The following is a 130,586-nucleotide window of genomic DNA, read 5'->3' on the forward strand; positions in this document are numbered from 1 at the left end:
CCCATGCCCAATTAGTCATAGGAGTTGCCTTTTTGTTGATAGCCAACATCCCATGATGTCATTCGAAATTAGTAGGCCATCGTGTGCAGGTACATTTTTAAACACCGGAAAATGTTTGATCATAACGTTAGCCACAATTGGCCTTGCTCAAAAGACATCACGGAATATTTACCGTCCACCGTGAATATTTTACGGTTAGTACACCCGCAGTAATTACCAGGGCGGACACCGGGTGCAAACCGCGAACCTCTGCTTCAAAAGGTGAACGCACGCCGGATGGGCCATGTTACCGCTCGCAAAGTGATGTCGGGCGAGATGAGAGTTGAGTGTGCTTGAGTCCATGGGCGATTCTGAGGCATGTGAAGGCATCAGTTAATTTTGTACAGCGGTCGAGTAAACAAAATGTTTGTGTAGTGACAATTTAACCGAGTTACGCCGTGTGAATTTGGAATCTTCACGGTCGATGCACAACAATTAACACTACTATGTACGGTGCGAAAGAAGTTCAACAGTGTAAACATACATAATCCGCATGACTGCGTGGTCGTGTCGCTGTTAATCATTTACAACAATGATAATACTGCACTGTACACAGAATCATAATAAACGATAATTGAATACACGATTACAATTTACAAGCCCGACGCCTGCATCACCACTGCGTGTCCGCTGTGACACGTGGATGACACGTGGATGAAACATGCACATTGACAAGGAAAAGCGTGGAAAGCATTTCAATAAACATGAAACGTTGGTCCAACGATTCTGAGTACGTCCGAACACTGCGCGTTTGCCGGCATGGAAGGTGCACGCTTGGCATTACGCTGAGAGACGGGAAGTGGAACACGTGGATCAGATAAGATATGCCAGTTGCGGATATTGATAATAATACTGGTAGGAACCTCCTGGTTACACCAGCCCACAGGGGATTATTGTGTCCGTCCGTCGTGCAGGGAGGGGTTGGGTGGGGAGGGGCTGGGTGGGGTGGGGAGGGGCTGGGTGGGGTGGGGAGGGGCTGGGTGGGGTGGGGTGGGGAAGGAGGGGCCGGGTGGGGGTGGGGAGGGGCCGGGTGGGGAGGGGCCGGGTGGGGGGTGGGGGGGCTGGGTGGGGAGGGGCCGGGTGGGGAGGGGTTGGGTGGGGAGGGGCTGGGTGGGGAGGGGCTGGGTGGGGAGGGGCTGGGTGGGGTGGGGAGGGAGGGGCCGGGTGGGGAGGGGCCGGGTGGGGGGTGGGGAGGGGCTGGGTGGGGAGGGCTGGGTGGGGAGGGCCGGGTGGGGGGGGGGGGGGGCTGGGTGGGGAGGGGCTGGTCACCCGTGGTGCCCTTATAAAACTCAACGTTTAACCTACTCACGCCGGCTTGTGCCCGCCCTCACACTCGGGCATATTTGCGGAATACACCACGCCGCCGTTGACCCTGCAGGCCATTGACCGAGCAACCCAACGTTCCTACCAGCTCCCTCCGCAGGAATGTGTTTAAGAACCGTGAGTTTAGGCTGGATATTGTCAAAGGCTATTGCGAGCTCCCTCCGATTAGCACGGTTGGCTACGTACGGCGCGAAACAAGTTTAACATGCGTCGCCAGCATTGGCCACTAGTAACATCCATTATTGTGCTGTACTTGTGCTCCAGTGTCTATATAACAACATCTTACAATGCCAAACGAATTTTGTTCAGAGCTAGCTTGGCCCTGATCTCTGAGAGAATTAGACTGCTCCGCACTGAACTGGATCATGTAGACAAGACACTCGAGAAATCACACTTAACATTGACAGAAAAAATTGTATACATCTGATTGGGAACATGTAGATAACATGACCGCTTCATCAGCCGATACAATTTCAGCTAAATGTAAAGATAATCTGATTTCCAAGTTCAACCTCCTTTCCAAGTAGAAACCAGATCCACACATTAAAAAGTTAGATGTTGACAAGGTTGTTATTAATCTGAGTAACAGCCCAATTTCCGATGGTCTAAAGTCGGTTTTGGCTAAAGCATTGAACTTCGCAGTCACCTTCAAACACATACCAGTGGATGATATTATTGCCAGGTCGATGTAGCTCTTCAGGGTTTCGGACACATCGCTGCATACGTGACAAGATATGATAATCGCTGCAAACCCTCAAAAGCGCTAAGATACCAGTCAGCAAACATCAGTAAGGATGAGCGCTTTCAGTTATCTCAATTAAAAAGAGGGAAGATATCGTCATCCTCTCAGCCGACAAGGGCAATGCCACGGTCATCATGGATAAAAAGTATACAATAACAACATTCAGGACCTACTTAATGATGGTGGCTACACAAATTAAGATCGATCCAACCAACTGCCTCGTTACAAAAACGAACAGTATCATCACTAATTCAGCTTCATTGATTGAACAGACCAAACGGGTTTCCTTAAAACCTTCTGCTGCTCGACCACCCAGACTATATGGCTTACCAAAAATCCATAAAGAAGGTACACCCCATTGGCTCACCTCGCAGCCATTCTCTGGTAAGACCACCTCTTCTGTTCTTAACTCAGCTCACCTGGTATCGTCAATTAAAGACATCTCACTGTCCCCAGGTGATTTTCTCGTTAGTTTCGATGTATGGTGTGAATTGGTGTGAATTGGTCTGTAATAAGGTAGGGAGGGCACTGATCTGGCATTCACAGTTATGGTGGTGGTGATGGTGGTGATGATGATGGTGGTGATGATGACAGTGGTGATGATGATGATGATGGTGGTGGTGATGGTGGTCCATTACCTGCCAACCCATACGGTTTACCCCGTATTCTTGTACAGGGAAATGTAGTTTCAGGTCCACATGGCGTACAGCCGTTTGGGGTGACCAATCAGTCTGAATTGGTCTGTAATAGGGTAGGCACTGATAAAGGCTTGACAGGTATGTATAGTAGTGTATAGTGTAGTGTATAGTGTAGTGTATAGGATGAACGTTGATATGTATGAGTACGGGGTGACCAATAAGGTCTGACTTGGTCTGTAATAAAGTAGGAATTATACTTCTAGATTTGAAGCTTTCGTGACTGCAAGGATTCATATTCTTAGGTTTTTTCGGTAAAGTCACGTGGGTAAAAAATTTACATTAAAATGAATAAAAGTAAATAAAACGTCGTGACTTTTATTTTATTTTAATTAAACTTTTATTAATTTTAATTAAAATTTTTTACGTGACTTTACCGAAAAAACCTAAGAATAGGAATAATACTCTTCGTTCTTTTCGGTAAAGTCACGTAGGTGAAAACAATAAAATTAAAATAAAACAACTAAATTAAATCACGACGTTTCGGAAGCAACACAAGCATCCGTCCTCAGGTGTGACTGCTCCAGCAAAATTACTGGAGCGTACATTAACACCTGATGACGGATGCTTGTGTTGTTTCCGAAACGTCCAACCCAGCTTAAATATACGCTCCAAGCTTGGTGGTGTTTCATTCTTCACCTGAGGACGGCTGCTTGCGTTGTGGCCGAAACGTCGTGAGAATTATTTTATTGGTTTCTTTTTATTATTTTATTATTTCCCTTCTACGTGCCTTTACCGAAAAAAACAACGAGTATGGATCTTAGCAGTCACGAAAACTTAAACTCTAGAAGGTAGGAATTGATAACGGGTTGACGGGTATGGGCAGATGCACCAGCTGTGCCTCCATGGCCATACATCCCCACATTCACCAACCAGCAATGAATAGGGTGAAGAAGTCATGTCAAATTAATTTCCACGGCAGGCGTAGCGTGGGGAGATGGCCATTCATCCAGCAGTGGAAGTCGGACACGTGGCCTCAGCACTGTGTAGCAGAGGTCGCAAACGGGTTTTGATTCCGTACCCGGCCGCACCAGGGTCGCAAATGGGTACCCGTACCCTACCCATACCCGTACCCTACCCGAAATGAGTGACAAACGCTGACTCACCAGTGACTCACGGCCTACCCGTACCCGTACCCGGCCGCACCAGGGTCGCAAACGACCGGGTATCGGGTACCCGGTTGCGACCTCGGCTGTGTCAGCACCGATGCAAGTGTGCCATCCTGTCCGCCAGGCGGTGCTCGAGTCACGGCTGTCTGCATCACCCAAGGCGTGTTTGGGGCCGTCCATAAATGACGTCACGCGATTTTTGACGATTTTGAACACCCCCCCCCCTCGTCACACGGCGTCACAAAAAGTCAGAGCCCCCCCGCTTCAAATATGACGTCACAAAGCTCTGCCCCCCCCCCCCCCCCAAAAATAAAACATGCTTCAAATCGCTTTAAACTATTGTCATTGTAGTGCGTATTTAATGCGGCGCTGCACTCTGATGTTGTAGGAGAAAACATTTATTAAAAAGTCTATTAATGAAGTAGAACGTGTTTGTCTATGTTTATTTAAAGTTGCGCATTTTGATGTGACGTCACATTTCTCACCCCCCCCCCCCCCTCGTCACACATCGTCACGAATGTCTGACCCCCCCCCCCAGGTGCGTGACGTCATTTATGGACGGCCCATTACAGTCGAAGCGACTCACATCACATCTCTCCCACGTGTTGGTGTGCACTGTATCCATACACAACGGAGGGGGGTGGAGGGGCGGGTGGAGGGGAGGGGCGGGTGGAGGGTGGGGGGCGGGTGGGGGGGCGGGTGGTGGGTGGAGGGGCGGGTGGTGGGTGGAGGGGCGGGGCGGGCGGGAAAAGTGGGCGTGGCGGACGGGGGAAGTGGGCGGGGCTGGAAAGTGGGCGGGGCGGGGGAAGTGGGCGTGTCTGGTGACGTCATCACCAAAGCACGTGTGCAGCCCCGGGGCGGCACCACAACTCAGGCGCTGGGGACTCAGGGAAGGTCCCGTTACTCCTGAGCAGGACTCGACGGGACTCCTGGCGGAGGGGGGGTCCTCACTCGTCGTCTCCTGGAACCAGAGACGGGACCAAGGGGGGCCATGGCGGAGGAGGAAAGCGCAACCTCAGGTGAGGGCTCGTGGTGAGAGGGTGGGTGAGGAGCTGTGTGGTGAGTGTGTGTGGTGAGGGTGGGTGAGGGGGGTGAGTGTGTGTGGTGAGGATGGGTGAGGAGCTCTGTGGTGAGGGCTCGTGGTGAGAATGGGTGAGGGGCTCTGTGGTGAGTGTGTGTGGTGAGGGTGGGTGAGGGGCTGTGTGGTGAGTGTGTGTGGTGAGGATGGGTGAGGAGCTCTGTGGTGAGTGTGTGTGGTGAGGATGGGTGAGGAGCTGTGCGGTGAGTGTGTGTGGTGAGGGTGGGTGAGGAGCTCTGTGGTGAGTGTGTGTGGTGAGGATGGGTGAGGAGCTCTGTGGTGAGTGCGTGTGGTGAGGATGGGTGAGGAGCTGTGTGGTGAGTGTGTGTGGTGAGGGTGGGTGAGGAGCTCTGTGGTGAGTGTGTGTGGTGAGGATGGGTGAGTAGCTCTGTGGTGAGTGTGTGTGTGGTGAAAATGGGTGAGGAGCTGTGCGGTGAGTGTGTGTGGTGAGGGTGGGTGAGGAGCTGTGTGGTGAGTGTGTGTGGTGAGGATGAGTGAGGGGCTCCGTGGTGAGTGTGTGTGATGAGGGTGGGTGAGGAGCTCTATGGTGAGTGTGTGTGGTGAGGGTGGGTGAGGAGCTCTGTGGTGAGTGTGTGTGGTGAGGGTGGGTGAGGAGCTCTGTGGTGAGTGTGTGTGGTGAGGATGGGTGAGGAGATCTGTGGTGAGTGTGTGTGGTGAGGATGGGTGAGGAGGGTGAGTGTGTGTGGTGAGGATGGGGGAGGAGCTCTGTGGTGAGTGTGTGTGGTGAGGGTGGGTGAGGAGCTGTGTGGTGAGTGTGTGTGGTGAGGATGGGTGAGGAGCTCTGTGGTGAGTGTGTGTGGTGAGGATGGGTGAGGATCTCTGTGGTGAGTGTGTGTGGTTGAGGGTGGGTGAGGAGGGTGAGTGTGTGTGGTGAGGATGGGGGAGGAGCTCTGTGGTGAGTGTGTGTGGTGAGGGTGGGTGAGGAGCTGTGTGGTGAGTGTGTGTGGTGAGGATGGGTGAGGAGCTCTATGGTGAGTGTGTGTGGTGAGGATGGGTGAGGAGCTCTATGGTGAGTGTGTGTGGAGAGGATGGGTGAGGAGCTCTGTGGTGAGTGTGTGTGGTGAGGGTGGGTGAGGAGCTCTGTGGTGAGTGTGTGTGGTGAGGATGGGTGAGGAGCTCTGTGGTGAGTGTGTGTGGTGAGGATGGGTGAGGGGCTCTGTGGTGAGTGTGTGTGGTGAGGGTGGGTGAGGATCTCTGTGGTGAGTGTGTGTGGTGAGGGTGGGTGAGGAGCTCTGTGGTGAGTGTGTGTGGTGAGGATGGGTGAGGGGCTCTGTGGTGAGTGTGTGTGGTGAGGGTGGGTGAGGATCTCTGTGGTGAGTGTGTGTGGTGAGGGTGGGTGAGGAGTTTCTATGGTGAGTGTGTGTGGTGAGGATGGGTGAGGAGCTGTGTGGTGAGTGTGTGTGGTGAGGATGGGTGAGGAGCTGTGTGGTGAGTATGTGTGGTGAGGATGGGTGAGGAGCTCTGTGGTGAGTGTGTGTGGTGAGGACGGGTGAGGGGCTCTGTGGTGAGTGTGTGTGGTGAGGATGGGTGAGGAGGGTGAGTGTGTGTGGTGAGGATGGGGGAGGAGCTCTGTGGTGAGTGTGTGTGGTGAGGATGGGTGAGGAGGGTGAGTGTGTGTGGTGAGGATGGGTGAGGGGCTCTGTGGTGAGTGTGTGTGGTGAGGATGGGTGAGGAGGGTGAGTGTGTGTGGTGAGGGTGGGTGAGGGGCTCTGTGGTGAGTGTGTGTGGTGAGGGTGGGTGAGGAGCTGTGTGGTGAGTGTGTGTGGTGAGGATGGGTGGGGAGCTCTTTGGTGAGTGTGTGTGGTGAGGGTGGGTGAGGAGCTGTGTGGTGAGTGTGTGTGGTGAGGGTGGGTGAGGATCTCTGTGGTGAGTGTGTGTGGTGAGGATGGGTGAGGAGCTCTGTGGTGAGTGTGTGTGGTGAGGGTGGGTGAGGATCTCTGTGGTGAGTGTGTGTGGTGAGGGTGGGTGAGGATCTCTGTGGTGAGTGTGTGTGGTGAGGATGGGTGAGGAGCTCTGTGGTGAGTGTGTGTGGTGAGGATGGGTGAGGAGCTGTGTGGTGAGTGTGTGTGGTGAGGATGGGTGAGGAGCTCTGTGGTGAGTGTGTGTGGTGAGGATGGGTGAGGAGCTCTGTGGTGAGTGTGTGTGGTGAGGATGGGTGAGGAGCTCTGTGGTGAGTGTGTGTGGTGAGGATGGGTGAGGAGCTGTGTGGTGAGTGTGTGTGGTGAGGGTGGGTGATGAGCTCTGTGGTGAGTGTGTGTGGTGAGGATGGGTGAGGAGCTGTGTGGTGAGTGTGTGTGGTGAGGGTGGGTGATGAGCTCTGTGGTGAGTGTGTGTGGTGAGGGTGGGTGAGGAGCTGTGTGGTGAGTGTGTGTGGTGAGGGTGGGTGAGGAGCTCTGTGGTGAGTGTGTGTGGTGAGGGTGGGTGATGAGCTCTGTGGTGAGTGTGTGTGGTGAGGATGGGTGAGGAGCTCTGTGGTGAGTGTGTGTGGTGAGGGTGGGTGAGGGGCTCTGTGGTGAGTGTGTGTGGTGAGGGTGGGTGAGGAGATCTGTGGTGAGTGTGTGTGGTGAGGATGGGTGAGGAGATCTGTGGTGAGTGTGTGTGGTGAGGATGGGTGAGGAGATCTGTGGTGAGTGTGTGTGGTGAGGTGGGTGAGCAGCTCTGTGGTGAGTGTGTGTGGTCAGGATGGGTGAGGAGCTCTGTGGTGAGTGTGTGTATTGAGGGTGGGTGATGAGCTCTTGTGGTGAGTGTGTGTGGTGAGGATGGGTGAGTAGCTCCGTGGTGAGTGGGTGTGGTGAGGATGGGTGAGGAGCTGTGCGGTGAGTGTGTGTGGTGAGGATGGGTGAGGAGCTGTGCGGTGAGTGTGTGGTGAGGATGGGTGAGGGGCTGTGTGGTGAGTGTGTGTGGTGAGGATGGGTGAGGAGCTGTGTGGTGAGTGTGTGGTGAGGATGGGTGAGGGGCTCCGTGGTGAGTGTGTGTGGTGAGGATGCGTGAGCAGCTCTGTGGTGAGTGTGTGTGGTGAGGGTGGGTGAGGATCTCTGTGGTGAGTGTGTGTGGTGAGGGTGGGTGAGGATCTCTATGGTGAGTGTGTGTGGTGAGGATGGGTGAGGAGCTCTGTGGTGAGTGTGTGTGGTGAGGATGGGTGAGGAGCTCTGTGGTGAGTGTGTGTGGTGAGGGTGGGTGAGCAGCTCTGTGGTGAGTGTGTGTGGTGAGAGTGGGTGAGGATCTCTGTGGTGAGTGTGTGTGGTGAGGATGGGTGAGCAGCTCTGTGGTGAGTGTGTGTGGTGAGGGTGGGTGAGCAGCTCTGTGGTGAGTGTGTGTGGTGAGGTGGGTGAGGATCTCTGTGGTGAGTGTGTGTGGTGAGGATGGGTGAGGAGCTGTGGTGAGTGTGTGTGGTGAGGGTGGGTGAGGGGCTCTGTGGGAGTGTGTGTGGTGAGGGTGGGTGAGGAGCTATGTGGTGAGTGTGTGTGGTGAGGGTGGGTGAGGAGCTCTGTGTGAGTGTGTGTGGTGAGGGTGGGTGAGGAGCTCTGTGGTGAGTGTGTGTGGTGAGGATGGGTGAGGAGCTGTGGTGAGTGTGTGTGGTGAGGATGGGTGAGGAGCTGTGTGGTGAGTGTGTGTGGTGAGGACGGGTGAGGAGCTCTGTGGTGAGTGTGTGTGGTGAGGGTGGGTGAGGAGTTCTATGGTGAGTGTGTGTGGTGAGGGTGAGTGAGGGGCTCCGTGGTGAGTGTGTGTGGTGAGGGTGGGTGAGGAGCTCTGTGGTGAGTGTGTGTGGTGAGGATGGGTGAGGAGCTCTGTGGTGAGTGTGTGTGGTGAGGGTGGGTGAGGAGCTCTGTGGTGAGTGTGTGTGGTGAGGACGGGTGAGGAGCTCTGTGGTGAGTGTGTGTGGTGAGGGTGGGTGAGGAGTTCTATGGTGAGTGTGTGTGGTGAGGGTGGGTGAGGAGCTCTGTGGTGAGTGTGTGTGGTGAGGGTGGGTGAGGAGCTCTGTGGTGAGTGTGTGTGGTGAGGGTGGGGTGAGGAGTTCTATGGTGAGTGTGTGTGGTGAGGGTGGGTGAGGAGCTCTGTGGTGAGTGTGTGTGGTGAGGGTGGGTGAGGAGCTCTGTGGTGAGTGTGTGTGGTGAGGATGGGTGAGGGGCTGTGTGGTGAGTGTGTGTGGTGAGGGTGGGTGAGGAGCTTTGTGGTGAGTGTGTGTGGTGAGGGTGGGTGAGGAGCTCTGTGGTGAGTGTGTGTGGTGAGGGTGGGTGAGGAGCTGTGTGGTGAGTGTGTGTGGTGAGGGTGGGTGAGGAGCTCTGTGGTGAGTTTGTGTGGTGAGGGTGGGTGAGGAGCTGTGTGGTGAGTGTGTGTGGTGAGGATGGGTGAGGGGCTGTGTGGTGAGTGTGTGTGGTGAGGATGGGTGAGGAGCTGTGTGGTGAGTGTGTGTTGGTGAGGGTGGGTGAGGAGCTGTGTGGTGAGTGTGTGTGGTGAGGGTGGGTGAGGGGCTCTGTGGTGAGTGTGTGTGGTGAGGGTGGGTGAGGAGCTCTGTGGTGAGTTTGTGTGGTGAGGGTGGGTGAGGAGCTGTGTGGTGAGTGTGTGTGGTGAGGATGGGTGAGGGGCTGTGTGGTGAGTGTGTGGTGAGGATGGGTGAGGAGCTGTGTGGTGAGTGTGTGTGGTGAGGGTGGGTGAGGAGCTCTGTGGTGAGTGTGTGTGGTGAGGGTGGGTGAGGAGCTCTGTGGTGAGTTTGTGTGGTGAGGGTGGGTGAGGAGCTGTGTGGTGAGTGTGTGTGGTGAGGATGGGTGAGGGGCTGTGTGGTGAGTGTGTGTGGTGAGGATGGGTGAGGAGCTCTGTGGTGAGTGTGTGTGGTGAGGGTGGGTGAGGAGCTGTGTGGTGAGTGTGTGTGGTGAGGATGGGTGAGGATCTCTGTGGTGAGTGTGTGTGGTGAGGATGGGTGAGGAGCTCTGTGGTGAGTGTGTGTGGTGAGGATGGGTGAGGATCTCTGTGGTGAGTGTGTGTGGTGAGGATGGGTGAGGATCTCTGTGGTGAGTGTGTGTGTGAGGATGGGTGAGGAGCTCTGTGGTGAGTGTGTGTGGTGAGGATGGGTCAGGAGCTCTGTGGTGAGTGTGTGTGGTGAGGATGGGTGAGGAGCTGTGTGGTGAGTGTGTGTGGTGAGGATGGGTGAGGAGCTCTGTGGTGAGTGTGTGTGGTGAGGATGGGTGAGGAGCTCTGTGGTGAGTGTGTGTGGTGAGGGTGGGTGAGGAGCTGTGTTGTGAGTGTGTGTGGTGAGGGTGGGTGAGGAGCTCTGTGGTGAGTGTGTGTGGTGAGGATGGGTGAGGATCTCTGTGGTGAGTGTGTGTGGTGAGGATGGTTGAGGAGCTCTGTGTGGAGTGTGTGTGGTGAGGGTGAGTGAGGGGCTCTATGGTGAGTGTGTGTGGTGAGGATGGGTGAGGAGCTCTGTGGTGAGTGTGTGTGGTGAGGATGGGTGAGGAGCTCTGTGGTGAGTGTGTGTGGTGAGGATGGGTGAGGGGCTCCGTGGTGAGTGTGTGTGGTGAGGATGGGTGAGGAGCTCTGTGGTGAGTGTGTGTGGTGAGGATGGGTGAGTAGCATCATGGTGAGTGTGTGTGGTGAGGATGGGTGAGGAGCTCTGTGGTGAGTGTGTGTGGTGAGGATGGGTGAGTAGCATCATGGTGAGTGTGTGTGGTGAGGATGGGTGAGCTGGTGAAGGGATGTGAAAAGAGCTTCATAGTTTATCGGATTCTGCCAGTATAAATAAATTTTCAGAAAAAATATTCTGATTCTGAACTGGTTGGGGTGTTTTTGTGGTGAGGCATTTTGACTCTGGTGAGCTGGTGAGAGGTGGTGAATGCTGTGTCAGTGTAGGGCTATGGGTGCTGGCACTCTGAGCTGTAGGTCTGGGTTCGATCCCTGCACCAGATGGCTCGTAGCAGGGGCCGCCCCGGTAAACTTGCGACGTCAGGCTACGTCGAAAGTTTACTCCTGTGACCGGTATCCCTCAATTTACAAAAGGGTTGCCATATTTTAATAAACACACATAAAAACAAAATTTTTGTAAATCGGAACGGCTTTTCCCTTGAACGTAATACTACAAATGAGAGATGTGTTTCGCACAGTCTTTTCAGCTCCTAACCTCAAAATATAATACGTTTATATCACTTTTCACAATACACGTACAAAATAATAATGATCATAATACAGAACGTAAATATTAAAACGATTGGCTAATGATGCACTTGAAACAACAATAATTAACTCCCATGTGCGAGGGGGAAACACTCGATTCCACACAGACAGAGTTCACATTTTTGCTGTACCGCCTAACGAGCCCAGAGACGTCCCCGAGAAGGGAGTTTCACTAACTTTGTGCGGTGATCCACTAACTCTCGCCTCCATAGTGCTGGATTACGGGCATGCATAGCCACCACCGCCTTGCTAAATCTGGATGAGGGCCTTCCTATGCTTCTAAATTTGAAGCTTTCGTGACTGCAATGATTCATATTTATAGGTTTTTTCGGTAAAGTCACGTAGGTAAAAACATTAAAAAGTAAAATAAAATAAAATCACGAATTTCGGAGGCAACACAAGCTTCCGTCTTCAGGTGGTACCGTCACAGCCACGACAGCTGTATCAAGTAAATGAGAGATTGCAGAAGCTACCACTCCGTTTATATAATGGTTGGAGAAGGTGGTGGGGCAAGGGCCGCATACTTTTGATTAATATCGTGGCTGTGACGGTACCTTCCTATGCTGTCACCATCATCATCAGGAGCAGCCCACTGGGCGAGGAGTCAGGATGACCGTCATCTTAATCATCATCAGCCACGATTGATTCACTACCGGATGAAAGCCTCCGACGTACCACTGATGGCTTATTTTTTGTTTGACTTTCCAAGCAATGCACCGCGATGCAAGTTTGTTGTTCATGAGAGCGCGTGGTCTGATCTGGAGAGCGGGCGAACACCGTTTCACGGAGAGAAAATAACAGCTCGGTTAGCACCGCCTCACTGCCACCTGCGAGCTGTAGACAATAAGTGAGTCGAAGACTGGTGAAAGAACAATTGGGAGAACACAAACATCACCTAAACACATTCCTGCGGAGGGAGCTGGTAGGAACGTTGGGTTGCTCGGTCAATGGCCAGGGTCAACGGCGGCGTGGTGTATTCCGCAAATATGGCCGTGCTGTGAGGGCGGGCACAAGGGCACCACGGGGTGACCAGCCCCTCCCCACACAGCCCCACTCCTCCCACCCGCACCCAGCCCCACCCACCCTCCCCACCCTCCCAACCCCGCCCCTCCCCACCCTCCCCACCAAGCCCCTCCCCACCATCCCCTCTCCACCCAGCCCCAACCCTCCCATTTTTGGATCCACGACGGACGGACGGACACAATAATCCCCTGTGGGCTGGTGTAACCAGGAGGTTTCTACCAGTACTTGCCTCACCTGCCTCTACTGGACATCTGTGAAAAAGACCTTCTTACCTCGTCGGATTCCTCCAGTCTAAAATATTTTGATTAATCCCGAATAAGCTGCTCATTGTCGATCTCACAACCACCACCGACCAGCCATTTGGAAGCTCTCACTGCCACTCTCCCCGCAAGCAATCGACTACCTTACATCCTAGCCGAACTGGCCATAGCTGGTGCAACCACCTTTCCACAAATGGAAAATAAAATAATTCCCCAAATGCAAATGTGGCGCACCTCAACAAAGAGTGGAACACATTGTGGGTGTATGGGTCTCTGTGTAACCCTGTGGGTCTCTGTTTAAATCTATGGGTCTGCGTGAGGCTGTGTGTTTCGGTGAACTGACGGGTCTGTGTAGGTCTATGGATCTCTGTGTGATTTTGTGGGCCTCAGTGTGAGCCGATGCGTCTGTGAATCTTTGGGTCTCTGTGTGAATCAATGGGTTTCTGTGTGAGTCTATGGGTCTCTGTGGGGTCTGTGGGCTTCAGTGTGACCCTATGCGTCTGTGAATCTTTGGGTCTCTGTGTGAATCAATGGGTTTCTGTGTGAGTCTATGGGTCTCTGTGGGGTCTGTGGGCTTCAGTGTGACTCTATGCGTCTGTGAATCTTTGGGTCTCTGTGTGAATCAATGGGTTTCTGTGTGAGTCTATGGGTCTCTGTGGGGTCTGTGGGCTTCAGTGTGAGCCTATGTGTCTGTGAATCTTTGGGTCTCCAGGATAAATCTGTGGGTCTCCTGTGTGAGCCTATGCGTGTGAACTCCCAGGATATGAGTAATTCACGCTCGCTGTCCTCTGACTTTACCGAAAGAACCACGAAGATGAATCCCTGCAGTCACGAAAGCTTTAAATCGATATATGGATAAAAAATGTAAACATCAGTTTACAGTGGCTACTCAATTAATATCCATGCGAAGAAAGAAGAAGATCGAGTGAAAACTATAGAGTGCAGGACGGTGCGTGTTTGCACAAGGCGAAAAGAGAGAGCGGGGATTGCATGCCATTCATCGACCACCTATGAACACAGCTGCGGTGTTGGTCCAATGGCAGTTGCATTGCATTGAGTACGGTTCAGTGTGGTACAGGCCTTGATTGCTGGGGCAGAGTGGAATCCTAGCTGTCTCTGTCTGTTTCCCCGACGATTCCGTTCCTCACCATTGGAACCTCATTTGCCAGTAAAAAATATGATAATTGTTTTTTTACCCTTCTATCTGGCAACAAAACTGACACCTTTTTACAAGGAGTCATGTTTGCATAGACCACAATACCTGCAGCCATAATGCAAACAAAAAACATAACTCTGATAATGTATGCATTGTCCTTGAAGTTGATTGGTCCACACCCGAGACAGCTTTCCTTAGAGCCTAGTCTCACATGGTGTTGGACCAGATGACGCCAAAAGGCGCACAACTCAAAGACAATGCACCATCAGAGTATGAGAGCTCGGGGTAAGCATTTACACCATTGGAACCTCATTTGCCAGTAAAAAATATGATAATTGTTTTTTTACCCCTCTATCTGGCAACAAAACTGACACCTTTTTACAAGGAGTCATGTTTGCATAGACCACAATACCTGCAGCCATAATGCAAACAAAAAACATAACTCTGATAATATATTCACTGTCCTTGAAGTTGATTGGTCCACACCCGAGACAGCTTTCCTTAGAGCCTAGTCTCACATGGGTTGGACCAGATGACGCCAAAAGGCGCACAACTCAAAGACAATGCACCATCAGAGTATGAGAGCTCGGGGTAAGCATTTACACCATTGGAACCTCATTTGCCAGTAAAACATATGATAATTGTTTTTTTCCCTTCTCTCTGGCAACAAAACTGACACCTTTTTACAAGGAGTCATGTTTGCATAGACCACAATACCTGCAGCGATAATGCAAACAAAAAACATAACTCTGATAATGTACGCACTGTCCTTGATTCCGTTCCTCCTTGCTTCTGGCCCACTTATACCGGAACCGACTGCCCCGACACGTCAAACAATCAGCCTCACTTTTCGATGTAAAGCTTTCGTGACTGCAGGGATTCATCTTCTTGGTTCTTTCGGTAAAGTCACGTAGAATGGAAATAATAAAATAGACTCGACAGACCTGCTCTCCACCTGAGGACGGCTGCTTGCGTTGTGGCCGAAACGTTGTGAGAATGTCTCAACAACTGTTAACAGGATCAACAACTTGTCTCAACAACAACTCTAACAAAACATCATCTTTTTGGTTCTTTCGGTAAAGTCACGTAGAATGGAAATAATAAAATTTAAAAAAATAAAACATAATAAAATAATTCTCACGACGTTTCGGCCACAACGCAAGCAGCCGTCCTCAGGTGGAAAGCAGGTCTGTCGAGAAGACAGAGTCTGAATGACACACCCCAGGCTTGGAGTGACTATTTAAGCTGGGATGGAGGGGGGAAGGGCGCCTTGACAAAATAATTTGCATATCAAGAGGAATTTAACATATTTATGGTACTACGTTGTGAGAATTATTTTATTATGTTTTATTTTTATTATTTTATTATTTCCATTCTACGTGACTTTACCGAAAGAACCAAGAAGATGAATCAGCCTCACTGTCTTATTTTTTGTTCTTCTCGACAAACTCACCTTCACTCGCTTACCCAAACTTTCCTTCCCTCTTCTTCCCCATCATGAATACCATCCCTCTTCCCAACCTCCCTACCAATTCATCGCACTCACTCATCATCATTAAACGACCCATTGTCACTCTCATCATTGTTTATTTCACGCACTATTCTGCTGTACAAATACCAATTTTCTTGTTCAGCGCCTTGCTCAAGGCGCCATATAAATTGAAATACGATAAGACGTGGGAAGGAGTCGAGCGAGTGGAGGAGGGGAGAGGTAGGCAGGGATGGATCTGTGAAGTATGCCAAAGACAATGGAGGGATCTGAAGACTGGGAAAATGTGGTGTCACTTGAGGGTGCGATTGAGGGGCCTGGTGGCGTTGTTCTCGATCAGAGGATGCCACAGGACCCCAAGCAACCAGTTCCGTGAATATTTACCCAGAAAGGCCTCGCTTGGTCTCAGGATTCTTTTGTCAGGAGGGTGCTGCTGCATTTGGACGTTTGATCGATTTCATTTGTAATCTTTTGGCTTTTTTGTCGGAGGAAACCTGAGAGCCCGGAGGAAATCCAGCACCGCCGCGCTGAATGCGAGTGAGCGGCACTCGGCACTGCTATCTCCTGGCCACACCTCGCGGCCCCACACCTACAACACCCGGCAAGCCGTGGTGGTCATCCATCTAAGTGCTAACCAGACGCAAACCTGCTTATCTTGGAATATTTGAAGAAAACGGATTCATCTTCTTGGTTCTTTCGGTAAAGTCACGTAGGATGGAAATAATAAAATAATAAAAATAAAACATAATAAAATAATTCTCACGACGTTTCGGCCACAATGCAAGCAGCCGTCCTCAGGTGACGAACAGGTCTGTCGAGAAGACAGAGGACGGCTGCTTGCGTTGTGGCCGAAACGTCGTGAGAATTATTTTATTATGTTTTATTTTTATTATTTTATTATTTCCATCCTACGTGACTTTACTGAAAGAACCAAGAAGATGAATCCCTGCAGTCACGAAAGCTTTACATCGAAAATGGATGTATTTACAGTAACGTGGTTGTCGGCTTTAGACTGCCTCGGCCGAACTCAAAATGCATAATGCAGCACGGTTTGTGTTTTATATACAATCTAGACTGGACCGCATTGCAGAATGCTCTACAGAGGGCTATCGGTCATCGGCAGGAACACAGGAAAAGGGGTTGACCCTGGTTTCAAGAATTGATGGCACGGCAGGCTGTGGGGAAGATAGTTTCAGATTATGGGGGGGGGGGGGCAGCAGAGGAGAATGAGTGACCTCTCGTCGAGCCATTGTTGACCTGAGGCCTTCCATAGAAAGCTTTTGGTTGTTGCAGCGGCGGTTCAGACGGCAGCCCTCGAAGGCGCGGAAATCTCGAGTGCAGCTGACAGGAGGCGTCGACACCGCGCAGGAAGTGGTTGCCACAGCACCCTTGAGGGAAGTGGCACACGCCCAGGAGGCCACCCTCTCAGCCTGCCCGCCGACGAACCCGGCAGTACCGACGTTCATGCAGTTCCAGCGATGCGTGGCGGTGGCGGTGGTGGTTTCCCCGCTCTGCTCGGCCCATGGTTGGGACTGGCTGGAGTGTCCCGGCCGGCACGGAGAAGGTGGAGGCGGCTGCACAGCGCTATCTGTGAGATGCAGTCGCAGCTGAGTTTGTGGAATCGAAACTGATGTGGTGGTGGTGGGGCAAACAGCCTCCTCATCGCCACGTCTCACTTCCTCCACCACCACGGCGGCGGCACAGCGAGACACACGGCATGGGGAACCGCGGCGAGAAACGGGGACAGCGAGAGGTGCAGAGGGACACAGCGAGACACAGCAAGGAGCTGCGATGCAGAAAAACACAGCCAGACGTGTGGACATGGCAAGACCCGGGGGACAAATGAAGACACAGCGAGACACAGTGACGTGGAGAGACATGGGGATATTGAGAGAGAAGGGGATACGGTGATACACATGGACACGGTGACACACGGCCACACTGTGAGTCATGGGGACACACTTCCCCCATGAGACAGACATGAGTCACCCACCGTTTGAGAAAGTCATTGTCGTCACGTGCCTCTGATGCTGCAAAGTGGCCTGCGAAGCATCCAAAAAATGTACCCGTAAAAACAAAGTTTTTCATCTATAAATCCTTTATATGCGTGGCATCGGTTTTATCTTATTATTCATTTCAATTTTTCTTGAGTAAAAGTTTCATTTTTATCACATTGGTATTTTTAATTAAATATGAAAAAAAAAATTTCCTAAGAAGTGGAAAATTTTGGAATTTTTTTTTCACGAAAATAAATTGTCACGCACAACGAGTCTGTGTGCAAAATGTCAGCTCGATTGGATCACGGGAAGTGGGTTAAAAAACGACCGAAAGATTTGCACGGTCGTAAGCGCGCAAGCAAGCAAGCAAGTGAACTTAATATAAAGGATTTAAATATACGAGGTTACAGCTTGTGGCTCCGCATTTCATTTTGCTGACGTGCAAAACGACAATGAGAAGTGACGGCGACAGAATGAGGACTTGTGATGAACGTGCTGGCAGTGGAAATGCCACGTTTTCCTGCACTCTTGCTCACTCGGTTTTGTGCCATCGGGGACTTGTAATCACCGACGTTGGAGCTGCTGAAACCAGCAAGCGGCGATGCGTGCAACTGTGGCGGCGGCCGTAGCGGAGATGTGGGATCTGATTTACGTTCCCAGGGCGATGAGCTGATTCGGATCCACTGCCCGTGACCGCATTACTCAAATGAGGACCGCAGCCCTGAGCCCTGCGGCAACTGGAGCAGCAACAGGAGCAACAACAGGAGCAAGAGCAGCCCCCACCCTGTAGCAGCAAAAGCATTAGTAGCAGCAGTAGTGACACAAGCAGCAGCAGCAGGAGTAAAAGCAATAGCAGGAGTAACAGCAGAATTAACAGCAACACGAGGAGGAACAGCAGCAGCAGCAGCCGGAGTAAGCACAGCAGAAGCAGGAACTCAATGCCCATCAGAGACATGGTGTCATGGCGACGAATTTGTCTTGAAAGGTCTCAGTGGGAGATTTCAAAATGTCAAGTTAGAGCAGGACTTCTCAAAACGCCATTCGTCACGATCCACCATTTCCGCATTTATCTGTCTGCTCCGTTCCATTACAAATTGAGTCGTTGCACTTTTTTCACACACCGGTTAACAGAGGTCGCAAACGGGTTTTGATTCCTTACCCGTACCCGTACCCGGCCGCACCAGGGTCGCAAACGGGTACCCGTGCCCGGCCGGGTACGGGTAGCCGGGTATCGGGTAGGGTACGGGTATCGGGTACCCGGTTGTGACCTCTGCCGGATAATGAGTAAACGCGTGCTGCGGCACGGGGCCAGGCGTTAGTGGTGGGCGACGAGGGCGGAAAGCCGCGAGGGGTACCGAAAATGAGTTAGGAGAACTCAAAAAATAGATTTCACTAAATGAGTGATGAAGTATTTTTGTTATTTATTTAAACTATTTGAACTAAACAATGTTTTTGTTTATTTTACCAGGTAAGGCCTACTGAGCTACATAGTTCTTAAAAAAAAATGTTTGGAGTTGTTGATGATTCTAGATTTGAAGCTTTCGTGACTGCAAGGATTCATACTCTTAGGTTTTTTCTTTGTTGATGATGTTTTGTTAGAGTTATTGTTGAGACAAGTTGTTGATCCTGTGGACAGTTGTTGAGACATATTAGCCAACCGTGCTAATCGGAGGTGCAAGGGAAGGACAACAAACAAAACACAAACACCAGTTCTAAAGAAATGAGTTTTCAATCCAGATGATGTAAAAGTGCAAGGCTCCAGTGGCTTCCTAATATCGGAAGGAAGAGCGTTCCAGACGGCCGCAGAAGCGCATCTGAATGCGCGCGATGCAGTAACCGTCTTTGTTTGATGATTAGCCAAAAGCTGCTGCTGCTGCTGCTGCTGGGAGAATCACCGGAGTTGGCGTGGTGGTTTACGCTCCCTAACCAGATCAGCAAAGTATCGTGGTTCATTTGCGGCAAGCACTTTGTGTGTGATGAGTGTAAACCTTAATTTGTTGACGCTGTTGGCAGTTGCCGAGACAAACTGTTGACGTTGTTGTTGCTGCTGTGCGTGTTGCCGTGGACAGGCAGCTGGCGAAGCCTACTGCGCCGTCACGGGGCCCCGCGTTTCCACACGACCGTGCGCCTCGACACCAAGGGATCGGCGGCCGAGCGACTCCTGGTGAGGGCCGGGGGCAGTGCCATGGAGTCGAGGCATCGCAGTCGTCAAAGCTCCGGCCATTGGAGCCCCGATCAGACTGTGACGCACCGGGGTGGCCGTGTTCTAGCAACCGTTACCGAGCGGCAATGGTTGTCAGCCCCATTTTTTTTCTCTCGTAGAAAAAAAATTATTTGGACAAAATGTGGGCAAATCTGGTGGGCAACTGGGATGGCGAATTCCAATCGGATCGCAGGCAGGGGTCATGTGACTGCCCTCGAGGTTATGTGGTCTGTAGACCAAACGTGGGTCACGAAGCGCACCCTTCATCAAACTGTTTTGATTGGCTAAGCCGCAACTCCGAGTCGCCCTGCGGCCATTGCTGCACCGAGTTGCCGTGGTTACTCTTGAGTCAATTTTAGAATCAGAGTTTTTATTGAGACTGCAGGAGGAATCTGATGGGCCATGAAGCTCTTTTTCACAGATGTCCAGTACGGACATGGGGTCAGCAATTGGTGTCGATTGTCTTGAAACAGGTCCAAAACATCGAGCGTTCACTGCACCACAAAAGTTGTACAAGATAGAGTGTGTAACACATTTCTTCAAACTCTTTGGGTCTTTCGGTAAAGTCTCGTAGATAGAAAAACAAGTTAGCAAGGTTATTACGAGAGCTTGGGAACAAGAGAGACGCGGATTGGAGAGGGAATTCCAAAGTGGAGCAGTGCGAGGGAGGAAGCAGAACAAGAAGTGAGGTGACCTGCAGTTTGGTGAGCGGGTGGCTGAGTGAGTGAGTGAATGGGTGAGTGAGTGAATGAGTGAGTGAGTCATTAGGCGAGTGGGTGGATGAGTTCCTCAGTGAGTGAATACGTGAGTGGCTGAGTGCGTTCTTGCAACCTGCAGTGTTAGCGGTGCGGATGGAGACAAACCAGTAGACCGAGTCCTCAACATGGGTGGGGAAATCAATGAGTGAAGTTTGTGAGAACAGTGACCGTGGTGTTAGCTATAGAAGAGCGATTAGGAGGCGACTGATCGCTGGCAAGCGAGCCACTGCAGTGATTTGATGAGTCCTGGATCATAGACCATATAACGGCCTATAGGGGATCAATGGTGATCGTAGCATGCGTACATGGTATCTGTTGCTGTGGGCCTGGTTAAAGGCTGTTAGGATAATGGTTGCTGTGAGCCTGGTTAAAGGCTGTAAGGATAAGGGTAGCTGTGGGCCTGGTTAAAGGCTGTAAGGATAAGGGTTGCTGTGGGCCTGGTTAAAGGCTGTAAGGATAAGGGTTGCTGTGGGCCTGGTTAAAGGCTGTAAGGATAAGGGTAGCTGTGGGCCTGGTTAAAGGCTGTAAGGATAAGGGTTGCTGTGAGCCTGGTTAAAGGCTGTAAGGATAAGGGTTGCTGTGGGCCTGGTTAAAGGCTGTAAGGATAATGGTTGCTGTGAGCCTGGTTAAAGGCTGTAAGGATAAGGGTTGCTGTGAGCCTGGTTACAGGCTATAAGGATAATGGTTGCTGTTGGCCTGGTTACAGGCTATAAGGATAATGGTTGCTGTGAGCCTGGTTAAAGGCTGTAAGGATAAGGGTTGCTGTGGGCCTGGTTAAAGGCTGTAAGGATAAGGGTTGCTGTGGGCCTGGTTAAAGGCTGTAAGGATAATGGTTGCTGTGAGCCTGGTTAAAGGCTGTAAGGATAAGGGTTGCTGTGAGCCTGGTTACAGGCTATAAGGATAATGGTTGCTGTTGGCCTGGTTACAGGCTATAAGGATAATGGTTGCTGTGAGCCTGGTTAAAGGCTGTAAGGATAAGGGTAGCTGTGGGCCTGGTTAAAGGCTGTAAGGATAAGGGTTGCTGTGGGCCTGGTTGAAGGCTGTAAGGATAAGGGTTGCTGTGAGCCTGGTTAAAGGCTGTAAGGATAAGGTTTGCTGTGGGCCTGGTTAAAGGCTGTAAGGATAAGGGTTGCTGCGTTGCGTGAAACGGTGGCTGTTATTTACGGGATTCACGCCACAAATCACCTGACCACACAGGGTGGAGTGTGGGTGCTCACGGCTAGAGACGGAGGGGGAGGCTAAGGGAGATGAGAGATATCGAGAGGGATTAAAAGTCATAGGCAGACGAAATAGAATCGGAATCTTAATTTAGACTGGAAGAATCCGATGAACTGTAAAGCTCTTTTTCACAAATATCCAGTAGTTCAAGTTCAAGTTGATTTATTAGGTATAGCCCTGTGAGCCATTCGGCTCTTGAATCGGGTGCAACCGCAACAAACAAACAAAAAACATGAACAAGAAAACTTCTTAAAGTGACTATATGACTAAGTGGGGGCGGGTCAGAAAGTTACAGCAACAAAAAATACAACAACACAATAGGAGTGAAAAGAAAGGTCAGCAATTCACACATTTTTATTTTATTTGACCAGGTTAAGCTCGCTGAGCTATTAGCTTATTATTCAGAAGCGACCTGGCCACAGAGGATAGCCCAACGAAGTGGCTTATCATGTGGAAATGTGTCACAGCCAAACAATCTAAATAGTCTAAACGCGTGTTTCGAAATGTGGAGGACAAAACCGGAGGGCCCGGAGAAGAAATAAATACGTGATCACAGGGAGCGAGACATCAGAATCTGAATATTCATTTAGGCTGGAAGAATCCGATGAACTGTAAAGCTTTTAAATTTCGATTTAAAGCTTTCGTGACTGCAGGGATTAATCTTCTTGGTTCTTTCGGTAAAGTCACGTAGAAGGGAAGTAATAAAATAATAAAAAGAAAAATTGTATTTTATTATGTTTTATTTTTGTTATTTTATTATTTCCCTTCTGCGTGACTTTACTGAAAGAACCAAGAAGAACTGTAAAGCTCTTTATCAGCGATATCCAGTCGGGGCAGGTCAGAAAGTTACAACAAACCAAGCGAAAACAATTGCGTGAGTGGAAAGCAAAGGAAAGCCAAGCTAGTCACTCAATAAAATTAAACAAAGTTCGCAAGTACAAATTGCGTAAGTACATCAATTCCTCCAGATTTCTCAAAACCAAATTGCAATCTTGGGGCAAGGCAGCAAAGCGAAAACAAAAACAGACCCAGACCACAACAAGACAGCACACAGTCCGTCAGCAACGTTGCACACCTAGCATGTCACGAGCGTTACCACTGCGGTGCCGCACGTTTGATGCGGGAGGAACCTACGAGCTCGGCTCTGCGGAGCCGTTCGTGGTGGTGGGGGGGTAGATGGCGTGGCTGGGCGGATGTGTGCCGGCATGCGGTGGGGGGGGGAAGCTGTGGTGAGCCCAGGGGCCAGCGCCACACTGCCAGGTGTAGGCCACGATTACCCCCCCCTCACCTCCCCTCACCCGTACCCGCAGCCTCTTCGCACGACGCCACCACCGCACCGCCACCTGAAACACCGGCGCTGCCAAATACGGCTCCTCCAGGCACCCCCCTGCGTTTGGTCACGTGAATGTGGTGTCGCCGCAGGTGCTGACGGCGTGGAGGGGCTTCCTGCTGTCGACTCGCACCCCGAACAAGGTACCACCGCTGCCTTGGCCGCCTCTGCCTCTGCCGCGTGCCCCCCTTCGTCGAACGGCAAAGCGTTGACGTTGTCGTCGTCGGCCGTCCGTCGTCGAAGTGCGCTTCGCATCGGTCGCACGTCGGCGATGATCGCTCGGTTTTGTCCGAATGTCGAGCGAAAACGTTGTGGCGTTGCCTCCGTTGGTTGGGGCGGTCTGAGGCCGCCGGCAACGTTTTTGGGCATGTAACCGTGATGCAAATCAACGACTCCCGATTCCTACGACCCCGTCCCCTCGTCCCTCCCTCCCCCGCACCACCGCCACTCCAGCGATTTGATAAACGTCACAATTTTGAATTGCGATTGGATTTCGGAATCACTTTTTGTTAATTGGTTTTCTACCCTTCTATCTGGCAACAAAACTGACACCTTTTTTACAAGGAGTCATGTTTGCATAGACCACAATACCTGCAGTCATAATGCAAACAAAAAACATAACTCTGATAATGTATGCACTGTCCTTGAAGTTGATTGGTCCACACCCGAGACAGCATTATGACTGCATCAGCCAATATTTTGGTCTATGCAAACATGACTCCTTGTAAAAAGGTGTCAGTTTTGTTGCCATATAGAAGGGTAAAAAAACAATTATCATATTTTTACTGGCAAATGAGGTTCCAATGGTGTCACTTTTTGTTGTTTATCATCGCGGCGAATTGTAGCACTTCAGAGTGGATGCCGAGGTGACGTGAACCGTTGACCCCAACGAGCGCCATTCGGTGCGTGTATGGTTAGCTCACGGTTATCTTTCGACGTGCATCGATGATTCACATCCGTCGTTCCACTCCGAGCGATTGTTTTGACGTTCACTTGGGATGCAGTTATTCACCTCCCTTCCCCTCCAACCGCCAGCGATTCAGTGCGTGTGAAAATCGATTCGAGAGTCACATTCTTTTTCTTGGTTCTTTCGATAAAGTCACGTAGAAGGGAAATAATAAAATAATAAAAATAAAACATTATTAAATAATTCTCACGACGTTTCGGCCACCAACGCAAGCAGCCGTTCTCAGGTGAAGAACAGGTCTGTCGGAAAGACAGCGGAATATGCAAATTACTTTGTCAAGGCGCCCCTTCCACCCTCCAACCCAGCTTAAATATGCGCTGCCAAGCCTGGTGGTGCCCATTCAGACGCTGTCTTTCCGACAGACCTGTTCTTCACCTGAGGACGGCTGCTTGCGTTGTGGCCGAAACGTCGTGAGAATTGTATTTTATTATGTTTTATTTTTATTATTTTATTATTTCCCTTCTACGTGACTTTACCGAAAGAACCAAGAAGATGAATCCCTGCAGTCACGAAAGCTTTAAATCGAAAAGTCACATTCTCGTTGCCTTTTGTTTTCACCGTCTCGTTTGTTCGGCCCGTTGGCGTCATCACGATCGCTCATTTACCCAGGGAAGCCTCGCCGAGTCTCATGACTCCTTTTCAAGAGGGTCCTGCCAATTAATTTTTTTTTGCAGTGGGGGATTTGGGGGGGGTGGGCGATGTTACTGCTGTGTGTATAATCCAAATCTCGCTTCTCTTATTTCTTATAATGTCCCATTTCGGCCCCTGCATTCACAATCTCTGTTGTCCATCACTACGCCCCCCCCCCTCCCTGTGCTCAGCCACGTTTCCACTTCACTAAAACATTTTTCATTCGTCCCATTAGACTCATCTTTTTTCAAAAGCGTATCCCTCCACTATCTTAAATTTGGAGCTTTCGTGACTGCAGGAATTACTCTTTGGTTCTTTCGGTAAAGTCACGTATAAGGATAAAATAATAAATCGTCGTATGCTATTATTTAATTTATTATTTTATCCTTATACGTGACTTTACCGAAAGAACCAAAGAGTAATCCCTCTACTACTTTCTGTCCTCGCCCTTAAAACCTTGACCATCCCTCCCCCTCTCCCTTCCAAACCTCGCCCCTCCTTTTCCCTGTCATCACCCTTCCTTGCCATCCCTTCCCTTCCCCAACACTCAAATCCCATCGCTTTACCCCATCAGCCAATACTAATGCACCATTTCTAATTCTTGTGAAGCGCTTTGACAGGAGCGCTATATACAATACTAGAAAAGACAAGATAATCCCCGACGAAATTTCTTTCAAATCTGGCAAACGTGGACCGCGACGCCGGCACACGATGGCTCGCTCTTGCGAATGACGTCACGGGATCTTTGAAGTCCACTGTGAGTGAAGCGGACGGCGCGTAGTGTCGATGACGGTTAACACCGCACCACCGCATGAATGGCCCGGGGCAGCCGCTGGATTCAAACCGTTAACTTCTGCATAAAGTAGCGAATCCACTGCCGCTGGGCCAGCGACAGAGGTCGCAACTGGGTACCCGATACCCGTACCCTACCCGATACCCGGCTACCCGTTTGCAATCCTGGTGCGGCCGGGTACGGGTACGGGTAGGCCGTGAGTCACTGGTGAGTAACCGTTTGTCACTCATTTCGGGTAGGGTACGGGTAGGGTACGGGTAGGGAACGGGTACCTGTACCCGGCCGGGTACGGGTACGGGTACCCATTTGCGACCCTGGTGCGGCCGGGTACGGGTACGGATAAGGAATCAAAACCCGTTTGCGACCTTTGGCCAGCGATAAAAGTAACATTTGCATATCATCATCATCAGCAGCCATGATCCATCCCCTGTTGGATGAAGGCCTCCTCAAGCCGCCCCCATCTCTCACGATCCTTAAGTGCAACGGTCCGCTCAGCACCTCCACACGAGCTGGTCTCGTCACTCCATCTCCCCAGTCGATGTCCTCTCGGATGAGTTCCATTACCTAGCTGCCACTCCGTTTGTATTCTTCTCGGCCATCGCGCATCATCTCTGACGTATCCTGCCCAAGCCCCGCTCACTTTTCTAAACAATTTAGATGTCTTTGGTTCTTTCGGTAAAGCCACGTAGGTATTCCCTGTCATTAATTTATTTTGTTTTATACCTACGTGACTTTACCGAAAGAACCAAAGAGTATGGATCCCTGCAGTCACGAAAACTTCAAATCTAGATTGAATTTAGATGTCATTGCCTTTTATAGTTATCTAATGCTTGTGTTCCTCGTTCTGTGTCCCGTCACGCTGGTGAGATGTACACTCCCTCGCCTGGCATGCAGGAGACCGCGGGTTCAATCCCGACCCTGACGATGCCTGCTGTTGTATATTTGGAATTTGCGTCTTTCTCTCCCCGTGATCGCGTGGATTTCTGCGGGTCCTCCGGTTTTCCCCTCCACATTTCGAATCAATGTGCGCTTAGAGTATTTGGCTGCTGTACATTTCCCACATGGTAAGCCACTTCCTCGAGCTCTCATTCGTGACAGCCAGCTTGCTTCTGAACAAGAGTTCCACATAGCTCAGTGAGCCTTACCTGGTAAAACAAAAACGCACAGTACTGTAATTCGTTTCATTCTATTGGACGAACGGACGCATCGTCCGTCTGGTGACAAATATTTGGCCACAGCGATGGCCGCCCGGACGGAACCGCCTCTCCGCCGAGGGAGGCCGCTGTCTCGTATGTCCGTGACGCCGGTTCCTCGCGCTCCTTTTCAGGTGGAGTCCACGTTCCACTTTTTGGAGATCCAGGCAGCCACACTCAAGGGCAACAAGGTGAGAGAGGCAGCTCCTGGGGCTGGGCAGCATAAGACGGTAGGGGGGATGGGGGGGGCGGCAGTGAAAATATTATTTGGGAGGGATAAAATATATTTTTCAAATCATTTATGTTGTTTCAAAGTTGCCACTAGCAGAGCGCGTGGCACGCTCATGCATGCCCGGCAGAGGTCGCAACCGGGTACCCGATACCCGTACCCTACCCGATACTTGGCTACCCGTACCCGCCCGGGTACGGGTACGGGTACCCTTTTGCGACCCTGGTGCGGCCGGGTACGGGTACGGGTTGGCCGTGAGTCACTGGTGAGTAACCGTTTGTCACTCATTTCGGGTAGGGTACGGGTACGGGTAGGGAACAGGTACCCGTACCCGGTGGTAGTTTTATAACAAAACTGCTGTCGTGAACTCCTAATCGGTGTGGTTTTGTCTGTGTCGTGTTATTTGGCGTTGTTACATGGATGCTGTTGTTATTGAGTTGCGGCATTGTTGCTTACGTTGTTTTTGATGTTGCGGTTGTTGTCGTTGTGTCTTCTTTTGTTGATGTTCTTGATGTCATCGTTTATGTTGGTTATGTTATTGTTTATATTTCATGTCATTGTTTATGTTGACGATGATGTTACTGGTCATTTCGTTGAGTTGTTGATGATGTTATTGTTGATCATGTTGTTGAGCAGTTGTTGTTGTTGTTGTTGAGCAGTTGCTGCTAGAGACGGAGCGGGTTGGCGTCACCATGGCGATGAGCTCTGCGGAGGAGGCCGACGTCGTTCTGATGCACATCATGGTCGCCGCACAGGCCGCAGTGCCTGGGGTCAGCCCTCCGTGAGTCAGCAACAACCACAACAAACACAACCACAACACACACAACCACAATGCACACAACACAACCACAACAAACACAACACAACCACAACAAACACAACGACAGCATGGTGGCCGTGGTGCCCGGGGTCAGTCCTCCGTGAGTCCACAACAACCTCAGCCAACACAACAACCACAACAAACACAACCACAACACACACAAACACAATGCACACAAACACAAAAACCACGCAACCACAACGCAGAGCCACAACAGACACAACCACAACACAAACACAACAGCCACAACACAACCACAACACACACAACCACAACCACAACGCACACAAACACAACCACAACAAACGCCACGACCACATTGCAGCAGTGACCCCCGCTGCCGTTGTTGTTTACAATTTGATTCTTCCGCTTGTTTACCGAGGAGAGCCTTGCCGAGTCTCAAGACTCGTTTTTTCAAGAGGGTCCTGCCAGGTCTTCGCAGTAGCGTTGCGATGCTGCTCACCGCGATCCCAATTGAGTAACATTTCAGGAATTTGGGGCAATGCCAGTTACATTGCTCGTTTTTTTCTTTATTTTAGCTAAGCGAGGAAACCCCTGTAGAACAGGGGTAGAGGAGACACACTCCACACACTCACGCTTACTCACAAAGATAGAGATCCACCCTATAGCCTTGACAGACTGTTGGGGCAAGTGCTGTTAGCGAGTAGCACCTATGAAGGCCGGCACGGCACACGAGGAGGTGGGTGGCCACCACCACACCCGGCCGCCTTTGCCTCGCTCGTCGCGGTGTTTTAGCAAACTGCATCAGGTACTAATTTGAGGCTGAGTCGACCTTGGTGAGGCCCAGGACCCATTCATATCATCATCACTGGTCTTGGCCGTGAGCAGGAATCGAACTCGGGTGAACCGGGTTCGTAGCGCAGTGCGCTAACCGCTACGCTACCGCTTCCCACGGGGTCGTTAAAATCTCGCCACCGTGCGGGAAAACATACGAAGACGGAACAGAGTGAGAACATACAAACGCCGATAGGCACGTGAATCGAGAGTCGAACCCAGGAACCCTTTCGTCCCATGAAGGCGCGAGGGTTACCACTGCGCCGCCAATGCCCTTGCCTTGCGAGCCTCTAGGCTGACACCGGGGTCGCAAGAGCACATGGCGCGATTGACCTATGACCCCTTTCCCACTCGCATGGCAGACAAACGCGGCCTCTGTGGCGGCACGCGTGTAGACGGGACGGTGCGCGAAAGCCACCTCGATTCTCAAGCCCGCTGACAGCACTTGCCCCAACAGTCTGTTAAGGCTATGGGGCGGGGTCTTTGTCTTTGTGCGTGTGTGCGTTCGCCAGTTTCTTGAAGAGGCTGACTCTGGACATGCACGAGCGGGCGAACTCCTTGCAGACAGCCTGGGCCCGGCAGAGCATTGTGGATATGGGGCCTTGTGGTGCGTGCGCTCCGCAACCGCGCTTCACACGGTCCGCCGCGGGGTGGGGGTTCAGAGGGCGGTCTTGGTGCCGACAGCTGTCGTGGCCCCGGTTGGGGCTTCGAGGGTGCCGTACGGCAGCTGTTGCCGGTTGACCGCCGTCAGCCGGCTGTCTGTGTGTGTGTGACGTCTACGCGCGGTGACGTCCGGGTGTGGTGCTGTGTGTGTGACGTTTGTGTTTTGTGCTACATGTGTGTGTGACGTCTGTGTGTTGTGCCGCGTGTGTGTGTGTGTGCGACGTTTGTGTGTGGTGCCCCATGTGTGTGTGATGTCTGTGCGTTGTGCTGCGTGTGTGCGTGTGACATCTGTGTGTGGTGCCCCATGCGTGTGTGTGTGATGTCTCTGCATTGTGCTGCGTATGTGTGTGTGTGTGCGACGTCTGTATGTGCGATGTCTGTGTGTGGTGCCCCATGTGTGCGTGTGTGATGTCTGTGCGTTGTGCTGCGTGTGTGTGTGTGACATCTGTGTGTGATGCCCCATTGTGTGTGTGTGATGTCTGTGCGTTGTGCTGCGTGTATGTGTGTGTGATGTTTGTGCGTTGTGCTGCGTGTGTGATGTTTGTGCGTTGTGCTGCGTGTGTGTGTGATGTTTGTGCGTTGTGCTGCGTGTGTGTGTGATGTTTGTGCATTGTGCTGCGTGTGTGTGTGTGTGTGATGTTTGTGCGTTGTGCTGCGTGTGTGTGTGTGTGTGATGTCTGTGCGTTGTGCTGCGTGTGTGTGTGTGTGTGATGTTTGTGCATTGTGCTGCGTGTGTGTGTGTGTGTGATGTCTGTGCGTCGTGCTGCGTGTGTGCGTGTGTGTGATGTTTGTGCGTTGTGCTGCGTGTGTGTGTGTGATGTTTGTGCGTTGTGCTGCGTGTGTGTGTGTGATGTTTGTGCGTTGTGCTGCGTGTGTGTGTGTGTGTGTGATGTTTGTGCGTTGTGCTGCGTGTGTGTGTGTGTGATGTTGTGCGTTGTGCTGCGTGTGTGTGTGCGTGTGTGCGTGTGTGTGTGCGTGTGTGTGTGCGTGTGTGTGTGTGCGTGTTGTTTGTGCGTTGTGCTGCGTGTGTGTGTGCGTGTGTGTGTGATGTTTGTGCGTTGTGCTGCGTGTGGGTGTGTGTGATGTTTGTGCGTTGTGCTGCGTGTGTGTGTGCGTGATGTCTGTGCGTTGTGCTGCGTGTGTGTGTGTGTGATGTTTGTGCTGCGTGTGTGTGTGTGTGATGTTTGTGCTGCGTGTGTGTGTGTGTGATGTTTGTGCTGTGTGTGTGTGTGTGCGACGTCTGCGCGAGTAGGAGGATTCTCACAGACGTATGCTTGCGTCTGCGATCAGCTGGGCCTGCCCTGCCGGGAAGAGGTGCAGTGGGTGAGCTACCTCACTCACTTCACTGCGCCATCATCATCGTCATCATAATCATTGTATATAACACGACATATATACATTGCATTCTATTGTTCATATTTTTTGGGACTTTTTTTGGCCCTCAATTTTATCCAGATTGTGCTAGGAATGTGTCATCTGGTGAGATGAAGAATCCATTTGTAACTCACAGTGCTATGCGAAATCCTTACAGGGCAGCCTTCACAAGTGGATATCACCACAGACTCACTTCTGAGATCGCTTCAAGAGACCTTAAATGAATGCAATGGCTGCTGCAGTGTGTAAACATTAGTGGGGAGAAGACAAAGGCGGCCATGCATGGTGTTGGCGTGCGGTGCACGCAAACAGCACTGGGCACAACAGCCTGTTAAAAGCTTCACGGGGAAATGTGCATGTGTGTGTGTGTGTGCGTGTGTGTGTGCGTGCGTGTGTGTGTGTGTGCGTGTGTGTGTGTTAGGTGCTCGCTAACAGCACTTGCCCCTACAGTCTGTTCAGGCTATACGGGGGATCTTTGTCTTTGTGTGTGTGTGTGCGTGTGTGTGCGTGCGTGCGTGTGTGCATGCGTGTGTGTGCATGTGTGTGTGTGTGCGTGTGTGTGTGTGTGTCTGCAGGACGTGGACACCATCTACCTGTCCCACGACTCACGCGAGCTCAGCCTCAATGACTTCAGCCACCTGGACGGCAGGTGCACCTCAACTGCACGCGCAGACACGCACAGACACGCACAGACACGCACAGACACGCTCAGACACGCGCAGACACGCGCAGACACGCGCAGACACGCACAGACATGCGCAGACACGCTCAAACACACTTTCACTTGCACATGCGCAGCCCGCGTGAGTGATGAGAGAGTGCCGCCTAACCACGGCGCTCAGTGGAGTGCGCAGACGGCTGCCCCGACCTGACGCGTCGCTCGTGTGTGCGTGTGTGCGTGCGTGTGTGCGTGCGTGTGCGTGTGTGCGTGTGTGTGTGCGTGCGTGCATGTGCGTGTGTGTGCGTGTATGCGTGCGTGTACGTGTGTGCGTGCGTGTTGCTTGCTTGTATGTGTGCGTGTATGCGTGCGTGTATGTGTGCGTGTGTGCGTGTGTACGTGCGTGTATGCGTGCGTGTATGCGTGCGTGTGTACGTGTGTGTGTGTGTGCGTGTATGCGTGTGTGCGTGTGTACGTGCGTGTATGTGTGTGTGCGTGTGCGTGTGTGCGTGCGTGTGTGCGTGCGTGTATGCGTGCGTGTGTGCGTGTATACGTGCGTGTATGCGTGTGAGTGTATGCGTGCGTGCGTGTGTACGTGCGTGTATGTGTGCGTGCGCGTGCACCCAGGGACCTGGTCCCCATCGTTGCGACGCTCGAGTTCAGCTCCTGGTTCACCAAGCTGCACTGCAAGGACGTCCGGCTGGTGCGTGACGATTTGGGCTGAAACGCGCGACGGGTTTGTTCGCCGCGCTCTCGACTCGGAGAGTCGTGGTCACGATTCGAGAAGCTGTCCTCCCAGCGCGCCTCGAATTCACCGGCACGTTATCAGCCTGCTGCCGGGCGAAGGCGTCTCGGTGCCATGTCGGTTTATGTGCATTGTGCGACCATACTTCACCACGCTGGTCAAATGTGGGGTCGGTGTAGAGAAGGCCCAGAGGCCCGGTTCAGATGTCACCACTCGCCAGTGATGTTAGCCGTGGCGGGGAATGAAACTTGGATTGCCGGGTTCATTTCGCAATGCGCTAACCACTGCACCACTGCTCCTTTCGACACTTCACGCCAGAGGTCGCAACTGGGTACCCGATACCCGGCTACCCGTACCCGGCCGGGTACGGGTACGGGTACCCGTTTGCGACCCTGGTGCGGCCGGGTACGGGTACGGGTAGGCCGTGAGTCACTGGTGAGTAACTGTGTGTCACTCATTTCCCAACGTCTTGTCTCTTCTCACAATTCAAGTTCCTAGAATCAACCCACCCGCGCCTGCAACATGGCTTCATCCCAGAGGTCGCAATCAGGTACCCGATACCCGTACCCTACCCGTACCCGGCCGGGTACGGATAGGGTACGGGTACGGCCGGGTACGGGTACCCGTTTGCGACCCTGGTGCGGCCGGGTACGGGTACGGGTAAGGAATCAAAACCCGTTGGTGACCTCTGCTTCAAGTGGCCTCAAAGTGCACCTAGCCTGGCACAAGCGCCGTGGTTATGTCACCGCCACTTACTGGTGAATGCCGGTTATTGTTGTTGCTTTGTGTATTTGTGCGCATGGTGCATGTGTGCGCATGCCGTGTGTGTGTGTATGGTGTGAATGTGTGTGTGCATGGTGTGTGTATGTGTGCGTGGTGTGTGCGCGTGTCGATGGTGTGTGTCTTTCTGTCCACGGCGTGTGTGTGTTGATGATGCGTGTATGTGTGTGTGGTGTGTGTGTGTTGATGGTGCGTGTATGTGTGTGTGGTGTGTGTGTGTGTTGATGATGCGTGTATGTGTGTGTGGTGTGTGTGTGTTGATGGTGCGTGTATGCGTGTGTGTGTTGATGATGCGTGTATGTGTGTGTGTGTGTGTTGATGGTGCGTGTATGTGTGTGTGTGTTGATGGTGCGTGTATGTGTGTGTGGTGTGTGTGTTGATGGTGCGTGTATGTGTTGTGTGTGTGTGTTGATGGTGCGTGTATGTGTGTGTGGTGTGTGTGTGTTGATGATGCGTGTATGTGTGTGTGGTGTGTGTGTGTGTTGATGGTGCGTGTATGTGTGTGTGGTGTGTGTGTTGATGGTGCGTGTATGTGTGTGTGGTGTGTGTGTGTTGATGGTGCGTGTATGCGTGTGTGTGTTGATGGTGCGTGTATGTGTGTGTGTGTTGATGGTGCGTGTATGTGTGTGTGGTGTGTGTGTTGATGGTGCGTGTATGTGTGTGTGTGTTGATGATGCGTGTATGTGTGTGTGTGTTGATGATGCGTGTATGTGTGTGTGGTGTGTGTGTGTGTTGATGGTGCGTGTATGTGTGTGTGGTGTGTGTGTTGATGGTGCGTGTATGTGTGTGTGGTGTGTGTGTGTTGATGGTGCGTGTATGCGTGTGTGTGTTGATGGTGCGTGTATGTGTGTGTGTGTTGATGGTGCGTGTATGTGTGTGTGGTGTGTGTGTTGATGGTGCGTGTATGTGTGTGTGTGTTGATGGTGCGTGTATGTGTGTGTGGTGTGTGTGTGTGTGTGTTGATGGTGCGTGTATGTGTGTGGTGTGTGTGTGTGTGTTGATGGTGCGTGTATGTGTGTGGTGTGTGTGTGTGTTGATGATGCGTGTATGTGTGTGTGGTGTGTGTATGTGTTGATGGTGCGTGTATGTGTGTGTGGTGTGTGTGTGTGTTGATGGTGCGTGTATGCGTGTGTGGTGTGTGTGTGTGTTGATGGTGCGTGTATGCGTGTGGTGTGTGTGTGTGTGTTGATGGTGCGTGTATGTGTGTGTGATGTGTGTGTGTTGATGGCGCATGTATGTGTGTGTGGTGTGTGTGTGTGTTGATGGTGCGTGTATGTGTGTGTGGTGTGTGTGTGTGTTGATGGTGCGTGTATGTGTGTGTGGTGTGTGTGTGTGTTGATGGTACGTGTATGCGTGTGGTGTGTGTGTGTGTTGATGGTGCGTGTATGTGTGTGTGGTGTGTGTGTGTGTTGATGATGCGTGTATGCGTGTGTGGTGTGTGTGTGTTGATGGTGCGTGTATGTGTGTGTGGTGTGTGTGGTGTTGATGGTGCGTGTATGTGTGTGTGGTGTGTGTGTGTGTTGATGGTGGGTGTATGTGTGTGTGGTGTGTGTGTGTGTTGATGGTGCGTGTATGCGTGTGTGGTGTGTGTGTGTGTTGATGGTGCGTGTATGTGTGTGTGGTGTGTGTGTGTGTTGATGGTGCGTGTATGTGTGTGTGGGTGTGTGTGTGTTGATGGTGCGTGTATGTGTGTGTGGTGTGTGTGTGTGTTGATGGTGCGTGTATGTGTGTGTGGTGTGTGTGTGTGTTGATGGTGCGTGTATGTGTGTGTGGTGTGTGTGTGTGTTGATGGTGCGTGTATGTGTGTGTGGTGTGTGTGTGTGTTGATGGTGCGTGTATGTGTGTGTGGTGTGTGTGTGTGTTGATGGTGCGTGTATGTGTGTGTGGTGTGTGTGTGTGTTGATGATGCGTGTATGTGTGTGTGGTGTGTGTGTGTGTTGATGATGCGTGTATGTGTGTGTGGTGTGTGTGTGTGTTGATGGTGCGTGTATGTGTGTGTGGTGTGTGTGTGTGTGTTGATGGTGCGTGTATGTGTGTGTGGTGTGTGTGTGTGTTGATGATGCGTGTATGTGTGTGTGGTGTGTGTGTGTGTTGATGGTGCGTGTATGCGTGTGTGGTGTGTGTGTGTGTTGATGGTGCGTGTATGTGTGTGTGGTGTGTGTGTGTGTTGATGGTGAGTGTATGTGTGTGTGTTGTGTGTGTGTGTTGATGGTGCGTGTATGTGTGTGTGGTGTGTGTGTGTGTTGATGATGTGTGTATGCGTGTGTGGTGTGTGTGTGTGTTGATGGTACGTGTATGTGTGTGTGGTGTGTGTGTGTGTTGATGGTGCGTGTATGTGTGTGTGGTGTGTGTGTGTGTTGATGGTGCGTGTATGTGTGTGTGGTGTGTGTGTTGATGGTGCGTGTATGTGTGTGTGGTGTGTGTGTGTGTTGATGGTGCGTGTATGTGTGTGTGGTGTGTGTGTTGATGGTGCGTGTATGTGTGTGTGGTGTGTGTGTGTTGATGGTGCGTGTATGCGTGTGTGTGTTGATGGTGCGTGTATGTGTGTGTGTGTTGATGGTGCGTGTATGTGTGTGTGGTGTGTGTGTTGATGGTGCGTGTATGTGTGTGTGTGTGTTGATGGTGCGTGTATGTGTGTGTGGTGTGTGTGTGTGTGTTGATGGTGCGTGTATGTGTGTGGTGTGTGTGTGTGTGTTGATGGTGCGTGTATGTGTGTGGTGGTGTGTGTGTGTGTGTTGATGATGCGTGTATGTGTGTGTGGTGGTGTGTGTGTGTTGATGGTGCGTGTATGTGTGTGTGGTGTGTGTGTGTGTTGATGTTGCGTGTATGCGTGTGGTGGTGTGTGTGTGTGTTGATGGTGCGTGTATGCGTGTGGTGTGTGTGTGTGTGTTGATGGTGCGTGTATGTGTGTGTGATGTGTGTGTGTGTTGATGGCGCGTGTATGTGTGTGTGGTGTGTGTGTGTGTTGATGGTGCGTGTATGTGTGTGTGGTGTGTGTGTGTGTTGATGGTGCGTGTATGTGTGTGTGGGGTGTGTGTGTGTTGATGGTGCGTGTATGTGTGTGTGGTGTGTGTGTGTTCTGATGGTGCGTGTATGCGTGTGTGGTGTGTGTGTGTGTTGATGGTGGGTGTATGCGTGTGTGGTGTGGTGTGTGTGTTGATGGTGGGTGTATGTGTGTGTGGTGTGTGTGTGTGTTGATGGTGCGTGTATGGTGTGGTGTGGTGTGTGTGTGTGTGTTGATGGTGCGTGTATGTGTGTGTGTGTGTGTGTGTGTTGATGGTGCGTGTATGTGTGTGTGGTGTGTGTGGTTGATTGTGCGTGTATGGTTGTGGTGTGTGGGTGTGTGATGATGCGTGTATGGTGTGTGGTGTGTGTGTGTTGATGATGCGTGTATGTGTGTGTGGTGTTGTGTGTGTTGATGGTGCGTGTATGTGTGTGTGGTGTGTGTGTGTGTTGATGGTGCGTGTATGTGTGTGGTGTGGTGTGTGTTGATGATGCGTGTTGTGTGTGTGGTGTGTGTGTGTGTGATGGTGCGTGTATGCGTGTGTGGTGTGTGTGTGTGTTGATGGTGCGTGTATGTGTGTGTGGTGTGTGTGTGTTGATGGTGAGTGTATGTGTGTGTTTGTGTGTGTGTGTGATGGTGCGTGTATGTGTGTGGGTGTGTGTGTGTTGATGATGTGTGTATGCGTGTGTGGTGTGTGTGTGTGTTGATGGTACGTGTATGTGTGTGTGGTGTGTGTGTGTGTTGATGGTGCGTGTATGTGTGTGTGGTGTGTGTGTGTGTTGATGGTGCGTGTATGTGTGTGTGGTGTGTGTGTTGATGGTGCGTGTATGTGTGTGTGGTGTGTGTGTGTTGATGGTGCGTGTATGCGTGTGTGTGTTGATGGTGCGTGTATGTGTGTGTGTGTTGATGGTGCGTGTATGTGTGTGTGGTGTGTGTGTTGATGGTGCGTGTATGTGTGTGTGTGTGTTGATGGTGCGTGTATGTGTGTGTGGTGTGTGTGTGTGTGTTGATGGTGCGTGTATGTGTGTGGTGTGTGTGTGTGTGTTGATGGTGCGTGTATGTGTGTGGTGTGTGTGTGTGTGTTGATGATGCGTGTATATGTGTGTGGTGTGTGTGTGTGTTGATGGTGCGTGTATGTGTGTGTGGTGTGTGTGTGTGTTGATGGTGCGTGTATGCGTGTGTGGTGTGTGTGTGTGTTGATGGTGCGTGTATGCGTGTGGTGTGTGTGTGTGTGTTGATGGTGCGTGTATGTGTGTGTGATGTGTGTGTGTTGATGGCGCGTGTATGTGTGTGTGGTGTGTGTGTGTGTTGATGGTGCGTGTATGTGTGTGTGGTGTGTGTGTGTGTTGATGGTGGGTGTATGTGTGTGTGGTGTGTGTGTGTGTTGATGGTGCGTGTATGTGTGTGTGGTGTGTGTGTGTGCTGATGGTGCGTGTATGCGTGTGTGGTGTGTGTGTGTGTTGATGGTGGGTGTATGCGTGTGTGTGTGGTGTGTGTGTTGATGGTGCGTGTATGTGTGTGTGGTGTGTGTGTGTGTTGATGGTGCGTGTATGTGTGTGTGGTGTGTGTGTGTGTTGATGGTGCGTGTATGTGTGTGTGGTGTGTGTGTGTGTTGATGGTGCGTGTATGCGTGTGTGTGCACCAGTCTGCAGAGGTCTGCGAGCAAGTGCTGCGCGTGATGTCGCGATCCTCGCGCCTGGAGGAGCTGGTGCTCGAGAACGTTGGGCTCAAGTCGTGAGTGCTCACTTAGCATTGCATGCTGGGACATGCACAGGGGCATTCTGGGACGGGCACAGGTGCATGCTGGGCCTCGGTGGCTGCACTGCCGCTTCACGCCAGCTGCCATACCGCCACCGCCGCCACAACAAATAGAGTCCCGAACAACAACAACAATAACACCAATAACAACAACAACAACTTCAGGAACTTGATTGAGACCGGTTCAGTTCCTGAAGAAGGTCCCAGCACTTGGTGCAAAATGTCAGAGGTCGTGCCGAATAACAGGCTGTGCAACCTGAACACATATGGGTGAGCTATACAACACAACAGCGAAACCCTACGTAGTAACAATTTGTGTGTACGTATGTATGTTGAACTTTTTTCGCAACGTACGTAGCCAACCGTGCTGCAAATCGGAGGTGCGGGAGAAAGACAACAAACTAAACACAAAAAGTAGTTAGAAAGAAATGAATTTTTCAATCGAGATTTTAAAGTGCATAGCTCCAGATTTGTAAAACTCCAAATCTACCACTCGGTTGTGAAATGGCCAGAAGAGAGTAGCACAGCAAGGGAATTTGCGAACGCGTCTGTCCGGAGATTTGAGTGTTGTTCCCTCGAATGCGCGGATTTTTCCCGGGTTTCTTCCGTTGTGCACAGGAAGGTGCGATTTGTTAAACACGGCGGTGTTCACAGCAGTGGCATCTTTCGTAAATCGAGACACAGGGAAACTTAGTTTGGCCAAAGCAACGTTTCCAAGATTTGCATCTCCCTCCCCCGTGTACTGCTGCGCTGTTTTCTCCTCCTCCTCCTCCTCCTCATCGTCCTCCTCCTCCTTCCTCTTCCTCCTGCCAGTGATTTTCTGCAGAAACTTGCCACGGCTTTGACCCAAAATCCTGCCAGCTGCCTCCACTCCATAAATGTGTCCAACAACAGCCTGGAGGACCGAGGTGAACACCGAACACACGCACAGACGCGGCACTGCACACCCACTGCATCGCACAGACACGGCACTGCACACCCGCTGCATCGCACAGACGCGGCACTGCACACCCGCTGCACAGCACAGACGCGGCACTGCACACCCGCTGCATCGCACAGACACGGCACTGTACACCCGCTGCATCGCACAGACACGGCACTGCATACCCGCTGCATCGCACAGACACGGCACCGCACACAGCACAGCACTGCACAGACGCGGCACTGCACACCCGCTGCATCGCACAGACGCGGCACTGCACACAGCACAGCACTGCACAGACACGGCACTGCACACCCGCTGCATCGCACAGAAACAGCACCACACAGACACGGCACCACACACAGCACAGCACCACACAGATGCTGCACGGCACTCAGCAATGCATTCATCGATTGGAATTGTGCATAGCAAGTTGCGCCTCTTACTGGCAGACCACAGAACTTGGGCTTGTGCGGTCTACAGTTTCCCGTGCGTTTTTGAGATGTAATTTGCATGAATGACGCGATAAAAATAAACGATTCTATCTACTAACCCATAGCTCCTCCGCTCACCATGCTTGCACGTGTGTGTGCGCCCTCATGCACGTGCAGGGCTGTATCAGCTGAGTCAGCAGCTGAGCCGACTTGGCAAGGGACTACGCAGTCTCAACCTGTCCCGCACAGCGCTCACGCTCAAAGGTACGATCACTCACTCACTCACTCGGTCAGCTAGCCACTCACTTGCCCGCTCACATGCGTGCTCACTCACTCAGTCAGCGAGCAACTCACCCGCTCACTCATGCACATGCTCACTCACTCGGTCAGCTAGCCACTCACCCGCTCACTCACGCACGTGCGCACTCACTCACTCGGTCAGCTAGCCACTCACTTGCCCGCTCACATGCGTGCTCACTCACTCACTCGGTCAGCTAGCCACTAACCCGCTCGCTCACTCACATGCTCACTCACTCAGTCAGCGAATAACTCACCCGTTCGCTCGCTCACACACATGCTAACTCATTCACTCAGTCAGCGAGCCACTCACCCGCTCACTCACGCACGTGCTCACTCACTCACGTGCTCACTCACTCACTCGGTCAGCTAGCCACTCACTTGCCCGCTCACATGCGTGCTCACTCACTCACTCGGTCAGCTAGCCACTAACCCGCTCGCTCACTCACATGCTCACTCACTCAGTCAGCGAATAACTCACCCGTTCGCTCGCTCACACACATGCTAACTCATTCACTCAGTCAGCGAGCCACTCACCCGCTCACTCACGCACGTGCTCACTCACGCACTCGGTCAGCTAGCCACTCACTTGCCCGCTCACATGCGTGCTCACTCACTCACTCGGGCAGCTAGCCACTAACCCGCTCGCTCACTCACATGCTCACTCACTCAGTCAGCGAATAACTCACCCGTTCGCTCGCTCACACACATGCTAACTCATTCACTCAGTCAGCGAGCCACTCACCCGCTCACTCACGCACGTGCTCACTCACGCACTCGGTCAGCTAGCCACTCACTTGCCCGCTCACATGCGTGCTCACTCACTCACTCGGGCAGCTAGCCACTAACCCGCTCGCTCGCTCACATGCTCACTCACTCAGTCAGTGAGCAACTCACCCGCTCGTTCGCTCACACACATGCTCACTCACTCACTCAGTCAGCTAGCCACTCACCTGCTCGCTCACATGCATGCTCACTCATTCACTCAGTCAGCTAGCCACTAACCCGCTCACTCACTCACATGCTCACTCACTCAGTCAGCGAGCAACTCACCCGCTCGTTCGCTCACACACATGTTCACTCACTCAGTCAGCTAGCCGCTCACCCGCTCGCTCACTCACATGCTCACTCACTCAGTCAGCGAGCAACTCACCCGCTCACTCACGCACGTGTGCACTCACTCAGTCAGCTAGCCACGAACCCGCTCGCTCACTCACATGCTCACTCACTCAGTCAGCGAGCAACTCACCCGCTCGTTCGCTCACACACATGCTAACTCATTCACTCAGTCAGCTAGCCACGAACCCGCTCGCTCACTCACATGCTCACTCACTCACTCGGTCAGCTAGCCACTCATCCGCTTGCTTACGCACGCTCTCGTTTTCTCACTCGCTTAATCACCTACCCAGTCACCCACTCGCTCACTCACTCAATCACTTACCAGCTAACCACTCACCTGCTTGCTCACATGCTCACTCGCTCGCTCACCCACCCAGCCATCCAACCACTCGCTCACTCACTCACTTGGCCAGCCATCCAACCACTCGCTCGCTCACCCACCCAGCCATCCAACCACTCGCTCACTCACTTACTTGGCCAGCTAGCCACCCACTCGCTCACTCACTGGCTGGCTCGCTCACTCAATAAATCGCTCGCTCGCTCATTCACTCCCTCACTCACTCACTAGGTCGCTCGCTCAATAATTCGCTCGCCCACTCACTCACTCGCTCGCTCACTCACTCACTTACCCACCCACTCGTTCGCTCACTCACTCGCTCACCTATCCAGCCAGCCAACCACTGGCTCACCCACTCACTTGGCCAAACTAGCCACCACCCACTCACTCATTCACTCGCCCTCTTATACATCTAGCAAAAAGATTATGCCAGGCCAATATAGCCACGATGCACTGCCTGTTTTATAATAGGGGTTTTCCCCTTTTTTCTGGCAACAAAACTGAAACCTTTTTACGAGGATTCATGTCTGCATTAACCACAATACTTTCAGTCAAAATGCAAACAAAAAACATACTACGATAATATATGGATTGTCCTTGAAACTGATTGGTCCACACCAAGGGACGGCTTTCTTTCAGATTCGAGGACAATACATATATTATCGTAGTATGTTTTTTGTTCGCATTTTGACCGCAAGTATTGTGGTTAATGCAGACATGAATCCTCGTAAAAAGGTTTCAGTTTTGTTGCCAGAAAAAAGGGGAAAACCCCTATTATTATATTTTGGTACTGGCAAAGGAGGTCTAATGATGCACTGCCTGTTTGTTTACGATAAAGCTGAGTGATGTGCACTCTGATCAAGTTGTCCCGCGCACACAGTCGCCCACTCACCGCAACGTCCCCACCCCGCCACCCACTTGGCTTGCCATGGGTCGCAGTCACAGAAGGATTCATGAATTTTTAAACAGGTCGGCAATTTCTGCTTTTACAGAGGTCATTGGGTGCCTGCGTGCGTGCGTGCGCGCATGAGCATTCCCCTCTGAAAGGTTCTTTGTAAATGTCTTGTTGTTGCTTGTGTCTGTGTATGTGTGTCCACGTGCATGTCCATCTGTGTGTGCGTGTGTGCCTGTTCTTACGTTCCTGCGCCATGTGTGTCTGTCTGCGGGCGTGTCCACGTATGTACCTCTGTAAGTACGCGCGTGTGACTTCTCGTATATATCTGTGCGAACGTTGTCCATGTTGCCAACATGTGCATTGCGTTTCATTCCCACGTGTGTTGGCGTGCGTGTGTCCCTTGCGTGCACGTCTGTGCGTGTCCTCCGCGCGCGTATACGCGTGTGTGCGCGTGCGCAGGGGTGAACGCGATGTCGCAGGCGCTGATGACCAGCGAGTTGACCCTGAACTCGCTCACGTGCCTAGACCTCTCTGGTGTCATCCTGCGCGCAGACGAGACGTCGGTGAGCGTCGCACAGACACCTTCCCCGCCACCCCCCCTTGCCGTCACCCGCACAGGGAGTGGGCCGCCACTAGGTCGACTCAGCCGTGACTTGTGATTGTGCCATCCTCCCCCCTCCTCACCCAGAACCTGTACGCGTTCCTGGCGCAGCCCAACGCCCTGGCGGTGCTTGACCTGTCCGGCACGGAGAGCGTCGTGGAGACGGTGAGGGTCGCGGCGGCCGTGAAGGGGACGTGTGTGTGTGGTGTGTGTGTGACGTGTGTGTGTGGTGTGTGTGTGACGTGTGTGTGTGGTGTGTGTCTGTGACGTGTGTCAGTGACGTGCGTGTGTTATGCGTGTCTGTAACACGTGTGTGTGGTGTGTGTGTGACGTGTGTACGAGTGACGTGTGTGTGCAGTGTGCGTGTGACGCAGAGGTCACAACCCGGTACCCGATACCCGTACCCTACCCGATACCCGGCTACCCATACCCGGCCGGGTACGGGTACGGGTACCCGTTTGCGACCTCTGGTGTGACGTGTGTGACGTGTGTACAAGTGACGTGTGTGTGCAGTGTGCGTGTGATGTGTGTGCGTGTGACGTATGTGTCTAGTGTGTGTGGCGTGTGGTGTGTGTGACGTACGTGTATGGTGCATGCGTGACATGTGTGCAGTGGTGTGTGTGTGTCGATGTCTCGACGTGTATGGCGCTGTCGCCTGTCAGATGTTCGGGGCGCTCTTGCGGGGCTGCTGCCGGCACTTGCAGGAGCTGCGCCTGTCAAAGAACGTCTTTTCCTATCGGTGAGACTCGCCCAACAGCTTGCAACCGACAGAGACAGAGACATTATCAGAGTTGTTTCTTTTTGTTTGCATTTTGACTGCTTGTGTTGTGGTTATTGCAAACATGATCCCTTGTATAAAGGTGTCAGTTTTTGTACCAGTTGAAAGGGTAAAAACTTATTACAATTTTTTGCCACTGGTTAAGGAGGTCTCATAGTGTAAATGCTTACCCCGAGCTCTCAATACTCTGATAGTGCCTGTCTTTGAGTTGTACGCCTTTTGGCGTCATCTGGTCCAACACCAATGGAGACTAGGCTCTAAGAAAAGCTGTCTCGGGTGTGGACCAATCAACTTCAAGGACAGTGCATATCATTATCATGATCAGAGTTGTTTCTTTTTGTTTATATATTGACTGCTTGTGTTGTGGTTATTGATCCCTTGTATAAAGGTGTCAGTTTTTGTACCAGTTGAAAGGGTAAAAACCTATTACTAGAGACACGATGTGTTCATGGCGCTGACCTGTCAGACGGCGCTGCAGTGTTCGACGGCGCTGTGTTGTTAGCACTGCTGTGTTAGCACTGCTGTGTTAGCACTGCTGTGTTAGATGCGTTCACGGCGCTGCCATGTCAGACGGCGCTGCAGTGTTCGACGGCGCTGTGTTGTTCGTGCTGCTGTGTTGGATGGCGCTGTGTTGTCCGTGCTGCTATGTTAGCACTGCTATGTTAGCACTGCTGTGTTAGATGCGTTCATAGCGCTGGCATGTCAGACGGCGCTGCAGTGTTCGATGGCGCTGTGTTGTTCGTGCTGCTGTGTTAGCACTGCAGTGTTCGACGGCGCTGTGTTGTTCGTGCTGCTGTATTCGACGGCGCTGTGTTGTTCGTGCTGCTGTGTTGTTCGTGCTGCTGTGTTGGCACTGCTGTGTTAGACGGCGCTGTGTTGGATGGCACTGCTGTGTTAGACGGCGCTGTATTATTCGTGCTGCTGTGTTGGCACTGCTGTGTTAGACGGCGCTGTGTTGTTCGTGCTGCTGTGTTGGATGGCGCCGCTTTGCCGTCGCAGGAAGGCCCGAGACGTGCTGCCCTCCTGCAGGCGTTTCTTCAGCAGCGCGCTCATCCTGTCTCACATCGACCTCTCCGACACCCGCCTACCGGCCCCCGCCGTCCGGTGAGGAAGCCAGATCCTTGGCCTGCTCACCCGCTCACTCACCAACTCACTCACTCACCCATTCATTCACCTACAAGCTCACCCGTGCAGGCATTCGCCCGCACAGGAACTCACCCGCTCATTCGCCCGCCCATTCATCTACAAACTCACCCGCTGCGCCGCGGTGGAGTGGCGGTGTCACGATGGCTGTGGGATAAGATTGACCATCATTGATGATGAATCGATGAGCACCTCGAGCGTGACCCCGGGTTGACGGCGTGACCTGGGGCGACCCCGAGATCACCCCCCTTCTCCCTCCATGCTCACGGCGCCCCACAGGGAGCTGCTGCTGGGGCTGGCAGCGAACAAGCACCTGCAGGACGTGTCGCTGGAGCTCAGCGGCTGCGAGGTAAGAGGCACCCGTCGTGGACGAGTGAGTGAGCGAGCGAGCGAGCCAGTAGGGGAACGAGCCGGCGAGCCGACGAGTGGTCGAGCGAAGAAGTGGACTAGAGGGCGAGGAGGTGAGTGAATGAGTGGACCATTGAGTGGCTGAGAGGCCGAGTGAGCGGGTGATTGGGTGAGCGAGCAAATGACTGGCTGAGAGGATGCTTGGTTATTGAGTGAGTGGACAAGTAAGAGGAATGAGTGAGTGAGCGGGTAAAAGGATGAACAAGCAGCTGAATGGGTGAGCGAGCGGGTGATTGGGTGAGCGAGCAAATGACTGGCTGAGAGGATGCTTGGTTATTGAGTGAGTGGACAAGTAAGAGGAATGAGTGAGTGAGCGGGTAAAAGGATGAACAAGCAGCTGAATGGGTGAGTGAGCGGGTGATTGGGTGAGCGAGCAAATGACTGGCTGAGAGGATGCTTGGTTATTGAGTGAGTGGACAAGTAAGAGGAATGAGTGAGCGGGTAAAAGGATGAACAAGCAGCTGAATGGGTGAGCGAGCGGGTGAGCGCGTAGAGCCGGCGTGTTGATTCGCGAGCCATGGTGGCTGGCTGCTGCTGCCGTTGACAGTTGCGTATGGAAGGATCCAAGGCTCTCAAGTACTGCCTGGAGGACGTCCCAAACCTCTCGCGCCTCGACCTGGCCGACAACGGTAAAGCCACGTGCTCGACAAGGGGTGGGGGGGGTGGGAATGGGAGGGGGGGTGGGTGGGTAAGTGGATCCGCGAGTGTGAGTTGAGTCGCATGTTTTTGTCGCCCCAGGTCTGGATAGTGATCTCCTGTCGCTCATGAATGTCCTCGGCAAGAATCGCTCCATACGCCACCTCGACCTCGGCCGTAACTTCTCCAGCCTTAAGCCCAAGTGTGTGCTCACTTCCTCACCACCTCCTCACCCACCCACCCACCCACTCACCCGCCCATCCACCCTCTCACTCACTCACCAAGCCCACCTAGTGCACTCATCCAACCACCCGGCCACCCATTCGACTGCTCGTCCATTCGCCTGTTTGTCTTCTCTCTGCCTTGCTCACTTATCTTATCTTAAAGGAGTTCACATAGCTCCTTAACCAAGGTGCTTTACAACTAATTAGCAATGGTACTTATGAATGTAATGGTGGAGATGAGATGAATGAAATAGATGAGAGGATTCAATGGGCGTGAATTCGCGAAATCGATGACGGTAAATAACGATGAATGGATCATCGTCTCTCATCCACACACTCGCTTTCTCTCATCCGCACACTCACCCCCTCCCTTCCCACTCACCCCCCGTGTCCCCCCCCGCCCCCCGTGTCCCCTGCAGGATGCTGTCCAAGGTGCTGGACGGGGTGGTGCAGCTGATACAGGACGAGGACTCGGTACGTAAGTCCGTGTCGGGTTTTCTTGGCGTTAAACGAGCACCCGGCGCGTCGTGCAAACGCCGTCGCTGCCTCCTCGTGAAACTCCCCGGCCATTTAACATCACTCGGCCCCGACGGCCAGCGTACGCTACATGGGGGACCTTTGTCTGTTGCGCGGAGCAGATGCTGCAGTCCCTGTCGCTGGCCGACTCGCGGCTCAAGAGCGGCACGAGCGTCGTGGTGAACGCGCTCGGCAGCAACGCGACGCTCGCCAGCGTCGACCTGAGCGGCAACGCCATGGGGGACCTGGGGGCGCGCATGCTGGCCAAGGCGCTCGCCATCAACAGCTCGCTCCGGTGCGCGCACGCGCACGCACGCACGCACGCACACGCAACGCACGCACCCACACGCTTGGGTACGCACGCATGCATGTACGCACCCGCACTCTGGTACACACGCACACATGCGCAGGCTCCGGTACACACAAAGCGGTACACGTTTATGCTTCGGTGCTCGCGTGCGCACGCACCCAACGCATGCACACACGAACACAACCGCGTGCTTGCCGTGAGCTCTCGGTGAGATCACGGTGTGTGCGGTGAGTTCACGGTAAGAACGCGGTGTGTGTGGCGAGCTCGCGGGAGCTCATGGTAAGAACACGGTGAGATCACGATGTGTGCGGTGAGTTCACGGTAAGAACGCGGTGTATGTGGCGAACTCGCGGAGAGCTCACGGTGAGAACACGGTGAGAACACAATGTGTGCGGTGAGTTCACGGTAAGAACGCGGTGTGTGTGGCGAGCTAGCGAAGAGCTCACGGTGAGATCACGGTATGACTCCCGCAGGACGGTGATCTGGGACAAAAACGGCACGACCGCCCAGGGCTTCCAGGATGTGGCCAGTGCCCTCGAGAAGTAAGTGTCACCTCGCGTACCCCCCCAGCGTGACCTCGCATGACCTCAGTGTCACAAACTCCCTCGATCGTGTGGCCTCTTGAGCAATCCACCCTGATCCTAACCGATCTTGTCGGATCTGGAAAGCCGATCAGGCTGGAGCCTGATTAGTACCTGCGCTGAATATTGCCTAGGAATATCGGCTCTCATCGGTTTGGCCAGTGAAGTGACCAGGAGATGGCAGTACAGCATTGGATTCCTAATTCTATCGGTGTGGAGCTTAGAGTGTCATGTGAAATGCTCATGCATGGAACTGGCCAAACGTCCCAATGTAGCAGGACCCACCTGATAAAGATTCTTGAGGCTCAGCAGACTTTCCTTGGTAAACAAATCAACATTATAACCTAGAATTCACATTTCGATTTAAAGCTTTCGTGACTGCAGGGATTCATCTTCTTGGTTCTTTCGGTAAAGTCACGTAGAAGGGAAATAATAAAATAATAAAAATAAAACATAATAAAATAATTCTCACGACGTTTCGGCCACAACGCAAGCAGCCGTCCTCAGGTGAAGAACAGGTCTGTCGGAAAGACAGCGTCTGAATGACGCGTCTGAATGACGCTGTCTTTCAGACAGACCTGTTCTTCACCTGAGGACGGCTGCTTGCGTTGTGGCCGAAACGTCGTGAAAATTATTTTATTGTGTTTTATTTTTATTATTTTATTATTTCCCTTCTACGTGACTTTACCGAAAGAACCAAGAAGATGAATCCCTGCAGTCACGAAAGCTTTAAAAATAATTATTTTATAATGTTTTATTTTTATTATTTTATTATTTCCCTTCTACGTGACTTCACCGAAAGAACCAAGAAGATGAACTAGAATTCACAGCCCGTTGTGCTGTATGAAGCTCTCTCCATGTCGTGTCGGTCACGAGGATTGTTTGACCACACTTCACGACGCTAGCAAGTGTGGGTCGGTGGCGGGTGGAGACCCAGGACTGGTTGAGACTGCTGTTCGTCACTCTCGGCTCGCCGTGGCTCACGGCACACTGAGCTAACCGCAGTGCCACCGCTCTGCTTCTTAATCTCTCCGCCAGGAACTACAGCCTGCGATTCATGCCCCTTCCCATGCACGACGCGGCGGCCGCAATGAAGACGCAGCCGGAGAGGACAGAGGAGGCCCTGCAGAAGGTTCAGACTCGTCGCAGCATTTACCGTTCACACAGCATGAGTGTGTGTGGACACGTGTGTGCGCGTGTGTGTGTGTGTATGAGGGATCTTTGTATGTGTGTCAGAGGTCGCAAACGGGTTTTGATTCCTTACCCGTACCCGGCCGCACCAGGGTCGCAAACGGGTACCCGTACCCATACCCGGCCGTACCCGTACCCTACCCGTACCCGGCCGGGTATCGGGTAGGGTACGGGTATCGGGTACCTGATTGCGACCTCTGGGATGAAGCCATGTTGCAGGCGCGGGTGGGTTGATTCTAGGAACTTGAATTGTGAGAAGAGACAAGACGTTGGGAAATGAGTGACAAACGGTTACTCACCAGTGACTCACGGTCTACCCGTATCCGTACCCGGCCGCACCAGGGTCGCAAACGGGTACCCGTACCCGGCCGAGTACGGGTAGCCGGGTATCGGGTAGGGTACGGGTATCGGGTACCCGGTTGCGACCTCTGATGTGTGTGTGAGGAGAGGTGGTGTAGCGGTTACCGCGCTGGGCTACGAACCCGACAAGCGTAGTTCGATTCCCGCTCGTGGCTAACACAAGTGATGGTTGTCTGAACCGGTCCTGGCCTCCAGTAGGTCAACTCGGCCTCAAATGAGCACCTTTTACGGTCCATAATCAACGTTATTTATAAATGTGTTGTAACCCTCCACCACCCGACACGGCCAATCAGCAAAAAAGTGTCACGTTGACAAAAGACAAATTAGTTCACTGCTTTAGCCCACCGGTGTATTGAAGCGTTTCGCTGGTAATTGCATCCAGCATCATCGGGCAATTCGCCAGAATTGAACTATTTGTTTTTTGTCAACGTGACACTTGTTTACTGATTGGCCGTGTCGGGTGGTGGAGGGTTAGAACACATTTATAAATAACGCGATCTAAACCCAAAAATGTTGATTATGATTAATATTGGTCGCGAAAGCCTACGTGTTAAACCTTTTACGGTGTAAAAAACATCGCCACTGCGGAGACAAAGGCGGCCTGGCGTGGTGCTGGCCACCCACCCCCTCTTGTGTCATGCCGCGGGTCTTCATAGGCGGTCGCTAACAGCACTTGCCACAACAGTCTGTTAAGGCTATATGGGGGGTCTTTGTCTTTGTGTGTGACCGTGGCAGATCGAGAAGCTGCTGTTGCGGAACCACGGCTCGCGGCGTTCGTGCCCGGAGCAGGCGTACCGCCTGCAGCACGGCATCCTCGCCAGCACATCCCAGCAGGTCAGGGAGTCGGGAGGGCAGGGGTTATGGTTGCCACCTGTCCGGGTGTGAATGTCCAGGCACGATCCGAACAGTCTTGAGGTCTGGTACCGCCGGTATTGTGTTGAACTTTGTTACAAGATACTGGACAGTCTTGATATGCCTGGTGCTGACTGAGATGTATGGGTTTTGGTCTTGAGTTGAAAAGGTGGCAGCCCCCTTCACCCACTCATTTGTCAAGTCGCTCAGTAACTCACCCACTCACCCACTGATTCACCCACTCATTCATTCACTCACTCGCTCACTCACCTGTCTCACTCACCTACCCACTACAGTTGCCACCTGTCCGGGAATTGGCATCTGTGTTTTTGCGGTAGGTAGTAATTGATTCGTACCGATATCTTGCTGGTACTGTGTTGAACTTTATTCCATTTTACTGCACAGCCTTTATAGGCCTGGTGCTGACTGAGAAATATGTGTGGATTTGGTCTTCGGTGGAAAAGATGGTGACCCAAGAGCCGCAAGAGGTCAGGGGTCAACAAATAGCACAACGGGGATCAGTGGCAAGAGAATGTTGCTGTATGTGCGTCTGTGTCTATTTGTGTGCGAGTGCGTGCGTGCGTATGTGTCCGTACGTCTGTGCGTGTCTGTGCATGTGTTGTACACGTGTGTGTGTGTGTGCAGATGTGGACGCGTTTGTATATGCGCGGGCATGCGTGTGTGTTGTTGTGGGTAGTTGGTAACACAGCGGTTCGTGCGCTGCGCTACGAACCCCGATTTTAATTTGATTTCCGCTCACGACTGACACCAGTGAAGAATACCTGAACCTGTGCTGGGCCTCCCCTGGCCACCCACCCCCTCGTGTGCCATGCCAGTTTTGTACATATTTTGAATTTATTTCGGGCTGCACAACCGTGCTAATCGGACGTGCGAGCCCCGAAAGGTGAGAGAGAGAGCCTTCATAGGTGCTACTCGCTAACAGTACTTGCCCGAACAGTCTTTTAAGGCTTTACGGGGGATCTTTGCGTGCGTGCGTGTGTGTGCGTGGGTCAGCTGGTGGACAGGATGTGCGTGAGGGCCCAGGACCAGCTGAGGGCCCTGCAGAGGGGAGCGGTGGGGGCGGCCGAGGGCCCTGCCCGCTCAGACATGATGCACGCTCAGGCCCTGCTGCAGGAGGCCAAGAACTCCAAGGCCGTACGTATGTAATGGGTTCTGGAGACACTTGTAGAGGTAACTTCTTTATTACAATCCAACAACACTCCATTCAGGTTAGGTACACAGCCTAGGTACACAGCCTAGATACACTACTCTGGCTTCCTCGGAACTCGCCCTCACAAGGACGTAGAGCCGGGAGTTCCAGAGTCCCACCACTGGCCCTCACAGCGTCCCAGGATCCTGAGATGGCTGGTCTTGGGTTTTGGGTCTTGAGCTACAACTGGCCCTGATCGGCTAGGGAGCTGCCCTTTTATGCCTCGTCCCCAACGAGGGGTGGGGTTGTGTCCGCCCCCAGATATCCCACAGAGCACACACAGCCCCCCCCCCCCCCCGTTGGTGGCGCCAAGGGGCTTAACTGGCTGGGGTGCCGAGGGTCCCAGCGCCTGGCGCCAAGGGGCTTAAGCGTCTGGGTTGCCTAGGGTCCCAGAGCCCCCAGCAGCCCCTCCCCTCTTATGTCACTACACGTATAATGGACATTGAACTCTGGCTGTTGCCATTGGGACAGGAGGGTGGTGGGGGGGGATAGCGCCATCCAGCCACCATGGAGAGATGGTAACTATCTCGCCTGGTATACAGGAGGTCGTGGGTTCAATCTCGACCCTAACAACTGTATAGTTGGAGTTTGCGTGTTCTCCCCGTGGTCGCGTGGGTTTTTCTCCGGTTCCTCAGTGCGCCTTACCTGGTGAAATAAAAAATAGTTTAGTTTAGTTCTAGGCCACGATGGGCTTTCACAATTTTGCAAGGTGCGCTCCCAGTTTGCAGAATAATAATACAAATTCCTGCTTAGATAACTATTCTTACGTTAGCACATTTTATGACAACAGCAGCAGCAGGAGCACTTTCACTCCAATCTCAACATTCTTAATTGTATTGTTTGGATTAGGCCACTAAGTAATGATGTGACCCTAATCTGTGTGAAGAACCCTCCACCACCCGACACGGCCAAACATTCAATTGTCACGCAGTGCACAAGCGTTTAACAACACATCAGTTAAATTTCGATTTAAAGCTTTCGTGACTGCAGGGATTCATCTTCTTGGTTCTTTCGGTAAAGTCACGTAGAAGGGAGATAATAAAATAATAAAAATTAAACATAATAAAATAATTCTCACGACGTTTCGGCCACAACGCAAGCAGCCGTCCTCAGGTGAAAACCAGGTCTGTCGGGGAGACATTCAGACGCTGTCTTTCCGACAGACCTGTTCTTCACCTGAGGACGGCTGCTTGCGTTGTGGCCGAAACGTCGTGAGAATTATTTTATTATGTTTTATTTTTATTATTTTATTATTTCCCTTCTACGTGACTTTACCGAAAGAACCAAGAAGATGAATACATCGGTTATTATTTTTCCAGCTCACAATCCCCGCAACCACAATTGACAATCTCAAGATGCTTTACAAAGCTGAAGAAACTACATTCGGATAAAATGGGGCATGACGAGTGGGTTAGGGCAGGGAAAACAGGAGTGAGGGATAGAGATACCCAGCAATCGGAGCCCCAAATCAATAACAAACAAACAACATCGACAACAACGAGCCCCGGGGCAGCCAGGGCAGCAGCAGCAGCAGCCAGGAGTCCCAGGGCATCCTGGGTAGACCAGGGCCTATTCAGCACGGAGGAGGCAGCAGAGGAGAGAGCTGCAGTCCTCAATACGTAGGTATGCACGTTGAACTTCTTTAGCACCGTACTTAGCCAATTGCGCCAGTCGGAGGTGCGGGGCAAGGACAACGAACTAACACACAAAAAGCACTTTCACGGGAACTAACAGAAGCAGGAAAGAGTCTTTGCGGCAGAGGTCGCAACCGGGTACCCGATACCCGTACCCTACCCGATACCCGGCTACCCGTACCCGGCCAGGTACGGGTACGGGTACCCGTTTGCGAATCTGGTGCGGCCGGGTACGGGTACGGGTAGGCCGTGAGTCACTGGTGAGTAACCGTTTGTCACTCATTTCGGGTAGGGTACGGGTAGGGAACGGGTACCCGTACCCGGCCGGGTACAGGTACGGGTACCTATTTGCGACCCTGGTGCGGCCGGGTACGGGTAAGGAATCAAAACCCGTTTGCAACCTCTGCTTAGCGGCGGCAACAACGGGGAGGAAGTTGTGGCCATGAGAGAAATTGCGCGGCCGATCGCGGACCTCGGACGTTCTTGCTCGAGCTGCGCGGCCGTGCGCAGCGATAGCAGAGAGGCACCGCTCCGAGGCTCGCGGCTCGCAGCTCACCCCGGCTTCCATCACCTCCCCCCGCCCTGCGCGTGCAGCTGCTGCCCACGCTGTTCCACCACAGCCCAGGGGGGCCCGACCCCCTCAGCGTGCAGATGGAGGAGACGACGGCGGAGGTGGCGGCCGTGCTCGACTCACAGCTGCAGGTGGGGGGGGGGGCAGTCGTCCGCTTGGCCCGGCAGCCCAAGTTCCATTCCCGATCGCGGCCCACACCAGTGACGATTATGTGAAGCGGTCCTGAGCCTCCCTGAGGCCAACTCAGCCTGAAATGAGTACCCGGTGCAGTGCGTAAACTCGCCACTGGGGAGACAAAAGCGGCTGGGCGTGGTGTCCACACCACCCTCTCGTGTGCCGTGCCGGCCTTCATAGGTGCTCTAGTCTAACAGCAGTTTAAAGCGTAGTTGGCTTTCACACCAATATCAATGATAAAGGTTTTTTTGGTTTAGATCACAAAAATGTGAATGTGTCGTTAAACCCGCCACCACCCAACAAAGCCAATTAGTAGGGTTTGTCACGTACGCAAAAAGTGCCAATTACTACTTCAGCACCACCGGTGTCTTGGAGAGTAAACCCACAACATTTATAATTGGAGTCCGACGTTTCGCTGATGATTACAACCATCCTCATCAGTCGACAGCCAGAATTGTGAAGAAGTCCTCCTGTTTCGGTCTTAAATAAAGGGAGTGACGTTGACGTCATCACTGTGGGCCTATCGGGGTTTCCGCGTCGGCGTGTGATGTGCTTAGCGGGTGCGCGCCGCCTGCGGTGCACGTAGATGCATGCCACGTGCCGTGCGTAGCGGACGTTGTATTCGTGGGGCGCGTGTGCGTGCATGCGGCATGTGCGTGCGGCGTGTGGCGTGTGCGGCGCACAGGCGATGCTGGAGGCGATGGTGCGCGTGGGGGAGGGGCTGTGCCCACACACGACGGCGGCGCCGGGCGTCCGTGCCGCCCTCCTCGCCGCCGGCGCTGAGAGAATCTCCGTCCCGCGCTCGCTCGTGCGGAGCCTCGGCCTCGAGCAGGCGGCCGTGGAGCTCCACGACAAAGCGAGGTGCGGGGAAACCACGGGCGCCACGTGCTCACGCAACCGCTCGCTTAGCCACTCACTCTACCCGTACTCCTACTCAACGACTCTACACCACTTGTACAAAGACGCCGCTCAACCCTGGCTGAATTGTCCCCCGTGTCATCATCTATCCTGCTGTGTCTCTGTCCGTGCGCTCGGCTATCTCTGACCCTGTCACTGACGGCGTCCCCCAACCCCCCCCCCGCGTGTCTCCAGCGAGGTGCGCCTGTCCCTGTCGGCGCTCCTGGCGGACCGCATCACGGACAAGCTCTTGGAGCAGCTGTGCGGCGTCCACGCCAAGCTGGTGCGACGCGCCACGGTCACCTCCTCCTCTCGTCGCCGAGTGTCACCGAGTTTTATTTTCCCGTAGCGGAGCGGGGGGAGACCCGTGACCGGTGGGCCCAACGCGGCCCACACAAGATGTACCCTCCGCCTCCCCCGCTCCCCCTGCCTCTCGCCATGACCACCTTAGATGCACTAATCGGGTACTGGAGGGGAATATTTTTGAGCTGGCAGGGTCGCTTTGTCGATGTGCACTGTCCTAGCGCAGTCAACGTTCAGCGTCAACTATATATGTATGTGTGTTGAACTTCTTTCGCACCGTACGTAGCCAGTTCCGCTAGTCGGAGGTGCGTGGAGCTGCCCAGAAATGTAATTTTTTTAATTCTGCTCGACCCCCGGTGAGCATCCGGTTCCCCACCTCCGGTTGATAGCAACAACCGCTACTTCCTCCTAAATTCTAGATTTGAAGCTTTCGTGACTGCAAGGATTCATATTCTTAGGTTTTGTCGGTAAAGTCACGTAGGTAAAAAATAAAAATTAATAAAAGTAAAATAAAAATCACGACTTGATAGCTGTATCAAGTGATACAGCTATCGTGCTGTGACGGTTCCACCTGAAGACGGAAGCTTGTGTTGCCTCCGAAACGTCGTAATTTTTATTTTTATTTTACTTTTATTAATTTACATTTTTTTACCTACGTGATTTTACCGAAAAAACCGAAGAATATTCCTCCTAAATGTCACCTCTCCCGCCGCCACAAGCCAAACAGCCATGGGGCATTAAGCGGTGCGCGCTGACATTGACGCTGCCGCCCCCAGGCTGGGCACCTGGCTAGCAACGGCCTCGCGCTGGGGGGGCAGCCGCCTCCCGCAGGACAGACCTCACCGCAGGAAGACGGCGCTCACTCCGAGGAGGCTGACATCGTCACGGTAAGCGCAGCCGGTGCCGGAGCCTGAACTTGACTTTTTCCTCGCGTCCCCGCAGATCCAAGTAAACCCTTTGACTTTGACCTCTTCAACCCCTCCCCAGATGTCGCCCGTCTCGCGCAAGCGGAGCCTTCGCAACAGGAGGATGCGGCCGGTGTCGCGTGCCTTCGGTATGGCCGCCCCCGCCCGCCGGCGTCTGTGCCGGCGCTCGTGACATTTCACTTGCGGTTTTCTCGTCCCGTCGTTTCATTTCCTTCCTGGTGAATGCACCCGCCTCTCCCCCACAGCCGACGGCGCGCTGGATGGCGGAGCCGTGGCTGCGACGGCAGCGCCGCAGAAGGGCGGCACGAGCGAGCTGCCGCCGATGGACGTGTCGGAGCCGCCGCCAGGAGATGCGGGGAGGCTGGAGCACGTGACCAAGACGAGACCCAAGAAACCGGGTCGGCCGGGGAGGCAGCACCGCCCGTCCGTCTCCGCAAGTCTCCGCGCTGTTGTGAGTGCTCGTCAGCAGTCGCACGAGGCGGTCACGAGCGCGGGATCCATACCAAAACGCCACGAGCCTACTGCGAATGGCTCACACGGGAATCGCGATTCGCACGTTCAAGAAATTCTCACTTTAATGGGATTGGAATGAGGATTCCGCTACAGTCAAACTCTCCCAATAGAATCCCATTCATTGCAATAGAGATGCAGGAATTGCCACTCAAATGAATCGGAACTCTTTGAGAGCCTAAGAATAGGCCCTTAGAATCCTTGTTCATTTAAGTGGAGATTTTCCCGAGTTGACCAGGCCTCACAGGTCCTGCGTTCTTGCCCGATGCCCTGACTTGATTTGTCAGTTGCTGTGACCATGCACGGACAATGACGTTTTCTTTGTGTACGGTTATGTTCATCGTAAATATATTATAATGAGCAACGGAGGTTAGTTTATATGACCCCACACCTCTACACTGACCTCTGCCCCCACACCCCTCCACCGACCCCCCCTCCACCCCAGCAGGATGAGGGAGCTGTTGATGAAGGAATCGCTGAGTTCTTCACCAAGAAAGTCCTTCCTCCTTCAGCCAGGCTCCAGTGAGAAGCACAAACCGGCAGTCATCATCACTGTCACCATCACCGTCATCATCATCACCACCACCATTGTCACCATCATCACTACCATCGTCACCATCATCGTTACCATCAGCATCACTAGCGTCACCATCATCTTAATGTTCCTAAGTAAACACTACCACCATCAACACCATCATCGGCAAACACCACCACCTCCATCATCATCATCACCTGCCGTCACCCCCACCACCCTTGTAAAATCAGCTGTAGTTGTGCAATAAAGGTCGTTGAGGCGACTTCTGGAATCCGGTCTTTATTCGATTTTCATTACAGCACTCCTTCACGCTGCTGACCGGCAGCGTGAGAGGGATAGAGAGAGACACGCGCAGCCACGTGGCAACTTGGAGCCCCGCTCTCGCATGGCCTCCTCCTCCGTTCGTTCCAGTTCTGACCACGTGTTGCTCGTCTCCACCCCTATTTAATACCCGGGTCACGTGGTACCTTTCCACCAATCCTGGTTAGCCTCTATGGAATCTTCCAGACTCCCCCGTAGGCTCCCGGGACCGCGCCCCTGACTCCTCTCCCCATTGGCTGTGGCTAAAGCCAGCAGAACCAATCCTCTACTTGCAGCTGTCACCTTCCCATTACGTCAGGGCCACGCCCCTAGGCTTCCCCCCATTGGCTATGGACCAGGACCGGCAGAGCCAATCATCGTGACGAGTTGTAATCCGTCAACGACCCGGATATAACCTCACATTACAGTTGTGCAATATAGGGCGGCAGAAGCGATCTCAATGTTATGCTCCCGCTCTTATTGCCGCTCGTTCTGCCGCTCCTTCTGCTGCTGCTGCTGCTCCTGCTGCTGCTGCTGCTCAGGGCTGTGGGGACAGAGAGGGGACAACACCCACAGGAAGAAGGCCCCAAGGGCAGGAAAGGCAGCTTCTTCTCCTTCCTGAAGCCCTGGGCCCCACGCCCACCGCAGCTCACGTCTCAGCCCAGCTTGGAGCTGGGCCCGGCCTCCACAGCGCCCGACAGGTTAGGCCACACCACACGGCTGGAGCGAGAGAGTGTTTTGAACTCGTAGAATTTGGGAGTCAGAATACTATTCTTAGATTTTTTCGGTAAAGTCACGTAGGTAAAAACATTAAAATTAATAAAAGTAAAATAAAATAAAAATCACGACGTTTCGTGATTTTTATTTTATTTTACTTTTATTAATTTTAATGTTTTTACCTACGTGACTTTACCGAAAAAACCTAAGAATATGAATCCTTGCTGTCACGAAAGCTTCAAATCTAGAATAGTCAGAATACTACTTTGTATGTGGTCCCTGCCTGGGGTGCAAATTCTGTAATAGCAATATGACCCCCCACCTCCCACCTTTCCCCCACTGCCTGGGGTAAAAATTATGGTTATGCCGAGGATTCTGACACCTCCTTGGGTCAGCGTTAGACTTGGGGAGGTTCATATAGTGTGTAGAATTCTGATGCCCAGCATCCCAGGGTAAAAAGTATATGGAGGTCAAAATATTGTCTCACACCGGCATCGCCTGCACACACCACAACAACAGCTGTCATTCACCACTAAGCGGCTCGGTGCACTTTGAGACCCACTGAGATGACTGGCAGATGCATCACCTGTGCTCCCTACTGCGCCAACTTGCTGTCTTTTAGCCACCTGGCGTTCCACTCTTTGTTGTGAGTGCCGCTCCTCCGCCGTTGTTGGCAGGTGACTGCCTCCAACTGCCCAGTAGTGTCCTGCCTCCTGCACAGAGGCCGATCTCGACACCACTGGTACCGGTCATCGGCAAGTCCAATCAGCTCCACGTCCTCCTGTATTGCATCTTCTCCAGCCCGTGCCATGCCCATGGTCGGAAATCGCAGAGTTTTCCTTAACTTGACGCGTGTCCCCGCGTGTGCCCGCCTTTCCGCCACGTAACCCCGTGTATTATGTTTTATTTTTATTATTTTATTACTTCCCTTCTACGTGACTTTACCGAAAGAACCAAGAAGATGAATCCCTGCAGTCACGAAAGCTTTAAATCGAAATGTAACCCCGTGTGTTATGGCGTGTCGCAGTGTGTGTCTGTGTTCCCTGTGTGTCCCTGTTCGGGCGCGTCTCCACGTCTCCCCACGTGTCCTCACGTGTTCACACCACGTGTTCACACCACGTGTCTCCGCATGTTTCAGTGTGCCCCTGTTTCTCCCCACGTATCCCCACGTGTCTTCAGCTCTGAGTCGTCGCTGCCGCCGCCGCCGGCAGTGGAGAAGGACGCGTTGGAGTTGGCGCGCGAGGGCCCCACGGAGGCGGCCGCAGCGACGGAGGAGCCGGCGCCCCCCGTGGAGCGCTGGCGCTTGTTCGGCGTTCCCGTCATGATGCCGCCCCACCCGACCGGGCCGCCATCCCAGCTCCCCGATCTCACCTCCGGCAGGACCAAGGTGACCGATCGCAGCGTGCGTTGCACACCATGTGACCTTCGCTTCCTGTCTCTCCCTCTCGTTCGTTCTCTCGAGTTCCTCCGCCGCCCGAGGACAGATCCGCGGCACGGGTTCCCTCCATCCGATCCGATCCTGGCTACCCGGCAATCCGCGCTCGGGTTTCAGGGGCACGTCTACGGATGAACGATAGAGGACGTGTCCCCCGCGCCTTCCACAGCGGCGGCGTTTAGGCGACACCGTCGCCGGACGCAGTTGAACGTCGCGCCCAGGACGTCATTTGGATTTTCCCAAGCGGATAAACGCGTCCGCACCCCGGGGCGGGGCGCTGCATAGGACGTGCATCTTGCGCATTGCAGCGGGGACCGGGTCGTTTAGCAATCGCGCACCCTCTTCACTCACCCTGCCTTGTCTCCCTCGCACTCCCGCGCTCCTCCTCCCGTCTGTCTGCCCACTCCCCCTGCTGCACGGTGGCGGCGGATTTCCGTCGTCCGCAGAAATCGGATTCGGTCAGCCAAGACGACGACGACTCGGCGGACAGCAAGAGCTACGCCCCGGGGCCTGGAGGTCAGCCAGGTCCATGACCCCTCCCCTCCCTCCCTCCCTCCCTCCCTCCCTCCCTCCCTCCCTCCCTCCCTCCCTCCCTCCCTCCCTCCCTCCCTCCCTCCCTCCCTCCCACCTTCCATCCCTCCCTCCCCTCCCTCCCTCCCACCTTCCATCCCTCCCCTCCCACCTTCCCTCCCTACGTGACTTTACCGAAAAAACCTAAGAGTAAGGATCTCCGTCCCCCGGTTCGCCGCGAGTGTTGCGTCGTCGCGGGCTCGGCGGCGGTGCGCGTGGCACCCGCGGTGACTCGCGGTCGGCTTCGCCCCGCAGGCTCCGCAGGGGAGAGGAGGATGACGGCGCGGCGCCGGGCCCTGCAGCCGCCCGCGAACCGCGACCTTCGCGAGGACGACGGTGACGTGGCGCCGGAGGGCCCAGCGACGGCCGTCTGGCGGTGCCGCCCCAACGCGCCCAGCGGTACGCGGCGGCGACGTCATCGTTGTGGGCTGTGCTCAATCCGCTGCTGGATGACGGCTTCCCCAAGTTGTCACCATCTCTCGTGGTCTTGCAGTGCAACAATTCGTCCAGTTCCGTCTCTTGCGTGGCGGTGTGTTCCCTGCCTTGACTGCCACTGCATTTTTTTGTCTCGACCACCGCCTCGTGACCCGAGTTCGATTCCTGCTCGTGGCCAACACCAGTGACGATTATCTGATCCGGTGCTGGGTCTCCTCCCCGACGTAGAATCGGCCTCAAATGAATACCTGGTACGGTGTGTAAACATCGCCACTGGGGAGACAAAGGCTGTCGGCGTGGTGCTGGTCACCCACCCCCTCGTGGACCATTCCGGCCTTCATAGGTGCTCGCCGACAACACTTGCTCCTAAGGCTATACGGGGGATCTTTGTTTTTGTGTCCACCCACGAAGGGGATGAGGGAGATGGCGAGGATAATGCTCCGAGCGAGTCGCAAGCGGCCTCCTCCCCTCGACTTCCGAAGAAGCACGAGGCCGACCCGGCGCCCAAACGGCCGGCCCTCCCCCGGGCTGCCCTGCAGCCTCCAGGTGAGTCACGTGGGCCTGCGCGGGTCCACGTGTGCGCGCACTGTCGTTGCGTTGAGGTTGATGCTCGTGGTTGCATTTGGGTCCATGTTTGTGGTCGTGAGGAGGTTGATGTTTGTGGCAGTGTTTGTGGTTGTGTCACTGCCGTTTCTTCTGCGGCGGTGGTGCCAGCACCAGCGCATGATGGCGAGCGCCGCGCATCCAACGTGTGCCCGGGCGCAGGCTCAGCAAATCGGTGCCGCCCGGCCTCCATGGTAGAGGAGGGCAGCCCCAGCGCGGTGGAAGACCACGTCTTCTCTGACCCTGCCGACCAATCACAAGCCTCGGCGGCAAGGCCCGTCACGGCGGAGGCGGAGCCTCGGAGGTCACGGAGGATGATAGTGAAGTGCCACTCGCTGGGGCAACAGCTGGACGAATAGCCGGTACGAGGGAATGCCCGCAAATTCTACAAATATCACGCGGCTCTTAACGTCTGCGACCAATGTCCTCGAACGCCAACAACCACGGATAGCCCAATTCCTACCGTGCTGTATGCGCCGAATGATCGGTGATAAGCACGTGTCCTGAACTTCTTTCGCACCGTACGTAGCCAACCGTGCGAATCGGAGGTGCGGGGGAAGGACAACAAACTAACAAAAAAATCGCGACATTAATTTCAATTAGCCTCGCAACATCACGCGGGGACGTGTTTACTACTCGTCAGGTTGCACGCAGCAGGGGTAACCGACGTAACGTCACTTTTTACGGAGAACACCGGTGAACGTGCAAAGATGTCCCACGGTGAGTGGCAAAGGACTGCAGTTTGTGAAACCCTAGCTCATCCCAATTGCCCGGTGAGTCTCGTTTAATCTCAAGTGCCATCTCACCCCCACCTCCCCCCCACTGAGTCCTTGCTTTTTCGCGCATCCGACACCAATGAGGAAGTCGCCCTGATGTCCACCCATCGCATCCACCCACAGTCAACCGCAACAGCTTATGCAGCTCCACGCTTCCCCAGGTTTCCCACGGGAAACACCCCCGGGAGGCCTTTGTTGGATTCCCCCTATTATCCCTCGTGAGTCACAGCGTCGCTTGGCTCGTCTCTGATGCCGCGTTTCCACGGCCACCACGGACCCACCCAGGTTCCCATGGCAGCCGTACCAGTTATTGGGGCTGGGGCACCGGGCCCACGTTATCCCTTTCATCGGCAGACACACGGCGCTTTCATCTGCACTGCCCAGAGAAGCAGGTCACACTCTTGCAAACGAGACCCTACCCGGCTCTCTCGAGCTCGTCTCCCGGTTAAGCAATTCACCTCGTCCTGAAGGCCACAGGGTCAACACAGATAAGGGAACGAGTTGCCAGCAGCGTCCCTTAGCGCAACTCCAGCAGCTGCGACTTGTTTAACGTCATGGACTTTGACTGGGCCCGTTTGTGAAGCCACTGTTGGACAAAGTGCCTCGCCATTCCATATCGGTAATAATAATAATAGTTAAATTTGTAACGCGCGCAAATTTGCAGACGTAGTGGCCGCAACTCAGAGGCGCGGAGCCAAGCTCAGAGTCGCTCGAAAGCACGCGGTTGTAGAGGTGAGTTTTAAAGTGTCTCTTGAAGGAGGCGATTGAGGTGATGCTGCGAATGTGCAGAGGGATATCGTTCCAGACTGTTGGGGCTGCCACCGAGAAGCGGCGCATAGACACGATGACCATCCTGGATCTTGGTATCAAGAGGAGGTCGTGAGTCGCTCTGCGCAGGCATCTGCCGTGTGCGGAGCTGCAAGTTGTCATGGGGGTTGTTTGACCATACTTCACCGTGCTGGGCAGCGCCGGTTGTTAACTCATCTTAGCTCGATTTAACTCTAGATTACGTTAAACTAAAACAGTTTTTTTCCTGTTAACGCTCGTTTCCCACCGGCTGCAGCGGCGAAGGAGCAGGAGAGGCTGTGGCTGACGGCCTCGTGCCGTGCTGCTGATGCTGGAACAGGCCTGGGCCGCTGAAGCCTCCCGCCTGCTGCCCCGGGTCGAAGAAACCGAGCTTGAATTAACCTCCTGAGCTGTGCGCTGGTCTTCCCTTTAAGCGGTGCCTTATTTCACACGCGCTCATCTCGCGGTCGCACGCTTCCTTCGAACGTGTTGCGTCGATGTGTGCAACTGTAAATCCTCAACGCGCAAGCGTCGCTCGCTCCGCTGTGCATGCGAGCCGCGGGTAGCGGTGAGGGGCTGCTGGTTTAACTCTTGCTAGCGGGGCCACGCTCAGCGTTGCTGCCACCGGCGATTGTTCAAGACATGGGGAGTCACGTTTTCGGGATGGGTGGTGCAGTGATTCGCGCTCCGTGCTATGAACTATACAACCTGAGTTCGACTCCCAGAAACGGGTCGATGCTGGGTGGGTAAAACACAGATTCCATTAATTTGGACTAGTTCTGGGCCTCCCCTAGGTCCAGAATCTGCTACAATGTGTAAACATCAACACAGGGGAAAGGAAATCGGCCGAGTGTAATACTGGCCACATCCGCCCCTGTCGTGTGGTGGAGCCGGCCTTAATAAGTGCTCGCTGACAGCACTTGCCCTGACGGTCGTAGGCTATACGGGGGACTTTTATACGAGGTCAATGTATAAAAGAGCCACTCCCAGGCTCTGGGGTCACAGTGTTCGTTGAATTATTCCTTCCACCAAGAAATGGAAACTGAGATTTGCCAAGCCACGATCGCCCAAGTCCGTCGCCTGCATTTCACCAGGGCCCTGGTCTGTGCTCCTCCCTACTGAGTCATGAGCCATTGCTGTTGACGCCAAGAGCTGCCAGTGTCTCGTTATAAACTTGAACTCGCAACTGGTTTTTGTGATGTTATTGAGCGTTCTTCTTGGTTCTTTCGGTAAAGTCACGTAGAAGGGAAATAATAAAATAATCTTTTTTTATAATACATTTATTTTATTTTATTATTTCCCTTCTACGTGACTTACCGAAAGAACCAAGAAGATGAATCCCTGCAGTCACGAAAGCTTTAAATCGAAATTATTGAGCGTTCTTAACGAGTGTAGTGTCATTCTGGATTGTTAATGTTATGGTCAGTAATTTGTTCATGTTTTGCAGGGGCGGTATTTTAATAATTGTCGTTTTGCACTGTTGCTATGATTAATGCCAAGGAATGTTCAAGCAATGCAAAGCAAAGGTTGCGTGTGCAAACGATGGGAGGCTCAGTGGCACCGCGGCTGCGAGCGGTCACGCATTGACCTCTACTGCAGAAACTCGGTAAAATTATCTCCTGCCGGACCACAATCCCAGGCTGAAGCGATGGGTTACTTAACACCCACTCTCTTAACATATCCCAAAGCGTACGCGGTACGCTCGGTAACATAACCCAGCAGCGTTTTGTTGTTGTTTGTTTTGCTGCTGTATGAAGGTGAATATGCTTGAATGGAAAGTGGTGTGCCAGTCATTTTCCACGTTAAAGAGAATGTGGCGGGAGGTGAGGGTCTGGGTCAGAGAGACGCGGTTTGGCCGAGACACGAAGCCGTTCAAGTCTCCTGCTCGCTCCTCTTGGCAATGGGTTAAAAGCGATTGTAACCGCTACGATACTTGCGTTGATTCGCGATGCGTGCCCCGACTTGATTAGTCACATCGCGAGGAGTGCGAATTGTTCGGGGCTGGTCCGGTGCCTTTCCTCCCGGGCCCCTCATCCATGCTGGCGCTGGACAAACGCGTGCAGTATTGTAGCTGTTGAGTGTGCAGGCGGTGTCACTGCACGGGGCCCACGGGCTAGAGGGGCCCAGGCACTGGGTTGCAAGGAGGGGAATGGCAAACAGGGCCCCCCCATTTCATTCCTTGCACCAGGACCGTGCTGACCAAGATACGTCGCACGGAGGACGCGTTGGCAAGACGTCATGAGGACGTTCATCGTGGGTTTTACATCGAATTTATACCATTAGTACTTTTGATATAACAGTTGGTTTCATAGTTACGTAATTTGTTACGTAAACTCGTGCAATGTTATGCTGTGCGCATACTGTAAAGCTAAATTAAATCGAGGTTCGCACTGACTGTGAGCAGTGTGTTTTTATAATGAATCTGCCATTTACACGATTTCAGACGTACGTTTCACTTGAAAGATTTGGGTAATCAATTAAATGTAAGAAGTGGATTTTACTTATGTCAACAAAATAGGACTGCGATGATGATGATGCAATTCATCTCTCCACCTTGATAGAGGAGAAATCCTCATGAAATGTGACTGATACACGCTGGGATGGTGATGGTGCCTTCAGTTTTGTGAACTCGTCAAACCGGTTGACTTATTCCATGAATAAGCCATATTTTATAAAACCATAAATTATTACACAGTAAACATGGAACGTTGGACCAACGTTGCGTCCAACGTTGGTTCAACGGTTCCAACCGCACGGTTGCTGGGTGAACTTCAAGATGACGACCCACGTTTGTTACGATGATGATTGTGAAATGTTGACTGTGTTGAGGGTGTCTACATGGTCCTGTTGTTGAGTGCTAATGCCATTACAGCTGTCAGGCCTGCCCATCTCTCTATGACAGACCAGAGGGATGGTACAGAGAGACAAACAGACAAAGATCCCCCCTGTAGCCTTAACAGACTCTTGGGGCAAGTGCTCTTAGCGAGCACCTATGAAGGCCGGCACGGCACACGATGGGGTGGGTGTCCAGCACCACGCCCGACCGCCTTTGTTTCCCCAGTGGTGATGTTCACATACCGCACGAGGTACTCGTTTGAGGCTGAGCCGACCTAGGGGAGGCCCAGGACCGGTTCAGATAATCGTCACTGATGTTGGCCGTGAACGGGAATCGAACTCGGGCTGCTGGATTCATAGTGCAGCGTGCTAATCACAACACTACCACTCCCCACAGAGCCCCAACACTACCACACACGTGGTCCAGACAGTTCACAATTTTACAGTGAGATACGCACGTGCTTTTCTGTAAACCAGTGATTTGCCGGTGAGTACTGATGAAGATGTCACTAGGCTACGAAGTGTCCAGGAGACTGCAGTACAGCAAGTGGGCTGTGTGGCCCTTTGCATCCAGCCAAGTGGCTCGGTGGTAGAGCAAGTGGCTCACAATTGAAAGTTCAAATGCTGGTTGGGGGTTGACTCATCATCCCTCTGGGGTATGGTAAAACATTAGTACCACTTTGTGGCAAGGTCAACAGAGGTTGTCCTTTAGATAGACTCGCTCCCACCAGAGGAATGTGGAATTACACCACTGACTCAATTATCACTTAATCAAAAACATAACTTTGACCTTATTGGTTCTTTCGGTAAAGTCACGTAGAATTGAAATAATAAAATAATAAAAATGAAACATAATAAAATAATTCTCACGACGTTTCGGCCACAACGCAAGCAGCCGTCCTCAGGTGAAGAACAGGTCTGTCGGAAAGACAGACGCTGTCTTTCCAACAGACGCTGTTTTTCTGACAGACCTGTTCTTCACCTGAGGACGGCTGCTTGCGTTGTGGCCGAAATGTCGTGAGAATTATTTTATTATGTTTTATTTATATTATCTTATTATTTCCCTTCTACGTGACTTTACTGAAAGAACCAAGAAGAGGTCTATTATTCTTGGATAAATGGCATTCCTAGAACGTTGCGCAAAAATGTCACTGCCAATTTCAGTTAAATTGGTACAGAAGTTATCTGGCCTCAGGTGGTAACAGTTGATGGTATATCTGTGGCGCAGTGCTGCTTCTCAAACGATGTTATTCCATGGCACTCACACTATGGAGCTTGCTAGACCTTCGCGGCCACACCGAACCAGAAAAATCACGGTGGGTCCCCGTGTGGGTGGGTTGGTTGGTGACTATGTGGGCGGGTGGGTGGGGAACCCATTGGTAGCCGAGAGAGAATTCACGATATCTTTACCTATTCTAGATTTGAAGCTTTCGTGACTGCAAGGATTCATATTCTTAGGTTTTTTCGGTAAAGTCACGTAGGTAAAACATTAAAATTAGTAAAAGTGATTTTTATTTTATTTTACTTTTACTAATTTTAATGTTTTACCTACGTGACTTTACCGTAAAAACCTAAGAATATGAACCTTTACCTATTCTTACTGATCTCATCGAGAACGAGCAAATGCAGGCGGTGCTGCCGAAATCCGCGACAGGGAATTTTATTGTTGACGAGTGGAGATGAACGTCACGAAGGAAGTTAAAGCTTCTATCAGCGGCTGTTTTCCCAAACCGCAGCAGTGCCCGACCGAGGGATCTGCCATCCAATGGGGAGTGCAGGGCGGGACGTGGGGGATGGATCGGCCACTGAACGGCACGGACGAGAGTTCGTCCATCGCAGCTTGCGGCAGTGACGTTTCTTGACTTTTGCTACGATTACAAAGATGCCGTGGGCACAGCGGGGAATTTGCCACCGCGGGCACACCGGTGGTGAATCGCTGCCCCGGGTGTGGGTTGGTGTGGGTTGGTCCTCATCGCAAGCGAGATCGCTTAACAGCAGTTTGGGGGAACCGATGTCCGTCCCCCTCCCCCCCATCTGTGATTTGTGTGGTGTTTGAGTGTCATGTGCTTCATACTCGGTACATTTTCTTTAAAATTTGCCTGGCTTTTGTTACAAAATGTTTATTTGTGCGATTTTTCATAGCAAATAAATTGCGTAGATTTTTTTCTACTACCGGTTAAATGTTTCGTCCGATTTTTCTCATTTTGGAATTTGCACTTTTGTCTTGATTGTAACTCGCCGGATTTGTCGTTCTGCACCGATGCCAACGGAGCAGCAGCATCACCAAATAATTTGTGAGGTATGGGTACTAAAGTCATCAATGTGTAATGACCGAAATATTACCCCAAGCCATATGCAGCCTAACGGCAATTTAAAAATAAACAGCGGTCTCCGATTGGAAGAAAGAGGTCTCTACCGTGATTGGTCAGGAGGCAGACTTTAAAAGGGATTGCTGAATAGGGGTTGAACGGGAAAACAAAAAGGAACCGTTAAAGGACAGGGACTGGCGAGAAGTAGAAAACAAGGAGGTTCGAGAAAGGGGGCTGAGGGCTATATAAGTGGAGAGCACTCGGAGGAAGACACAAGCAGAAAGACAAGGACGAAGCCTAGGGTCCCTCATCGTAGACATCTATAGAAGGGTTCCGTATTGTGGAAATTTTTTAATAAAAGTGGCTCTTCTTATAACTTGATGTTCGGAGTCGTTCTAGAATGGAAGTTTTCGTGACTGCAAGGATCCATACTCTTTGGTTCTTTCAGTAAAGTCACGTAGGTAAAAATTAACCCGTAAAAACAAAGTTTTTCACTATAAATCCTTTATATGCGTGGCATCGGTTTTATTTTATTATTCATTTATGTTTTTCTTGAGTAAGAGTTTCATTTTTATCACATTGGTATTTTAAATAAAATATGAAAAAAAATTTTCCTAAAAAGTGGAAAATTTTGGAAAAAAATTTTCACGAAAATAAATTGTCACGCACAACGAGTCTGTGTGCAAAATATCAGCTCGATTGGATCACGGGAAGTTGGTTAAAAAACGACCGAAAGATTTGCACGGTCGTAAGCGCGCAAGCAAGCAAGCAAGTGAACTTAATATAAAGGATTTAAAAACAAATAAAAATTGAAAAATAAAATAAAAAATAAATTAAATTAAATCAAGACGTTTCGGGCGCAACACAAGCGCTCATCATCAGGTGGGACCACCACAGCCAGTGGATCAATGTTAGTGGATGACATGAGTGTTGGTGAATGGGATGAGTGTTGGTGAATGGGATGAGTGTTAGTGGATGGCATGAGTGTTGGTGGATGGGATGAGTGTTGGTGAATGGGATGAGTGTTGGTGGATGGGATGAGTGTTGGTGAATGGGATGAGTGTTGGTGAATGGGATGAGTGTTAGTGGATGGCATGAGTGTTGGTGGATGGGATGAGTGTTGGTGAATGGGATGAGTGTTGGTGGATGGGATGAGTGTTGGTGGATGAGATGAGTGTTGGTGAATGGGATGAGTGTTGGTGAATGGGATGTTGGTGGATGGGATGAGTGTTGGTGGATGGGATGAGTGTTGGTGGATGGGATGAGTGTTGGTGAATGGGATGAGTGTTGGTGAATGGGATGAGTGTTGGTGGATGGGATGAGTGTTGGTGGATGGGATGAGTGTTGGTGGATGGGATGAGTGTTGGTGGATGAGATGAGTGTTGGTGAATGGGATGAGTGTTGGTGAATGTGATGAGTGTTGGTGGATGGGATGAGTGTTGGTGGATGGGATGAGTGTTGGTGGATGGGATGAGTGTTGGTGGATGGGATGAGTGTTGGTGGATGGGATGAGTGTTGGTGGATGGGATGAGTGTTGGTGGATGGGATGAGTGTTGGTGGATGGGATGAGTGTTGGTGGATGAGATGAGTGTTGGTGAATGGGATGAGTGTTGGTGAATGTGATGAGTGTTGGTGGATGGGATGAGTGTTGGTGGATGGGATGAGTGTTGGTGGATGGGATGAGTGTTGGTGGATGGGATGAGTGTTGGTGGATGGGATGAGTGTTGGTGGATGGGATGAGTGTTGGTGGATGGGATGAGTGTTGGTGGATGGGATGAGTGTTGGTGGATGAGATGAGTGTTGGTGAATGGGATGAGTGTTGGTGAATGTGATGAGTGTTGGTGGATGGGATGAGTGTTGGTGGATGGGATGAGTGTTGGTGGATGGGATGAGTGTTGGTGGATGAGATGAGTGTTGGTGGATGAGATGAGTGTTGGTGAATGGGATGAGTGTTGGTGGATGGGATGAGTGTTGGTGGATGAGATGAGTGTTGGTGAATGGGATGAGTGTTGGTGGATGAGATGAGACGTTTCTTCAACCGAGAAGATGGATGCAGGCTGAGCAATCATTGGAAATATGTTATTAACCAGGTAAAACCAGAACTACGTTATGTTGTGGTTTTTGCAGCATTTTCAGCGTCTTCGGCTTCACTGCCATGCGTTATGGCTGTGGTTGTCCCACCTGATGACCAGCGCTTGGGTTGCGCCCGAAACGTCGTGATTTAATTTATTTTATTTTTTATTTTATTTTTCAACTTTTTTTATTTTTTACCGACGTTACTTTACCGAAAGAACCAAAGAGTATGTCGGAGTCATTACAAATGTATGAAAAATACGAATAGGGGTTTACCCTTTCTGGCAATTAAACAGGCGTTAAGATATTATTTGGGTCTTTCGGTAAAAGGTTCAAAAAATAAAAACAAACCACGTTTCGATCGCAACACAGGCGTTCCTCTTTTCTCCCCGATGACTCAAAGAATTCGAATTCCTGCAGGCACGAAAGCTTTAAGTCAATATTTAGGTGTTCAGACGTTCAAACACCAAATAGATACCTTTGCAAGGGATCAAGTACTGCATTAAACACAGGGGCCGTCCATAAAGACGTCACGCGATTTTGGACGATTTTTGACCCCCCCCCCCCTTTGTCACACGACGTCACAAAAAGTCAGACCCCCCCCCTTAAATATGACGTCACAAAGCTCTGCCCCCCCCTCAAATATGACGTCACAAAGCTCTGCCCCCCCCTCAAATATGACGTCACAAAGCTCTGCCCCCCCTCAAATATGACGTCACAAAGCTCTGCCCCCCCCTCAAATATGACGTCACAAAGCTCTGCCCCCCCCTCAAATATGACGTCACAAAGCTCTGCCCCCCCCTCAAATATGACGTCACAAAGCTCTGCCCCCCCCTCCCCCAAAAAAAAAACATGCTTCAAATCGCTTTAAACTATTGTCATCGTAGTGCGTGTTTAATGTGGCGCTGCACTCTGATGTTGTAGGAGAAAACATTTATTAAAACGTCTATTTAATTAAGTAGAACGTGTTCTCTATATTTATTTAAAGTTGCGCATTTTGATGTGACGTCACATTTCTTACCCCCTCCCCTCGTCACACATCGTCACAAATCTCTGACCCCCCCTCCCCCCTAGGTGCGTGACGTCATTTATGGACGGCCCCTAATCGATTCCTGAATTCGAACACCGCGCGAATCGATTCCGTGGCAGCTTAAATCGTTCCGTTGAATCGCGCGCTCCAATAAACCCCCGGAACAGCAGCGCCTATTATAAACGCCCTCGAGGCAGACGCTCTACGGACATTCCGCTCGCTACCCGCCTAGTTTATGCCCTCAAGGCATCTAGTGGTAGCAAAAGTGAGAGAGCGGAGTTCAGCCTCCGGGCAGACTCACCGCCTTTGAACGTCGCCTCGGCAGCGGCACCGGGGGGGGGGCTGCCATGATGCCCGAGGACCGCAGACCCAGAGAGGGTGACAAGGACCCGCCCGCCTCGGACGTCTGCGGCGGCTGCGGGCTCCTGCAGGAGGTACCGTGGGCGAAGCGGGGGGAGTTGGTGGTGGCGCGTGGTTATGGTGGTGGCGGGGGGAGAGCCGCGGCGAGGCCCTGTCGAGGCTGCTTTAGGCCCGCGAGAGTGAGGACGCCACGAGCGGCCATGTTGGTAAGGGGAGGCCGCGCGTGTCAGCGGTAAGTGACGTCACCGGGTGTCATGGAGACGGCGAAGTTCTTCCCTTACAAAGATGGCCGCCTCTTGCCTAAGGATTTATATATTTTTTTACCTCAAACCCCGCGGACGATGTAAATAATAGATTTTAAACACGTTAGTAGGAGGAGTAGTAGTAGTAAGTAGACTTTCGCGACCTGATGTTATTAATAATCAAGGCGTTTTGGGTTAGATCGCGTAAATGTAAATGTGTCGTTAAACCCGCCACCTGACACAACCAATTGGTAAGATACTCGTAGTTCTTTCGGTAAAGTCACCGTGTAGGTAAAAAAATTAAATTAAAATTAATAAACATAAAATAAAAATCACGACGTTTCGGAGGCAACACAAGTCTCCGTCATCAGGTGGGACCGTCCCAGCCAGATTCGCTGCATCAATTAATTTCATTTTTTACCTACACGGTGACTTTACCGAAAGAACTAACAGTATGAATCCTTGCAGTCACGAAAGCTTCAAATCTAGAATCAATTGATAAGAGTTGTCACGTAAACAGAACGTGGCCAATTTATTACGAGTACAGCACACCGGTGTGTTGGAGAGTAAATCCACTACAACATTTACAATCTTGAGTACGACGTTTCGCTACTAACTACAAACCGGCATCATCAGGCGGCAACCAGATTTGTGGAGAAATCCTCTTGCTGTTTCGGTCTTTAAACAGAGGGGTAGATGTGAGGGCGTCATTTGCAAGCACTTTGAATCTCTTAATCGTAATCGCGTTGTGCCCAAAGTTACCTACATATTAAACACATTCCTGCGGAGGGAGCTGGTAGGAACGTCGGGTTGCTCGGTCAATGGCCTGCAGGGTCAACGGCGGCGTGGTGTATTCCGCAAATATGCCCGACTGTGAGGGCGGGCACAAGCCGGCGTGAGTAGGTTAAACGTTGAGTTTTATAAGGGCACCACGGGGTGACCAGCCCCTCCCCACCCAGCCCCCACCCCCACCCAGCCCCTTCCCACCCAGCCCCACCCAGCGCCTCCCCACCCAGCTCCACCCCTCCCACCCCTCACCCAGCTCCACCCCTCCCACCCCCCACCCAGCCCCACCCAGCCCCACCCTCCCTACCCAGCCCCTCCCCACCCAGCCCCTCCCCACCCTCCTCACCCAGCCCCTCCCCACCCTTCCCACCGAGCCCCACCCTCCCCACCCAGCCCCTCCCCACCCAGTCCCTTCCTGCACGACGGACGGACAGACACAATAATCCCCTGTGGGCTGGTGTAACCAGGAGGTTCCTAAGAATGAGTGCAGTGCCATTTGTGCATCACCCTTGGGGTGGGGGGGGGACCCTTCGCCAAGCCTCGGTTAACTTTAGAGGAGTTTCATAAGAGGTTTTTCTGGGGGTTAGATCGTGTACATGTAAATGTGTCGTTAACCCCGCAACCACCCAACGCATGTTAACGACGCGTTCATATTTACGCGATCTGAGCCAAAAAAAAACCTCGTGAACAATAGTGGTCGCGAAAGCCTCCAACTACGTGTTCAACTTTTAAGGAGATGTTTGCCGAAATTCGACTTTGTTTCGCTATCGTCAGCGGGTTGAGGGCCACAGGAACGCCACCACACGCGTTATGCGAGTGGATATCACCCCCCCCCCCCCCGGACCTCACGAACCCACTTGCTGTACTCCCATTTCATCGTCGTCCTCCTCGCAGCTCAGTGGGCTTCAAAGTCTCGCAGAACCGACCGGAACCACGGGCAAACATCCGTTCTCGCCCAGACTCCTCATGAATTTGCAGATTTACCATCTCCTCCTTCTCGCAGCCCAGCAGGCTTGAAAGTGTCACAGAACTGACCGAAACCACAGGCAAACATCCATTCTCGCCCAAACTCCTCATGAATTCGCAAATTTACTTTGGTCAAATTACTTGGCAAATTGTTAACGGTGTTCAAAAGCACGGTTCACAAAACGTCTCGACACACTCGTCAGTGACACTTGCGAGGCCTTAAAATAAAATACAATCGGCGACGTTTCAGGCAATGGTCCTTCACAGCATCGACAGGCCAGAGAGGTAGATTTGGCCTCTGCTGCGAAAAAGGACCATTGCCCGATATATCGACTATTATATTTATTTTAAGGCCACAATGTTGTTGACGAGTGTGTTGAGTCGTGAATCTGCGAACGGTAAAGAACATGGCCATGTAATCTTGATTTGAAGCTTTCGTGACTGCAGGAATCCATACTCTTTGGTTCTTTCGGTAAAGTCACGTAGGTAGAAATAAAATCAATCGCAACGTTTCGATCGCAACACAAGCGACCGTCATCAGGCGGAACCGATACAGCAGGACAACTGCTGATTTAGGAGAAACGACGATGAAATGGCACAACTAAATCAGCAGTTGTCCTGCTGTATCGGTTTCGCCTGATGACAGTCGCTTGTGTTGCGATTGAAACGTCGTTATTTTATTTTAGTTTATTTCTACCTACGTGACTTTACCGAAAGAACCAAAGAGTAACATGGTCATGTGTTTTTGATTAGTATATAAAGTCATTTGTCAGTCCACTTCTGGATGAAGGGATGTGTGTGTGGGGAGGGTTTGCAGGACCTGTTCCGATATTACTACAAGACTTTGTCGTGACCACGAATCGAATTCGAGGGTTTTTTATTTTTACACAATAGTGCGCTCGCCATTACTCCACCGCTCTGCCCGTGTTGCAAACGCACACGCTTGAAAGTTTATCGTATAAACGCATGCGTTTCACAAAGGGCGACTGAGAACATGAACACTCGTGACAAGAGGTTGGGGACCATGCGCCTGATGTGCGAGTGTCTTTCGGCTGCAGCCAAGAGACCGTAGACTTCATCAGGATAATTTCCCCAATGTCGCAATGACTCAAGCAGGCATGGAACCCATGGAGAGAAGGATAGTGTTTTAATTTGATTTTGACAACATCTTCTTATCTTTGCACTTTTTTTACAGTTATAGCTAGGGTCAGTCAGACTGGTTGGGTTTCTGAAACAGGTGTCCTGTCAGGCAAGGTGGTCAGTACTCTATAGCTGAGTATCGTTATGAATATGTCAGACGTGGATCAACATCCCGGTGTAGAACGGCAGAGCATGGACAATTGTTTCTGACAGCCTTCCTTTCCACTTCCCTGTGGTTTCTCAGGTTTCCGTATGAAAACTGTGCGCGTTGCAATTTCTACAGCGTTACGAGATGTAATTAGCATGAACAAAGCTAAATTTCTATATTTTTTACATTATTGATGACAACGGTGCATAGTCATCTCGCGGTGGGTTTTCTCCGATTCCCTGCTGCAAGCCAAAACGGAATTTAAATGTAGTGAGGTTTTTCTGGACAATTAAAGGGCATTGTTATTGTTGTTGTTGAGAGGGCACTGCTTTTATATCCTGTCCCAAGAAGCTGGGAGCACAACTGCCCCACCTGCTCGACCTTTTCCCAATGTTCCTATGTCCATCGCACAGGAGCTGCGCTTGATTTCCCGGGGTACAGGGTTTGGTGCCGCTGGTGTTTTGACCGCCGCCCGTTTTGTGCCTCTCGCAGAAACTCAACGAGTACATGCGGACGTGCCTCACGCTCAAGCAGAAGATCCTTGACTCGCAGTGCGTCTGCGCACACACCGCGTCGCCACCGCATTACATCTCGGCGGGACGCACGCTGCGCATGACATGGACATCGTGTACATGGGACGCGTGACGCGGCACGCTAACAAGACCCGCGCGCACGCGATGGTTTCAGAAGCTCTGGCTTCCTGAAGGATGGGGTTGCCAGAGTTGGGGGGCGGGAGTGGGGGTAGGGTGCTTCTGCTGTCTCGTTGACCCCTTCGTGTTTGTGTTCACAGCGCCGTCATTGAGCGGTACCACAGCAAGTGCGATGATATCCTTTGTGTGCGGTTTGCTGCACAGGCACGGCAATTGTGTTCGCCCAGTGTCCGTGCTGCGGTGCGGGAAAGCGTTTACGTGTCTGGGCCGCGAGTGCTGCCGTGGAGACTGACGTGCAACCGTGTACTGATAATAATAATTTTGATTTAAAGCTTTCGTGACTGCAGGGAATCATCTTCTTGGTTCTTTCGGTAAAGTCACGTAGAAGGGAAGTAATGAAATAATAAAAATACAACATAATAAAATAATTCTCACGACGTTTCGGCCACAACGCAAGCAGCCGTCCTCAGGTGAAGAATGAGACACTGCCAAGCTTGGAGCTTATATATAAGCTGGGTTGGAGGTGGAAGAAGAGCGCCTTACGTCACGTAAAAGGGAAGTAATAAAGTAATAAAAATAAAACATAATAAAATAATTTAATATAATAAAATAATAATATTATAATATGTTTTATTTTTATTATTTTATTACTTCCCTTCTACATGACTTTACCGAAAGAACCAAGAAAATTATAATAATGATGCCATTTACTCAGGGGGAGCCTCACTAAGTCTCGAGACTTTTTCAGGAGAGTCCTGCTACATTGTGATGATAAGGTCAATTCCATGAATGTGTTTTTGGCTTCGTTTGGGAGGAGGCTGAAGAGCCTAGGAAATGTCCACACACACCAACAACAAGCAGTATCCGATCCTGTACTGTCATCTCCTGGCCACCTTCACAGTGGCGATTACTATTGCCTGCATTAAAGCTAGTTGGAGTTGGTGTCTCAGACTCGCGGTGGGAGTGAGTGAAGTGTGCGGATGGGGGAGTTGGGTCGGAGTGCACAGAGGGAAGGTCTGTGCCCTGTGCGTCGGGGAGGGTCCCGTCTGTTGCCGTGTGGCTCCTTAACTCGGCCTCACAACTGCAGCAGCTGGAGAGGTAAGCTGTTGGCACGGATATCACTCTCGCGCTTTGTAATTACAAAAAAATGTTTTTCAGAGTTTTGTTATCTGACCGCCCGCCGTACACGGTTAATGCAGCATTGCCGCTCGCGATTTGCGTGCAAGAAGGTGTTCAGGGCGTAAAGAGATGTTGTGGGTGCGACTGCTTGCAGGGAGAGCGGGGAGCTGAGGCAGCAGCTGCTGGAGCTGCAGACCCGCATGGCCTCTCGCGACAAGCACCCACACTTGCTGCTCAAGCTCACCGAGGAGCTGGAGGAGAAGAAGGTAGCAGGCAGAACTCGCGCACCCACCTGGGCGAGGAGGGGGGTTGGGGGAAGGGGTGGGGGGGGCAAAAGCGGCAGATGCCCTCCCCCCAGCCGTTGCATGTCGTGGATTATTCTTTATATGAGCTCTGTGACGTGTTTTCGGGTCGCGCTGCGTGTTATTCGGCACGACGTCCGATAACTTCGCTCCATGTGCCGCGGGAGAACGCTCCGTCAGCACGTGGAGCGATATATCGAGCACTGTGGCCAACTCAAAAACACGTCGGTCAAGGGGGAGCCATTGCCTCCATCTCCCCCGCCCTTGGATCTGCCACTGGCCTACAGATCACGTGACCACAGACCCATCGCCAAGCCACGTGGGCTCGTCCCGTTGCTCGTTGGGTGCATGCTGTGCTTCTTGCTGCGTGATGAGACTGCGTGTTAAACGTGTGCTGCTGCTGCTGTTGTTGCTGCCGTTTTGTGTCACCGCAGAGCTCCCTGAGGATTTTTCAAGTGAAAGCCCGAGAGGCCGAGCAGCTGGGCCTGGATCTAAAGGCGATGCAGATCCGGTGAGACTCAGGGACATGTGCGTGACGTCAAGGCGGGTTTCCCCTTGGGCAGCTCCACGACTTCGGATGTACATTTCGGACACTTTCATGAAATGTGTTGCTTAGTTTGTATTGTCATGAAGTGGCTTTTTACTTGGAGGTAGCATGACAAGCAATTAGGACTGTGACACTCATAGAAATAATGTGTCCACCTTGGCCTAATAAGGGAGAACTTCTTATCGAAGTGTTGTGGTGCCACGCTGGGATGGCGATGGTTCGTTCAGTTTGATGCACGTATTATATAAAACGATAGTTAATTGCACCATTGGAACCTCATTTGCCAGAAGAAAAAAATATGATAATTGTGTTTTTTACCTTTTTATCTGGCAACAAAACTGACACCTCTTGTCAGTGTCAGTTTTGTTGCCAGATAAAAGGGTAAAAACACCAATTATCATATTTTTTTCTTCTGGCAAATGAGGTTCCAATGGTGTAAATGCTTACCCCGAGCTCTCATACTCTGATGGTGCATTGTCTTTGAGTTGTGCGCCTTTTGGCGTCATCTGGTCCAACACCATGTGAGACTAGGCTCTAAGGAAAGCTGTCTCGGGTGTGGACCAATCAACTTCAAGGACATTGCATACATGATCAGAGTTATGTTTTTTGTTTGCATTACGACCGCAGGTATTGTGGTCAATGCAAACATGACTCCTTGTAAAAAAGGTGTCAGTTTTGTTGCCAGATAAAAGGGTAAAAAAAAACAATTATCATTACGATAGTTAATTGGTTTAAATGTACTTGCTTAAAGAGCTCCGAGAAGCCTTGGCATAAAGGGCACTATCTCAAAAGCAAATCATTATTATTACGAACATGAGGTTGCCACACTTGTAGAACTGCCCGCTGAGAGAGAAACAAACAACAACTGCTGGGTTGATCTTCTTGGTTCTTTCGGTAAAGTCACGTAGAAGGGAAATAATAAAATAATAAAAATACAACATAATAAAGACGCTGTCTTTCAGACAGACCTGTTTCTTCACCTGAGGACGGCTGCTTGCGTTGTGGCCGAAACGTCGTGAGAATTATTTTATTATGTTTTATTTTTATAATTGTATTATTTCCCTTCTACGTGACTTTACCGAAAGAACCAAGAAGATGAATCCCTGCAGTCACGAAAGCTTTAAATCGAAATTTAACTGCTGGGTTATTGAAAGGAAGGTGTCCCATAATTTTTCGGAAACTTGAGAACCAAAACTAGCGCAAGGATCAGTTTAACACGTAGGATTTCGCGACCAACATTCATAATAAACGTTTTCAATGATGACGTCACCCTGCTGCTGCTGCTCTATTTAAGACCGGGAACAAGAGGAGAGCCTCACCATTCTGGCGAATTGCCCGATGATGCTGGATGTAATTACCAGCGAAACGTCGTACTACTCAAAAATTGAAAATGTTGTGGATTCACTCTTCAACACACCGGTGGGCTAAAGTAGTGAACTAATTTGTCTTTTGTCAACGTGACACTTTTTTGCCGATTGGCCGTGTCGGGTGGTGGAGGGTTACGACACATTTATAAATAACGCAATCTAAACCCAAAAACGTTATTATGAATAGTGCAAGGATGTCTGCCAGCAACGGCGGCGAGGTTGCGCCACATGTGTTACTGTCGAGTGTTGTTCCACTAATTGCATTAGAACTGATTTTCGTGCTTTGTTGTTCCTCGACCGCACCTCCGATAAGCACGGTTGGCTACGTACTGTGCGGAAGAAGTTCAACATGTGCGTATGTACGTACGTAGAAACGAACACAGGCACGAATCGTTTGATTGTTCCGCTCGTGTCCACGCAGGGAGAAGAAATCTGAAGAGAAGATGAAGCGTCTGTCAGGTAACGTGTGGGGCATCGCTCACGCACCGCACCCCCATGTTGTACCGTCATGGAAATGGCCCGCTCACCCCACACACCCTCCCCACGTGGGAACCTCTTGGTTTATATCGCTGTGGGTACCTGGCAGAGGTTGCAACCGGGTACCCGATACCCGTACCCTACCCGATACCCGGCTACCCGTACCCGGCTGGGTACGGGTACGGGTAGCCGTTTGCGACCCTGGTGCGGCCGGGTACGGGTAGGCCGTGAGTCACTGGTGAGTAGCCGTTTGTCACTCATTTCGGGTAGGGTACGGGTAGGGAACGGCTACCCGTACCCGGCCGGGTACAGGTACGGGTACCCATTTGCGACCCTGGTGCGGCCGGGTACGGGTAAGGAATCAAAACCCGTTTGCGACCTCTGGTACCTGGGTTCGTGTCACGGTGGGTAACTCACGACATCCTGTCTCCCCCCCCCTCCTCCCCTGAACTCCTGCCAACTGCCCTATGACCCCCTGCCACTTGCATGCAGAGTTGAACTCGAAGCAGCATGAGGAGCTGAAGCAGCTGAGGCGGGAAAAGCGATCGACCGAGACGCAGCTGAAGAAGGCTCAGGTGAGAATTTTTTTCTATTCCTACCGGCACGTATCAAGATATTGAATGATAAAAAAAAGATGTTACCCTTTCTGGCATAAATCCAGGTGTGTTAAAATGTTCAAACGCTAAATAGATACCTTAGTACAAGGCATCAGGTCCGCATTAACCACACATACTTGAGGGATAAAAATCTAAATATGCATTGATAATGTATGCACTGTCCTTTTTTTTATCATTCATAACAATTTAATTTCATTAGCTGTGTCAGGTAACGGAGGGTTCTTTAGTGCCACAACTTTAAGCTGGATGTTACATGGCCTCACCTGAAAGTCAATTATGAGTCCTAATACTAGCCACGAGAACCTACTTGTTCAATTCCACACAGTATTGCTACTGTAGTTGACCTCAGACCAAATCGCCGTGAATGTGCCAACTCTCGTATGATATTTCAGACGCTAAGTAGATCCGAGCCTGGTTAGTGCTTGGATGGGTGACCACCAGTGGGTGACCACCAGTGCATACCAGGTGCTGCAGGCTCGGGGCTCAGAGTTGACCATAGGAAGGCAGTACAGCAGTGGGTTCAGTCCACGCATTGATGCAATGCAGTGCGTTTGTGTGTGGGTTGAATCTATCTGAGCCGAACTCTTGAGTGTTAAACTTCTCAACTATTTTTATTTTAGCAGGTAAGGCCCACTGAGCTACATAGCTGTTTTTCAGAAGCGACCTGCCCACAGATGCTAGCTCAATGAAGCGGATTATCACGTGGAAATTTATAGCATGCAAATACTTTTAAACAGGTGTTGATTCTAAATGTGGAGGGAAAACCGGATGACCCCAGAGAACAATCCACGCCACCATGGGGAGAACATGCATTCTCCAAATACACATGCGTCAGGGTTGAGATCGAACCTACGACCTCATGTACACCAGGCAAGGTAGTTAACATCTGGTATGTTGGGTTTGATTTTCCCCGGGTGCTGTGGTTTCCTGCCCCACTGGCCAAACACTTGTGAATGTAACTAGTCAGACATCGTCTTTTGAGACTCGGTGAGGTTCTCCTGAGTAAATAAGGGAACGTCATTTTTTTTTCTAACATCAACGTCAGCGGCTCACTGCTGCCATCGTCGAGATGTACAGATCTCGTTCGAAGTGACAATTGCTCGCTCGTGTCTTGGTGCTGCCGTCACAGGAGCAGGTGGAGGTGCTCAGGAGTAGACAAGGTACTGCCCGCTGCACTTGGAGGTGTCACCACAGTTGGGCCACGTGTCAAACGTGCTGCTGTGGCTCACGGGCTTGCTCTGGGCTGTGCTGCGGCTTCTGGGCTGTACTGCTGCGTGTTGTACTGTGGGCTGTGTGGCGTGCTGTGTGGCGTGCTGTGTGGCGTGCTGTGTGGCGTGCTGTGTGGTGTGCTGAGTGGCGTGCTGTGTTGCGTGCTGTGTGGCGTGCTGTGTGGCGTGTTGTACTGTGGGCTGTGCGGCGTGCTGAGTGGCGTGCTGTGTGGCGTGCTGTGTGGCGTGTTGTACTGTGGGCTGTGCGGCGTGCTGAGTGGCGTGCTGTGTGGCGTGCTGTGTGGTGTGCTGAGTGGCGTGCTGAGTGGCGTGCTGTGTGGCGTGCTGTGTGGCGTGTTGTACTGTGGGCTGTGTGGTGTGCTGAGTGGCGTGCTGAGTGGCGTGCTGAGTGGCGTGCTGTGTGGCGTGCTGAGTGGCGTGCTGTGTGGTGTGCTGAGTGGCGTGTTGTACTGTGGGCTGTGTGGCGTGCTGTGTGGTGTGCTGAGTGGCGTGCTGAGTGGCGTGCTGTGTGGTGTGCTGTGTGGCGTGTTGTACTGTGGGCTGTGTGGTGTGCTGAGTGGCGTGCTGTGTGGCGTGCTGTGTGGTGTGCTGAGTGGCGTGCTGAGTGGTGTGCTGTGTGGTGTGCTGTGTGGCGTGCTGTGTGGCGTGCTGAGTGGCGTGCTGTGTGGCGTGCTGTGTGGCGTGCTGTGTGGCGTGCTGTGTGGCGTGCTGTGTGGCGTGCTGTGTGGCGTGCTGTGCGGCGTGCTGTGTGGCGTGCTGTGTTGCGTGCTGTGCGGCGTGCTGTGCGGCGTGCTGTATTGCGTGCTGTGTGGCGTGCTGTGTGGCGTGCTGTGTGGCGTGCTGTGTGGCGTGCTGTGTGGCGTGCTGTGTGGCATGCTGTGTGGCGTGCTGTGTGGCGTGCTGTGTGGCGTGCTGTGTGGTTTGCTGTGTGGCGTGCTGTGTGGCGTGCTGTGTGGCGTGCTGTGTGGCGTGCTGTGTGGCGTGCTGTGCGGCGTGCTGTGTACCACGAGTGAGTGGATGTGCAGGTACGTAGGTACGTGTCCTTTGCATGTGCAGTGCGTCTGCAGAGAGTACGTGTGGTGTGTGGAGTGGGTGTGGTACGTACGTACGCTGTACGTGTTTGCAGCGCGTGTGCTGTCAATGTGTGAAAGTGTAGTCAGCGTGATGTGGTTTTGCAGTGTGGTGAGTGTGTTGTGTGAATGCAGTGGGTGTGTATTGTGGTGAGTGTCGTATGTGCAGAGTGTGTTTTGTGTGCGTGGTGTGCGTGTCATGCGAGTGCCTTGTGATGAGTGCGGGTAAACCCAGCACAGGAACTAAGTGTGCGGTGAGCATTGTGTTATTTGCTGCGTTCATATGCTGCGCACCACCGACCTATCTCCGTGTGAAGGCCATGTCGTGTGTGGTAAGTGTGGTGAGCGCGTGTGGTATGTGCCATGCTCACACTCTGCACGCTGCACACCACCGATCCTTTGCAGGATCCCCCCCGGCCCAAGGAAGACGGAGGTCTGGAGCCGTCCCCGAGGCAGGGAAAGGTAACTGTGCACACGCCCCCCCCCCCCCACCCGCGCCACGTGTGCGTGTGTGCGTGCCTGATCGATCGGTGCTCACCGACACGCCCCGTGTCCGTCCCGCAGTGCGAATCCGAGCGCTGCTCAGGGACCTGTGGAACTGCCTCGAGGAATCGGGGGATGGGGACACCGAGGGTTTGGCACCCCCAGCCGCAGCCAGCAGCAGTGAGGATGTTACACGAACAGACACAGAGACACAGATCCCCTGTGTGGCCACGGAGACTCACAGAGACACAGATCCCCTGTGTGGCCATGGAGACTCACAGAGACACAGATCCCCTGTGTGGCCACGCAGACTCGCAGAGACACAGATCCCCTGTGTGGCCACGCAGACTCGCAGAGACACAGATCCCCTGTGTGGCCATGCAGACTCGCAGAGACACAGATCCCCTGTGTGGCCATGCAGACTCGCAGAGACACAGATCCCCTGTGTGGCCACGCAGACTCACAGAGACACAGATCCCCTGTGTGGCCACGCAGACTCACAGAGACACAGATCCCCTGTGTGGCCACGCAGACTCACAGACTCACAGATCCCCTGTGTGGCCATGGAGACTCAGAGACACAAATCCTGAAAGGAACGCACAGATAGATTTCCAAACTCATTTTACTACTGCCATTGCCTGCAAAGATGTTTAAAAGAAGAAACGGCGACTGATCATTGTAAATCTCGAACGCCCGGCCTGAGACTGTAAGCAGCAGCAATAAGCGGTGTGTTTTTCACTTGGAAGGTTTGTGCCGTCGTGAGTGAATTGATGATGAGAGTGGATTGGCGGTGTTTGGTGGTGTGGTCCGTGCTTGTGTCTGCCCTGACGTGCGGTCGCAGTGCTCACCACTTCCAGGAAGAAACGCACACGCAGCAAGCCCAGTGCCGGTACGACCACGGACGATGGTGCGCACGCATGCACGTGTTCGTGTCTGTGTGCGTGTCTGTGTGCGTGTCTGTGTGCGAGTCTGTGTGCGTGTCTGTGTGCATGTGGTGGGGGAGCGGTAGTGCAGCGTTTGGTGCGCTGCACTTCGAACCCGGCGGGCTGAGTTTGATTCTGACAAAGAGCCAATATCGGCGATGACTATCTGAATCTGTCCTGGGCCTCCCCCTACGTCGACTCAGCCTAAAATGAGACATGTGTGGTGTGTAACATGAGCATTCGAGAGACAAAGGGGGCTCTGTGTGGTGCTGGTCACCCACGCTCTCGTGTACCGCAGCATCCTTAATTGGTGCTCGCTAACAGCTGTTGCGCCAATAGTCTGTTCAAGGCTCTATGGGGGATCTTTTAGTTTTTATTGTGGCTGTGCATGCGGTGTACGTAGTGAGCATAGAGCGTGCATTACGTGAATGCTTAGTGTGTGTGTTCGTGCAGGTGTGCAGTGGTGTGCAGTGCATGTACTAGCGCAGTGCACAGATGCAGTGCCTGTTCGCTGTGCATGCAGGGTGTGCGGTCTGCGTGTCTTCTGGTGACATCCGTTCTGTGTCGGTGTATGTTTAGTGAGTGCGTGATAGGGTGGTGCGTGGTGGTGCGTGGTGGTGCGTGTGTAGTGCGTAGTGGTACGTGGTGGTGCGTGTGTGGTGTGTGACGTTTGTACGAGTGTGGTACGTATCGGTGCATGGTGATGTGCGTGTGGTGGCGCGTGTAGCTTGGTGTTTGTTGATGGTGAGGAGCTTAGCCGGACATACCGCGTGCGGTCACAGTTGTCGGCGGAGAGACGCTCGGGGACAGGAGCCTCTCCCGCGGCGCGGCCCCCACCGACCAGGAGGAGGAGGACTGCGCAACCGATGCCGTCACCGCCACCAAGCGCAAGCGGCGGAGGCGGAAAGTGAAACTCGCCAGGGACGGCGACAGTAACGTCTCGGCGTTATCGGAACCCGAGAGGGATGAAGAGGGTGGCGAGCGGCACGGGGACGACGCCGGGGATTCGAGCGGCCGGGCGCCGACGGACGAGCGGGGACTGTCGGCGGGGGAGCCGGACGAAGGCCTAAGCTCGCCCGAGTCCCCGGCGGCCCCCGCGGCCAGGAGCTCCGAGTGGCAGAACCCAGAGGAGACGGCGGAGGAAGCCGAGGTCGGCGGCGAGCAAGGTCGCGAAGAGGACGACTCGGAGCCGCGCGAGGCCGGAAACGCGGCGGCACGCCAAGCGGACGCCTTCAGCCGTGCGGAGCAGCTGGAGGAGCTGGCGTTGGAGGTGGAGGAGATCCTGGGCCTCGCCTCGGAAATGGGCCACCTGCGGCAGCCGCTGTCTCCGCTGCCGCGTTCGCCCGAGCCCAGACAGGTACCGTCATGACAAACACGCTGGCGCACGCGCCGCTTGTGCGCCGCATAGGGGTCGGGCTGATCTTCCCCCGCTGTGCGGTGTGCGGCAGGCGTGGTTCGCTGACGTCTCGTCCAGCGACGCCGAAGGAGGCGAGGAGACGGAGGTCCGGAGGAAGCAGGCGGTCACGGCACCGCCGCAGGGAGAGTCTCCGCACGGCGCCGTGCGAGCCGCAGACGCGGGCACCGCCGGAGACGCGGCCCAGCGGGAAGAGGAGGCGCTGAGTACGGGAGACGGGGACCTGGCGGGAGAGCGGGAGAGGCACAATGGCGGAGACGCGGGCCTAGTTGGAGAGAGGGAGGGAGGCACAGAGGGAGATGTGAACCAGTCGGGAGAACGTAAGAGTTGGATAGTTGTGGCCCGGAAAGCTGTGGAGCAGATGCCTCCTGCGGTCTGCGTGGGTGAGGGCATTGGGAGTCTTTGCGGCCCAGAGAAAAGGAACCGCGGGGCTCAGGTTTCTCGCTTGGAGGCCTCGTTGGGTCTGGAGATGATTGGATGCGAGCCGCAACCTGCAACAACAACTCCGGTGTGGCCGGAACCGGCATTCTCAACTCCCTCGCAGTTAGAGTGTGGCCAGGCAGGAGGTGGGACGGAAGCAGGGAAGGTCACGTGCGGGGCGTCGGAATCCGTGGAAGATGAGGCGAGTGGAAAGAGAGGTGATGGACACGAGAGCACGCTGGAGAGAGAGGGACAGGAGGAAGATGAGAGAGTGGAGGAGGGAGTAAAGAGAGTGGGAGAGGAGGAGGATTATGAGAGCGTGGTGGAAGGAAAGAGCAAGCAGGAGGGAGCAGAGGGAGAGAAGGTGAACGAGAGACTCGAGGAAGGAGTAGAGAGAAAGGGGCAGAAGGAAGATCAGAGAGTGGAGGGGAAGGTAAAGAGAGTGGTGGAGGAGGAGAGCGTGGTGGGGGGGGAGAGCAAGGAGGAGGGAGTAGGGGGAGCAAAGCACGAGGAGGAAAGCAAAGCGGCGGAATGGACGGTCATGGTGGAAGCGGAGCGTGCGGGAGAGGGAGAGAAGAATGAGAGCATGGGGAGAGGGGAGTTGGCTCTCGTGGAGAGCGTGGGGAGTGCCGTTGTCGGGAGTGAGGTGCTGGGTCCCGTGAATGGGGAGAGCCGTGACGAGCGGAAGGGCTCGGGGAGTGTTGAGCTGGTGCACGGTGACGGCGAGGAGCGGAAGATCTCGGAGGTGAACGTGGGGGGCGCCGAGTTGGACCTTGCCGACGGAGGGGCGAGTGAGAGCGCAGACAAGAGCACGGAGGAGGAGTTCGTTGACGTTGCGAGCAAGAAGGGGAAGAGCGCGGAGGAGAGCGCAGGGAGAGGGCTGTCGGGTTGCATTGGGGGTGTGGGCGGGACTAGCTCGGAGCAGAGTTCGGGGAGCATTGAGTTGGTTTCGCTTGAGAGTACGCCGAGTGAGAGCGTGGAGGAGAGCACAGCGGGAGTGGAGTCGGCCGATTTCGAGAGCGAGGAGAGCGTGGGGATCATGGCCGTCGGCACGGGGTCCATCCAGCGCAAGGTGCGGAGGCTGCGCAGTGGGAGCCGCCGACAGCTGCTCCCCTCCTGCTCTTCGGCCAGAAACGGAAACGGCACGGGAAGTGAAACCTCCCCCGGCGACGCCGCCACCGCCGCTCCCGGGAGTCCAGGAGCCGCAGCGGTGCAGCCAAAGAGGAAGCGCGGGCGACCCCCGAAGAATAAACCGGCGGCCGAGAGCGCGTCGACGCCAAGCCCGCCGGGAAGCCCCGAAGCAGCGGGGACGGCTCGGCAAGCCTCCCGCTCGGAGCAAGGCGATGCCGATGAGGAGGATGAGGCGGCGGTGGTCCCACCGGGACCCGTGTCGGACTCGCCGCTGGTGGAGAAGGTGTTCAGAGAGATGTGTCGGTCTCCGCTGGCCCTGCTCGACCCCCTGCTCGCTACCCCAGTCCGGCCGACCGGGCAGCGTCTGCACGACGGGCCGCCGCTGGGGGTGGCCGCCACGGACCGCGGGGAGGCCTCGGCACCGTCCACAGATGGATCCTCGACGCCGCGGCCAACGCCGGCGTCCAGTCCTGGCGGCGGCGGCAATGACGACGGCGGTGGCGGCGGCAGGAGCCCCGCGACGTTTCCGTCGCCGCTGCAGTTCTCGGCGAGCACGCCCAAGGGGGCGCTGCGCGTGCCGGGCTGGAGGATGTCGCGTCGCCAGCAGCAGCCGGCGGCGGCGGGGGCGACGAGCGTGGCGGCGGCGGCGGCGCAGGGCGAGAACGTGCTGCGCGCGCTCGACTCGATGTACCCGACGCTGTCGGGGCAGGCGCGCACCTTGCGCATCCTGCGCGGGGACGGGCCGCTCTACCGTGACGTGGCCTCCGCGGGTCTCCCAGCGGCGGCCGCGTCCGACCCGCCCGGCGGGGGCGGCGCCGGCGCCTTAAATTGCGGTGCCGAGCCGGGCGTCGGGAACGTCTCCTCCGCCTTCACGAAAACCGACTCGGCGTTGGAAGCGGCGGCGAAGGCGGCAGTGGTGTTGGCCGGCGAGGGCCCGGCCCGTGCGGAGGAGCCTTCGGCGGAACGGAGCCCGGCGGAGAGCGGAGAGACGGATGGAGCGGCCGAAACCGCGGGGCCCACGGCGGCTCCAGCCTCGAGGAAGCGGCGGAGAGCGGAACCCGAGGCTTTGCCCGAGTCCAGCGAACCCGACTCTGCGCCGCAGCCCTCCCCGCTGCCCGGCGCCGTCAAAAAGAAACGGTGCCGCAAGCGCAAAACCAACCCCACCCCGCGGGACCACGAGCCTCCTCGCACGCCAACTCCGGCCGACGGTGCCCATGTCGGCGAGCGGGTGGCAGACGCGTTGCCGCCGGCGGAGCGGGCGGACCCGCTGCGGTGGGCCGTGCGGCTCCTGCAGCGCGAGTGCTTCGACTTGTTCCCGGCGGTGCACGCGGCCGTGCACGTTGGGAACCTCCCGGTGAGGCCCATGCTGAGGCCAGAGGAGAGCGACGTCGTGAGAGCCTTCCTGGGCGAGAAGCAGGTACCACGATCGGCGATGTCGTCATCACCACCGTCACCACCGTCGTCATCGTCATTGCCATCGTCAGCATTACCACCATTATCATTACAATGTTCGCTTTCAACATAAGCATCATCGTCACCACCACTGACGTGTATCGTTATCATCTGTATGACCGTCGTTACCACCATCGCCACTGTCATCACCGTTTCTCTAGCCATTATAACGAGAGAGCTTCCATCAACATCCTTGATGTCACACACGGCGCTCCCATCCACAAGTGATTCCTCAACTCCGCAGGCGCAGTGTGAGGAGTTCCTGACCCGGGCGATGTCGCTGTTGATGGGGAGGAAGGAGGAGGAGGAGGCAGTGGCTGGGGAGGAGGAGGCGGTGGTGGCGCAGGTTGCACGCCCAGCTCTGCGCCACTCGCTGGTGCGCGTCTTGGTGGCGCTGTGGCGCACACGCGGGGACCTTGAGAGGCCTCGTCTGCTCTGCTACAACGCCCTTCTGCGGCATGGTGAGACACGCATGCTCGCACACACACCATGCAAATGAGACTCTTGATCCCTTGAGTTTTCACCCGGTTTAACAAATAAACTTTAAACGTGGATCCGCACGCACACACACACAGGTGCTCACGGATGCTTGCCGCACACGCACAGTGTAACAAGGCCCTCTTGACAGAGAGTCTTCAGATGTTCGTGGATAAATTAATGACGTTCCTTTTAATAGTGACGCTCCCGTATGCTCGCGCTGCCGTGCTCCTGCACACTTGTGCCGCGTGTGGCTGGGCGCAAGCGTAGATGGGGAGGAGGGAGCGCTGCTGGCGCTGTTTGTGGCGAGCACCTGGCGTGCGGTGCTGCTGTGCCCGGGCCCGGTGAGCCACGCCGTGCAGGCGGTGGTGCGACAGCGGGCCACGGGGGACCTGCTCAAGTGCCTCTCCGCCTTCCTCTGCTGGGGCCAGGTCAGGCGCTGCCACCCACAGAGGGCACCCGCCGGCTCGACATAGCCGCTCCGTTAGTGAAGGGCGGTGTGGAGATGTGTTTGCGTGTGTGTGCGTGCGTGCTCGCTAACAGCACTTGCCCCTACAGTCTGTTAAGGCTATACGGGGGATCTTTGTTTTTTTTGTGCGTGCGGGTAGTGGTGGCGTGCCGCTTGGCGCTACAAATCCGACGACCCGAGTTCAATTCCCGCTCACGGCCAATACCGGTGACGATTATATGAACCATTCCTGGGCCTTCCCCGAGCTCGATTTAGCACTGGGGAGACAAAGGCGGCCGGGCGTGGTTCTGGTCACACCACCCGTTCGTGTGCCCGCGCCGGCTTTGTTCGGTGCTCACTCACAGCACTCGCCCCAATGGCCTGTGTAGGCTACGTGGGAGATCTTTGTGTGCATATATGTGTGGGTATTTTATGTTGGGAGTGCTAGTGCAAAGGTTAGCATGCTGCGCTACAAACCCAGCGACCCGAGTTCGATTCCTGCCCACGGCCAACACAGTGACTATTATCTGAATCGGTCCTGGGCCTCCCCTAGGTCGACTCAGCCTTAAAAGAGTACCTGGTGCGATGTGCAATTATCGCCGCAAGGGAGACAAAGGCGGCCGGGTGTGGTGCTGGCCCACCTGCCCCCTCGTGTGCCGTGCCAGCGTTCATAGGTGCTCACTAACAGCACTTGCCCCAACAGTCCATTAAGGCTACACGGGGGATCTTTGTCTTTGTATGCATATATGTGGACATGCACACCCTACCCGTCCTCCTAGTTGCTCGCTCGGAAGTCTGAACGTTTGTTACAGCGCACTATTGTGCATTGATCGCACATGGTAAGCCGTTTGGAATAACACTGTTATAATACTCTTAGGTTTTTTCGGTAAAGTCACGTAGGTAAAAAATTAATAATAAATAATAAAAATAATTTGAAGAAATAATAGAAATAAAATAATAAATCACGACGTTTCGGAGGCAACACAAGCTTCCGTCATCAGGTGGAACCGTCACAGCACAATTGCTGTATCAAGTAAAGAGAAATCTCAAGACACCCGACCTCAACCAGTATATATACAAGGTCGGGTCTCTTGAGATTTCTCTTTACTTGATACAACAATTGTGTTGTGACGGTTCCTCCTGAAGACGGAAGCTTGTGTTGCCTCCGAAACGTCGTGATTTATTATTTTATTTCTATTATTTCTATTTTTATTATTTATTTTTACCTACGAGACTTTACCAAAAAAACCTAAGAGTAGGAATCCTTGCAGTCACGAAAGCTTCAAATCTAGAATAAACACTGTTTTAAGTCTGTTGTAAGGGTGAGACTCAATAACAACACTTACCGAAGCAGTGTGTGAATGGCTATAAGGGGCATCATTGGCTTTGCGTGCGTAAGCGTGTGCGTGCGTATGCATCCACAGAAGGCGCCACTGCCCGTAGACCTGGCCTCCAGCTTCCTGTTCACCCTGCAGCAGAGCCCCAAGGTCAGTTTCCAGTCGTGCCCGGACGCCAGCGAGGATCTGGGCGCCGACACTTGGCAGCTGGTGCTCGCCATTCAGCTGTTGTGCGGACACCAGGGCTGGAGCTGGACCCACGACTCTTTTATCAGGTGCCGGCACACCGCACCATCACTCACCGGAGCGTTCGCCCCCCGCCCCCCCCCCACTCCCCCCGCAATGAGTCCCGCCTGCAGAGGTCGCAAACAGGTTTTGATTCCTTACCCGTACCTGGCCGCACCAGGGTCGCAAACGGATACCTGTACCCGTACCTGGCCGTACCTGTACCCTACCCGTACCCGGCCGGGTACGAGTAGGGTACGGGTATCGGGTACTTGAGTGCGACCTCTGGGATGAAGCCATGTTGCAGGCGCGGGTGGGTTGATTTTAGGAACTTGAATTGTGAGAAGAGACAAGACGTTGGGAAATGAGTGACAAACGGTTACTCACCAGTAACTCACAGCCTACCCGTATCCGGCCGCACCAGGGTCGCAAACGGGTACCCGTACCCGTACCCAGCCGGGTACGGGTAGCCGGGTATCGGGTAGGGTACGGGTATCGGGTACCCGGTTGCGACCTCTGCCCGCCTGTCTCTTAGCGTACCGCGAGGGTGCTGTCTGACCACGGTCCCCGCTGTCTCTGCAGCAAGCACCTGTGGCCGGTGATGGGGAAGTGGACGCGGCAGCGGAGAGAGGCGGAGCGGCCGGGCTCGGCCGGGCCGCCCGTGTTGGACGCCACCGCCGCCGCCGTGCTGCGTCTCATAGGTACCGTGAGGTGGAGCCAGTGGCTGCTGTCTGGGCCGCGCGGCGTGGGTCGGCGCGGTGGCAATGTCCCAATTCAACCCCCCCCCCCCCCCCCCCCGTGACTCGATAAATTGAATTGTCAGTCTGATTCAAGCATCGATTCTCGTTTGTTTCGTTTTGAATCTCATTACAATTTTGTTGCCTCCGTTATCCTCAATTTTGGTATATGATTTGTATATCAAAATGTATCAGGCGCAAAAAATCGAATCTCCCCCGCAGAGTGTAATGTGCGGTTGATAATTTACCGCGGCGCGTGCCCCAGGTCGGCTGGGAGTCGCGGGGCTTGCGGCCGGCACGCTGACCCACGTCCAGAACCTGCTCAAGGTCATGCTCACATTTCTGCAGGAGGCTCACAAACAAGGCAAGCGAGCATCCCCACAGCCCCACAGCTTCTATCACCCTTACACACCGACCACGCCGAGTGATACTTGTGCTCACGATGCCACTGATGTCTGCGCTGCGTGCTGCGGGCTTGCTTGCGCGTGCGTGTGGAGCAGGCATCGCAGCCGGCGTGCAGCAGGCAGCGGCGCACGCAGCGGTCGACCTCTCTCCGTGCAGCAGTGGTGTCGCGCTGGACGCACTGCAGGCTTGGAGCGCCGGCACCACGGTGCCTCCGGCCCTGGCGCGAAGGCTGGTGCCGCTCATTCGCCACTGCGACTCCGGTCTGCCCTGACCGGGCTACCTATGGAGGCGCAGGATACCTTGCTCCGATGGACGTTTTCGGGGAAGTGGTATCTGTAGTGGCGACTCCACAGTCGTGGGCTCAGCACGTGCAGTGGTGTCGGTAAAGGCCAAGCGATGCACTTGGGAGATTTTAGGGCGATCGTTGCTGGCAACGGTTGCTGCATGATGCTCGACTGTAACACAATGTACACAAATCTGCGATCGCTGCTTCCCCTCGTGGGCAACTGGGATGGTGACTTTCCAATCAGGAGATCATGTGCTCCGTCGTCCAGTTGTTTTTTTATCAAACGCACTCGGTACTGATGTCGTACGGAGTTTCCATATTTGGTCATAGTAAATGAATATCTGGTGACAAATGCGGCACCGATTGCACTAAAATGATCCTGGTGAACGATGGCTTTAATTGTTTGGTCGAAGTTGTCCGTAGTTTGTAGAGTCAGACCCCTGCGGGGGCAGCAAGAGCTCAGCTGTGGCTCCAACCCTGTATGTGCACTACCCGGCAAAAGCCTGGCGTCGCTGGTGGAGGTGTCTACGTGCCTGCGTGCGTGTGTGATGTGTATACTGTGTATATGAATGCTGCGCCAGGTTGTTTCCTTGGGCTCTGCGTGTACATAGTGATGGTGATTTTGTAATAACGGTGGTGGTGGTGGTGGTGGCGCAGCAGCGTTCATCGTCTGTACAGGAGTGTGGGCTTAAGGTGTCCGCTGTACGGACTGTCAGTATTGTATTCACTGTGACATTGTTAATAAAATATTTGGTTACTCTGCCATTTGCTATGCTGTCTGTCCAGGAGTAAATAAACGATACACTTTTTTTTTTACCTGTTAAGGCCCACTGCTTAATTAGCTCTTTTTATAAGTCACCTGGCAACAAATGATAACTCAAACAAGTGGTTTATGTGGACATTTATAGCAAACAATTACTGTAAACGCAAACTCCAAACGTTAAGGCGTCGGGATCGAACCGGCGACGTCCTGCATACCAGGCGGGGGAGATAACATCTCACCACCATGGCGGTTCCACGTTGGCGAGATATTTTAATCGTGTTTAGTGGGCGACGTTGAGAAAAAAGAAGCTGTACACCAACGTAAACGCGGCTTGATAACTGTCGAGTGTTGTAAAACATACTCGACACATTTGTCAATAATGAAAGCAAAATTTTACGTGTGCACATTTCGCATATTTTTTGACCAAGAACTCTTGAGGCGTGGAAAGGAAGGAAGCCTGAATGGGGCGAGATCCTGAACAGGTGAAATACTAAAAACAGTGAGAGCCTTCGGATGCTGCTTAAAGGCGGGTACAATGGGGGAAGAGTTCCAATTATAATTGGTGCCAGCTACGGATAAATGCTCAGGGACGGCCTTGGTTCTGGGCGTTTTGTCGTGGTCAGTGGAGGTCTGTTCTTTCGCGTGGCAATATGGTTCAGGAGTCCAGAAAGTTGTTGGTTTAGATCGCGTAAATATCAATGTGTCATTGAACCCGCGACCACCTGATAGTCAATTAATAAGGCTTGTCATGTGAACAACACGTGCCAATTTTAGTTAATTAGTTACTCCATAATAGAGTTTTTTTGCGTTAGGTCGCGTAAATATATAATTGTGTTGTTAAAACCCGCCACCACCCGACACAGCCAACACAAATCTGGCTGTCGCCTGATGAAGCTGGTTGTAATTACTGGCGAAACGTCGTGCTCGGATTGTAAATGTTGTGGCTTGGCTCTCCACCACACCAGTGTGCTGTACTAGTGTACTACACTATACACTACACTACTATACACTACACTATACACTACACACTACACTACTATACACTACACTACTATACACTACACTACTATACACTACACTATACACTACACTACTATACACTACACTATACACTACTATACACTACACTATACACTTCACTATACACTAAACTACTATACACTACTATACACTTCACTATACACTACACTATACACTACTATACACTTCACTATACACTACACTATACACTACTATACCACTACACACTAGTGCTGTACTTGTGACGAATTGACAAGTTCTGTTTACGTGACAACCCTTACTAGTTGGCTGTGTCGGGTGGTGGCGGGTTTTAACGACACATTTATATCTTTACGCGGTCTATCCCAAAAAACCTCTATTATAGATCGGTTGACAACTCACGCGTTGTTTGCATAAATCGTGGAGAAAAAAATCCCCATTAACTTATAATATTAACCGATTTATCATTAAGCGACAGCCGAGTCTTGACGCGGCCATCTTGGGTAAGGAGAACTGCGCGGTATTGGTGCGTGGATGGAGGCGCTCTGAAATAGGAGGCATTGCCCGAAACGTCGTCCACAGTGCCGGATTAAGCTCGCGCGGAGCCTGTAGCATATACTGGTAGGAACCTCCTGGTTACACCAGCCCACAGGGGATTATTGTGTCCGTCGTGCAGGGAGGGGCTGGGTGGGGAGGGTGGGGCTGGGTGGGAGGTTGGTGGGGAGGGGCTGGGTGGGGCTGGGTGGGGAGGGTGGGGAGGGGCTGGGTGGGGAGGGCGGGGAGGGTGGGGAGGGGCTGGGTGGGGGGTGGGGCTGGGTGGGGAGGGGCTGGTCACCCCGTGGTGCCCTTATAAAACTCAACGTTTAACCTACTCACGCCGGCTTGTGCCCGCCCTCACAGTCGGCCAAATTTGCGGAATACACCACGCCGCCGTTGACCCTGGCCATTGACCGAGCAACCCAACGTTCCTAACAGCTCCCTCCGCAGGAATGTGTTAAAGGGGCCCTAAATAAAAAAAAACGTAAATATTAAAACGCAAACTTTTTAACTCGCATAGTAATTCTATTTTTTCATTTGCTATACAGCCAAATAATACGACAAATTGCTAACCTTAAACACCCAGTCGTCCATAAAAGCCGAAGACGGTATAGTACTATAGTAATAGAGCAAGTGCAGAGTTATTGAACCGGAATTGACAGCTTGAAAGCATTTAGCGCGGGGCCCTTGAAAGTGCGGGGCCCGTAGCTACTACACGTGTAGCTACTACATGTGTTGTAGTAGCTACATTTGTAGCAACTTTTGCTACGAGGATATAATCCAGCACTGGTCGTCCAACACGTATACAGGATATAGTTGAGGTCACACGCGGTGGTTCTTGACGAACGTGTTGACTTTACACACCTATCGTGTTGTTTGTACTGTTTGTTGTTGGAACGTTTGTGAATAAAAGCTTTAAAGCTCATCGGATTTCCTCCTTCAGGATAAATACATAGGGCAGTCATTGACTTACGAATGCAATTCGTTCCCGAACAGTTCGAACAGTTCGTAAGTCGGAACACATTAGTTGACTGTATTTAAATGCCCCCCTCACACACAAACATTCACTCCCAGCACGAGTCTGACTCACGTTCAAGTTCATTTATTAGGTATAGCCCTGTGAGCCATTCGGTTCTTGAATCGGGTGCAACCGCAACAAACGAAAAACATGAACAAGAAAACATCTTAAAGTGAATATTAAAGTGACTGTGCAAACAGAAAATCCAAGAAAAGACAGCAAAATATTGCAGAAAAAGCACCGTACACCAACGCTGTGTGCAAAAATCCCAGTGGGATCCAAGTCAAACAACATCAACCACTCATCAACATCTTGCGGAGGATCGCGCAGTTGAACAAAATCGTTGCCGCGGTTCAATTTGCAAGCGAGATAAATTAAAATAAAAAAAATTCTAACTACGTGACTTTACCGAAAGAACCAAAGAGTAAGGATTCCTGCAGAAAGCTTCAAATCAAGATCAAATCAAGATTGCAAGCGAGAGTTCGCGTTTTAAGTCGATGTAAAAAAAAACTAATATTTCATGGAAGCTGGTTCTTAAGTGCAGATGTTCATAAGTAGAGGACTGACTACAGATAGTCCCCGAGTTACGGAAGGGTTAGGTTCCCGAAACGATCCGTAATCCGAATTTTCCGCATGTCGGAAACTGAATAATTTCCCCCCAAAATCAAGATAAATTCCATTTACCTTAATCCGGGTGAAGCTCCCCGGTATTTATCCACAATCTCACCGCGCTGTACTACATGCGCTAACTTAACTAATGCTAAATGTTCACGTATCGAATTTTTTTGTAACATGACTTATGGGAGTATCTCCGTAAGGTCGGATTTCCGTAAGTCGGGTCCTTCCGCAACCCGGGGACTGTCTGTATACTGATTGTTGTCACGTGACGTGGTATGGTGATGCGGTACGGGAGGACGTGGAGCTGAGTGGACTTGCCGACGACCGGTACCAGCGGTGTCAAGATCGGCCTCAGTGGAGGAGGAGGCTCGTGAAGGACGCTACTGGGCAGTTGGAGGCAGTCGCCCTCCAGCAACAACGGAGGGCAGAGGAGCGACGCTCACAACAACGAGTGGCTAAAATGGAGCCAGTTGACACAGTGGAGCATCTCCCAGTCATCTCAGTCAGCCACCCCGTGTCACCTGGCTCTGTCGCGTGACCTTCCAGCGAGCCTTCGACACTCCACGTGGCCTCAAAGTGCACCTAGCCTGGCACAGACGCCGTTGTGACGTCACCACCACTTCGTGGCGAATGGCGGATATTGGTGGGGGGGGGGGGGGTACAGGTGGTGCATCTCCCAGTCATCTCAGTCAGCCAACCCGTGTCACCTGGCTCTGTGCCGTGACCTCCTTCCAGTGAGCATTCGACACTTCACGTGGCCTCAAAATGCACGCGGTCTGGCACAGATGCCGTTGTGACGTCACCGTCACTACGTGGCGAATGGCGGATATTGGTAGGGGGGGGGGTACAGGTAGTGCATCTCCCAGTCATCTCAGTCAGCCAACCCGTGTCACCTGGCTCTGTCCCGTGACCTCCTTCCAGCGAGCCTTCGACATGTTTGTTTGTTGTAGTACAGAGTTAGACTGATGGCCTAAATCTAAGTTGTCTTGTGGTTGTTGTTGGTTGTTTGTGGTTGTTGTTGGTTGTTTAACTTGCATCCCACTGGGATTTTTGCACACAGCGTTGGTGTAACGGTGCTTTTTCTGCAATATTTTGCTGTCTTTTCTTGGATTTTCTGTTTGCACTAAGTCACAGTCACTTTAAGATGCTTTTTTGTTCATGTTTTTTGCGGTTGCACCCGATTCAAGAGCCGAATGGCTCACAGGGCTACACCTCATACATGAAACTTGAACTTGACACTCCACGTGGCCTCAAAGTACACCCAGCCTGGCAACAGACGCCATTGTGACGTCACCATCACTACGTGGCGAATGGCGGCTGTCGTTTCGCGTGACGTCCCCACAGCGCGCCGCCACCCACCACCCCCCAGGTAAGATGGCCGCCGCGAAGGCGTGTCGCGCACGCGAGTGACGTCACCCCCCCGGGAGCCCCCCCCCACGCGACCTCGAGAGACGACGGCGGCGGCGATGAACTCCCTGGAGCAAGCCGAGGGTGAGCCGACCCGAGCGCCTTTGTCTTCCCGAGTTCCTTTGTCTTCCCGAGTTCCTTTGTCTTCCCGAGTTCCTTTGTCTTGAGCCCCTTTGTCTTCCTGAGCCCCTTTGTCTTCCCGGTCGTGGGTCTGTCTGTCTGTCTGTGTGTGGAGCGGTGATGTAGCGGGGCTAGCGCTACGCTACGCTACCTCACACCGGGTTCGATTCCCGTTCACTAACCAACAACACCCGGTGAACGATTTTTTGAACCGGTACTTGGGCCTCCTCTAGGTCGACTCGGCCTCAAGCGAGTAGCCGGTGGGCCGGTGTGTTGTAAACATCGTGGTGCTGGCAACCCACCCCCTCGTGTGCTGTGCCGGCCTTCATAGGTGCTCGCTAACAGCACTTGCCCCTACAGTCTATGACAGGCTACACGGTTTCTTTGTTTTGCTTTGGTGCGATGTGTAAACATCGCCACTAGGGAGACAAAGGCGGACGGGGGTGGTGTTGGACACCCCCCTACCCTGCTCGTGTGCCGTGTGGGGGGTGGTGGGGAAGGGTGTGGGAGTAGCAGTGGGGCGATGTTGACTACAACACCGCACAAGGTAATACATTTGAGTCTGAGTCGACCTAGGGGAGTCCCGGATCATCGCCACCGGTGTTGTCCCTGAGGTGGTGTCGTGGTTAGGGCGCTGGGCTACCACCAACCGCGGCTCACGGCCAACACCGGAGTTAGAATGATGGCTTTAATCTAAGTTGTCTTGTGGTTGTTGTTGTTGTTGTTTGACTTGGTGTACGGTGCTTTTTCTGCAATAGTTTGCAGTTTTTTCCTGGATTTTTCTGTTTGCCCATAGTCACATAGTCACTTTAAGATGTTTTTATTTTTTTGTTTGTTGCGGTTGAACCAGATTCAAGAGCCGAATGGCTCACAGGGCTATACCAAATGACTGAAAAACTTCCATAGGTGCTCGCAAACAGCACTTGCCCCAACAGGCTGTTACAGACTACACGGGTGGTGGGGGTGGTCTTTGCCTTTGTTTAGTTAGGGTACGATCAATAGAGAAGACGCTGACGAGAACGCGGATATATCCAGAATAAAACACCTCGTCCAGAGGCCCAAACATCGCAACCCTTCTGGCTCCCGTCTCAAAGGAGACACTGACCGGGTGTGTGACCATCAACCCCATCAGAACATCAACCCCATCAGAACATCAACCCCATCAGAACATCAACCCCATCAGACCATCAACGCCATCACAACATCAACCCCATCAGAACATCAACCCCATCAGACCATCAACCCCATCAGAACATCAACCCCATCAGAACATCAACCCCATCACAACATCAACCACGGGTGGACACCTTCCTCCATTCGTGAAACATTCAAGACAACCTCCAGCCTATAGAGACAACCACGCAGGAAGATCAAACACAACCACACCAAGTCTCCTGACGCCCTCTTGTGGCGAGCAGACCTCAACTTTGACGTTTTCCCCACCGTAACATTTTGTCACCGTACCCAAAACAGGAAATGATGTTTCATGCCTCTCAATGGGTTTATTGTATCACCTGTTTACGTCAAAGAAACTGGCTTTTCGGTTAGCCAGCGTCTCTTGCATCTGGATGGACGTAAGAATCTGCAGCCCCCCGTGATGTTGCGTGTGCGAGTGGCCGATCGTCTCGTGTGAGAAATCGTCTCGTCTCTCGTTGTCCCGTCCAGATTTGAAAGCCTTTGAGAGGCGGCTGACGGAGATCATCTCGTGCTTACAGCCGGCGACGGGACGGTGGCGGAGTGAGTCGCGCACAGCCGCGACACGCGCAAACTTGGGCCTGCGATGGCACGGGCCCCCCTCGACACTGCGGCACGGGCCCCCGCGGCACTGCGGCGCTACTGGAAGTGGCCCAACGCCACTGTGGTTCCCAATATTAAGATCCAAAGTTCACCATCGTGAAGATCCTCCGTAGATTCTAGATTTGAAGCTTTCGTGACTGCAAGGATTCATATTCGTAGGTTTTTTCGGTAAAGTCACGTAGGTAAAAAAATACAATTAATAAAAGTAAAATAAAAGTAAAATAAAAATCACGACGTTTCGGAGGCCAACACAAGCTTCCGTCTTCAGGTGGAACCGTCACAGTGATACAGCTATCGTGCTGTGACGGTTCCACCTGAAGACGGAAGCTTGTGTTACCTCCGAAACGTCGTGATTTTTATTTTATTTTTATTTTACTTTTATTAATTTAATTTTTTTACCTACGTGACTTCACCGAAAAAACCTAAGAATATGAATATCCTCCGTAGACTGCCTCGCTTACTTATCCGATACTTCGTCTCGCTCTACCACCCTCCATGCACTCCCCTACCTCTCCATACTCGTCTCACTCGACTCCCCTCCACGTACTCTCCTACCACTTGTTGTTTCTTTGCGCCCTTCCACGTGCTCCCCTGTCTCTCCTCTCTCATCTCACTCGACTGCCCTCCACGCACTCTTCTTCCTGTCTCCTCTCAGCTCGCTCTGCTCCCCTCCGCTCCACGCACTCCGCTCCAGCAAGCAAAGTTTTTTGCCGAAACCCTCGGTCAACTTCTGCCGAATGAGGGGACACTCCTCTGCTGCCCTCATAGTCTGGAACTCCCCCGTCCCCTGAGCCATCCGTGCTGTTCGGTCCCTGTCCCTACTCAAGTGAAGGGTCATCACCTCTGTCTTCACCCCTGCCTAGGCTTGTCTCGTCGCTATGCAGTCTTTGATGTCACAGGTTTTAAAATCTTCTTGGTTCTTTCGGTAAAGTCACGTAGAAGGGAAGTAATAAAATAATAAAAATAAAATAATTCTCACGACGTTTCGGCCACAACGCAAGCAGCCGTCCTCAGGTGAAGAATGAAACACCACAGTGGCATTCTTCACCTGAGGACGGCTGCTTGCGTTGTGGCCGAAACGTCGTGAGAATTATTTTATTATGTTTTATTTTTTATTATTTTATTACTTCCCTTCTACGTGACTGTACCGAAAGAACCAAGAAGATGAATCCCTGCAGTCACGAAAGCTTTAAATCGAGGTTTTAAAATAATATATGGTGAAATTTCGATTTAAAGCTTTCGTGACTGCAGGGATTCATCTTCTTGGTTCTTTCGGTAAAGTCACGTAGTAGGGAAGTAATAAAAGAATAAAAATAATTATGTTTTATTTTTATTAAAGAATAAAAGAATAAAAATAATTATGTTTTATTTTTATTATTTTATTACTTCCCTACTACGTGACTTTACCGAAAGAACCAAGAAGATGAATATATTGTATACTCATTCTAGCATATTATTATTGCAAATAATCTGTGCCTCGCGTTTGCTGGCTGGCTGCTGGCTGGGCTCGCCTCCACCCCAGCAGTAACTGTTGTTCGTGGCTGCCGTTGCCACCGAAACTAGCTGGGTAACTGGCTAGACGGGATTATCCATGTAACAAATAAACATTGACTTGAGTTGAAACAGAAGTTGAAGTTCAGAATAGATATCGGCACTGAAGAGGTGTGAGTAATGATTGTAGAACACTGATATGGGTCATTTAAATTTGCTCAAATTTTTTAGCCGATATTATTTAAATCCCAGAGGATATTACAAAACACCTAACAATACGTATCTTTGTCATTTTATCATGCAACAAGCGACATTACTTTCAGTGCTTGGGGTACAGGATTGTGAGAGGAGTTTGAAAATGACAGCTGCATCTTATTTCCTGTTGTAGTGCACCATATTCTCTTGGTGTACACATGACAATATACCGTAGATCTCTCCCATTTCTGCGAATCGCAGAATGTGCATGTCCCACGATTCCGTGCAGCGGACGAGAGATGCCATTACCTTGAGGTGCCGTGTGAACCCACGCTGCGTTGTGTCTCTGTGTTGCCCCACAGTGGTGCTCATCGTGGTGTCTGTGTGCACCGCCACTGGCGCGTGGAACTGGATCACGGACCCCGAGACGCAACAGGTGCTGCGCATCTCGGGCAGGCGTCCACGCGGCACCGTTGAATCGAATTCGGCTAAATTTTGCGGCCTGGCCGATGCCGCGCTGCGTACTGTGGTGGCCGTTTAACTTGACGACAAAGTTGTGATTTTGCAGCTTGGTCTCCTGCATGGTCACAAGCCAGAGTCTGCACTCCAGGTGGCGTTCCTCGTGTCGCTGTGGAACCACTCGTTCTTCACAGTCAGCTGCATCGTCCTCATCGGCCTCTTCCTCGCCGGCATCCACAAGCGCGTCGTGGCACCCTCCATGTATCCTCCCCGGCCCCGACCCCCCCCACCTCCAGCTCGCGGAGATGCTTCGTGCAGCGTGCTCTCGTCTCTTTGTCGGATTGAGCTCAGCCGAGTCGTGTTAAATTACGACGTTGTTGCGTCACGATGGATCAGCTTGTGTCGAATCGTAAGGCCTGTGCAGCTATGCAAATGAGGGTATGTGTACGATACGCGTTTTATTTTTGCCGGCGAGCTGTCGACGCTCGCACACTGCTGCGTTTTCTTATGCCCCGACACTTCCTTGACCGTGGCTGGGGCAATGGGTTGAGCGATGGCATTGTTCAGCATGACGAATGTGTGATGCAGGCGAGCACGTGGTTGTCCATTGCCTTTCTTTAACGTGTGGCCGCAGAATAGCGGAGCGATGTAGGACCGTGCTGGCGGAGTACAACATGTCCTGTGACGACGTACGTTACAGCGCGCTCCGCACGCACCGTCCGGGAACCTGCCGAATCCTTTTGCCGTTTTCCACGATGCGCCCTGCCTCTCCGTGATGGGAAAGGCCGCACCGGGCCACGTTGACCGTGCGATCGATTTTTGCCACCTGTTGTGTTGGCCACAGACGGGGAAATTGATCCTGAAGCCACGACCGCAGGCGCAGTGAGGATGGCGAGACGCTGGGAGGGGGGGGGGGGCGAGCGACCTTGCGGGCATGCCGTCGGCCCCCCGCACTCGGCCCCCCGCACTCGGCAGCTCGGAGAACGTCGCCGTGGCAGCGGCTTCCACCGCTCCGTGTCGCCGGGAGCGGCCCGTTTCTCGACCATCCGCCAAACCCGCCTGCCAAGCCCCGAGGAAAGCCGGGCAGAGGACTTGCGCTTAGCCGCACCGCTTGGTCGTCGGTGACGTCGATGACGTCTGTGCCAAATTCACGACGGGCGATGAACCCCGTTAGTGCGACGCAGGCAGGAGCTACGTTTTTGCATCCAAAAATTATCGTTAAAAAAAGGAAAAGTGAATTTAAGAGCCGGCCCTCGCAGTCGCACACCTGGGACTTGATGAGAGCCGTCCTGTGGGGTGGGGAGCGGGGGGGACTGTGTCGCTACTCGTAGCGCATCGCGTGGGCAACGCTGTCCCGTCGCGGCGCAGCGTGTGGTGCGAGTGTGGGGGACGGTGGCGATGCCGGGAGCGGCGCCGCTGCCCTTTGCCGGCACTCGCGCCGCGAGGGTGGGCGCGGGGCCACGCACGGCGTCCGCGTGCGACGTTCCCGTCGCCACCCTTCGCCTCCGCTGCCATCGCTACAAACACAGCCATGCTTTTAACAGATTATTCCTTAATCGGTTGCAGTAATTGTTTTAGTTTGTGTACATTACGTTTATTAAAAGCCTTTAAAACTTGTGTTTGTGGTTTTTAATGCGTGGTTCTGGCTGAACTGTGTACTGTCACGCTGCACCACAGGCGTCGGCACGTCCGATTAGCACGGTTGGCTATAGAAGTTCATCGTACACACCAGGCGTGCGTGGCTATCTCCAACGTCAAACACTTCTTCTTTACACCACTCTTGCAGGTTTTACGTCCTGGTCACCCTTTCTGCACTTCTGTCCTGGGCCATCATTTTCACATCAACTCCACTGTCCACATCACGGCGCGTCCCATCCACCTCTCGACCTGCCTCTCGTTCTCCACCCTGGTTCATGAATATTTATCACCGTTCTTCCGATGTGTTGAAACTCTGCCGCTCTCTGAACAGGAGAGTCGCAAAGCACTCGTGAACCCTATCCCTGACCTCAACTCTCCTTTGCCTTTTCATGAATGCACCAGTATTTTTCATGAATGCAATGGATTGTAATCCAATTACACATGGTGTAACGTTTTCTTTGGCCTGAGTGGTCCGACTTTAGGTCGCACTTTGGCACATGCAAACTCTGCCGCCGTATTTTAGCTCCATTTCTGCATTTTAGCGGATAAGGCCCACTGAGCTATGACGCTTTTTTTCAGAAGCGGGCCTGACCAAAAATGATAGTGCGACGAAGTGTCATGCGTGGAAGTTTATAGCAGCCAAATATTCTTAAAGGCGTGACGTTGATCCTCAATGTGGAGGGGGGGAAACCGGATGGCCCGGAGAAAAATCCACGCTGACCACGGGGAGAGAGAGAGACACGCAAACTCCAAATATACAGCAGCAGGCGTCAGGGTCGGGAGCGAGCCCACGACCTCCTGCACACCAGGCGAGGTAGTTGACATCTAGCCACTGTGATGATGAGAGAGAGAGACACGCAAACTCCAAATACACAGCAGCAGGCGTCAGGGTCGGGATGGAACCCACGACCTCCTGCATACCCGGCGAGGCGGTTAACATCTTGCCAACGCGGACTCCAATTTGATCTGTGTCGAGTGGTGGCACGTGACATCTCCACGAGGTGGGTCTGTGAGTTATTGGCCTTCACGTGAAAGTGACATCACTGTCTTATCTACCAACGGTAGGCATTTACAAAGAATACGAAACAAAACAACAAAGCACTCAAATGCTGTCCCCATGACCCTCAAGTCCACACTACACAACCCCCTTTGACACTGCCAAAAGCCGAGATCTGCTGCTGTACTTGCACGGTGCCACCACGCGCCGTGATATCGTCTCTCGTGACAGCCACGGGCGACTTTTTAAATCCTTTATTAAATCCTTTATATTAAGTTCGCGTGCTTGCTTGCTTGCTTAGGACCGTGCAAATCTTGCGGTCGTTTTTTAACCCACTTCCCGTGATCCAATCGAGCTGACATTTTCCACACAGACTCGTGCCAGACAATTATTGTTCGTGAAAAAAAATTCCCAAAATTTTACACTTTTTAGGCAAAAAAAATTATTTTACATATATTCAAATAGAACTCATTCATGGCTTTGGCTGAACGTCAGAGTGTAAGAGCCCAGAGCGTAACCCCTCCACAGGCCGTGGCGGAGTAGCGCAGTTGGTAGCGCCCTCGCTTCCCATGCCAAAGGTCGCGAGATCGATCCCCGCGTCCTCCACAGGCGAATATATTTTAAAATCTTTATATTAAGTTCGCTTTGTTGCTTAGGACCGTGCAAATCTTTCGCTCGTTTTTTAACCCACTTCCCGTGATCCAATCGAGCTGACATTTTCCACACAGACTCGTTGTGCGTGACAATTAATGTTCGTGAAATTTTTTTTCCAAAATGTTAGACTTTTTAGGACAAAAATATATTTAATTACCAATTACTAAATGGTGCAATGCAATCATCTGACCCATAGGTGGCAGCCATCTCAAGCCAGAGGACGAGAGGACTCTAGCCGCCACGCATATAAAGGATTTATAGTGAAAAACTTTGTTTTTACGGGTTATACTTGTTCACCGCCCTGAATGGGTCTCAGACGATGTGGCTACAATGCGAAGCTGCTAATCGCAACGCAAAGAAGGGGAATCTCTCACTCGGAGGACGCCTTCACAGCCGCACCGAGAAATCAAGACCGCGGCTTTGCAGTAGCGGTTCCGAATATGAACAACTTAAAATGTTATCTTCATTAGGCAATTCACGGTGAAAGCCATCATGATATTTTAATTGTTTGAAACACAACAAAACAATTTATAGAAGAGTATTTTTTTATTAGAAACATAATTTTGACTTAAAGCTTTCGTGACTGCAGGAATACATATTCTATGGGTCTTTCGCTAAAGCCACGTGGAGAGAAAAATAATACAAATATCACGATTCATCTTCTTGGTTCTTTCGGTAAAGTCACGTAGAAGGGAAGTAATAAAATAATAAAAATAAAACATAATAAAACAATTTTATTAAAAACCAATAAGATGAATCCCTGCAGTCACGAAAGCTTTAAATCCAAATATCACGATGTTTCGATCTCAACACAAGTGAAGGCAATTGCTTGTGTTGAGATCGAAACGTGATATTTTTTTAATTTTTCTATCTACGTGGCTTTAGCGAAAGACCCATAGAATTTAAAAACATATTTTTTATTAGAAACATAATTTCTCATTAAGGTCTTCATCCGCTTGACGAAGGCTGCTTGTGTTGCGATCGAAAAACGTGGGTTTTTTTGCTTTTATTATTGATCAAATTTTATTATTTTCTATTTACATGACTTTACCGAAATAACCATAAATATAATTTCTCATATTCTTGGTTCTTTCGGTAAAGTCACGTAGAAGGAAAATAATAAAATAATAAAAAGAAAACAATAAAATTCTCACGTTTCGATTGCAACACAAGCAATGATCATCAGGTGTGAAAACCACAGCAAGAAACGTTAAGAAAAAATCGCCACCGTTCGAAACGTCGTGAGAATTGTATTGGTTTTATTATTTTATTATTTCCCTTCCACGTGACTTTACCGAAAGAACCAAGAGTATGAATCCCTGCAGTCACGAAAGCTTTAAATCATAATTTATCACCTCCATCTGCTTGGTGCAACGCCCCCTAGTGGACAAACCGTGCATGTCTGTGTCCCTTCTCTAAACCACGTGCACTTCCAGCCCTACACTTAGAACACTCACAAGACAATCTCTCTCTACTCTCTCTCTCAATCACCGGGGATTCCACAGCCCCGTGTGAGCCAAGGGGGGTTCCTGCATCGGACACCGTGTCAACTCATATACGGTGCACCAACCACTTATTTTTGTACAGGGAACTTGAGTTTTCAGGTCCATACGGCGTAACAGCTGTTAACAAGACGGGCAAAAAAACAATAGTCTTTTTCGATTTAAAGCTTTCGTGACTGCAGGGATTCATCTTCTTGGTTCTTTCGGTAAAGTCACGTAGAAGGGAAGTAATAAAATAATAAAAATAAAACATAATAAAATTATTCTCACGACGTGTCGGCCACAACGCTGAGGACGGCTGCTTGCGTTGTGGCCGAAACGTCGTGAGAATTATTTTATTATGTTTTATTATTTTATTACTTCCCTTCTACGTGACTTTACCGAAAGAACCAAGAAGAAAAAAACAACTGTCTATTTGTTTGTGTTTCTCTCCCTTGTGATGGCAAGGTCTGAATTGGTCTGTAATAAGGTAGGACACTGATAAGGGGTTGATGGGTATGTGCATATCAGGAGCTCACATTAAGGGACCCCCCCCCCCCCCCCATGTGACTCCTGGTGGGGGGTGGGGGCTCGGCCACGTGGCGCGCCCCCTGCCCCCGTCACGTGGTGCAGACGAGCGCCTAAGGCGGCCATGTTGGTAAGGGAAAACGACGGTGGTACAGTATTGTACTGTATAGGTTGGTTTAACTCTAATTAATTCACCCCGAACATGTTTTTTTGTTAGTTTTCACACTCGCATATTCATTTCTGAAAAATAATGTGTTTTTTTTAATCCTTTCTGGGAAAGAAAAAAAAAGTTGTGTTAAAGATGTTCAAACACCAAAAAGATACCTTTTGCAAGGAATCGTGTCTGTATTAACCACACGAACAGTACCTAATGGTGAACATGCAAACAAACACGCTCTGATAATAATGTTACGCGTTGGCTTTGAAACTAAATTGGCCTACACCAGAGGACAGTAGCAGCCTTTTTTATGGCCTAGTCTCACCAAGTGCCAGACCAGAGAAACACCGCCAAAAGGGGGACAACATTGTTGTCTACATCAACGTTAAAGACGACGTTTCGCTCAAACTTCTGTGAGCTTCGTCAGGAAAGTTCGAACTTTTAACTCGAAACTCGCCGCCGATGTCCCTACGTAAGATGGCTGCCGCCCTTTAACCCCCACCGATTCGATTTTCCGGCAACTTTCTCAGCGCGAAGTAAGAGGAATCGATTCCGTCAACTCGTTCTGAATCACCCCCGAGCACAGCAGCGGGCGACATAACCGCGCCGCGTGCGATAATCAGTGCAAATAAAAGCCCCGTTGCAATGCTCGCTCGCTTTTTATTTGTAATAATAGCGACGCGCGTGTCGAATTTGCAGTGGCGCGCAGGAATCGATTCTTTGCTGCCCGCGGAATCGTTATCGATTCTCCACCCACATGGCCGCCCCCACGTGCACCGTGCCACGGGTTTCGGGTCTCTCACTTTAGCCGAGGTGGTTGTGGCTGTTGTCGTTGTTGTTGTGGTTGTTGTTGTGGTTGTAGCCGTGGCTGACTGTGCTTGTTGTGGCCGTGGATGCGACTGCTTGTTAAGCTGCCGCTCGGCTGTGCGCGTAACGTGTTGTGGTGTGTAGCTGCCCCCCTGTGTGTGTCTGTAGCTGAGAGCGCCTGCAAGTCGGTGCAGCTGCGTGTGTTGTGGCTCGCCTCTTGCTACGCTTGCACCTCCCCACCCCCCCTACTGCTCGCTATGGGCAAGAGCCGGCAGCCGCGTCGCTTCAGGCGGCCTCACCACCCTCTCTGCGGCCCCGCGGGGCTGAGCACGGAGCCCGAGGCGGAGGAGGAGTGCGAGGAGGAAGCCTGCCCAGTCGAGACTCTGCTGGAGACGGTGAGGCCGGCGGCGCGGGGTGGAGGTGTGTGTGGGGCATGGTGGAGGGGTGTATATTCAGACCCTCATCTCCAAACCGGATCCTACAGCCACGATAGCCTTTAACGCAGACTGTCCCCAGACCTTGTGCCATGTTGTTTACCCCTATACACTACTTTACCCGGCCCCCTACTCGCTTGATCCTCACCCCGTGCCCCCCCCCCCCCGCGTGCGTGAGTGTATGCGTGTGAGTGTGTGAGTGTGCGTGTGTGTGCATGAGTATATGCGTGTGCGTGAGTGTATGCGTGTGAGTGTGTGTGCGTGAGTGTGTGTGCGTGAGTGTGTGTGCGTGAGTGTGTGTGCGTGAGTGTGTGTGCGTGAGTGTGTGTGCGTGAGTGTGTGTGCGTGAGTGTGTGTGCGTGAGTGTGTGTGCGTGAGTGTGTGTGCGTGAGTGTGTGTGCGTGAGTGTGTGTGCGTGAGTGTGTGCGTGAGTGTGTGTGCGTGAGTGTGTGTGCGTGAGTGTGTGTGCGTGAGTGTGTGTGCGTGAGTGTGTGTGCGTGAGTGTGTGTGCGTGAGTGTGTGTGCGTGAGTGTGTGTGCGTGAGTGTATGCGTGTGAGTGTGTGCGTGAGCGTGTGTGTGCGTGAGTGTATGCGTGTGTGTGTGTGAGTGTATGCGTGTATGCGTGTGAGTGTGCGTGTGTGTGCGTGTGAGTGCGTGAGCGTGAGTGTATGCGTGTGAGTGTGCGTGAGTGTATGCGTGTGTGTGTGTGAGTATATGCGTGTGTGTGTGTGAGTATATGCGTGTATGCGTGTGAGTGTGCGTGTGTGTGCGTGAGTGTATGCGTGTATGCGTGTGAGTGTGTGTGCGTGAGTGTATGCGTGTGTGAGTGTGTGTGTGTGTGTGAGTATATGCGTGTGTGTGTGTGAGTATATGCGTGTGTGAGTGTGAGTATATGCGTGTGTGAGTGTGAGTATATGCGTGTGTGAGTGTGAGTGTGCGTGTGTGTGCGTGAGTGTATGCGTGTGAGTGTGCGTGAGTGTATGCGTGTGTGTGTGTGAGTGTATGCGTGTGAGTGTGCGTGTGTGTGCGTGAGTGTATGCGTGTGAGTGTGTGTGCGTGAGTGTATGCGTGTGTGAGTGTGTGTGTGTGCGTGAGTGTATGCGTGGGAGTGTGTGAGTGTATGCGTGTGTGTGCGTGAGTGTATGCGTGTGAGTGTGCGTGTGTGTGCGTGAGTGTATGCGTGTATGCGTGTGAGTGTGTGTGCGTGAGTGTATGCGTGTGATTGTGTGAGTGTGTGTGTGCGTGAGTGTATGCGTGTGATTGTGTGAGTGTGTGTGTGCGTGAGTGTATGCGTGTATGCGTGTGAGTGTGCGTGTGTGTGCGTGAGTGTATGCGTGTATGCGTGTGAGTGTGTGAGTGTGTGTGCGTGAGTGTATGCGTGTGATTGTGTGAGTGTGTGTGTGCGTGAGTGTATGCGTGTATGCGTGTGAGTGTGCGTGTGTGTGCGTGAGTGTATGCGTGTATGCGTGTGAGTGTGTGTGTGAGTGTGTGTGCGTGAGTGTATGCGTGTGTGAGTGTGTGTGCGTGAGTGTATGCGTGTGAGTGTGTGAGTGTATGCGTGTGTGTGCGTGAGTGTATGCGTGTATGTGTGTGAGTGTGTGTGCGTGAGTGTATGCGTGTATGCGTGTGAGTGTGTGTGTGAGTGTGTGTGCGTGAGTGTATGCGTGTGTGAGTGTGTGTGCGTGAGTGTATGCGTGTGAGTGTGTGAGTGTATGCGTGTGTGTGCGTGAGTGTATGCGTGTATGTGTGTGAGTGTGTGTGCGTGAGTGTATGCGTGTATGCGTGTGAGTGTGTGAGTGTGTGTGCGTGAGTGTATGCGTGTGATTGTGTGAGTGTGCGTGTGTGTGCGTGTGAGTGTATGCGTGTGTGTGTGTGAGTGTATGCGTGTATGCGTGTGAGTGTGCGTGAGTGTGCGTGTATGCGTGTGAGTGTGCGTGAGTGTGCGTGTATGCGTGTGAGTGTGTGAGTGTGCGTGTGAGTGTGTGAGTGTATGCGTGTGTGTGTGTGTGCGCACAGCTGCGGTTGTGCGCTGCGCTTCAAACCCGGCGACCCGAGTTCAATTCCCGCTCACGGCCAACACCAGTGACGATTATATCTGAACGGGTCACGGGCCTCCGCTATGTCGACTCGGCCTAAAATGAGAACCTGGTGCCAACCGCAAACATCGCCACTGGGGAGACAAAGGCGGCCGGGCGTGGTGCCGGCCAACCCACCCCCTCGCGGAGTTGACGGTTAAACATGCTACGCGCGTGATCTTTGTCTTTGCACAGCTGCAGTCGGGCTCTGCGGACGCGCGTGAGTGCGCATGCGCCAGCCTCTCCCGCCTGGCCCTGGGCGCCCGCACGGTGCCCGCCCTGCTCGGCCGTGGCGCCGTGCGCCTCCTGGGGCCGCTGCTGCTCGACCCAGCGGCCTCCGTGCGCGAGACGGCGGCCGGAGCTCTCAGGTGATGGCGGCGGTGGTGGTGGTTGCAGCGGCGGCGGTGACGCTACCCCAATACGAACATCATCGTCACAATCATCGTCGCCATCATCGTCGCAATCATCGTCACAATCATCGTCGCCATCATCGTCACCATCATCGTCACCATCATCGTCGCCATCATCGTCGCCATCATCGTCGCAATCATCGTCACCATCATCGTCACCATCATCGTCGCAATCATCGTCACCATCATCGTCGCCATCATCGTCACCATCATCGTCGTCATCATCGTCGCCATCATCGTCGCCATCATCGTCGCCATCATCGTCACCATCATCGTCACCATCATCGTCACAATCATCGTCTTCATCATCGTCACAATCATTATCACCATCATCGTCTTCATCATCGTCACCATCATCGTCACAATCATTGTCACCATCATCATCTTCATCATCGTCGCCATCATCGTCACAATCATTATCACCATCATCGTCTTCATCATCGTCACCATCATCGTCACAATCATCGTCTTCATCATCGTCACCATCATCGTCACAATCATTATCACCATCATCGTCTTCATCATCGTCACCATCATCGTCACCATCATCGTCACAATCATCGTCATCGTTGTCTCTCTGTGCGGCACACCTCGAGTGCAGTAAGGATATCCAAGCTGTACCTCTACGTGGTACACGGCGGAACCCGGCACCGGCCGGCGAGTGGGCATTAGCCTGGCTGTAAAGGGGGCTATGCCTCCATCACGATTCCTCCATCACGATGCCGACCGCCGCTAATTTGACCCCTCTCTCTGCCGTTGCCTGCCGCGAGCAGGAACATGAGCGTGGCGGGCGGGCCGGACGCGTGCGAGGACATGGTCGCCAGCGACATCATGACGCCGCTCGTCGCGTTGCTCAGAGAGGCAAGGACCCGCGGCACCACCATCCGCTCCCCAGCCAATGCTGCGTGTGACCCTGCCGTGACTCCCGTGACCCTGCCGTGACCTTGCCGTGACCCCCGTGACCCTGCCGCGACCCCCGTGTCACTTCCGCGACCTCCGCTGCCGCTCCCGGTAATACGACCTCTGCCGGTGCGTTGTCGACCTGCGGTGATCACCTCCGGTGTTTTTGGTTCCCCGCCGGCGCGCAGTGCGCCGCCTTCCTGGACTCTGCCGGGGACGCGCAGCCCAAGGGGAGGGGTGGCGGCGGCGGCGGCGGTCTGCCCGGAGACGTCGCCGTGGAGGCCGTCCACCTCCTGCTCAACCTGTGGTGAGGGCCTGGGGCGTGTGTGGTGAGGGTGTGGTGAGGGTGTGGTGAGGGTGTGGTGAGGGTGTGGTGAGGTGTGGTGAGGGTGTGGTGTGTGTCGTGAGGGTGTGGTGCGTGCGGTGAGGGTGTGGTGAGGGTGTGGTGAGGGTGTGGTGCGGGTGTGGTGAGGGTGTTGTGAGAGTGTGGTGTGTGCGGTGAGGATGTGGCGAGGGCCCGGGGAGTGTGTGGTGAGGGTGTGGTGAGGGCCCGGGGCGTGTGTGGCGAGGGCCCGGGGAGTGTGTGGTGAGTGTGTGGTGAGGGTGTGGTGAGGGTGCGGTGAGGGTGTGGTGAGGGCCCGGGGCGTGTGTGGTGAGGGTGTGGTGAGGGTGTGGTGCATGCGGTGAGGGTGTGGTGTGTGTCGTGAGGGTGTGATGTGTGTCGTGGGGGTGTGGTGTGTATGGTGTGTGTCGTGAGGGTGTGGTGTGTATGGTGTGTGTGGTGAGGGTGTTGTGCGTGTGGTGAGGGTGTGTTGTGTGTCGTGAGGGTGTGGTGTGTATGGTGTGTGTGGTGAGGGTGTGGTGTGTATGGTGAGGGTGTGGTGAGGTTGTTGTGCGTGTGGTGAGGGTGTGTTGTGTGTCGTGAGGGTGTGGTGTGTATGGTGAGGGTGTGGTGCGTGCAGTGTGTGTGGTGAGGGTGTGGTGAGGGTGTGGTGCGTATGGTGAGGGTGTTGTGAGGGTGTGGTGCGTGTGGTGAGGGTGTGGTGCGTGTGGTGAGGGTGTGGTGCGTGTGGTGAGGGTGTGGTGTGTATGGTGAGGGTGTGGTGTGTGCGGTGTGTGTGGTGAGGGTGTGGTGTGTGTCGTGAGGGTGTGGTGTGTATGGTGAGGGTGTGGTGCGTGCGGTGTGTGTGGTGAGGGTGTGGTGTGTGTCGTGAGGGTGTGGTGTGTATGGTGAGGGTGTGGTGCGTGTGGTGTGTGTGGTGAGGGTGTGGTGTGTGCGGTGAGGGTGTGGTGTGTGCGGTGTGTGTGTACACTGTGTGTGTGTAGACTGTGTGTGTGTAGACTGTGTGTGTACACCATGTGTGTGTGTAGACTGTTTGTGTACACCGTGTGTGTGTGTGTAGACTGTGTGTGTACACCGTGTGTGTGTGTACATGGTGCGTGCAGTGTGTGTGTACACCGTGTGTGTGTGTGTACATGGTGCGTGCAGTGTGTGTGTACACCGTGTGTGTGTGTGTACACGGTGCGTGCAGTGTGTGTGTACACGGTACGTGTGTGTGTACACGGGACGTACAGTGTGTGTGTACGACGTGTGTGTGTGTTCACCATGTGTGTGTACGATGTGTGTGCATAGACTGTGTGTGTACACCGTGTGTGTGTGTACACCATGTGTGTGTACGACGTGTGTGTGTGTATGATGTGTGTGTGTAGACTGTGTGTGTACACCGTGTGTGTGTGTGTACACAGTGCGTGCAGTATGTGTGTACGACGTGTGTGTGTGTGTTTGTACAATGTGTGTGCGTAGACTGTGATGTACACCATGTGTGTGTGTACGACGTGTGTGTGTGTGTCCACGGTGCGTGCGCTGCGTGCAGCGAGAGCAGCGCTCGTGCCGTCTCCGTGTTCAACAAGGAGGCGCTGCTGCCGCCGCTGCTGCAGTTTGTGAGACGGCACCAGCAGCACCTGCCCCTCGCCATCGCTGCAGGTGCAGCCTTCACACATGCACACATACACACGCACACACATACACACGCACACACATACACACGCACACACATACACACGCACACACACACACACGCACACACACACGCACACACGCACACACTACAAACACACAGATCCCCCGTATTGCCTTTGACAGGCTGTTTGGGCATGTGTTGTTAGCGTGTAGCACCTATTGAAGGCTGGAACGGCACACGAAGGGGGGGGGGTGGGTGACCAGCAACCACGTCCGAGCGCCTTTGTCTCCCTAGTGGCGATGTTTACACATCGCACCAGGTACTCATTTGAAGCTGAGTCGACCTAGGGAAGGCCCAGGACCGGTTCAGATATTCATCGCTGGTGTTGTTGGTCCTGAGCGGGAATCGAACTCTGCTCGCCGGGTCCATAGCTTGGCTCGCTAATCGCTCCACTATTGCATTCACACGCACATACGTACACACACACACGTGCACACACACACACACGTGAAGTATGGGAATTGACGGCAGGAACTTCTTGACGGGAACACACTTTTATTAAATCTTTACGTATCAAAATACAACGTGTAGTCTCCTTTCTTCCGACTTCACACTCCACTACTCTCGTGTAAACTCTAGGCCTCTGGCTACACACGATACCCTTCACTCGTGTAGACCCTACGCCTCTGGCTACACAATACACTCGACTCGTGTAGACCCTATGTCCCTGGCTACACAATACACTCGACTCGTGTAGACCCTATGTCCCTGGCTACACAATACACTGCATTCGGCTCGTGTAGACCTTACGCCTCTGGCTACACACACTACACTCGCCTCTGGGTTACACAGAGTCCCGGTCCCGTTAGGACAGCGGGACTAGGTACCGCAGGGCCCTAGGTCTTCATCCCCGTCTTCATTCTTCGCTGGTTACACACTGCCCTCACGCCTGTGTGCATCCCCTTTTATAGCCCCTGCTCACGAGAGGCGGAGCTGATGCGTACTTCAACATGAGCATCGCTCCTTAATGAACCAATCACGACGCACTCTCTCTACGATCCGTTTTCCCCAGCGCGTGTTAACACTCCTCCACCAATCACACCGCGCTGCCACCCGATCACTCCCTCTCAGCACGTCACCCGTCCACAGCCAATCAGTACCCCGTAACCCACGACCCCGCGCTGACCCCTGATCCTCCACCGTCAGCGCACGTCACCACCTACACAGCCAATCATTACGCGCTGGCATACGATCTCTAATCCCAGCGCGTATCACCTCTACATCACCCCCTCCCACATAGCTTGCAGCCGGCCCGGCTGTTAACCAACAACACAACCTAACGTCAATGCAGTAACAAAGAAACTCCACCTCTCAGTGTGCCCCGTAACGCAACAACAACAACACAACACAACACTTAAATATGAAGCAATATACAGCCCGACGAACAACACAATAAAAGCGAACACCGGAAAACGAACACAATTAAAGCGAACACCGGAAACCGAACGCGCCAAGTGTCTCTGTGACTAAACGCAGTGCCGAGGCGCTCCGGCTGCCTCGACTCCTCACGTGGCAGGTCACACAAAGTAGCGCGACCTAGCGCGAGTCCGTCTGGCCGGTCCGTCGTATGGGACGGGACGTTGGCGACCGTCCGGTGGCTCCGGCTGCTCAAGATCCGGCCGCCGGTGGTCGGCAGCTGTCAGTTCCGAGACACCTGGGAGCGGATCAGGCGGAGACATGTGAGGAGCAGGCAAAGACAATTCCCCCTCAGGGTCGCTGGTCACGTCACATGCTCGGCCCTCATGACACAAGGGGAGGCCATACGGAGGCGAGAACGGTTTCAGTCGGGAGGGGTGGACGTACCAACGGCGTTTTCCCCATTTTATCTGAACGCACTGGGGGCGTGCAACCCGCACGACCTCCACGGGTCCCCGCCACGGCTTCAACAATTTAGGCGACGTAGCCAAAGGTGCCTGCGGGCAATGCAGCCAGGCCCTGTCACCTGGTTCCCAATTGTGCACGGACACCTTCCGTGCCCGCAACCGCTCGTTTGCAATTTGGCGAGCCCGTGAATTAAGCCGTGCGGCCTCCCTTGCCTCTGTCAGCTTATGAATATTAAATTTAATATGCTCTGCCAATTTCGAATTTGCTCGTGGTGCGGACAGACCCAGCTGCGTTTCCATGGGCGGGTCGGCTTCCCGACCGTACATCAGATAAAACGGGGAAAATCCCGTAGCTGCATGGGGGGCCATTCTATACGCGGTGAGGACCCCAGGGACCTGCAGGTCCCAATCAACATGCGCCTCACACACCTGCTGGCACAACATAGAAGTCAATGTCCTGTTAAGCCTCTCCACCATCCCGTCTGTCTGCGGGTGGTACGGGGAGGTACGCACCTTCTTGGTACCCAACAGGTCGCACACCTCTTGCAGTAATTTACTCGAAAAATTCTTCCCTTGGTCAGTCAGCAAGCGTTCGGGAGCCCCCTTGTCCAGGACGTAGCCCTGGACAAAGGCGTCCGTCACAGCCGCCGCCGACTGGTTGGCGAGTGGCCACGCCATAGGCCACCGGGTAAAATATTCGACCCCCACCAACAGGTACTTATTACCCCTAGGCGTGACCGGAAAAGGCCCCAGAATGTCGAGTGCAACGAGCTCGTTAGTGCGCGAGACCTGGATGGATTGCAGCGGTGGATTAGCTGGCACAGGCGGTGGTTTCCGTCTGGCGCACTCAACACAACCCTTCAGAATGTTCACCACGTCACCCCCCATTCCCGGCCAATAATAGTCACGCTGAAGCAGGGCAAGCGTTTTGTTAACTCCCAAATGCAAGAGGCGTTCGTGTGCGGCCAAGACAACCTTCCCCCTCACAGCAGCAGGCACCACAATCGCATGCCGCCGGGACAAACTGTCCCATCTCATCAATAGGCCTTGCTTAAGCTCGTAGGAGCCAGTTCGGTCGTGGTTACCTTCGGAACCCCCCGTCTTGCGGCGCAATGCCAGCAGGGAGCTGTCCGCCATTTGGAGACGGCCCCACTCAATCAATGACATTGAGAGCAGCGAGTCCTGACCCCCAGGGGTAGCGGGACCATCCCCAATTGGTGTGCTCGCGGCCGCAACCAACGCCTCCCTACCTTCCGTAACCGGCGGTTTACAGCGCGCCGATCCCGATAAGCACGCACATTTGTGACAAGGCAACAACCGCGACAGGGCATCGGCATTTGTGTGTCGCAAGCCTTTACGGTACGTAGTCGTGAACTGATAGTCCTGGAGGACTTCCAACCACCGCGACAATTGGCCCGAGGGCTGGGCGACCCGCAATGAATACTGGAGCGCCGCGTGGTCCGTCCGGACCGTGAAATGACGACCATAGAGATATGGCCTGAATTGTTGTACAAAAAAAACAATGGCAAGCAGTTCGCGACGGGTGACGCAGTAGCGCTGCTCTGCCGGCGATAACACCCTGCTACCATAGGCGACCACTCGTTCGACCCCTCCAACGACTTGGGACAGCACTCCCCCAATGCCCGTGTTGCTAGCGTCCGTGTCTAGCAAGAAGGGACTCGCGAAGTCCGGATAGCGCAAGGGTGGGGCCCTAACCAAGGCGTCCCGGAGGGAGCAGAATGCAGCCTCCTCCTCCGGTCCCCATCGGAACTTCACTCCCTTCGCCGTTAGAGCGTGCAAGGGTTTTGCAATGGTGGCAAAGTGCTCAACGAATCGGCGATAATACGAAGCAAAACCGATGAAACTGCGTACGTCTGACACTGACGTGGGCGTTGGCCACGAACTGACACAGTCCGTCTTCGCAGGATCGGTAGAAATCCCCGAAGAGTCGACAATGTGACCCAAGTACCTCACGGATTTACGAAAAAGGTGGCATTTGGCCGGTTTAAACTTTAATTTAGCCGATCGCATTCGCAAGAACACCCCCCTCAATCGCTGGAGGTGTTCTTCAAACGTTTTACCGAAAACAATGACATCGTCAAGGTAAATGAGGCACGTATCCCACTGCAAGCCCGACAAAACCAATTCCATAAGACGCTGAAACGTCGCCGGAGAGGAGTGAAGTCCCATGGGTAACCGGTTAAACTGAAACAGGCCCCCTGGAGTCCGAAATGCGGTCTTAGGCTTAGACTCTTCGTCGAGTGGCAACTGCCAGAATCCGGATAATAAATCAAGAGTCGAAAAGTATCGCGCACCAGACAATGCGTCGAGAGACTCGTCCATCCTGGGGAGCGGATACGCGTCGGCCACAGAGATCTTATTCAGGCGACGGAAATCGACGCAAAATCGCAGGGACCCGTCCTGCTTTTTAACGAGCACAATAGGCGCTCCCCAAGGACTGGAGGAAGGCGAAATAATGTCGGCTTCTAGCATATCGTTAACTGCCGACTGAACATGTTCCTTCTCAGCAGGACTCAGTCGGAAGGGATTTTGCCTGACCGGTGCCGCATCGCCCGTTTCAATGTGGTGGCGTAGCAGGTCCGTGCACCCAATGTCATACTTATGTTTACTGAAGACATCCGAAAATTCAATGAGCAACCCGCGCAGCGCACCCAACTGTACCGCTGATAAATCGTCAGAGTCCGCGCACAGCGAATCAACCCAATCGAGGTCCTCCTTCAATGTAACGTTTTTCGTGGGACTCGGATCCGCCTGCGCAACCAGCCTCTCCTCCGCAGGGACCCGCGCCGCGTGAGCTAGCACGGTGCCCTGCTGAATGACGGCCGGCCGCGCCCCAGCGTTTAAAACCATCACAAACGGATCCCTGTCAGCCCCCACCAAAGTGTGAGCCACCGACAAATCGAGACCTCCAACAGCCCTATTAGAAGGACCCAAAAGCATGCCCTGTTCCGAGGCCTCCTTCACCCATGGCTTCCGCAACCGGAGGGGAATTAACATTTGTGAACCCGGGGGCACGTGCACGGTCTGTGTCGCTAACGCCTGTATGGTAGCGCACGCCGTCCGAATTTCATTAGGGCTCGTCAAAAATGAAATACGGCGACCCGATGGTAGTTCAATGCAACGCTGATCAATGAGAATTTTGATGGGCATTTTTGCCAAAAAATCAGTGCCCAATAGACAAGGGACCGCCAGGGAGGACGAAACAAAAACGGGTCCCGACAATTTGATATCACCAATGCAAATGGATGCCCTAATCTGACCGATAATGCCCAACGATCCCCCGTTAGCGGCGTAAAATGGCACATCCACCGGAAGAAGCGGACGACATTGTACAGGGAGAATATTATAAATGAGATCCGATATAATAGTCGCCGATGCCCCCGTGTCCACCAACACCCTGACCTCGACCCCATCAATAGATCCGGTAACTACGGATGAACCCGCTGAGGCAGCCACTATTCTGTGCCCCAACTCCGACCATTTAATGTCTCCCCGGTCCCGGCCGAATCGCCCTCTCTGAACCGAATCCCCGAACTCTACTCGGCTCTCCCCCGCCGCAACGCGACGACCCATATGTGCCGAGTATGCGGGCCGAGCATGTGAGGTGCCGCGACTTGCCAGGGTTTGCAGGGACGACTTGGGGCCTTGGTCGTCGTCCAGCCGAGGTCCCATGGCGCGCTGACGTGGGGCGCGGCAACCGGAGGCCACGTGGCCCCGGAGGCCGCAGTTATAGCAGGTGATGACAGTCGTCGGAGATCTCGGTTGCTCCAGCTTGCGGGCCGCTCGCAGAGGCGAACGACCCCCCGATCTCCAGTCCCTCGGTCGTCCCGCGATGAACGCCTCCTCTCGTGGGCTGACGACTTGGGGCACGGTGACAACTGGGCCCGGAGTCGAGGCCACGGCAGCATTGCAGACGACTCCCTGTTTACGGTGAAGGACCTCGTGCGCTTGTATGCTTGTGGCGACCCGTAAGGATGAAATATCGGTCTCATCGGCCGTGTTGATGGGGACCCCCAGGTCCTGCGCCAACTTGAGCAGCTGCTCCAAAACCATGGCATCTTGGCCCTCCTCGTCCATACGAGGGAACGCGGCGTCGGCGAGAGCAAGCAACGCCGTGCGGTAGGCGAGCACGGTCTCCGTGTCCGCCTTCCGTCTTGCATAAAAATGATGGCGGCACGCGGAGGGAGGACCATAGACCTTGGCCATGAGAGCCAGCGCATCTTTGAGCGTGGAGCGGTCCGTCCTGCGTGCGGACGTGAAGGCCGCGAGCGCGTTGTCATCCAGCATGGCAGGCAGTGCCCGCAGTGCCGTAGCATCGGACCAGGCGGACATCTCCTGATGCGCCAAAAATCTGCGCTGAAATTGGCTCCAATCCCCGCCTTCCGCCTTGAAGGCTGACAACGTGGGAAGGCGCTGCTGAAAAATGAAGTCGTCCTCCTCCTCGTGCTTCCTCTCTGCCGCCCCGCCGGTGTGTAAGATGGCGGCCCCATCGGCGGGTATGTGATGGCGGTCCGCCGCGCGCGTTGGTGACGTCAGCGGGCGCGCATGGAGAACCGCTGCCACGTGGTGATGGCCGTTCCCGCCAAAAGTCGGTGCAGATGAAATGGCGGCCATCGGCAAATCGTTTTGGCGGGAATCTGCAGGGCGACCCTGCAGAACGTCGGCCGCCGTTCCCGCTCCTCCCGACGAGCTGATCTCCGCCAAGATGGACGCGGCGGGGAGCAGCAGTTCCGCCAGACGGGAGTGCGCTTCGCGAAGCACGGCGTCAGTCCCCCGTGGCTCGTCCGGCGCCGTCGGCGGATCCTGCCCCGTGGGCAACTCCTCTTCCTCACCCCCCGATGCCAGTTGACCCGCGTCGTCGAGGTTGTCCCCGTGGTCAATCCCGTGGGTCCGACGGTTCCTCCTTGTATCCATGCTTGGAAGACCGTTTCACTTCTGACGCCAGTTGAAGTATGGGAATTGACGGCAGGAACTTCTTGACGGGAACACACTTTTATTAAATCTTTACGTATCAAAATACAACGTGTAGTCTCCTTTCTTCCGACTTCACACTCCACTACTCTCGTGTAAACTCTAGGCCTCTGGCTACACACGATACCCTTCACTCGTGTAGACCCTACGCCTCTGGCTACACAATACACTCGACTCGTGTAGACCCTATGTCCCTGGCTACACAATACACTCGACTCGTGTAGACCCTATGTCCCTGGCTACACAATACACTGCATTCGGCTCGTGTAGACCTTACGCCTCTGGCTACACACACTACACTCGCCTCTGGGTTACACAGAGTCCCGGTCCCGTTAGGACAGCGGGACTAGGTACCGCAGGGCCCTAGGTCTTCATCCCCGTCTTCATTCTTCGCTGGTTACACACTGCCCTCACGCCTGTGTGCATCCCCTTTTATAGCCCCTGCTCACGAGAGGCGGAGCTGATGCGTACTTCAACATGAGCATCGCTCCTTAATGAACCAATCACGACGCACTCTCTCTACGATCCGTTTTCCCCAGCGCGTGTTAACACTCCTCCACCAATCACACCGCGCTGCCACCCGATCACTCCCTCTCAGCACGTCACCCGTCCACAGCCAATCAGTACCCCGTAACCCACGACCCCGCGCTGACCCCTGATCCTCCACCGTCAGCGCACGTCACCACCTACACAGCCAATCATTACGCGCTGGCATACGATCTCTAATCCCAGCGCGTATCACCTCTACACACGTACACACGTACACAGACACGCACGTACACACACACGTACACACACATACACACGTACACACACACACGTACACACACACACACACACGTACACACACACACACATCTCCATGTGGTGGGGATGGCACCATGTATTGGCACCATTAGCGCTTCGGCTGCAAACCGCAGAGCGTATAACTTCACACTGCGCCAAATATACACGAGTGGCTGTGTGGCTGGTGTGGTGGTTGGCTAAGTTGGTGGGTGTGTGAGTGGTTGGGTTGGTTGGTGGGTGGGTGGGTTGGTTTGTGGGTGGATGGATGGGTGAGTGGCTGGCTGTGTGAGTGGCTGGCTGGGTGAGTGCCTGGCTGGGTGAGTGGCTGGGTGGGTGAGTGGCTGGGTGGGTGAGTGGCTGGGTGGGTGAGTGGCTGGCTGGGTGAGGGGCTGGCTGGGTGAGGGGCTGGGTTGGTGGCTGAGTGGGTGAGTGGCTGGCTGGGTGAGTGGCTGGCTGTGTGAGTGGCTGGCTGGGTGAGTGCCTGGCTGGGTGAGTGGCTGGGTGGGTGAGTGGCTGGGTGAGTGGCTGGGTGGGTGAGTGGCTGGCTGGGTGAGGGGCTGGCTGGGTGAGGGGCTGGGTTGGTGGCTGAGTGGGTGAGTGGCTGGCTGGGTGAGTGGCTGGGTGAGTGGCTGGCTGGGTGAGTGGCTGGCTGGGTGAGTGGCTGGCTGGGTGAGTGGCTGGCTGGGTGAGTGGCTGGCTGGGTGAGTGGCTGGCTGGGTCAGCAATTCACCAACTCTCAGGCAAAACAATTGAATGGCCACATCACAACTGCGTCTCTAATATTTCGATTTAAAGCTTTCGTGACTGCAGGGATTCATCTTCTTGGTTCTTTCGGTAAAGTCACGTAGAAGGGAAGTAATAAAATAATACTTCCCTTCTACGTGACTTTACCGAAAGAACCAAGAAGATGCGTCTCTAATAGTTGCTTTTCACAGCCGCATGAAAGAAAGATTAGCAGCAGATGGCTCTGCCGCTAATGGCGCTGGGCGTTGACGGGGATCCAGTGGTAACGCGCTCGCCGCTTGTTGCAGAGGTCCGCGGTTCGAATGCGGCAGTCTGCCCTGGTTAATACTGCAAGCTTCACAGTGGATGTTCTAGATCCCTGTGACATCATTCGATAAGAGGAGGCCATCGTGGTGCAAATTTGGCATATTTGAAAAATAACACGGCAAAATTACTCAATTGGGAGTAGACATAGCAACATCGGTCCCCTGCTGTCAAACTACTGCGGGCAGTGTCTGTGAAACAGTGCTTTCCTTCTTGATGTGAGGAGCGGTGGTGTAGCGGTTAGCGCGCTGCTGCGCTATGAACCCGGCGATCCGGGTTCGATTCCCGCTCACGGCCAACACCAGTGACGATTATCTGAACCGGTCCTGGGCCACCCCTAGGTCGACTCGGCCTCAAATGAATACCTGGTGCGGTGTGTAAATATCGCCACTGGGGAGACAGGCGGTCGGGCGTGGAGCTGGCCACCCGCCCCCTCGTGTGCAGGTTCCGGCCTTCATAGGTGCTCGCTAACAGCACTTGCCCCTACAGTCTGTCAAGGCTATACGGGGAATCTTTGTCTTTATCCTTCTTGATAGCCTGGCATTGTAAGAATGATAGTGCCAATATCAAACATGCTCTGTTCATCATAATGATTATATTATTCTTCTTGGTTCTTTCGGTAAAGTCACGTAGAAGGGAAGTAATAAAATAATAAAAATAAAACATAATAAAATATTATTGTTATTTATCGATGGTGGTGGTGCTGATGATGGCGGTGGTGATGGTGGTGGTGCTGATGACGACGCTGGTGCTGATGACGACGCTGGTGCTGGTGATGGTGGTGGTGCTGATGGTGGTGGTGCTGATGACGACGGTGGTGCTGATGGTGGTGGTGGTGGTGCTGATGGTGGTGGTGCTGATGACGACGGTGCTGATGACGTCGGTGCTGATGGTGGTGGTGATGATGGTGCTGATGATGACGATGGTGCTGATGACGATGGTGCTGATGACGACGGTGGTGCTGATGACGACGGTGGTGCTGATGGCGCCCGGGAGTGACCGCCCTTTCCCCGCCGCCCGCCCCGCAGCTCAGTGCCTGCAGACGGTGGCGGAGGACAACGTGGAGCTGGCGGGCAGCCTCACGGCGCCGGCGCTCGCGGCGCTGGAGCCGGCGCTGCTGCTGCCTCCCGCTGGCGCGGACAACGGCAGCGCCGGCGCCCAGCGGAGCCTGCTGCGCACACTCGTAGCCGGTGACTGCGCACGCCCTGCACACTCACGCTGCACACGCCGCGTACACGCCGTGTACACGCTCCCCGCATTCACTCCCTGCACCCACACCCTGCGTGACCCCAACCCCTGCACCCTCACACTGCACACGCCGCGTACATGCTCCCCGCATTCACACCCTGCGTGACCCCAACCCCTGCACACGCACACACCAGGTACACGCTCCCTGCACTCCCTGCACACTCACACTCTGCACACCCTACACACCCACTCCCTACACACCCACACCCTGCACACCCACTCCCTACACACCCACACCCTGCACACCCACTCCCTACACACCCACACCCTGCACACCCACTCCCTACACACTCACACCCTGCACACCCACTCCCTACACACTCACACCCTACACACCCACTCCCTACACACCCACACCCTGCACACCCACTCCCTACACACCCACACCCTACACACCCACTCCCTACACACCCACACCCTACACACCCACTCCCTGCACACCCACTCCCTACACACCCACTCCCTACACACCCACTCCCTACACACCCACACCCTACACACCCACTCCCTGCACACCCACTCCCTACACACCCACTCCCTACACACCCACTCCCTACACACCCACTCCCTACACACCCACTCCCTACACACCCACTCCCTGCACACCCACTCCCTACACACCCACTCCCTACACACCCACTCCCTGCACACCCACTCCCTGCACACCCACTCCCTGCACACTCACACTCTGCACACCCTACACACCCACACCCTACACACCCACTCCCTACACACCCACTCCCTACACACCCACACCCTACACACCCACACCCTACACACCCACTCCCTACACACCCACACCCTACACACCCACTCCCTACACACCCACACCCTACACACCCACTCCCTGCACACCCTACACACCCACACCCTACACACCCACTCCCTACACACCCACTCCCTACACACCCACTCCCTACACACCCACTCCCTACACACCCACTCCCTGCACACCCACTCCCTACACACCCACTCCCTACACACCCACTCCCTGCACACTCACACTCTGCACACCCTACACACCCACACCCTACACACCCACACCCTACACACCCACACCCTACACACCCACTCCCTACACACCCACACCCTACACACCCACTCCCTACACACCCACACCCTACACACCCACTCCCTGCACACCCTACACACCCACACCCTACACACCCACTCCCTACACACCCACTCCCTACACACCCACTCCCTACACACCCACTTCCTACACACCCACTCCCTGCACACCCACTCCCTACACACCCACTCCCTACACACCCACTCCCTGCACACTCACACTCTGCACACCCTACACACCCACCCCCTACACACTCACTCCCTACACACCCACTCCCTACACACCCACTCCCTACACACCCACTCCCTACACACCCACACCCTACACACCCACTCCCTACACACCCACACCCTACACACCCACTCCCTGCACACCCTACACACCCACACCCTACACACCCACTCCCTACACACCCACACCCTACACACCCACTCCCTACACACCCACACCCTACACACCCACTCCCTACACACCCACTCCCTGCACACCCTGCACACCCACTCCCTACACACCCACTCCCTACACACCCACTCCCTACACACCCACTCCCTACACACCCACTCCCTGCACACCCTACACACCCACACCCTACACACCCACTCCCTACACACCCACACCCTACACACCCACACCCTACACACCCACACCCTGCACACCCACACCCTGCACACACACTCCCTACACACCCACTCCCTACACACCCACTCCCTACACACTCACACCCTGCACACCCACTCCCTACACACCCACTCCCTACACACCCACTCCCTACACACCCACACCCTACACACTCACACCCTGCACACTCACTCCCTACACACCTACACCCTGCACAATCACACGCTGCACACCCACTCCCTACACACCCACTCCCTACACACCCACTCCCTACACACCCACACCCTACACACTCACACCCTGCACACCCACTCCCTACACACCCACACCCTACACACTCACACCCTGCACACCCACTCCCTACACACCCACTCTCTACACACTCACACCCTGCACACTCACACGCTGCACACCCACACCCTGCACTCCCTACACACCTACACCCTGCACTCCCTACACACCCACTCCCTGCACACCCTACACACCTACACCCTGCACACCCACTCCCTACACACCCACTCCCTACACACTCACACCCTGCACACCCACTCCCTACACACCCACTCCCTACACACCCACTCCCTACACACCCACTCCCTGCACACCCACTCCCTACACACCCACTCCCTACACACTCACACTCTTCACACCCACTCCCTGCACAGCCACTCCCTTCATAGGTGCTCGCTTACAGCACTTGCCCCGACAGTGTGTTAAAGGCTACACGGGGGATCTTTGTCTCTGTGCGCGCGTGACGCAGGCTTCCTGTGGAACGTGAAGAGCGCCATCCCCGGCGCCAGCCTGGCCCAGGCGCTGAGCGCCGTCGTGAGTGCGCTGAGCGACGCGCTGGCCTTGGACGCGCGGCCCGCGCTCGCCGCCCTGGAGGCCCCGCCGGCCCCGCCGGGCCCCGAAGCGTCCGGCGCCGGCGAGCGTCGGCATAAAGGCCGGGCGAACGGAGTCGGCGGCGGCGGTGGTGGTGCCGTCCCTCGCAACCCAGTGAGTGGCGTGACCCGCGACCCGCGATCGCCCCCGCCCCCCCACCCCGTTCACTCCCGCGAGAGCTGCGGAGTTGACGATTGAACGTGACTCGACTCTTGCCCCTGAATCGCGACGGGTCATCGTGTCGCGGCGGGAGGTGGAGAATGGAAATGTGCCGAGCGCAGCGGCCAGCGCCGGTGAGAGCTGCGTCGCGCTACGAACCCGGCGACCCGAGTTGGATTGCCGCTCACGGCGTACCGACACCGGTGACGATGATCTGAAACCGGTCCTGGGCCTCGCCTAGGTCGACTCCGCCTCAAATGAGTACCCGGTGTAGCTGTGCAAACGTCGGCATCGAGCAGACAAAGCCGGCCCGGCGTGGTGCTGGCCTCCCACTCCCTCGCGTGCCGTGCCGGCCTTCGTAGGTGCTCGCTCAGGGCACTTGTCCCAAAAGTTTGTTCAGGCTACGCGGGGAATCTTTGTCCTCTTTGTGGTTGAGTGTGCTCTGCGTGTGTCTCTGTGTCTCTGCGTGTGTCTCTGTGTAAGCTGCAGCGCATCCAGTGTTGTGCTCTCGCCTGCCTGTGCGTGTCTCTGTCCTTGTGTCTGCACATGTCCCTGTGTCTCCACTGTGTCTCTGTGTCTCCACTGTGTCTCTGCGTCTCCACTGCGCCTGCGTGTGCGTCTTTGCGAGTGAGAGTGGAGCTGCTGAGAGCCGCGGGTCTCCTGACTGCCATATTCGACAGGCACCGGCGCAAGCGAAGAGACACTCGAAGAGGAAGAATTGCGGCGAGGTGGTGGACCAGGCCAACGAGGAGAACAAAGGTGGCGAGGGGAAGGCCGGTGGAGGTGGTGGTGGTGGAGGTGGCGGTGGTGAAGAGGAGCAGAAGGAGGAGAACGGCGGTGGTGAGGAGGACGAGGAGGAGGATGAGGCTGACATGGAGGCTGAGCCAAGCGTTGCCACGGGGGACGCAAGGCCTCCGAGCAGCGGCGATGACCTCTCCGACCTCTTGCCGGTGCCTCCCTCGCGCCGCGTCCTCACCTTCGCCGCGTTCCTGATCGGTTTGGCAAATAATGAGTCCGATTGCGACGTGGCCCGTCATGTGATTTAGAGCCTGCCAGGCCCCACGGTGACTCGGTGGCCTCACCCGGGCCCTGCCAGTCTCGGGATGGTGGTGATGTTTCTCAGCCTCGTGGCCGGCGTCAATAGATCTCGTCACACGCGCTCGCAACGTTCGGTGCACCGCACCCGTTTCTCGAAGACTCGGTACGGGGGAGAGAAGTGCGTCCGATGACACGGGGAATATATTCGCCCCCCAAATAGCCTTGGGAGTCTCAACTTGGCCATGATAGGTCCTGCACGATCGGGTCGCTTCAATTGATGGTGTCCGTGACTATGCGTGTGTGTGCGTCTCTGCGTGTGTGTGCGTGCGTCTCTGTGTGTGCGCTCGTCTCTGCGCGTGTGTGCGTCTCTTGTGTGTGTGCGGTTTCTGCGTGCGTGTACGTGTGCGTCTCTGTGTGCGTGTCCGCGTCTCTGTGTGCGCGTGCGTCCCTGCGCACGTGTGCGTGTCTGCGTGTGTGTGTGTGTGCGTCTCTGCGTGTGTGTCTGCGTGTGTGTGTGCGTCTCTGCGTGTGTGTGTGTCTCTGTGTGTGTGTGTCCCTGCGCACGTGTGCGTGTCTGCGCACGTGTGCGTGTCTGCGTGCGTGCGTCTGTGCGAGCAGCCGAGCGAGGCGGCGCTGGTGGAGGTCATGGCGCTGTTGTCGGCACAGCAGACTGCGCTGGAAATCCTCGTCAACATGTGCTGCAGCGATGGTGCGCGGCCTGCGGGGGGTGCGGGGGGGGGGGGTGGTGGGGGCTTGTGGCGTCATGTCACGAGACACAGCGCCCGTTCAGAAACCTTGCAGTGTTGTGCTGCATGATCTCCGCAGCTAGAGAACAGGCCGTGCAAGTTGATATCACAGCTACCTCTGGGACCTCTTGATCCGCTCGCTCGGTAGACGCCGCGTTTCTCCGCAAACCCTGCTGTGTTGGGAGGCGTCCCGCACCTGCCGGTCCATCCCAAAACAAACATTTTGGCAATGTAATTGTTTTTTGAGTCCATCAACTCCCCCACGACACGTTCGAGAAGCCGGATTAGCCACGGGCAGCGGGCTGAAACCCGGATTCGAACCCAGGCTCTCAGTGGTGCCGGCTCGGCAACTCGTGAGCGCCGGCTCCGCGCCGGCCGCCGCACCAGAGGTCGCAAACGGGTTTTGATTCCTTACCCGTACCCGGCCGCACCAGGGTCGCAAACAGGTATCCGTATCCTACCCGTACCCGATACCCGTACCCGGCCAGGTATCGGATAGGGTACGGGTACGGGTACCCGATTGCGACCTCTGGGATGAAGCCATGTTGCAGGCGCGGGTGGGTTGATTCTAGGAACTTGAATTGTGAGAAGAGACAAGACGTTGGGAAATGAGTGACAAACGGTGACTCACCAGTGACTCACGGCCTACCCGTACCCGGCCGCACCAGGGTCGCAAACGGGTACCCGTACCCGGCCGGGTACGGGTAGCCGGGTATCGGGTAGGGTACGGGTATCAGGTAGGGTACGGGTATCGGGTAGGGTACGGGTATTGGGTACCCGGTTGCGACCTTTTGCCGCCCGCATCGGCGCCGGCGCCGGCGTGCCGAGCGGGGCGCGGTGGAGGGGACGCCGCGTTCGCTGCTGCGCCTCTCCATCCGCTGTGTGTGTCTCGCGATACCAGACGGGCCGGACGACGACGAGGAGGAGGAGTGGGAGGAGGTGGGCAGCAACGACGGCAGCGAGGAAGCGGCGGCGTGCGGGGACGGCGAGGAGGAGGAGGAGGCGCTACTCTCGCCGCTCTGCCTCTCCGCCGAGGTCCACGGCGCGCTGCTGAGGCACGGCATCGTGGGCCAGGTACGGCGCTCGCCCATCGCGGGGGGCTGGTCCCGGCGGGGGGGGAGGGGGGGCTTCTGGGACTCGATGCCGTATCGGGTGTGTGGGCACGTGTGTGGGCACGTGTGTGGGCACGTGTGTCTGCCTGTGTTTCTGCCTGTGTGTGCGCGTGTGTGGGCACGTGTGTGGGCTTGTGTGTTTGCTTGTGTGTGCGCGTGTGTGGGCGCGTGTGTGGGCTTGTGTGTCTGCCTGTGTGGGCATGTGTGTGTGCTTGTGTGTCTTCTTGTGTGTGCGTGTGTGTGGGCTTGTGTGCGGGCCTGTGTGTGCAGGGAGCGGTAGTGCAGCGGGTAGCGTGCTCCCCTTCAAACCCAGCCACCCGAGTTCGATTCCCGCTCATGGCCAGTGCCAGTGACTATTATTGGCCTCAAATGAGTACCCGGTGCGGTGTGTAAACAGCCCCACTGGGGAGACAAAGGCGGACGGGCGTGGTGTTGGCCACCCACCCCCTCGTGTTCTTTGCCGGCCTTGATAGGTGATCACGAACAGCACTTGCCCCACCAGTCTGTTCAGTCTATACGGGGAATCTTTGTCTTGTTTTGTTTGTGGTGCGTGTGAACGTGGTTGTACATGTGTACGTGTGTGCGTGTGCGTGCGTGTGCGTGACAACTGCACAGGTGATAGAGAAGAGCGCGTTTCCAGAGGAGAGCGGCGTCGGCGTCTGCCTCAAGAACCCGGAGTGGAAGCCGCTCCTCACCAGGTGAGCGTCTGTGCCTCCATCACCATCCGGCAGTGAAGCTGCGATACATGGGGATGTATGGCCGTGGTGCTGGCCACCCACCCCCTCGTGTGCATTGCCGGCCTCGCTAACGGCACTTGCCCCAACAGTCTGTTGCAGGCTATACGGGGGATCTTCGCCTTTGTGTATGGGGAGCTGTAATATGGTGGTTAGCGGGCTGCGCTACAGAATCGTCAGAATCAGAATCCTATTTAGACTGGAGCAGATATCCAGAAGGCACAGGTCAGAAAATGACAACAATACCAACGGACCCGAGTTCGATTCCCGCTCACGGCCAACACCAGTGGCGATTATCTGAACCGGTCCTGAGCCTCCCCCAGGTCCGGGTGTGGTGTGTAAACATCACCACTGGGAAAACTCCACGTGTCCCCGTGTCTCCACGTGTCTCTGTGTGTGCAGGCCGCAGTGCATCCAGTGTCATGCTCTCAGCTGCCTGTGTGTGCCTATGTCCCCGTGTCTCCACGTGTCCCCGTGTCTCCACGTGTCTCCACGTGTCCCTGTGTCTCTGTGTGTGCAGACTGCAGTGCATCCAGTCTCATGTTCTCAGCTGCCTGTGTGTGCCTATGTCCCCGTGTGTCCACGTGTTCCCGTGTCTCCACGTGTTCGTGTGTCTCTGTGTGTGCAGGCTGCAGTGCATCCAGTCTCGTGCTCTCAGCTGCCTGTGTGTGCCTATGTCCCCGTGTCTCCACGTGTCCTCGTGTCTCCACGTGTCCCCGTGTCTCCACGTGTCCCCGTGTCTCCACGTGTCCCTGTGTCTCTGTGTGTGCAGGCTGCAGTGCATCCAGTCTCGTGCTCTCAGCTGCCTGTGTGTGCCTATGTCCCCGTGTCTCCACGTGTCCCCGTGTCTCCACGTGTCCCCGTGTCTCCACGTGTCTCCGTGTCTCCACGTGTCTCCGTGTCTCCACGTGTCCGTGTGTCTCTGTGTGTGCAGGCTGCAGTGCATCCAGTGTCGGGCCCTCACCTGCCTGCAGAACATGCTGGGCTCGCTGGACGAGGAGGCGCTGGGGGGGCCGCTTGCACTGCAGGAGCTGGCGCGCCACCTCGCGTCGCTCCTCTTCAGCGCGAGCGGTGAGGCCTAGGGGGCCCTGGGGGGGTGGGGAGGGCGGGGGGGGGGGGGGGCTGGCCGCTGTGGGTACGGGCAGCGTCGCGCGTGTGTCTGCGCGTGCCTGTTTGTTTGCTTGTCTTTGTGTGCGTACGTGCCAGTGCGTGCGTATGTCTGCCATTGAGACGAGCGGCGGTGCAGTGGTTAGCGCGCCGCGCTGCGAGCTTGGCGAGGAAAAAAAAAACGAGTACCCGGTGCAGTGTGTAAAAATCAGTCGTGGTGGCCACCCCCTCGTGTTGCCTTGCCGGCCTTCAAAGGTGCTCCGCTTAACAGCACTTGCCCCAACAGTCCGTTGAAGGCCGCACGGTGAACCTTTGTCTCTGCGACCTGCAGATCTGGCCAAGGCCACGGAGTTTTTGGAGGCGGCCACTGGAGCGGTGAGGGCGCTGCTCCACGTCATGGCCTCCAAGGACATCCCCCAGGTGAGGTGGGGTGGGTGGTGTTGGGTGGGGGGGTTCATAATGGCCGCGTCGGAGGAGCCTGGGTTCGAGTCCAGGCCTCGCCGGTCCCGGCCGTGACTGAAACCGGATTTTCAAGTGGCAGTCGGCCGACGGGTTTCGTCCGAGGTAACTGCGCGATTAATGAAAAATAAACCCTCCGTGTTAACTTTGGTCGTTTGTGCCTACTAGGGGCCAACCATTATTCTAGGTGTCGGGCGGTGGTGGCGGCAATGTTTAATGGCCACATTTTGTTTTTTCGCGATCTGTTGGTCGTGAAAGGCCTAGATGGAGATATTAAATGTATCAATTATAAAATAAAAATACAACAAAATGTCACTTGCCTGAGAATGACGGTGGGTGGTGGTGGTTGCTTGTGATGGTAGTGGGATGGGAGTGAGTGGTGGCGGAGGGGCGATGGGTGGAGTTAGTGGAGGGGGGGTGTGGGGTTGAAGGCGTAGGGTCTGCACAAAGAACTGAGATGAGGGCTACGCCGCCGTGTACCGTGTCGTTCCGCGCGTGTACCCACAACTCCCGTACCGCTCTGCCGCGCAGCTCAGGAAAGTAGTTCATCGTTGCCGTCGACCGCTCGGAAAACGCGTTACGACGGCGTGCGTTACGCGTCATGGCGGTGAGCGTTACGCGTTATGGCGGTGAGCGTTACGCGTTGTACGAAAAGTGTTTCCTCGGAGAAGAATCGCGTCATAGCGAATACGCGTCGCGTGAACGCGCGTTTAGCGAGGACTTGACTGTAGTACCTGGTGTGGTGTGTCAACATCAGCACTGGGCAGCCGGGCGTGGCGCCGGCCGCATCGCCCCCTCGCGTGCCGTTGTGGCCTTCGCAGGTGCTGCTCGCGAACGGCACTTGCCCCAACGGCCTGTTAAAGGCTACACGGGGGATCTTTGTCTTTGCAGTGCATGTCGGTGCAGCAGCTGCTGGCGCTGTGCGAGGCGTGCGTGCGGTGCGAGCACGAGGGCGTGCGCCTCAACACGGTCGGCATCCTCGGGGTGGTGGGAGAGAGCTGTCCCGGCAGAGAGGCACCGCCACCACGCTGCAGGCACGGCACTCCACACCGCCAGCACAACAACACACACAATACACTGCACACACCACACACCACCACCCAACACACACAATACATACACTCCACCACACCACCACCACCACCCTACACTCCACCACACCACCACCACCCCAACACCACACACAATACACTCCACCCCACCACCACAACACACAATACACTCCACACCACCACCACCACACAACA

General features: G+C 53.7%; 4 protein-coding genes and 1 pseudogene across 6 annotated transcripts in view; all 5 read left to right on the top strand.

The window, feature by feature from the left end:
* The window catches only part of LOC133357858 (HSPB1-associated protein 1-like), a 19,559-nt pseudogene extending 19,294 nt beyond the window's left edge, over window positions 1-265 (top strand).
* Window positions 266-4,801: 4,536 nt separating this feature from the next.
* Window positions 4,802-62,269, top strand: LOC133357880 (F-actin-uncapping protein LRRC16A-like). The gene is made up of 39 exons (XM_061576032.1): window positions 4,802-4,927; window positions 19,170-19,264; window positions 22,702-22,752; window positions 26,327-26,383; window positions 27,081-27,202; window positions 28,549-28,643; window positions 29,952-30,022; window positions 30,649-30,722; window positions 31,359-31,434; window positions 36,906-36,994; window positions 37,832-37,926; window positions 38,552-38,638; window positions 41,482-41,585; window positions 41,711-41,788; window positions 42,286-42,362; window positions 43,401-43,505; window positions 43,824-43,893; window positions 44,500-44,581; window positions 44,691-44,790; window positions 45,232-45,286; window positions 45,451-45,623; window positions 46,112-46,180; window positions 47,258-47,351; window positions 48,506-48,604; window positions 49,637-49,777; window positions 52,061-52,168; window positions 52,897-53,072; window positions 53,304-53,391; window positions 54,188-54,298; window positions 54,399-54,465; window positions 54,583-54,788; window positions 55,293-55,369; window positions 56,225-56,383; window positions 57,579-57,786; window positions 58,281-58,359; window positions 58,660-58,803; window positions 59,251-59,385; window positions 59,605-59,804; window positions 61,282-62,269. Exons 1-38 carry the CDS (start codon window positions 4,900-4,902, stop codon window positions 59,799-59,801), a joined length of 3,942 nt encoding a protein of 1,313 aa, XP_061432016.1. The 5' UTR covers window positions 4,802-4,899; the 3' UTR covers window positions 59,802-59,804; window positions 61,282-62,269.
* Window positions 62,270-69,433: 7,164 nt separating this feature from the next.
* Window positions 69,434-90,771, top strand: LOC133357876 (little elongation complex subunit 1-like). Of its 2 annotated transcripts, none has more exons than XM_061576023.1 (20): window positions 69,434-69,685; window positions 73,386-73,444; window positions 73,684-73,718; window positions 74,623-74,641; window positions 74,817-74,928; window positions 75,399-75,475; window positions 77,300-77,337; window positions 77,848-77,930; window positions 79,102-79,132; window positions 80,677-80,733; window positions 80,836-80,934; window positions 81,596-81,661; window positions 82,460-83,034; window positions 83,126-86,059; window positions 86,339-86,555; window positions 86,842-87,002; window positions 88,444-88,631; window positions 89,164-89,282; window positions 89,584-89,682; window positions 89,819-90,771. In XM_061576023.1, the coding sequence occupies exons 1-20, from the start codon at window positions 69,599-69,601 to the stop codon at window positions 89,992-89,994; spliced, it is 5,232 nt and encodes a 1,743-aa protein (XP_061432007.1). In that variant the 5' UTR covers window positions 69,434-69,598; the 3' UTR covers window positions 89,995-90,771. The 2 variants fall into 2 exon arrangements, with proteins under 2 accessions (XP_061432007.1, XP_061432008.1); XM_061576024.1 differs by having other exon boundaries at window positions 69,435-69,685; window positions 81,596-81,643.
* Window positions 90,772-95,379: 4,608 nt separating this feature from the next.
* LOC133358013 (nuclear envelope phosphatase-regulatory subunit 1) lies at window positions 95,380-101,030 on the top strand. 2 transcript variants are annotated; one of them, XM_061576286.1, is made up of 6 exons: window positions 95,380-95,435; window positions 97,137-97,208; window positions 99,317-99,390; window positions 99,523-99,674; window positions 100,048-100,102; window positions 100,258-101,030. In XM_061576286.1, exons 1-6 carry the CDS (start codon window positions 95,411-95,413, stop codon window positions 100,297-100,299), a joined length of 420 nt encoding a protein of 139 aa, XP_061432270.1. In that variant the 5' UTR covers window positions 95,380-95,410; the 3' UTR covers window positions 100,300-101,030. The 2 variants fall into 2 exon arrangements, with proteins under 2 accessions (XP_061432270.1, XP_061432271.1); XM_061576287.1 differs by having other exon boundaries at window positions 99,565-99,674.
* Window positions 101,031-105,626: 4,596 nt separating this feature from the next.
* Window positions 105,627-130,586, top strand: part of LOC133357859 (uncharacterized) — a 43,210-nt gene continuing 18,250 nt past the window's right edge. Inside the window, 15 exon segments of the mRNA XM_061576001.1 lie at window positions 105,627-106,070; window positions 108,381-108,553; window positions 109,369-109,456; window positions 109,684-109,802; window positions 111,370-111,479; window positions 121,193-121,354; window positions 123,863-124,098; window positions 124,824-125,093; window positions 125,800-125,890; window positions 126,829-127,001; window positions 127,655-127,737; window positions 128,708-128,844; window positions 129,212-129,300; window positions 130,231-130,324; window positions 130,327-130,373. Coding sequence (XP_061431985.1) covers window positions 105,762-106,070; window positions 108,381-108,553; window positions 109,369-109,456; window positions 109,684-109,802; window positions 111,370-111,479; window positions 121,193-121,354; window positions 123,863-124,098; window positions 124,824-125,093; window positions 125,800-125,890; window positions 126,829-127,001; window positions 127,655-127,737; window positions 128,708-128,844; window positions 129,212-129,300; window positions 130,231-130,324; window positions 130,327-130,373 — 2,181 coding nt within the window. The 5' untranslated portion in view covers window positions 105,627-105,761.

This window comes from Lethenteron reissneri, chromosome 60, assembly GCF_015708825.2.
Source record: "Lethenteron reissneri isolate LAM-NWPU_2019-01 chromosome 60, ASM1570882v1, whole genome shotgun sequence".
In the NCBI taxonomy this organism is placed as follows: domain Eukaryota; kingdom Metazoa; phylum Chordata; class Hyperoartia; order Petromyzontiformes; family Petromyzontidae; genus Lethenteron; species Lethenteron reissneri.

What these genes read in the sequence shown, in the direction of transcription:
- LOC133357880 (XM_061576032.1), top strand. Translation starts at nt 4,900, where the DNA reads ATGGCGGAGGAGGAAAGCGCAACCTCAG. An exon ending in CCTCGACCTGGCCGACAACG is followed by an intron (nt 44,582 to 44,690) that starts GTAAAGCCACGT and finishes TTGTCGCCCCAG; the next exon opens with GTCTGGATAGTGATCTCCTG. An exon ending in CAGAGGAGGCCCTGCAGAAG is followed by an intron (nt 47,352 to 48,505) that starts GTTCAGACTCGT and finishes TGACCGTGGCAG; the next exon opens with ATCGAGAAGCTGCTGTTGCG.
- LOC133357876 (XM_061576023.1), top strand. Translation starts at nt 69,599, where the DNA reads ATGATGCCCGAGGACCGCAGACCCAGAGAGGGTGACAAGGACCCGCCC. An exon ending in GTTCGCCCGAGCCCAGACAG is followed by an intron (nt 83,035 to 83,125) that starts GTACCGTCATGA and finishes GGTGTGCGGCAG; the next exon opens with GCGTGGTTCGCTGACGTCTC. An exon ending in CAACGCCCTTCTGCGGCATG is followed by an intron (nt 86,556 to 86,841) that starts GTGAGACACGCA and finishes GCGCAAGCGTAG; the next exon opens with ATGGGGAGGAGGGAGCGCTG.
- LOC133358013 (XM_061576286.1), top strand. Translation starts at nt 95,411, where the DNA reads ATGAACTCCCTGGAGCAAGCCGAGG. An exon ending in CGCGTCGTGGCACCCTCCAT is followed by an intron (nt 99,675 to 100,047) that starts GTATCCTCCCCG and finishes GTGTGGCCGCAG; the next exon opens with AATAGCGGAGCGATGTAGGA. An exon ending in ACAACATGTCCTGTGACGAC is followed by an intron (nt 100,103 to 100,257) that starts GTACGTTACAGC and finishes TGTTGGCCACAG; the next exon opens with ACGGGGAAATTGATCCTGAA.